The 114,192-nt window shown below is 31.7% G+C and overlaps 6 protein-coding genes across 9 annotated transcripts; 4 read left to right on the top strand and 2 right to left on the bottom strand.

Annotated features, from left to right (window-relative positions):
- Positions 1 to 378: 378 nt before the first annotated feature.
- Positions 379 to 18,141, bottom strand: LOC139491127 (tubulin--tyrosine ligase-like protein 12). The gene is made up of 14 exons (XM_071278535.1): positions 17,910 to 18,141; positions 16,015 to 16,124; positions 15,248 to 15,409; positions 14,571 to 14,607; positions 13,673 to 13,832; positions 12,271 to 12,404; positions 11,437 to 11,627; positions 10,575 to 10,793; positions 9,292 to 9,403; positions 8,635 to 8,786; positions 8,298 to 8,382; positions 7,622 to 7,699; positions 6,060 to 6,198; positions 379 to 554 (listed from the first exon to the last, which is right to left on the bottom strand). Exons 1-14 carry the CDS (start codon positions 18,042 to 18,044, stop codon positions 406 to 408), a joined length of 1,863 nt encoding a protein of 620 aa, XP_071134636.1. The 5' UTR covers positions 18,045 to 18,141; the 3' UTR covers positions 379 to 405.
- On the top strand, positions 18,132 to 41,973 carry LOC139491128 (kinesin-like protein KIF25). 3 transcript variants are annotated; one of them, XM_071278537.1, is made up of 14 exons: positions 18,139 to 18,299; positions 19,620 to 19,808; positions 20,271 to 20,513; positions 21,796 to 21,884; positions 22,235 to 22,277; positions 23,682 to 23,734; positions 24,436 to 24,510; positions 26,035 to 26,184; positions 28,168 to 28,329; positions 29,222 to 29,394; positions 32,949 to 32,972; positions 37,196 to 37,360; positions 37,946 to 38,101; positions 40,293 to 41,973. In XM_071278537.1, the coding sequence occupies exons 1-14, from the start codon at positions 18,231 to 18,233 to the stop codon at positions 40,511 to 40,513; spliced, it is 1,812 nt and encodes a 603-aa protein (XP_071134638.1). In that variant the 5' UTR covers positions 18,139 to 18,230; the 3' UTR covers positions 40,514 to 41,973. The 3 variants fall into 3 exon arrangements, with proteins under 3 accessions (XP_071134639.1, XP_071134638.1, XP_071134637.1); XM_071278536.1 differs by lacking the exon at positions 32,949 to 32,972 and adding an exon at positions 33,821 to 33,895 and having other exon boundaries at positions 18,154 to 18,299; XM_071278538.1 differs by lacking the exon at positions 32,949 to 32,972 and having other exon boundaries at positions 18,132 to 18,299.
- A 2,153-nt stretch (positions 41,974 to 44,126) lies between these two features.
- Positions 44,127 to 60,794, bottom strand: LOC139491131 (lysosomal acid lipase/cholesteryl ester hydrolase-like). The gene is made up of 10 exons (XM_071278542.1): positions 60,581 to 60,794; positions 55,712 to 55,913; positions 55,253 to 55,367; positions 53,898 to 54,048; positions 52,705 to 52,791; positions 52,042 to 52,197; positions 51,695 to 51,766; positions 51,198 to 51,266; positions 50,175 to 50,261; positions 44,127 to 46,830 (listed from the first exon to the last, which is right to left on the bottom strand). Exons 1-10 carry the CDS (start codon positions 60,716 to 60,718, stop codon positions 46,690 to 46,692), a joined length of 1,218 nt encoding a protein of 405 aa, XP_071134643.1. The 5' UTR covers positions 60,719 to 60,794; the 3' UTR covers positions 44,127 to 46,689.
- A 2,540-nt stretch (positions 60,795 to 63,334) lies between these two features.
- On the top strand, positions 63,335 to 70,607 carry LOC139491138 (uncharacterized). Its single transcript, XM_071278552.1, has 4 exons — positions 63,335 to 63,458; positions 67,455 to 67,659; positions 68,985 to 69,100; positions 70,239 to 70,607. The coding sequence occupies exons 2-4, from the start codon at positions 67,482 to 67,484 to the stop codon at positions 70,548 to 70,550; spliced, it is 606 nt and encodes a 201-aa protein (XP_071134653.1). The 5' UTR covers positions 63,335 to 63,458; positions 67,455 to 67,481; the 3' UTR covers positions 70,551 to 70,607.
- A 5,593-nt stretch (positions 70,608 to 76,200) lies between these two features.
- LOC139491136 (large ribosomal subunit protein bL21m-like) lies at positions 76,201 to 87,961 on the top strand. The gene is made up of 7 exons (XM_071278549.1): positions 76,201 to 76,325; positions 82,336 to 82,435; positions 83,411 to 83,475; positions 84,102 to 84,268; positions 84,930 to 84,982; positions 86,500 to 86,603; positions 87,792 to 87,961. The coding sequence occupies exons 1-7, from the start codon at positions 76,244 to 76,246 to the stop codon at positions 87,857 to 87,859; spliced, it is 639 nt and encodes a 212-aa protein (XP_071134650.1). The 5' UTR covers positions 76,201 to 76,243; the 3' UTR covers positions 87,860 to 87,961.
- Positions 87,962 to 91,084: 3,123 nt separating this feature from the next.
- Positions 91,085 to 108,272, top strand: LOC139491137 (kyphoscoliosis peptidase-like). 2 transcript variants are annotated; one of them, XM_071278551.1, is made up of 5 exons: positions 91,085 to 91,251; positions 94,910 to 95,098; positions 98,737 to 98,849; positions 106,981 to 107,079; positions 107,987 to 108,272. In XM_071278551.1, exons 1-5 carry the CDS (start codon positions 91,249 to 91,251, stop codon positions 108,228 to 108,230), a joined length of 648 nt encoding a protein of 215 aa, XP_071134652.1. In that variant the 5' UTR covers positions 91,085 to 91,248; the 3' UTR covers positions 108,231 to 108,272. The 2 variants fall into 2 exon arrangements, with proteins under 2 accessions (XP_071134652.1, XP_071134651.1); XM_071278550.1 differs by lacking the exon at positions 91,085 to 91,251 and having other exon boundaries at positions 94,848 to 95,098.
- Positions 108,273 to 114,192: the final 5,920 nt, after the last annotated feature.

Genomic DNA, 114,192 nt, shown 5'->3' with positions numbered 1-114,192 from the left:
ATAGCTTAAATGCGGTGCTTTAAAGTGGAGTTAAAACACCATTAATCAAATCGAGCTTTCTGCAACAAAAGTCGAAGGCTTGACGAAACCATATATAGATTGCTCTTTGCTTCACATCCAGTATCAAATATTACATGCATATTTTGGACAAAAGATAACACTATACAGTACAGATTTTTCAAAATTGTGGAAGGATAAAGAGTAACCTCTAATAGTTTTTATTTTTGTTAATTGAAATGTGTGGCTGTCTCATTGGCAATCATGATGGTGGAAGATTTTAACAACCTTAACTGCTTATACAGCCCTTGCATGGTCTTATTGGCAATAATACCAAATCTCCTTTTTTTTATACTGAAGACAGAATAGTTATAACAAACATTTACTAAATATGGTAAAAATTTAATGTCAAAGCAGTGTGACCGGTCTCCCTTCAATATCATCTAAGAACAAGGTACTAAACACATCGTTGACAAAGTTTGGATGATATTTACATGCTCTATCACAATCTGGACTAAAGTTTACTTCACAAACTACTGGCTGCATTGTTCTCTCCCCTGAAATCAAAATCAGATTAAAATTTAGTTCATATAATAATTTTTGAGGTTCTCATAACCTATTAGATGATAAAGCTGAAAATTAAAACATGCGGTATGGGCTTTTCTCATTGTTGAAGGCAATAGTGACCTATAGTTGTTAATTTCTGTGTCATGGAATCTTGAGGAGAGTTGTCAAATGTCAATCATACCACATCTTCTTTTTTATATTGGTTGTGTTTAATTTTCCATTTCAAAAGATTGCTAATAAATAAATGATAGATTGATTGATTGATTTTCATTTTGTTTAATGCCCCTTTCAGCACTATATTAAGGTGCCCAGTTTTTATTGGTGGCTGATGCATGAGTGCCCAATTCAAATCATCAACCATTAGAAACCTAGACAATCATAGTCAGATTAGAATTAATGCACCAAGGTGGATTTAGAGGATTTTTCAGCCCCCCCCCCCCCTTTTGTGGTTAAAAACTGGTTGAATATATAGGGTATCATTAAAGCATGACTGGAGCAGTATCCTTTTAGGCAGTCAGTGGGCCCCTTCTGGATCCTCTACTGAAGCACCTGCCACATGCAGTGTTCTGTTAATGCTAAAGAGTTTGTGCTGCTCACCTTGGTCTCTGTGACATTTTAACAAAAGAAAATTAATTTAAGGAAACTCTCCAACATTGTAAATGGAAATAGAATTCATGACCAAACCAGGTGCTCCGCAGGGCGCAGCTTTATACGACCGCAGAGGTCGAACCCTGAACAGTTGGGGCAAGTATGGACAAAACATTCAAGCGTGATACAGCTCTGAATTTGGATTGTGATCAAATTTTTGACATTACATGGGTTTTTTTACACAAAACAAATGTCAAGATTTTACAAATCAATTAAAGATTTCTTCTTATTTAAATCTAAAATTAAATAGTTGACACAGCATAGGTTTCTGACACAGAATGAATGTGGTCTAATGAACTTAAAAGTTTTTTTTTGCCTTTGAGCAATTCACTATGCTGTTGAATATTAATCCTCTCAAAAAAATGTTTGAAGAAATTTTCTTTTTATTTATGAAATCTGAAATGAGAAAAATTTAACCCCCCCCCCCTTTTTTCACATCCCCGTTTCCCTTTTTCCAAAACTGATATCAATTCAAATTTCTAATGGAGTTTGCAACAATAACTACTCTTTTAAATACATCATAAAATATTAAAATGTAAAATAAAGTGCTTGTTATCACTGAATGGTAAAGATTGGTTGGTAGTAAAAGTGAATATACATTGTTTATTGTATAAAACAATAAAAAAAACTTCATCAGCAACATTTTATATTGGCAAATTTCCAATGAAGTTATTTACATAAAGTTATTGGCAAATAAAAATAGAAAATGACATCATAGTCATGTCTGGCAAATGTCCAACATACATTATCTAAAAACATTTTAGATAAGATAAGGAAATAAGATGTAAAAAAACTGCTTGTTATCACTGAATGGTAAAGATTATTTTAATTTATCAGTTGGTAGTAAAAAGTGAATATACATTGTATATTTTATATAACAAAGATTTAAGTTGATTCTGGACAAAGAAAGATAACTCCAATTAAAAAAAAATCTTGCTATTGCACAATATTTTGCAATTAGATATTTCTTGCTTACTATTCTGGACAAAGAAAGATAACTCTAATTAAAAAAAATTTGCTATTTCACAATATTGTGCAATTAGATATTTCTTGCCATTGCGCAATACTGTGCAATTGAAAAGACTTGCTATTGCACAATACTTGATATGGAATCCTGATTTGGACCAACTTGAAAACTGGGCCCATAATCAAAAATCAAAGTACATATTTAGATAAAGCATATCAAATAAGCCCAAGAATTTAATTTTTGTTAAAATCAAACTTAGTTTAATTTGGACCCTTTGGACCTTAATGTAGACCAATTTGAAAACTGGACCAAAAATTAAGAATCTACATACACAGTTAGATTTGGCATATCAAAGAACCCATTTATTCAATTTTTGAAGAAATCAAACAAAGTTTAATTTTGGACCCCCATTTAGACCAACTTGAAAACTAGGCCAATAATTAAAAATCTAAGTACATTTTTAAATTCAGCATATCAAAGAACCCCAAGGATTCAATTTTTGTTAAAATCAAACTAAGTTTAATTTTGGACCCTTTGGACCTTAATGTAGACCAATTTGAAAACGGGACCAAAAATTAAGAATCTACATACATAGTTAGATTCGGCATATCAAAGAACCCCAATTATTCAATTTTTGATGAAATCACACAAAGTTCAATTTTGGACCCTTTGGGCCCCTTATTCCTAAACTGTTAGGACCAAAACTCCCAAAATCAAACCCAACCTTCCTTTTATGGTCATAAACCTTGTGTTTAAATTTCATAGATTTCTATTTACTTATACTAAAGTTATGGTGCAAAAACCAAAAATAATGCTTAATAGGGCCCCTTTTTGGCCCCTAATTCATAAACTTTTGTGACCTCAACTCCAAAAATCAATCCCAACCTTCCTTTTGTGGTCATAAACCTTGTGCTAAAATTTCATTGATTTCTATTTACTTATACTAAAGTTATTGTGCGAAAACCAAGAATAATGCTTATTTGGGCCCTTTTTTGGCCCTTAATTCCTAAACTGTTGGAACCAAAACCCCCAAAATCAATCCCAACCTTCCTTTTGTGGTCATAAACCTTGTGTCAAAATTTCATAGATTTCTATTCACTTAAACTAAAGTTATAGTGCGAAAACCAAGAAAATGCTTATTTGGGCCCTTTTTGGCCCCTAATTCCTAAAATGTTGGGACCAAAACTCCCAAAATCAATACCAACCTTCCTTTTGTGGTCATAAACCTTGTGTTAAAATTTCATAGATTTCCATTCACTTTTACTAAAGTTAGAGTGCGAAAACTAAAAGTATTCGGACGCCGGACGACGACGACGACGACGACGACGACGACGACGACGACGACGACGACGACGACGACGACGCAGACGCCAACGTGATAGCAATATACGACGAAAAATTTTTCAAATTTTGCGGTCGTATAAAAAAACGAACACGGATGAAGAAGGACAAAGAAGACAGACAACGAAGACAGACACCAAATGATGAGGAAAAAAATTAGCGTTTACTTTGAGTAAGATTTTTCCATTACTACTGTATCACCTTTAAAATAATATTGCAGTACTACATTCCCAAGGCAAGGCGGTATCCTCAAAACAAAGGTAAGTCACTTGTTGTTTAAAGTCATATGAAATGAGTGACTGGTGAAAAATAATGTTTATCCAATTCTTGAACCAATGCATGTATATATCATAAACTTAGTCTTCTGTGCACAATTTTATCATTTTTTAGGTAAAAATATCGTATAATCGTCTTTTTTTTTCTCTCTGTCTGTAATGAAGTAAAAATATGGCAGCTCATTAATTGTTGTGTTTTGAAGCCGTAGTTTACAGTTTGTCACCTTATAGTAAACAGTCTAACAAAGAATCTTGGATAATGAGCACCTGTATAACATGTACAATGACCAAATTTTAAGAGAGGGTCATGCTGAGGTCACTTTGAATACGGAAAATATGTCTGCAAATTGCTTCCTGGAAGCAAGCAATTAAAAAAAGGTAAACCTTTTCTAAATGTGGACAAATTAATTTTCTTCAGAAAAAAGTATATGTACATAAGTTCAATAATGACAACTATCCATTTCGTTCTAAAAAACATACTGTGGATTCATTTATTTTTCGTGGGTACCAATTTTTGTGGGTTACGAAAAAACTTGCCTATTCGTGGATAACTAATTTCGTGGTTTTGTCGAAGTCTGCATATAAGCCTATAGAACATTAGTTTTTTGTTGAACATTTAATTTCGTGGTTCACATGCACCCACGAAAACCACGAAAATTGGTATCCAACGAATAATAATGAATCCACAGTATACATCATTTTTTGTCGAGCCTGCAACTTTTGTTGCAGAAAGCTCGACATAGGGATAGTGATCCGGCGGCGGCTACGGCGGCGGCGGCGGTGTTAGCTAAATTTTTAAAAGCTTTATATTTTAGAAGGTGGAAGACCTGGATGCTTCATACTTTGTATATAGATGCCTCATGTTACGAAGTGTCCGTCAGTCACATGTCCAATGTCCTTGACCTCATTTTCATGGTTCAGTGACCACTTGAAAAAAAAGTTCAGATTTTTTGTAATGTTGAATTCTTTCTTATTATAAGTAATAGGATAACTATATTTGATATGTGCGTACCTTGAAAGGTCCTCATGTCTGTCAGACAGTTTTCACTTGACCTCGACCTCATTTCATGGATCAGTGAACAAGGTTAAGTTTTGGTGGTCAAGTCCATATCTCAGATACTACAAGCAATAGGGCTAGTATATTCGGTGTATGGAAGGACTGTAAGGTGTACATGTCCAACTGGCAGGTGTCATCTGACCTTGACCTCATTTTCATGGTTCAGTGGTTATAGTTAAATTTTTGTGTTTTGGTCTGTTTTTCTCATACTATATGCAATAGGTCTACTATGTTTCTTGTATGGAATGATTGTAAGGTGAACCTATCTAGCGGGCAGATGTCATGTGACCTTGACCTCATTTTCATGGTTCAGTGGTCAAAGTTAAGTATTGAGTTTTGGTCTTTTTATCTAATACTATATGCCATAGGTCATCTACATTTGGTGTATGGAAATATTTTATGATCTTTATGTCAGTCGCGCAGGTTTTATTTGACCGTGACCTCATTTTCACGGTTCATTGCACAGTGTTAAGTTTTTGTGTTTTGGTCTATTTTTCTTAAACTATAAGTAATAGGTCAACTATATATGTTGTATAGAAGCATTGTTAGCTGTACATGTCTGCCTGGCATGGTTCATCTGACCTTGACCTCATTTTCAAGGTTCATTGGTCTTTGTTTAGTTATCTTGGTTAATGTTAAGTTTATGTGACAGTTGTATTAAAGCTTAGCTTTATACTTAGGACTATCAACATAATATCAATGATTAGTATAGAAGGCAACACATTTCAGCGTGTGCACTCTTGTTTTAATTTTCATATGATTTTAAAAAGTCAAATTACTAAAGTAGTTTGTAGTAATAATTAACATAAAAACACCCAAGAAATTTAATTAGTGTTGAATGTTTTAAATCCATTATGGATCTGTAACAAAATTTTACGGTTTGAATGACTTTTTTAACTTGTAAATGTGAAGAAACAGAAATTTTTAATACTATTGTTGCTAACATTTCATATTACTTTAAAAATGATTTTTTTATAAATCAATATACAATATGCTCATAGGAGATAACTGATACAAAAATATATTCCACAGTGAATGTGAAATATCTATCTTTGAAAATTTACAAGAATCTGTCATTTTTTCTGCAATGTCTGAATTCTTTTAGAAAATACAAATCGTTAAATTCCCAATCTCCTTCTGAACATTAAATTTTCATTTTACAAATCTGTTTTGAATAATACAGACCCCGCCTAAGAACAATAATTACCTTTAGTATTAGTTTTCCACTTGAGTAACAAGTCCACAGCATACATGGCTCTTGACTGAGGTGATGGTGCTATACCAGCTGGAGCAGGTTTGCATGAGGCTGCCTCAAACATTTCTCTGAACATTTGGAATATACTCTCCTAAAAATAAGGTTAAATATAAGTAAATATTATAAGTATACTATAAATTCAGAAAATTAATATGAGCTTTTTCTTAAGGCAAGAGACAACTTTCGAGTTCGATGCATTTCCGTCAAAAACTCTGGTTTTAGTGAAAGTCATTTGTGTGTTTAGGGGCATTGTCACTTCCATTCCAATGTTGAGCGATTGGTTGGAAAACTATAATTCTATATTGTACGAATTATTCGGCAAATTGAATTCTCAAAATTGACAATCAGCATTGCTGTCATTAGGAAATTGTCATTAAGTACCTACAGAACAACCATTATTTCTAGTTTATCCTGCACAATGACGATCACTAAGATGCTTGATGAACATAAATAGTGCAGGGATACAGGCAACCCCCTCTATCTGGTAAATGACGTCATAAAGGCGTGTATAATTGACGAGTTTTTTCCAGTGACGGATGAACTTGAAAGTGGTCTTTTGATTTGACTGGGTAAGTATTAACCAAAGCACACCTTCAGGTGCAAGATTCACTCACTGTGTTGAAGATTCATTGGTGGATTTCGGCTGTTTTCTACTATTTGGTCAGATTGTTGGCTCTTTGACACATTCTCCATTTCCAATCTCAATTCTATTATAATAAAACACTTTATTCTCTTATTCATTCTGATAGCTGATACATATAGCTGTATGCAGATTTTTTTTTCTGAAATTGCAATAACTAATTTTTGTTCACGCATCTTTGTCAATATAATGGAATTTGATGCCACTGTCATACAAGTGAGAGGTTTAGCTAGCTATAAAACCTGGTTCAATCCACCATTTTCTACATAAGAAAATGTATGTACCAAGTCAGGAATATGAGTTGTTATCCATTAGTTTGATGTATTTGAGCTTTTGATTTTTGCCATTTGATTAGGGACTTTTCATTATGATTTTTCCTCCAAGTTCAGTATTTTTGTGATTTTACTTTTTTCTGAACTCCAAAAGCACCTCTCTAATTGTTCCTTCTACATATTCACAATCAACTGATTCCTTCTATATTAACTCAGTTACAGACACCTTTTCTTGTATAAAATTATGTTTTCATGAAGTTTTTCTTACTTAAACTCTAGTTTTCTTTGTATGCATTATGATATTTTTTTTATACTATTTTCTTATCTGTTGAAAATTTTGATATAAAATAATTGTTTAACATTTATCACAACTCCATTATGACCGAAATATTATATTTTTGTCTCATTTTTAGCACAAAATTGATATCTATATATAGTAAGCCGACTATCAGTAAGAATGTGACTAATTCAGTATAAATTGACCTAACTTAGATTTTTAAAGAAATGCTACTTCTTTATAAGAACTGTTTTAAAAGTGGCCAGGATCTAATGTGCAGATGGACTTTTTTTTAGGGGAGATTGTGAAATTGTTGATGTTTTACCTCTACTCCACAGTCTCCACTCCATTTGTGATCTGGATATTGACTGTCAAACATTGGTATAAAGTCATCATAGTTTATCTGAAAAATCAAGAATATTGTCAAAATGGTATTTTACTTTATCTGTTGATAAAAGTGTTCCTTTAAAAGTCTATGTAGCAGGACAATTTTCTTATCATGCAGGGTTTCATCTTGTATAGATCTGATAATGTTAACATTATAAATCTATATGTCTATTCATTACAATTATATATTTTACAACTTTTTTTTAAATTAGATTGTCACTCAAAAATGATTTCAAATCTTATGGCTTCTTTAATATAAATCATAATCTTCAGGTAATCTTAATTTTGAATCCTATGCAGTTTTAACTTTAACTGCTTTAAGAAATATCATTATGTGTGTCCTTAAAACATTCCCCAACTTAAAGTTTCAGCTTCTTCCCTACTAAACATGATTTCAAAGAAAATTCATCAACTTTTTCTTATTACTTTCTGGCATAAACATCTTGCTATACAAAATGTTTTTGTATTTGGTTCTCAATATGTCCTAGTAATTTTGGCTGCCTAAATGTTTAGCTCTGAATAAGATGGATGAAGGTTTCATAAAATTTGGCATTTTTGCATTATTTTGTGAAAATGGTGATACTTTCGAATATCTTTTTATAACATATACCAACCTGTTTGAGATTTTGACCATCTTCCACATAGTTCATGACTGTAAAATGTTTTTCATAATCATCAAAATGATCCAAAGAGAAAGTCCTAAAAAGAAAAAAGATCATATCATTATATCCATGTCCTTAAGCTTTTCATTACTTATTTCTTTCAATAACAAAACTATATGAAATATAAGTATTACTGTAGAATAACAATAGGGGGACATGAAAAAATAGGTTTTCACTTAATAGAGGTAACATTTCTAGCAGGTTTGACTGATGTGTTTTTTGTAGGTATAAATCTAGGTTTACAGTATAAGATAACATGATACTTCTCAATCAATCAAACTTCACATACTTGTTTGCAAATCTGAGCCAAAAGACTCTGTACACGTATAACTTGAGAGGCTGCACACTTGAAAGTAGAACAATATATCTAATGTCAAACTTGACATCACCAATCTCCTCTCTGTGGAACAGCACTGGATCCTCTACATATTTACAGGCCACCTACAAATTATCAATAGAAATAAACTTAATAAAAACTTATAACCATGGTATATTAATTTTTTGTTCTGGCCTGATTGAAGGCAATTTTTCTTGTTCTATTTATTCACAAAAAAGGAGGCTTACTTAGAAACATGTAAAGATGATAGATTACACAATGTCTGTATAACTTTTGCAAATTGGTAAATTATTTTATGTACTTTTTAATTTGGACTTTTGAAGAATGAACGAAAATGCAAGTTTAATTAAATATTGCGAATTTAGGAATATCTAATTATTGCGAATTTAGGAATATCAAATTATTGCGAATTTAGGAATATCTACATACAGTATCAGATATCAGAATCAAGTTCTTACTATTGCCATGCTCGGGGAGTCACATAACTTGCATCAATTTTTGAATTTTCAGTATGTACTTAGATAAAAGAATCTACTATTAAAACAATAGTGCAAGCTGGTTTATGTACACGTGTCATTATACACATGTTCATGTATTTGTGTGCTTTACCTTAGGTCCTGATTCTGGAAGCCTGACAATCTGATTTAAGTTTGAGGTAATATGCATGTCTAAACCTCTAGCTAAATTCCATGGTTTACATATCCAATGATTGTCTAAACCTCTGAAAAGTTAAACAAAAAAATTATTATAAATTACCATTTCAACTAGCTTCATGTAGAGGCTAATATCTTTTCATCCTTTTATGACAAAAGAAGCGATATGAAGAATTAATTTATGTTAAATACTGTGGATTCATTATTATTCCTTTGATACCAATTTTGTGGGTTTCGTGGGTACAGGTGAACCACAAATTGAAATGTTCAATGAATTATAAATTTTCTATATGCTTTGTATGTAGATATTGACAAAACCTCAAAATTAGATATCCAAAAAAATGTAAGTTTTCCTCAATCCACAAAAATTGATACCCACTAAATCTACAGTATCACTCTTTATACTTCATAAAATCTATAAAATGCAAAGAAACAGTGCTTTCATTGATGTCATGTCAAAGACAAAGCGTTTCTTTAAAACTATGATATTTTGATTTACTACAGATACTGGATCTAAAACATTAAATTTGAAGATCATAAGACAAAATTACATGATTTAGTAGAACATGAGAAACTAATCAATTCATCTCCTAATTCTCTATCTAGGTTGCAAACAGGTTCTGATTCTCATCTTGACTTTGATACTGAACACATTGTCATGATAATATTGGCAGTTAAAAACACTAAAATGACCTTTCTTACAGGTTCAAATCGTGATTGTTAAAAATTTAGGTGATCACTGACTGCAGAAAAGAGTTTATAATATAAAAAGAAAACATTTTTGAGGGTCTGAGAATGACGGTTAGAGAAGGGTGACTGCTGAAATAAGGTTTCTGTAAAGGGAGGTTTGACGGTGCTACTTTTTTTATGACCCCATGGATCATCTGGTAGAAAAAAATCATTCCAAATTTATGTTTTGGGATTTTTGTGCACTAAAATACATCTTTATATCCATTTCAAAAATAATGCTGCACAGCTCTAATGATGTAAAACTTATTCTATATTTAAAATTTATTAAATGTTTATTCTTTAGTTTTTGGTGGGGTTTGTGTTGTTTATTCGTTAGTTATCTATGTTGTGTCATGTGTACTATTGTTTGTCTGTTTGTCCTTTTCATTTTTAGCCATGGCGTTGTCAGTTTATTTTTGATTTATGAGTTTGACTGTCCCTCTGGTATCTTTCGTCCCTCTTTTAGACAAATCTAAAATCAAATATACTTTGAGAGGTACTTAAACTCACTTTTCCTTTCTATTTTGGAAATATGAAACAAATAATGGTAATTCAGTTTGTAAGTTATATGTCCTTGGAAGCCATGCTGGGTCTGTTTCCATGGTTTCAGGGTCCTCCATATCACTTCCTGCTCTCCGACAAACAACAGCTAACATGTCCTTCACTGTGACCACGCATTCACAGGGGAACTGATTTACAAATTTCCCAGGTGTCTCTTCACTTAACTTTCTGGGGAGAAAAACATATTCTAAGCATTTATTAACTGTACTAATCTGTTACAAATGGGATATACTTTTTTATGATTGAAAACAAATCAAAAGACTAATGTATCTAACTTAGAAATCAGGACAACTTAACAGAGACAAAAAATTGTAGACACGAAGATATGAAAACTTTATATGTATAATTAACATATTTTTTGACACTGGTCAGAATATCTTACTTTCTTAGGTAAAAACAACCACTGCAGACATCTGAACTTTAAGTCAGAAGTATTATCAAGTGATTGAGATTACAACACATAGAGTTTAGTCTATTTTCTTGCAACTTTCCTAGCAAAATTGTGAAGACACAACAAACAGGTCATTTCAGGGCCTTTTACAGCGACTATTAAAGCAGTAAGAGCTTTGCTCATTGTTGAAGGCCATACAGTGACCCTTACTAATTTCTGTGTCATTTGGTCTCTTGTGAAAAGTTGTCTCACTGGCAATCATACCACATCGTCTTATTTCTTATTTTTATATTACAGGTACAAAATATGTACAAATGTCAATTAAAAAAAATCCCAACCTTTATATGTAATTACTAGTTGTCTTTACTGTGATGGTTTCCCAATATTACAAGTGTTAAGAAGAACTAGTATATTACTTACTTGTAATCCTTCCAATGTGTATTGCACCAAATAATGTCTGCCTCTTCCATAGTTTCTACAAGTTCAAACCGCCCATCTGTCAAAAACTTGGGGAAACTTTGATAACTCAAAAAAACTTTAACATTTCTGTCTTTAGATAAACCTGGGTAATCTATGCTCATATCAGGAAGGGTTTCACCCTGCTTATGGCTCTGCAATAAAAATTAATGGTTTCATATTGATATATACATTTCTTGAGTGTTGCAAAGCTTACTTAATTTCACAGTTGAAACTTCACTGGAACTAGGGTATAAACATGTTTACAGTAAAAAAAAAAAAAAAAAGGTCTTTATAGTGGTTCATGGTCTGAGATTCTGTCCAGACACTCCAGTGAGCTTCCTCCAACAACAAAATCTGGTCATCAGAATATATCTAATATTGCTGAAAGTGACACTAACAATCAATCAATCAATTATAATCATCCAAATCATACAGATGTATTTACTTTAGAATTGTTCTGCATTAAAAGTTTTATGATTTATTGATAATGTATATCATGCATTTGACTAAAAATGTCTATTATTTGCTAGTTTCATTAGTATAACTGTTCTGATATCTTCAGTTTTGACAATACATTTTTTTACGTTTTCAGTATCATTGTCATAATGTATTCAATAATGAATCATCATAGATATAAGTAGATGTGATATAAGTGCCAATGAGACAACTCTCAATCCAAGTCAGAATTTGTAAAAGTAAACTATTATAGGTCAAAATACGCTCTTCAACAAGGAGCCTTAACTTTTATTTATAATTTTTCTATTTTACAAATGCAAATGATTCAATTGCAATTACCAGAAAATAAGAAATGTCAGGTTCTTTTTGTTCATAGTCTGTTTGTTTTAGGTCACATGGTTGCCATGGTAACAATCTGCACTGACATACATCTTGATTGGAAACATTTTCAACAAAATTTCTGGTTACTTCTCCTACAAGGAAATCAAAGATGCATCATTGTAACATGTATATAAAAGATGAATTGAATATCACCACCAGTTCTGATAATAAAGACTTATACGTATACCAATACCGTGGAATTCATTTATTTTCATAGGTTCCAATTTATGTGGATTTAGATTATTTTTTTCATGGATATCTTTTTTCATTTTTATGGCAAAGTCTGCATACATTCCTTTAGAAAATATGTAAATTTTGAAATTCATTGAACATTTAAAATTGTGGTTTACCTGTACCAACATAATCCAAGAAAGGAGTAGGTCCGGTAAGGGTTGATTTTGGCCTCAAATTTCAGGTTCATCTAACGAAAGTTTTTGAACACTTTTTAAACACTTAAGTGTCTCTTTCAATTGATTCGCTAAGTTTATGTGAAAGATTTAAACTGATTTAGTCATTAAAAACGCTCTGATTTAAGCTTAAATATGAAAAATTTATCAAATATGCCAAAAAACGTCACTTTTCAGATGGTTTTTGTCAAAAATGAAAGTGGCCGCATCCGTGTTCATCCTCAACCTTTATATATGTTTTGTATTATCATCAAATACAACTTACATTTCAATATTATGAATGAACACGAGTGCGGCCACTTTCCTTTTAGATGGAAACCGTCTAAATATGAACCAAAATGCTAAAATTTTGAAGATTTCAGTAATTTAGCATGACTTAATGATGCTAGAACGCGATATTTGTGAATTGTTTTGTCAAAAACAGCTCATATTTATGTAGCAGAAGCATTTTACTTTCCAAAATATAGCTTAAAGAATACATTTTCACAATTTTCTAAAACTGCTATATTTTGGGGCCAAAAAGGGGTCTTACTGAACCTACTCCTTTGGTATCCAACGAATATTAATGATTCCCCAGTATATTAAATAGAAACTTTTTAACTCCCTAAACAAGGTTGTATCTAATATTTAGTATGCTGTTCTATGTTTTTAAGATAATTAAAACGTGAATGCACTGGAGATTAAAGGATTTTAAGACAACTTTAAAAAACACTTTTTCATCAATTCCATGTGCTATCTATACTTTTGGTCACCTATTAATAAAGTATTCATTTAGTGTTATTGCAAAAAATAAAAGAGATAAATTCAAAAAAATTAATTTTCAACATAGCAGACAAAAATATCTATTTATACATGTACCAGCTTGGTATGATGTATTGTTGAACCTGGTCAGTGACCAATATGGCATCTACACAAAAGTAAAGAAGCAAAAACTGCCTTAAAAATCACTGTACCTCCTTCTTCTAAATCTTGGACCGGCCAAAGTAATGTAAAAGATATCTGTAATGGAGCATAGTAAAATGGTGCTGTTCTAAATGAAGGGGTGCTTGAGTGTTGTATTCTGGACCCAAACTCATCCATGATATACCAAAGTGGCATGGCTTCATCTGATCCCTGCAACAGTATACTTATTATTCTACATACTGTAAATTCAGAAATTATTGTGAGGTTTTTAATTTTTGCAAAAATGCAACAGAATTGTAAAGGCAATAATTTAAACTCAGATTTTGAAATTTAATATGAATTAAACAGGATTTTTCTCAAAATGGTAAAAATTATAATTGCATTTAAGTCTAAAATGACAAAATTGCAATTATAAATGCAGGCAATAAATTCTGAATTTACAGTAAATGATTCTATATGTACTGTAAGCAGAAACTACACTTGAAATCCTCAGTATGTTATCTGTATTAGAACTGACCATATCATTGCAAAAAACAAAACACCATGCAAAGACAAACAACACTCAACAGTCCACAAAACACATCTATATAAGACTAGTTGTAAACACAATGACTTCAAATGAATCAGCACCCCATCATCACCTGCACACTCAGGCCAAATCAATCAGGGGTATAAATATTCAAATTAATAATTTTCTTAGGATAAACATTCTTATCTGAAAAGATTGATCAATTGTTTCTGAATAAGCAGCCTACCTGTATAAATTAATTTATTGTTGCTTGCTAAATTCTGAAAGTCATAACTGTAAATAATTATTTTTCATAAATACTTGATATTATTATGCTCAAACTTCAGAAACAACTTATACTGCAATTTTACTCTTTAAAAAGCAGTTATTTCCTAAACTGCTAGTTCTTTTTTACAAAATAAATATCAAACTATATTCACCCTTTCTAAATGTCCAAAGCTGTAAGTCTGGTTATACCTGAAAAAGAAATGTCTCTTTTAATTCTTTAAAAACAAAATGTTCTACAGTAATTTTCATCTAAAACTATAAAATTTACTATACAGTGAGTGTAACATTATTCCAATGTTTTTATTCATATCGAAAATTTAAATGGGGGGGCAGTGCTTGGCTGTGAATAATTAGAATATACTGTTGAGCATTAAAATATGGAAATAAAGATGCATCATACTTCGTAATCAGCTTTTAAAAATGTTGCCATAACATTAACGACAAGTTGTACAGAATCACATTGCAATCAAGTGAAAAATCCTCAACCTAAAACTTTGTTGATTTTCTTCCTGTTATTCTGAGAATGACAGCTATTACAGGGATATACATTTCAATCATCTCACAATGACCTTGGTGAGTAAGTACAGAGGTTTGAAAATAACTATAGTTTTTTCTATTGACTTGTGAACTTAATAATGTTTTGGTAATCAAACTACTGCTTTCTAACTCTTCAAACAAATTGTTTGGAGTATTTTTAATCAAATATCAGTATCTCTCCATCAACACATTTATCTGGTGAAACAATATATAACTTACTTCCACATTTCTATGAGTATATCTCCCCAAACACATTTATCTGGTCAGTGGTGAAATGTTATCTTTTACTTACTTCCACATTTCTGTGAGTATTTCTTCAATAATCTCTTCATTATCTTGTTCTGTGTCAATCTTCATTAATTCAGCCATTCTTTCCATTAAACCTTGTATCATCTGTAACTGTAGTCGAGCATCTTTTGTTTGGTATGTCCAAGCATGATCAATCAAGTAAATTCTAAAAAGAATGAACCAACAAAATTTTCAAGAAGTAAATTATATTACAGCAAATCAACCTTTATGGGCTCAATTATTCTGAAATGTGTTAGTTAAACAGATGAATTGCAAAAAATATGTTGAAGGAAGCAGTGATTTACATATTATTTTCTAGTATGAAAAGAGCACCCATCCTAAACACATACAGTCATGCACATACATTAAATATTTTATTAAATTTAAGTAAAATAAATTTGATTTATTTCTTATTAGTTGCTCATTGTTTAGGTATAAATTGGATTCAATGCTTATATGCTAATTCTGGATTCTAAACTTTAAAATCCAGTTGATATGGTTGTTAAAACTGAGTAAACGGAACATTTTAATGAAATGAGTTTAATTTGACTGCTACTGTAAAACAAATGTGTTACATGCTGTCTATAATTGTTATGGTTTTTATCTAATGTATATACAGCATTCAGAGGCTAAGATTTTTCAACACATCCTCAAATACAAAATCCACTACATAGATACAAAATTGCCAGATTCCCAACATAATTTATGAAAGAAATAATTCAGTAATTTTGTAGGTTAAATGACAAAGGTTATTTTGAAAAATGGTCTTACTGGTTTGGATCTTCACATGAAATCTTTTTCTCTGCAACTACCTTCCATTTAACATTATCTTCCTCATCCATATAACATAAAAGTTTGAATGAGCTGCCAGCATCAAGAATCTGCAATAAAACAAAACTTCATTAAATAGTTATCAGATGTAAATTATTGCAACAATAGTTTTTATACCACAGTTATACATGGCTATCTTTCTTTAAGATATAAATCATTAATTATCATATGATTCAAATTGTAAACTTTTACTGTGAAGAAATTAATAACTGTAAACTGTCTTATTCATGATAAAAGTGAACTTGTACACAGAATAATTAAGTATGTTTTTTTAACTTGAAAGTTTTAGACTGCACTTCCTAGTATTCATGCAAATAAGTAAATGTCTTCTGAATTACATGTCAAAGGGAGATAATTTTCTATAGCTCATTATATTTGCTTTTAATCATTTTCATATTACCAGAAAACCTAATTTACTATATTGACTGAAGTCATTTGAACTAACAAGGTCATATTCACTTGACTTTTTTCAAGCATTGGTATACAGGTATGTATCTGTGACTCAAACGACATTGGTGATGAGTACCATTAAAAAAGGCATTATATTATGAATTGTGGATCTTTTAAGTTTGAAAGAAAGAAATTTTTACCTACATACTGTTGGTCAAACCCTAATGTCTATAAATTTGATCAACTGTTAAATTCATGTAATATTGTAATATTAGAAAAACTATGTAAATTTATTAAAGTTATAAATGTGGAAGTCAATCCTCCAAGTTAATTTCATTGTATTGTTCACACATGCTTGTAATAATTGTACCTTATAGTTACATTTATGTATGTTCTCTATAACTATGTAATTGTAGTTTACCCTTCCACCGATAGCTGCCCAGACAGAAGCTACTCTGAGACGATGGCTTCCCTGGCTTCTATTACTAAAGTGGGAGATCTTCATAATAAATGTCTATAAAAACTTGTCTGTAGTTATTTGTGTCTTTTTTTCATCCACTAATATCATGTTCACAGTTTTGTTCATGTTCTAATAATTTTTTCTTCATAAAATATTAAAATTTTCAGCATTATTTAGGTGAAATTCTTTTTTTTCTTCTCGTAAATTCCGTAAATTTTCTCTGATTTTGACATGGTTTTCGACAAACGGAAGTGCCATGTTTACACTTTCATCCGGGTATTCCACAAAGAAAGATAACTCATGTTTGCACTGTTTTGAGCAGGAAATATAAAAGAGGTATTCTGATCCCGGTAAAACGGGACTCATCGTCAGCTGTCTGAAGCGTGAATCTCGGTAAACCGGGACTCATCGCCGAAAGGGTTAAGAGAAATAAAGAATTTGCATATGTTCGTATTGGGTACAATATTCAATCCTACTTACAGATATTTATCAATCATTTATTATATGATTGAACAATTGACTCCTACAATAAGTTTTAAAAAAAAAGAACAGTATTCAGACTTAAGAACTGTAAAAAAAATGCATGAATGTGACATTTATTGCTGTCTTTTGAAGACGTCTTTGCATCTCTTTTTGAATGTCACTTTTAATATATAGCAAAATGATAAAAATATGTTCATTGAACACAAAATCAACGGTTGCAAATGCATTTTAAAAGATGTGCTATCGTAGGGGGTGCAAACGTGAAAAGGGGTGGACGAGAATGGGAGCTAATATGACTTTGAGCACAAGCCAGGATGTCACCCTCCCAATTTTTATCAATGTTTTGGCTAAAATATCGAACATTTATTTCTAAAAAAAAAATCAAGTGACTTCGGTTTATTGTACATATGCAGAGTGACATTCTATACTAACAGAGACATATTTGTTTCTGATACTAAGTATGAAAAATACTAAACCAAGAGAATGAAAAAATATGAAAAACCTCATTAGCAAGCTTTTCATGTAAAGTTGGCCATAAAATTTCAGGGACTACAGATGACGACAACTGGGCTCCATGAACAGCTATAAATTCTTCTTGGCTCATTTTCTTTTCGGATACATCAGTGGCATGTGGCATGTTGATGTTTACAAAAAGGACATGTGCCTGGAACTCTTTCCAAAGAAAACTAAAAAGTTATTAATTTGCGTTCTCGGATTTAACCATAACCTTTAATGAAGAAATCCGAGACCATCGAAAATGTTATACTTTCGATTTGTTTGGGCGCGTCTGCAGCAACGGATTATCAGATTATGATAGTTAAAAATGCCTCTTGGAATAGATAGAAGTCACTTTTATGAGGAAAAAGTTAAGCATATTGAAAAAAGCAACAGGGTGAGAAAATAATATTAATTGAGATGGACTCAACAACTGACTGAACTGTTTTAAATCTTGATCCTTGAGGGAAGTAACAAAATGAAAATGTCTTCCCTTACTGGATAGAAGGAGAAACGTAGACGGCCATATAAAGTAGGTTAGAGCACTGCCTTGTAAGCGAGAGGTTCCACTTCACTTCATTCGGAGGAGACAAATTGTTTTCAGCGGCAGAGCCAGAACTTTTTATAAAGTGGAAAAAGGGGGGGGGGCTTTGACTGACCTAAAGGGGGCCCCACACTCTAGTCATGCTTCAGTCATTCCCTATATAATCTACCAAATTTCTGCCACAAAAGAGGGGCCCAGGCCCCTTCCCCTTAGATCTGCTTATGAATATAGAATCAGGTCAGAGGGTAATAAATTAAATAATTAAGGAATGCCTTTTATCTTCAGGCTTCAAATGGTAAGTTTTGGGTACAGTAAGGGTCGAATTGGTTAAAATTTTATAGTGATTGGTCAAAATATCCTCATTGTGTTTTGTCAGAGGTCTCAAATAATTTTAACAGTGAATTAATTATTTTTTTTAAATTAATGTGATTCGTCATGTTCGTCAAAATATGTCGATTTTGTTATCATCGTGGAGAAAGTGTACATTGTATGTTGTCATGCACAAAAAGTTATCCTTACCGTCATTTTGCAAAATATTTGACTGTTAATAATTCATCATAAAGGTACCCGACGACTGTCATTCATGCTCTCTGGTTTGGGGCCCAATATATATATATGTAATGACAATTGAAAACCCAGTGGTTAGAGAGGATATCTAGCCAGTGTACATTGTATGTGTTGTAAGAAAAGTAAAAGAAATAAACATGTATCATGTACAATGTATATTCATCAGATACATGTATATATTTATAATCAGTGCTGCTTGAAGCTAATAATTGAATTTGTAGTAAAAGTTTACACTGAGTGATGAACCTAACTTTTGGTAAACTTTTGTATGCTACAAAAACATTTGAAAACAGAGTTTCTACTAAACAGTATTCAAGTAAAACAGTGAATTAGCCTGTAACTGGATATAACCAGTAGTGAAACTTTTTATGTTCTAAAAAGATAAAAGTCATAAACATCTTATAAAGGGGTTTAGGTTTTGATTAATTTTTTAAAGACTTTACTTTAACTACAGGATGGGCCAAAAAATAAAGAATAAGAAACAATGGATAGAAGAAATAGATGCATATACTCATTTCATTTAATCTTAAGTAATCATAGTGTATTATTTATCAGACACATAAACAAACTATAAGTTTTACAAGTTTTATTTGATTTAATTAACAGGTTAAAGATGAAAGAATAGGTTCATTAGAGACAGAGAATGCTATGCTTTATTTGAAACTTGCTCAGTTAAGAGGGGCACTTCAACATACAAGACAAGAATCGATTGAAATTCATGAACAGTTTGAAGATGAGAGTCGATTTAGGAAATCAGTTGCTGAGTCGGCCTGCAAATTTAAGCAAGAGCTGGATGTAAGTAGAAGATTTATGATTTATGGTTTTTTTTCAGTTTCAAATTATTTTATCATGACTCACAGCTAAATTTCAATACAGTAACCCAGTGACACAATAAAAAAAGTCATTAAAAGTTAATATAAAGTTTTCAACACCAGACATGACATGGATGTGTCTATACATTATATTAATAAAATCATTATGATGACTAGTCCAGAACAGTTGTTATTAAATCTTAAATCAAAACTGTATGTTTACTGCATAGCTCTGTAGAAGAAGAGAAAAAAAGAGTGTAATAAAAACTTGTTTATTTAATTTTCAAAATACATGTATAGTAAGTTTATAATATAAAATTGTGTATATAGTTGCTAAAGCTTAATCCTTTATATTTAACAATGGATACAAAAACTGTTATTGAAATAAAATTTTGATTCTACTATCATTCTAGTGACTAATAAAATTTCATATATATTTTTGAAGAATATCAAAAAAGATATGCAGTCAGTGCAAAGTGCTGCCAAAGAAATCCCAAAGCAATTTAATGAACAGGTTCAGCATGCAAACTCAGTGGTACAAAGACATAAAATGGCTTTCCAATCCCAGAGTTCTAGCCTGTCAGAGCTTCAGGAAAGATTGGCTCATATGGAACTGACGCTTCATGATGTAACAGATAGACATGCTAAAGAGAAAAAAAGAAGACAGGAACTTCATAACACACTCATGGTAATTAGAAGTAAAAAAGATACGGAACTTTTACTCACTCTAAAAATATACTAATTAACTTTTACTCAAACTAAAACATTATAACTTTTATTCAAGGTAAAAACATAGAAGTTGTGATTTTGGTTCCTCTTCTGCCCTGCTTTTTTTCACCACTTTCTAAATAGTTGGTTTTTTTTACAATTTTTATTTGTTTAAGAACAAGCGTCCCCTTGTCAAAGATTAATTTCCTTGGCCTTACAAAAAAATATTGATAATTCAGTCTTGAAATATTTAATTACTTATTGTACAATTGTTCATACCCTTAACCCTCTCCCCTGATATTTTCTCATTTGTCTCATGGGCAATTATACATCATCTTCTTATATTTAAATGAATCACATTTATGCAACATTTAAAAAAAACTACTTTTTGTGCGGTTCTGTCACATTCAAGATTGCAACATCACAATTAATGAAGTGTAGAAATGGAGGAATTCAACTGTTTAAATTCAATAAATAAAAAGTAAACAAAAGGAAAATATGAGACTTGTCAACTTACATCCAAATTGTAGGAGTTGTCTACCCTGTGACAACCCATCATCTCAATTGACAGATGATTTTAAGGAATTACTGTGTCCTTCCCTCAGTGGGATAATTTCCAGAGGTGTCTCCCATGTGACAACCCATCGTCTCAATTGACAGATGATTTTAAGGAATTTCTGTGTCCTTCCCTCAGTGGAATAATTTTAGAGAAAGCATCCAGGAGGTACCATAAAGCGAGTTATTTTTGCGGGGTGTAAATTTTCGCGGATAGAACGAAATTGGCAAAATAAATTCTGCAAATTTAACAGGGCACATGCACGATAATAAGAATAGATATGGTATAACATGAGCTGCTTTGGATAGAAATCGAACTTAGGCAATTGCACATATACAAGGTAAAAAAAAAGAAGATGTGGTATGATTGCCAATGAGACAACTCTCCACAAGAGACCAAATGACACAGAAATTAACAACTATAGGTTACTGTACGGCATTCAACAATGAGCAAAGCCTATACTTGTAAGTTACTATGATTGATTTTGGAACTATCAATTACAACAAAAAAAGCTGTAGATGAGTTTTGTTCTGTTTTGTAGGGTTCTTATAACAATTCAATTTAAATTTGAAACAGTTACAGACTATTGAAGTAGTTATTTATTCAACCTGACATACGTTTATAGATTTATTGGTATTTATTCACATATGGTTGATTCCTATTTCACACAGCTCATATGTGATTTGGATTTTACTTTTTGTTACAGGAATTAAGAGGTAACATCAGAGTTCACTGTAGAGTAAGACCACTTATGGATTTTGATAGAGGTCAAGAGGATATGTCAAGTTTTGGAAGGTAACACAGAAGATCAAGAGTTTTTTTTATTGATATGAAGTCATTAGAAGTTTAATTTGTCTTTTCTATACAAAGGGAAACACATATATGTATCTATACTGATGTTATCCATATGTCAATGAATGCATTTATGAATCTGTTCATTTTTACCAACAATCAACATGTCCACTATTACAAAAAATTTAACTTAGTGATAAACTTTTTTTCATAGTGCAACCAGTGCAAACCATATAAAATTTTGAAATAAATTCAAAGATAAATAGTATTTCTTAAAAGTTTTTTTGTTTCTATGTAATAATATATATATAGTATTCTTTTCAAATATAATTATAATAACTCTTAATTTTTAGACAAGGAGCCAAGTCAGAAGTTGTAGTACACTTTGTAGATGATGTAAGTATATTTGTCTGTCTTTTTCTATTTTAGCCACGGCATTGACAGTTTATTTTCAATTTATTAGTTTGATGTTCCTCTGGTATCTTTCACCCCTCTTTTATTAAAAGATACAGACTCTCGTTGCTTGCTTGCCTTGAGTTCAGGTGGCTGAATATTCAATCACTGGCCACGTGACACTGAGGACTTAAAACTTGTAATTTGCTGCTAATCTCCTCTTCTCACATTGCATTTAGGAGTAAGAGAAAAGACTTATTGTTCAATGTCAACATATATTTGCTCCTCCTCTCTTCATGCTATGTGTTACCTAGTGAACAAGCGTATTTAAAATTAGCCTAAAGTTATTAGTCTAGTACAAAGCAGAGTACATATTATATCACATCAACAAGTTCTCATTCTGATATGCTTGTGATATTTGCCGCTGGACTTTAAACATCAATCCATCTGTCCATCTATTAATTTTTTGACATTTTCTTTTATATTCCTTATGTTTTTTTCATTTTTGAAGAGCCTTTGACTTTTGTTGAAAAAGCAAGACTAAGCGATCCTACATTCCGTCGTCTTTGGCGGAGTCAGCAGTGTCCACAAATATTCACTCTGTGGTTAAAGTTTTTCAAATTTTAATAACTTTCTTAAACTATACTGGATTTCTACCAAATTTGAACAGAAGCTGGTTTATGATCATAAGATAGTATCCAGAAGTAAATTTTGTAAACATAAAATTCCCTTTTTTCCGTATTTTACTTATAAATGGACTTAATTTTTTGCCCGGAAATATTACATTCACTCTGTGGTTAATTTTTTTAAAATTTTTATAACTTTCTTAAACTATTCTGGGTTGGTACCAAACTTGGACAGAAGCTTGTTTATGATCATAAGATAGTATTCAGAAGTAAATTTTGTAAACAAATAAATCCAATTTTTCCGTATTTTACTCTTAAATGGACTTAGATTTTCTGCCATGAAACAACACATTCAGTCTGTGGTTAAACTTTCCAAAATCTTAATAACTTTTTTTTACTATTTTGGATTTGTACCAAACTTGGACAGAAGTTTGTTTATGATCCAAAGCTAGTATCTAGAAGGAAATTTTGTTTTCTTCCAGTTAACATTACATTCAGTCTGCAGTTGAAGTTTTTAACAAGTTTTTAAACATTTATGAGATTCATAAACTATCCTGGATTTTTACCAAACTTGGACAGAAGCTTCTTACAATCAAACGATAGTATCAACAGGAATATTTTATTGATTTATTTCCTCATTTTTGTTGAGCCTGCGATTAACAGAAAGAGTAGGTGAGACACTGGGTTTAAATTTTTTTCAAAAACTAGGCACATTTATAACCATTTTACAGTATTGCTATTCCATTATTTTTGCAGAATAATCAAATATCTTATATTACAGGAAAATGTTTGTGTGAGAACAACAAAACATAACAAAGTGTTTGAATATGAAAGGTATGAATTATTATTGACCCTTTAACTATGCTATCAATCAAAATGTATCATTTTACTTTATTTTTTATCAGCTGTATATAAATGATAGAGTTATTGAAAATATAGTTATGCTTTGATAATTGTTGTGACTGAAATTTATTTTTTGACTTTTTATAATTATAATAATTTGCCAAAGGTTTGAAGTTGAGGTTGAATTAGCTTGATTAATCTTTCTTACTAAAGTTAATGGAACATACATTGTAATGTAAAGTATCAACTGTTGTAATAATAATTAGAGAACTGTTTAATAAGAGCTTTTGATACAGAAAAGATCTTACATTGATTTTTTTCATTGAAATTATGACACACGGTCAATGCTGATATGCACTCTTAGAATATGTAAAAATAAATATATACATGTACCTTGATGACATACTTATAAATAAAGATGATCAGATATTTTTGTTTTATTTTTGCATGTTTTGTTTAAAATCACAAAATTTTATATTTCAATACTTATCTGTCAAAAATAAACATCTTTCAAATGAAAACAAACTTTTCACATTTTTTTGAAAACTTTTTTTAATAGTGTTCCTATTGGTTTTTTTTCACATTTTTTTTTGCATAGGGGTTAACAGTATATAGTTATAAGCACTTAAATTTTGATTAGATTATCCCTTGCTACTGTATACTCTAAACTGAATTGGTTTTTTACATTATAGAGTGTATGACATGACAGAGACACAAAATGGTTTGTTTGATGAAGTTCAACCAATGTTAACATCACTTTTAGATGGGTAAATATTTATCTCAGTCAATAAATTAAAAAAATACATTTCATGCAGGTAAATTGTAAAATTATCAGATTTACCATTACTGACTTTCCACAGTGTGTATGCATTTGTGTGCTTTGGTGAGTATTAACCAATTAAAATGAAACAGAATTTAATTGTCAATTTCAAAGAACACAGACATTCAGCCTAAAAATAACCATGTGTATGACTGAAGTTCTCATCAAACTAGTTATTTATTCTTATCTTTTACTTATCAAGCAGAGACGAAAAAGTTTTTTGTAGTATTAAAAGAATTTTAATTAAATATTTAAGGAATGACTGTAAAATTTATTCTGTCCATGAAGAAATAACATAAAAAATTTGGTGCACACTGAATAACGGGCGTAGCGGGTTATTTAACAGTGTGCACCACATTTTTTATGTTATTTCGAATGGACAGAAAAAATATTACAGTCATTCCTTAAATATTTAATTCTAAATTCCATTTTAAACCGTAGAAAACCATGAAAAGACGTTGATGACGTCACGGTCACGTGACTAAATTATGTCTGGACTGATAACAAAATAACGTCAGCCAATCAGAAGACACGTTACATTAATTAAATTATTTGAATATGTGAAATAGAAAATAAATCATAGGAAAAAAATACTACTATATATAAAAAAGAAGATGTGGTATGATTGTTAATGAGACAACTCTCCACAAGAGACCAAATGACACTGTCACAATTAAGAAATATAGGTCACTGTACAGCTTTCAATAATGAACAAAGCCCATACCACATAGGCGGCTATAATATGCCCTGAAATGACAAATGTAAAACAATTCAAACGAGAAAACTAATGGCCTAATTAATATACAAAAAAATGAATGAAAAAAAATATGTAACACATTAACAAATGACAACCACTGAATTACAGGCTCCTGACTTGGAACAGGCAGATACATACTTTGCATTTAGGAGATAACTGTATTGTATTTTAAGATCCGACGGCATCAATTGAGGATTTGATGGTCGCAAATTAAGTTTACTGGGGACGTGTTAGCGGAGACAGTAAACAAGTATTTGTGACCATCAAATCCCAAATTAATGCCGTCGGAGCTTAAAATACAATATTGTTATCTCCATTCTAATGAAACTGACAGAAAACAACGTTAAAACATGTATTTAAAATCTGTCATATGCCGTCTGCGCTAGCGTACTTCCCATAGCATCAATTGTCAATTGATGCCATGTAAGAAAATGACGTTATCCAATCAAAATGAACATTACAAACGTTGTTGCATTAGAATTATTATTATTTCTAGGATACTAATCTCAGTGTAGATCTTAGCTAAGACGAACCACACACTTTCTTGGAAAAATTTCATTGGATATATAGCAGTTTGACAAACACTAATTTTAGTTATTCAGAATTTTAATACTTTCTTTACAACACAATGTGATTAAAATGTTTAGCTGCTTTTAACAGAGTTATCTCCCTGTAATGTTATGTACATCCTTAATTTGAATTATTTATTGGTAGATATAACATATGTATCATGGCCTATGGACAGACAGGAAGTGGAAAGACACATACCATGTTAGGGTCACACAAAAATGAGGATTACAATCCTACACGAGAAACCCATCCAGATGAGGGTGTTATACCAAGAGCAGCTAGAGAATTATTTAGGTAGGCCAAATAAAAAGATATGTGTGTTTCCTATTTCTCTGCCTTCCTTATATTTTAAGCTTAGAAATAGCCTACCTTAAAGTGTATTTGGTTATTTCTGAATTTCTCTCCCATAGACTCAATGAAAAAAAAATGTAAAATAAAAAAGCTCTACCTACCTACCCTTTTTTTTCAAAGATGTTATAGGAAACACACATATTATTTTATTAAGGGCTATTCCAGAAAAAAATGTATGGGGGGGGTTGGAAGGCACATTGTATTAATAATACATGGGTGATGGGTATCAGAGCAACTTTTCACACTATAATGTACTATTATTCTCAATTACAATTGTCTGGGTGGCAGGTGCTGACAAAAACTGCCTTCCAACCCTCCCATACATTTTTTTCTGGAATAGCCCTAAGTTTAAACATATTTATTTAAATTGGATTGGGAAACAAATTATTGCAACTTATACAGCGCTCATATTCGTGGACACAATTTCGCCGTTTTATGATTTTGAGGTGTAAAAACTTCAAAGGATGGCTGAAATAGAAGAAATATGCTGGTAAATTATATTTTTATTACAAATATGATTATTTTTAAAACTTAAACAAAAATTTTGGCACTTACCGCAAAGGATCGAAAAAGGGACAGCGATTTTCGGTCAAATTTCCTGAATGAAAAACACAATTTCAAAGAAGTATTTCTTAGTAATTATTTGACTGATTGCCCTAAATTTCTGTTCTTTACACCTTTGATATGTCTGCTATTCATCTATTATGAAATTGATTTGATAAATATTGTTTAAAGCTGCAGTTATTTGGTTTTAAATAGATGTGTAAAAACGGCGAATATGTTTCCCGCTTTGTTTGACAAAACTTCAGGAAATGTCAAATAGACTTTAATCTAACTTTTCAGATGATTTTTTTTCAAAGAAACGCGTATTACAGTTAAGAATCTTTGCTTTTGATGTTATCTTCATATAGAAATATCAGTATACTTCAAAAACATAAAGACTTGAACATAAACTTCAGAAAACATGAAAAGTTATGGCATAAATGAGCACCCCACTCTATCATTGTTTCCTCAAGACCATACTCGCAAATGGTGTCAAGGCTGAGCCGAAAATTTAGTCCCTTAAATTTTCTCCCCGGAGCAGGGATCAAACCAGGAACCTATCATATAAAATATGGCGGCCAATTTTGTTATTTTCGTATCAAAAATGAAGGCAGTCAATGACAAATACGTCTGAATTTTCTGTTTATTTTACAGAAAACAAGTAAAACAATGTCTTCAACGAGTTTATAATGGTTTTCCAACTTTCTGTCATTACGTTTCTTCCATGAAACTACGGTAAACATCGCAAATTGTGCCCAAGTTGTTGTATGCACATTTCTTCAAAGATAATTGCCGACTGACCGATTCTATTTGAACGAATTAATGTTGATGATCATTAATGACCCATCCGATAAACGGATTACCTATAACAACAGATTATGACACCAGTTGTAACCATTGATTAGCTTGGGGTGGTAAACAAAGTCATAATCTTTTCCCCAGGTAAAATTTAGTAATTAGCGTATCATATCAATACGCAAATTAATATGCAATCGATCTTCAAAAAAGGCAGGGCGCCCTGGAAACTGTAAAAAGGGCACAGGGCGCCACTTGGAAAAGGGCGGGCGCTGCGCCCTCTGAAAACGGCCTAGCTGGAACACTGCTATGTGTTAGTAGTCCAATGCTCTAACCACTACACTGTGGCTCTCTTATTATTTTATTTGGTATAAATTAGACTCAAGTATAGTGAAACTAATTTTATTTTGTGTATCATTTATTTGACCTTCCTTGTGTTTTCAAATTCATTTCTTTTTTAACGGCAAAACAATTTTATTTTTTACTTAATTAAATAATCTAGCATTCATTGTTTTTTAGGTTGGAGGGTGTTTATTTTCTTTTATGTTATTCCTGATATAGCATGTATATCTCTCCATTTACTTCCAGACTGACATCAGAGAAACAGAAAGGAACACATACTGTGGAAGTCTCAGTGGTAGAAATATACAACAATGACATCCGTGACCTTCTGAGTCATGACCCAAACATCAAACATGATATCAATACCGGTCAGGACAACTCTATAAGTTTGCCTACCATTATTTCCAAGTAAGATAATTCTACAAGTTTGTCTACCATTTATGTGTCCAAGTAAGATGACTGCTGATTCATTATTTTTTGCTAAATACCAATTCTCTTGGATTTCCTGGGTAAAGGTGAGCCATGAACACATCGTTCAAGGACTTAAAAATTTTCCATAGGCTAGAATGCAGACTATTTCAAAATTAAGAAATTAAATATCCATGAAATTGAAACCAGTGGCGGATCTAGAACTTTTCCTAAGGGGGGCCCGCTGACTGACCTAAGGGGGGGGCCTGCTCCAGTCATGCTTCAATGATTCCCTATATAATCAACCAAATTTTTCCCACAAAAGGGGGGGTCAGGGCCCCCCCTGTATCCACCTATGGAAACTTAAGCTCAAACCAAAGGAAATTGGTACCCAAGAAAATAAATGAATCCCTAATAGATTGAAATTAGAATTAAATTTTGCAAATATTAAAAATTTGGATTTTTTTTAAGAATAAAGCAAGTCCACATAGACAGAAATTATCAGAAAGATATCTACATTTAGTTTGGTTAAACCTGTATCTTCCATTATATATGACAATGACTTTACCTGTAATTGACTTCTCAAAATGTAGTTTTCTCGTGTGCAGACCATACTAGTATAGATATTTTTTAAGGGGCCAGCTGAAGGACGCCTCCGGGTGCGGGAGTTTCTTGCTACATTGAAGACCCATTGGTGGCCTTCGGCTGTTGTCTGCTCTATGGTCGGGTTGTTTTTGCTTTGACACATTCCCCATTTCCTTTCTCAATTTTATGCATTTGTATTTACATGGCTCTTTGAAATATAATGTTTACAAATATGATGTCAGAAATATATTACTCAGTAAACTTTATATTTTGTGAATGCAAGCATAGTTCTATGATTTTTTTCCAGACAAGTAGATACAGTGTATGATGTCATGTGCTTAGTACAGCATGGTCTGCACACGAGAAGAGAATCAGCCACTATGGTTCATGAACATTCAAGTCGATCACATCTGGTTGTAACGTTAACAGTCGTTTCTCCCGCTCCAAGCTTCTTCTCTAAAAACTCAGCACCAGGAGATAGTAAGATACTAATTTTCTGTTTATTGATATTTATTTTCTTTTTATATATAATCAATAAATCACAGGATATGAAAAAAGAAAAAAGAACTTTTTGATAACTGTCTCCCTTATTTCCTTTCATTTTTATACGACCGCAAAATTTGAAAAATTTTTCGTCGTATATTGCTATCACGTTGGCGTCGGCGTCGTCGTCGTCGTCCTGCGTCCGAATACTTTTAGTTTTCGCACTCTAACTTTAGTAAAAGTGAATGGAAATCTATGAAATTTTAACACAAGGTTTATGACCACAAAAGGAAGGTTGGGATTGATTTTGGGAGTTTTGGTCCCAACATTTTAGGAATTAGGGGCCAAAAAGGGCCCAAATATGCATTTTCTTGATTTTCGCACTATAACTTTAGTTTAAGTGAATAGAAATCTATGAAATTTTGACACAAGGTTTATGACCACAAAAGGAAGGTTGGGATTGATTTTGGGAGTTTTGGTTCCAACAGTTTAGGAATTAGGGGCCAAAAAAGGGCCCAAATAAGCATTATTCTTGGTTTTCGCACAATAACTGTAGTATAAGTAAATAGAAATCAATGAAATTTAAAAACAAGGTTTATGACCACAAAAGGAAGGTTGGGATTGATTTTTGGAGTTGAGGTCACAACAGTTTATGAATTAGGGGCCAAAAAGGGGCCCAAATAAGCATTATTTTTGGTTTTTGCACCATAACTTTAGTATAAGTAAATAGAAATCTATGAAATTTAAATACAAGGTTTATGACCATAAAAGGAAGGTTGGGTTTGGTTTTGGGAGTTTTGGTCCTTAACAGTTTAGGAATAAGGGGCCCAAAGGGTCCAAAATTGAACTTTGTGTGATTTCATCAAAAATTGAATAATTGGGGGTTCTTTGATATGCCGAATCTAACTATGTATGTAGATTCTTAATTTTTGGTCCCGTTTTCAAATTGGTCTACATTAAGGTCCAAAGGGTCCAAAATTAAACTTAGTTTGATTTTAACAAAAATTGAATCCTTGGGGTTCTTTGATATGCTGAATTTAAAAATGTACTTAGATTTTTAATTATTGGCCTAGTTTTCAAGTTGGTCCAAATGGGGGTCCAAAATTAAACTTTGTTTGATTTCATCAAAAATTGAATAAATGGGTTCTTTGATATGCCAAATCTAACTGTGTATGTAGATTCTTAATTTTTGGTCCAGTTTTCAAATTGGTCTACATTAAGGTCCAAAGGGTCCAAAATTAAACTAAGTTTGATTTTAACAAAAATCAAATTCTTGGGCTTATTTGATATGCTTTATCTAAATATGTACTTTGATTTTTGATTATGGGCCCAGTTTTCAAGTTGGTCCAAATCAGGATTCCATATCAAGTATTGTGCAATAGCAAGTCTTTTCAATTGCACAGTATTGCACAATAGCAAGAAATATCTAATTGCACAATATTGTGCAATAGCAATTAATTTTTAATTGGAGTTATCTTTCTTTGTATAGAATAGTAGTTGATAATATATGTTGGAAATTTGCCAGACATGACTATGATGTCATTTTCTATTTTTATTTGCCAATAACTTTTTGTAAATAACTTCATTGGAAATTTGCCAATATAAAATGTTGCTGATGAAGCTTTTTTTCCTTATCTTATCTAAAATGTTTTTAGATAATGTATGTTGGACATTTGCCAGACATGACTATGATGTCATTTTCTATTTTTATTTGCCAATAACTTTATGTAAATAACTTCATTGGAAATTTGCCAATATGAAATGTTGCTGATGAAGTTTTTTTTATTGTTTTATACAATAAACAATGTATATTCACTTTTACTACCAACCAATCTTTACCATTCAGTGATAACAAGCACTTTATTTTACATTTTTAATATTTTATGATGTATTTAAAAGAGTAGTTATTGTTGCAAACTCCATTAGAAATTTGAATTGATATCAGTTTTGGAGAAAGGGAAACGGGGATGTGAAAAAAAAGGGGGGGTTTAAATTTTTCTCATTTCAGATTTCATAAATAAAAAGAAAATTTCTTCAAACATTTTTTTGAGAGGATTAATATTCAACAGCATAGTGAATTGCTCAAAGGCAAAAAAAAACTTTTAAGTTCATTAGACCACATTCATTCTGTGTCAGAAACCTATGCTGTGCCAACTATTTATTTTTAGATTTAAAAAGTTTGAAGAAGAAATCTTTAATTGATTTGTAAAATCTTGATATTTGTTTTGTGTCAAAAAAAAACATGTAATGTCAAAAATTTGATCACAATCCAAATTCAGAGCTGTATCACGCTTGAATGTTTTGTCCATACTTGCCCCAACTGTTCAGGGTTCGACCTCTGCGGTCGTATAAAGCTGCGCCCTGCGGAGCACCTGGTTATATTATATTAAAAGGAATAACAATTGATTGTCCTACTAAATGGAATCAAATTAATTAAATTTTTTTGTTGCGGCATTTCATGTGTTTTTCTTGTTGTACCTAATTAGCATCACTGTTTTCTAATTCTAATGTTTGCTGCACCTTGAATTAATCAAGCTTTGGCAGGAGCATCATTTTTTTTTTTTTATGTAGGTTTAAATCTGAATAACAATTTAGATATACAAATGTATAAAAAGTCTTTTAATTACTCTTGAAAGCGAATCATGGACTCACTAATAAAAGTCCATCAAAAATACATATGAAGCCAAATAGTTCAATTCAGAATTTCATCTTCTGTCATAGTATTATATTGTACAGTCTCTCCTAGTATCCTTGGAAACTGATCACCCAAAATAATGATTTTCCCATAGCGCAACAGATATGGTAGCTTAATTCAAAATTTATCTTCCATCCTTATATTATATAGTCCAATATCCTAGTAAATGATGTCCGAAATATAAAGTAGATTCTAATATGATGTTCTTCTTTTGCTTTGGAAATGAAGCCATGTTCTAATTTCAATAAAACATGGCCTGCACCTGATTGACATCACAATTGAAATTTGCGACATCAGATGTATTTTGGACAACAATAGGGATAAAAATGGACTTTTATATTGGTGTTGCTTGCTAGGAAAATAAAAAAAATTTTCTTAAAGTAACTTTACATTTATCTGTTTACTTTTGTGAAATGGTTACTTTTCTGTAGTTTTTTTGTTTCATAAAATAAAAATAGCCATTTTTCAAAACATAAATTAGGTCTGCTTCAAAGTATCAAAGTTTTAAATTTCTCTGTAGAACCTAAATTATTCTATCATGCCATGCTCCATGCCCATTTTAACATGGGTAGGCATTATATTTGTCAACACTGTACACCTGGCTAACGCTAGATATAAAACTGTTGACAAATGTAATGCCTACCCATGATAAAATGAGCATAGAGCATAACATAAAAGAATTACTTCTTCAACATCCACAACTGTGATATTCTGATTATGCAGAACCATTCCTGAGTTTAACAACTAAGCACCAATTATTAACCCAATTCAATTAATATCAAACATGATTTCTATAAATATAAATATATTATAAAATATGATTTCTAAAAATTATCAATTTGTTTTTTTATAACAGAGCCTACAGCCAAAACATTGCAACGTATGTTCTTATTGATTGAATGCACCCTTCAGTTTGGCTACATAAGATTTTTATTGAATGATGTGTTATTTAGATTTTATTTATGTGTTATTTTGTTTGTATGTATTTATGTGTTGAACCCATGCATGCAAGTTTTTCTTTGCTCATTGCAAAACAATTTAGAATTTATGTTTCTATTCTAGGCGTGCATAAAATAAATTTGTAGGGTTGCCAACTTTTTAAGCATTCAAGGTTTTCTTGAAAAATATTTCTTAACAATTCACCTAGTTTTTGTCATTGTTTGCTTCTCTAGTAATGTCTAGAAATTATTGCATGATAGATGGAATATTAAAAAAAATTAGATACTGGTAATATTGAGAAGATCAAAACTGTAAATTCAGGAATTATTGCGATGTTTTTAAAATTGCAAAAAATGCAACAGGGTTACAATCACAATAATTTTAACTCGCATTTTAAAATATTTTATATGAGTTGAACAGAATTTTTCTCAATATCACAAAAAATTTAAATAGCATTTTAGTCTAAAAAGTCACAATCGCAATAAGAAATGCGCGTAATAATTTCTCAATTTACAGTATTAGAAATAAAGTTTGTAAGTGATTAAAATATTATACATGATGACTGTGGGATAATTTAGATTTGAAGTACTCTTTAAGTTGAAGAGCATTGAGCTTTGAAATGTTTTATAATTTACCATCATAATTCATATATACATGTAAAAAGCAAGCAGACTTGCCCGACCAAATACGGTATTGTGTTTTGTTAGTTACGATACTTATCAGTATGTATGTTTGCCGATATTCTATTTTTTAGTAGAGACATATTTATAATTTTCTACATGAATTTAGTTTTCAGGAAAACCAAAAGGAAATCTTTAACAGAAAGTCAACTTCTTGATATGATCCCTGAAGCACTCCTACAAGGTTGATTACCGTTAGCCCTCCGTCTAACATATACCCTTAATTAGCTAATAGTCCCATTCCTTTCCCAACCTCAAATAAATCATAAGTCTTAGATATTCAAAACTGATTAGTTTTGTACCAATACAATTATCCAATATTCCATTTGCCTATTTCCAACTTTAGACAAATTTGCAAAGGGAAATAACCCCTTCTTTATTTTTATGTATATGTCCTGAATTAGGAGCCATTAAATTGTCTGTATGTTTGTTGCCACATATTCTGCCACATGAATAAAAAAAATGAATAAAAGGATATATTGGGATTTTGTGAATGAGCAGCAATCTTTGATATAATTTTTCCTCGATAAATACCTTTCTGTGAAAACTTTATTGATTAAGTATAAAACAGAAGATGTGGTATGAATGCCAATGAGACAACTCTTCACAAGAGACCACTGTGTGGCCTTCAAAAATGAGCAAACCCCATAGATTTGTTTGACATTAAAAATACATCTCTGAACATGTGCATTGTATTCCACCGTAAAGTATCATTAAATTAAACTTGCTGATTAACTAATTTTTATATTTTTTTGTTTTCTGCCTTTTAGTTGCTTAAAGTAAAGCAATTACAACAGAATGCATTGAGTTTGTAAATAAAGGGAATATATTTGGTTAGCTTGCTTGATAGCTGAACTGTGAAGTCATGACTAGGTTAGGTAAACTACCCTTCTTTAAGAGAATACTAGTCTGACAAATCTATCTATCTGTCTGTAGGACTACTCAGAAAGGAGGGTAATATCCCTAACCTAATAATGACTTCAATGTTCAGCTAAAAAGCAAGATTCTATCTTAACCTAAACACTCAATGCATTCTGCTGGAACTCATTTATCATGCAGCTTTATCACCTGCTGAGTAGAACTTTAATTCTTATATTACTGCTTAATGATGTTAGGGTAGAACTCAGGAGTGGATGCAGGATTTTTGTAAGGGGGTCTAATTAAACAAAAACTGATGATTAATAATCAATGCTTAGAAGGCTGCCAAATATCACATATTCCTAGAATTTTGTTTATCATACATATCTTAAAATAATTCAAGCTAATTTTTACCACAAAAACAGAACCACCTTACATTCCATGCATGAATTCCTTTGAAAACCCAGCCCTTTAAATCAGTTTACACCATACTTAACAATAACATACAATCTTACTTATTGTTCCTACCTGATAATTCAATTACTGTACCCTGCATGATTTTATTTGAAATTTTGGACAATAACTAAAACTGCATGTAGTTGGCCATGGAGTTAAATTGTTTCTTTTAAATAACTAGCGAAAAGAAGAAGATGTGGTAAGATTGCCAATAAGACAACTCTCCACCAGATCTGTATATTTTATTGACTTGAATGCTTTTTTTTTTATTTTTATGAAATGAAAGCAAGAGGCCATCACATTTTGCATGAAGCAAATAAACTTTCAAAAACACAACAATCAACTTTTTTAATTATATGTATTTTTTTTATGTAAACTTAAAACACAAAACTTTTGGAAAATTATTTATTGAGATGTAGGAGGTATCCTTTGATGGGAAATCAATTGGCCTTTTTAGAATCTATATATATATATCTTTATTCTGTCAAACCTTTGCAATTACAATGGTATACAGACATCTAAAGGACTATGGGTAATCTCATTGTTTGTACACCAAAGTCATTGGTTGAATTTCAATTGATTAAAATGTTTTTAACCAATCACAACGTCTTGGTAAATGCATTTGAAAATATTACCCAAAATACATTAGATTCTGAAATGTCAAATTATAATATGTCATATGCTGAAATAAGCATATGAAATAATTTTAAGGTAGATAGCTTATAACATATTTAGCAATTTTTAATCATTATTGTACAGGTATAGCATATTATCAGATTATTACATGGCATTTTTCATATCGCATGTTTTATCAGCCCTAGGTTCAATATCAGCCAAAGAGCCGCATGGCTCGAGGGCTGATATTGACCGAGGGCTGATAATACATGCGATATGAAAAATGACATGTTATGATCTTTTTATCATATGCTTCAACAGTAGAGATAAATAACAGATTCATATATTGATCCTTTTACGTGGTTCCCGAAAAGAAGTTGAAAGAGTAAAAGTTCACGGACGTCGGACCCAAAATTTAATACATTCAATATGAAATCTTTCTATAATATGCCTCAACAGAGAAAAAAAAACACATTTTAATATGGACGAATCTACAAAAAAATAATTCAACAATATACATAATAAACATTGTTTGGAAAAGTCAACTTTTTTTAAAGTAACTTTCTAAATTATGTTTCAGAAAAACTTAAAAAATGCATTTAATATTTATTTATTTATTTTTTTTTAATTTAATTTAATTATTTTACTCAATATACTTTCCAGTATTCAAATAATTGTTTTGTACACTACTTTGTAATGTTCTTCACTGAAAACGTAGCATTGAGGTGTATTTTCCGGAATTTGCCGAGTATCACCGAAATGCCATGTGATAACGTTACGGAAAGGCATGTGATAACAATCGAAGCATGTGATAAACTTTTCATATCAGCCCGCTAAGCACCAATTCGAAAAATATGGAAAATACTTTAATTTAATGCTATTATCATACGGTAAAAATTATATGTTATTTAGTCTAAGTATATGATAAGTTTATTTATTGTATAGCAATATAATATTTCCCACAGAACGTAACCAAAAGTTAGCGTGCAATAAATTCTAATATTGCACTAGTGCAATAAATCTTCAAAATTCATGACGTCATCAACGTTTAAAACTTAGTTTAAACCAATTTTTACTTTCAAATATTATATTGCTATACAATAAAAGGGTTATTGCATGAATATTGGGGAATATTGTCCCTCGTAGAACATATATTGCACTCGCAAGCTCGTGCAATATAAAATTCTACTCGGGACAATATTCCCCAATATTCATGCAATAACCCTATAATATTGATATCATTAGTCATATTTTCAGACATATTACTTTTTTTCAGTGAAACTAAGTTGGATTATATTTAAATCATAATCGTTTGCATATATTAGTCACAAACAATGCGAACAAATAGTGTTGATTAATTAGACGGCGGAGCTTTATATTTCTATAATATTTCAATGCATTCGATCATACTGTTGATTCAGAATGAAATGATTTGTCTTTCAACCAATAATTATATTATAAATAATAGAACAACTTCTGTATGCTTTATCTGCTTGTCTTGTCCTCTTTCAAACTATGAAGGCCAATCATTAAATTATCTAAGTTTTATTTACAGCGACACCTAGGGACAGTAAAGGGAGATCATCCTCTTTATCATCATCTGGATCAATGCCATCAGGCTCCATGTGGCAATCTAATGATATCAGTACTAATTCTGCTGGACAGGCTGTTATTAAAACAAAACTACAGTTAGTAGATCTGGCTGGTAGTGAATGTGTTGGTAGGTTTTGGCAAAGAGATTTATGGATAGACTATGTTCATGATCAAAATATGAAGTCATATGCTCGATGAACAATGAAAATGTTTTTTCACCGTATTGTGCTCATTGAAGTTTTTTAATGCAATATTTATATAGGTATGAAGTGAAAGCAGCTTAAAACTCTTTCATCCATTTGGTTGTCAATATAATATATGTCATACAAGTGAGAGGTTTAATTAGCTATATAACCAGGTTTTAATCAACCATTTTCTACATAAGAAAATACCTGTACCAAGGCAGGAATATGACAGTTGTTATCTATTCCTTTGATATGTTCGAGCTTAACATTTTGCCATTTAATAAGGGAATTTCCATTTTGAATTTCCTCAGAGTTCAGAACTTTTGTGATTTAACTTTTTTTTTACAATATCTGGAATACAATTGTACTGGTATACAAGAGAAATTATGATATTTATACTTTACAAAACTTCACAAAACATTCAGAAATGGAAATCAAATTTTAAAGAAAAGTTTCACCCCTAGCATGATGATAATCTAAAATTTATTTTAAAAGGACATAATTGAACATGATTGTTCAAATTTCAGGCATGAGTGGTGTCAAGGGACAGGCATTACGAGAAACAGCAAACATAAACAAGAGTTTGTCTGCGTTAGCTGATGTTTTAGGAGCTCTAGCTGAACACAGAGCACATGTGCCTTATAGAAACACACGTCTCACACATTTGTTACAAGATTCTATTGGTAAGTGGTTGTGTCTGTATGTACCTTACAGAAACACACGTCTCACACATTTGTTACAAGATTCTATTGGTAAGTGGTTGTGTCTGTATAGTAAAGAACAAATGTACCATAAAAGGGGGGATGTTTTACATTGTTGGTCTATAGAGTAGATGCTTTTGTCAATAGTATCACATGGCTATACATTTGAAAAACCTTAGTGCTCAACAGCTTAGTAGCTGCTTTTGATATATGCTTAGATATAAAAATGTGACAAGAACGTGATTAAAACCTATGTCTTACACATTGCATGCAAATATATAACTAAGTCTTTAAAATCCTACCAAACATTGAGTGCAATAAAAATCACTGGGTATGATGTATCATAAACAGATCTTTTTTAAATGATAGAGAGACTCCTATTTGCACATTGGAATTCCTTGTTCTTTAACCCAGTAAGTAAAAAAATAAGATTTTTAATGTGGTACTTAACACCTTGACTTAAATTAATTTGGCTCATTTAAAGTCATATGAAACCTCAAATTAAATAAAAATGTGCATATGATTTTTATAACTAAATGGATAGTTTTCATTATAAAACTTATGTACATATACTTTTTTCTGAAGAAAATTCTTTAATTTGTCCACATTTAGAAAAGTATACTTTATTTTAATTGATTACTTCCAAGAAGCAATTCGCCAACATATTTTCCGTATATGCAAGTGACCTTAGTGTGATCCTTCTCGTAAAAATCCGGTGATCACAATACTCGTGGATCTGTTTTTTAAATAAACTATTATCTGATTGTATAAGATGTTTATACACATGCTCAATATCCATGCTTTTTCATTGATTGTTTACTATAAGGTGACAATCGGTAAACTTCGGCTTCAAAACACGGCATTTAATGAGCTGCCATATTTGTTAAATCATAACAGACAGAGAGACAATTATACGATATAATTGCGTAAAAAATGAGAAAATGTGCACAGAAGACTAAGTTTATGTTATATACATGCATTGGTTCAAGAATTGGATAAACATTATTTTTCACCAGTCACTCGTTTCATATGACTTTAATTTTCATATAATTTTGACAATATATTTATTTTGACCCATTGAACTTATATTAGAAAAATTTCTAAAATTAAACCACACACTTCATCAGAAAAATTTCATTGGATATATAGCAGTTTGACAAATGCTTTATTTTTATTATTGAGAAGCTTAATATTTTCATAACAATAGAACATGATTAAAATGTTCAGCTGATTGTTACAAAGTTATCTCCCTTTAGTGTTATGTGCCTCCTTAAATAAAGTCCAAACACTGGCTGATCTTTGATTACAGCATGACCATTTATAACAAACAGTAATGAGCAACTGCAGAAACAATACAGGGAACAACAATAAAATAACAGATATTGACAATGATACAAGTGGTGGCCTCATACCACAATTAATTCCCTTTGTTCCGTGGTCTAGGAATATAGTTCCCAATTATTATATTGGGTACTTTTTCTTATGTATTCTGACTACTGTTTTCTTTGAAATGTTTACTATTTAAGTGTCCTATAAGTTGCATATATATTGAAATAAGTAAAACATGTGGAAAAAAATTATTGTTAAAAGTGAAAGTAGTGTTTTGGCCAAAATGAAAGTAGGGTAGAAATTAGCCTTCATCATTTATTCAAGATTCAAATCCTACCATTGGCATGTTTTAAATATGGCTCTAAAAAAGAAAAAGCACTGATGGATTGTCCTGGGACAAGCATATTTTATTCAAATAATAATGGTCTATAAGCAGTTAAATTTATTTAATGTTTGAAACAGTACAAATTTTTTAATTCAATTTTAATTTTACACAAAAAAATGCATTACAACCATTGGGAGGAATAATTGTGTTCTGAGGCCTATGCTTATAGGGTTATCTCCTATGTTGTTTATTTCAAATATTTAAAGTTATTAATTATAGAGAAAACACAAGTTATCTCCCTTATTACATATAATTGAAAATGTGTTCAAACTACGTTGAAAATTATATTTAAAGCAAATAATTAATGTTTGTGTCTTTGTTTTAAAGACTGATTCATTTTGTTAATGCTAAAAAAAAACTTATTTTACAAATATCTATCATTATTGTTCAAAATATCAAAACTTTCTCTATGTGAATTATTTAAATATAAACTGTTGGTATACTATTATTTTTTCACAGGAGGAGATGCCAAGTTATTGATTCTGTTATGTGTAGCACCTGCCCAGAGATACATCACAGAGTCTCTACAGAGTTTAGGTTTTGGTGCTCGCGCTAGACAAGTACAAAGAGGTCAAACTAAACGTCGTCTGCCATCATCTGCAGAGAAAGTCAGTATGGACACGCCAAAAAATTCTAGATCTATCTCAGTGACAGGTCCTCCACCTTTTAGCCAGCGATGATTTTAATGACATTTTTTACCAACTTTAATATATCTTAACAATTAACAATTCCAAATATATATATTTTTGGAGACCGTTTGTTTATTCTGTCTGACACGAAATTTATCACTTGAAATCTCATAAAGTTAAATAAGAATGGAATTTAAACATTTAAATTGACATGTATTACTCATGAAATGCATACAAGTTGGCAACCATGCATGGAAAATATTGAGTACAATTTGAAAACAAGGAGAAGTTTGCAAATTGTCCTATAGTTTAGGCTTGAAAAGAACAGGGGAAAAAAATATAAATTTATTAAATATTAAGTGTAATCATGCACTTTTATCTATTATTTTGTATCAAAACAAATCATTTTTTTCCCATGTCAAATCAGGATTCTTTTTGGAATTTTCATTTCTACATATGTGAAGTGTATCATAGTAAAGTCTCTCAAGTTAACATGCGAATGTCAATTGACGAAATTGCTTTCATAACAAGCTATTAACTTTATTTGTGTTATTGTCCTTTATAATAAAAAATAGTAAGATTTTAGAAGACGGATGCATTTGTTTTTGTACTAGTATATTTGTGTCAAAACAAACTTGAATTTCAAATACTAGTCTTTAAGTTAAATTCCCCACATTCCAGGATTACTATTTATAATCAGCTTCATGCTTTGTGCATTTGATTTACTGGTGCTAATATCAAATATCATAAGGAAAAAGCTTTGTTTCATCTTTTTGTTTAATATATTAAATTTTTGTCTAATTTTGTAAAACATTGAAATTTATTATAGTACACTATTCTTGAAAGAAACTTTAATATTTAATACTTATAGAAACAAGGATGTAATGTCATGTTATTGGATATCATTAAACTAAATCAATTAATTCAGGAATTAAAATTACTAGGATAAGAAGATGATTTAGAAAGTTCTGCTCAAGTTTGAACTCTAATTGTTAATGTGTCCTTTTATCAGTCCTTGAAGAGTGATAGAAGTGTGTTACTGAATATCCATTGACAAATCTATCAACAAGATAAAGGAGGAGTTATTTTAAACTCTGAACTTTAAATATAAATTCAATGAATTTATGTCATACAGGCTTATAAAAGTACTGATATTGTTGAAAAGTTATCAATAAAATGATGCCAACATATTATATTTTATCCAATTTAGTGTAGCTAGTTGACAAGTTTACTTTTTTATTATTTTCAATATTAAAAGTTTACCTTGTTCATATGTATGTATACAATATAGAAACTGTATTGTTATAATTTGTTAGTTCACTAAAGTTTGAATCCCAGTGTAACTTAGTTTCATACTTTTTCATTTTAGATATATTTTATATGCTATTTCTAGATTCCAAAGTGTTATCCATCCAGGAGTTGTGTCCTTTGTTATATATGTATAGTATATATTTATTTGAATATTGTTTTTGTTAGTTTTATATGAAAATAAACATATTTTGACGAAAAAATGTTATAATATATAAATTTATAGTGATTTACAGTGATTTATATTTTTGTAAAAAAAAGATAAATGAAATTAATTCAATGTACAGCATGATCTGCTTGGGTTTACTATACATCCTAAACTAATAAGTAATTAACAGCGAGTACCCTCAGATCTGTACTTTGTGCCTTAATGTTTTTTTGAATTTTGCTCATTTTGGAAGGGCTTAGGATATCCTTTAGTTGCTTCATTTTCAGATGGATAATGGTATAATGGTTTATTATTTTTTTTTAAATTGTTATTTGGATGGAGAGTTGTCTCATTGGCACTCAGCCACTCACTTCCTATATCTGACCAATGGCAATCATACAACATTTTTTATCAAGTTTGACCAAAGTGAGCGATGAGTCTGAAAATACATTGAACAGTATAGTATGCTCACATGAAGATTAGATTGTAATTCCTGAAAAAAAATTGAAAGTTTTATGGGACACAAAGAGTCAAACAGAAAGACCACATACAAAAACCAGTAAACCCTAACTTTTTGAGCAAGGATGAAATAAATGCTACACCTTCTAGATTCAAAAAAAACCACAAGGAAAGTGCAAATCTAGAGGATGGAACTAGTTTTGTTAGAATTGAAACTCTCCTTATTACCTCAAAAATGACTATAATGTAGCTAGGTTTGGTTATCTGTTTATAATACAGAAGTAACAGTTGACATAATACTGTGGTGAGAACTGGTGGATGGATATATTATACATTATACTTTTCATTTGTCTTCATTTGCCACTTAACTGACCAACCTGGACATCTGTAAAGGTATGCTATTTTTTTATACCCCACATACGATAGTAGAGGGGCATTATGTTTTCTGGTCTGTGCCTCCGTTCGTTCGTTCGTCCGTCTGTGCGTCCGTTCGCTTCAGGTTAAAGTTTTTGGTCAAGGTAGTTTTTGAAGAAGTTGAAGTCCAATCAACTTGAAACTTAGTACACATGTTCCCCATGATATGATCTTTCTAATTTTAATGCCAAATGATAGTTTTGACCCCAATTTCATGGTCCACTGAACATAGAAAATGATAGTGCAAAGTTCAGGTTAAAGTTTTTGGTCAAGGTAGTTTTTGATAAAGTTAAAGTTACATCAACTTGAAACTTAGTACACATGTTCCCTATGATATGATCTTTGTAATTATAATTCCAAATTATAAGTTTGACCCCAATTTCGCGGTCCACTGAACATAGAAAATGATAGTGCGAGTGGGCATCCGTGTACTATGGACACATTCTTGTTCTTTACTGGTTGAAGTGGTTGTTTAATATGGCAGCCACAATAAGATATTCAGATTTGCTGCCCAATAACAATTGAGATGAATATGTTGTGCCTCATCTAAGCAAAGATGACCAGGAAACTGCAAAAACTTGTCTTGCCAGTTTATTATACCAACATGAAAACCTTATTGAAAAACCAGTTTCTTCATGCATGTACTAGGGTGCATCTTTTAAGGAATCAGATCACTAAATATGAGATAATATGTGTCCACACTTGCACTACATGAACTAGATTCCTTAAAAATAATAGATTATATCATTCAGAGTATTTCAAATTTGAAAAAAGTTTTCAAAAGTTAATTATCTTTCTTAATTTTTATTTACTGACTACAATACTAGTAGAGGGGCATTATGGATTCCTGTCTGTCAAATATCAGGTTATAGGTTAAGTTTTATTTTGTATTAACTTAAATTTGAAACTTAATGCTCAAAGCACAACTCCTTGTGTGAGATTTTCTCTCTGAATTGAAGACTCATTGGTGGCCTTCTACTTTTTTCTGCTCTTTGGTCAGTGTGTTGTCTCTGACACATTCTCCATTTTCATTCTCAATTTTAAATTCATTATGAAGTGAACTTTTAAATATGTAAATATATGCTAAATAAGGGTTTTGACTCAGATTTCTTGGGGTCAGTTTTTGGTTATTTGTTAGTTATGGTCACATCAACTTCAAAATGATTACACATATTCATTTTTAAGTGAACTGTTCAATCAATTAATCAAATTAACAGTTTGAGCATAATTTTATTGGTTACTGAACACTTAAAGTGATAGTACAAGAGGGGCATGGTAACATTGGAAACATATTCTTGTTTATCCTTTTTGGGCTATATTAAAACTAAGAACATATATATTTACAAAATTTATTTTAAATGCAGAAAATACATGTACATGTATAATCTTTGTTAGTAATACAAAAAAATAAAAATAATCAATAAACGTCATTTAAAATGCTTAGTATACATGGGAGTTACTTCATTACTAGACCTTTTTGCTATTTAGTCCACCCCCTGGAAAAAAACCCAGTCACTTTCAGTTTGTGTCAAGTGATGCAAAAACAAGGGGCATCAGTAATGGGGAAGAAGAAAAAAGTTGAAATTGAACACTTTGAAAATCTAATAGATTATTATCTATTTTTTGAAAAAAACAAATCAAAGACCTAGAAATGCTAAGCTTTAAATGTTTATGATGGCTAAAATATAACTAAAAAGTTTTATGCACAATACTTTGATAGCTTCAACTTATTTGTAACATCCTTCTTGACAAGTATGGTAATAAACAACAAACAAATATAATTTTGTAATTTTATAAATTGCCTAGAATGGATAGGATCTAAAGAATTTACACCCAAATAATGCCTATTTCTTAGTTAATGTCTAATAACAATGGAATGCCAAATAAAAAAAAATGTCAAAATCAACACAGCTAGTCATGCATACTGTTGATTTATTATTATTGGTTTGATACTAATATTCATGGGTTTCGTGGGTACAGGTGAACCACTAATTTAAATGTTCAAAGAAAAACAAGTTGTATCCAGACTTTGGCAGAACCATAAAATCAAATATCCACGAAAATTGGTACCAACGAAAATAAAAGAATCCACAGTACTTGATTTATCATGAGATGTACTCAAAGGGACAACATCTTTAAAGGGAGTATAAAAATACCTTCAAAATTAATTAAAATCTCCATATAAATGTATCAGAGTTCCAAATAATAATGCATGCATTGTCATGCTTATAGGCATATCCAAATCATAATTCCAAGTATAAAAAAAAAATAGAATAAATATTTGACAGATCTATAGTCCTCTCTCATAAAAACTTATAATGGCCTGACAAAATAAAAATTATATTATAAGTACCAGTAAAACAGACAGTAGGAAGGGCAACTGTAAATGCTATTTACATGTATATCCCTCACCCATAGGCTGAGGGTATAATATAACAATAATGAGATCAAATGCAATTGACATAAAAAAAAAAAATCAGAAGTACAATAACAAGTATGAGAACTATATACATCAATAAAAATCATAATGGCAAGATTCTCCACAAAAATAAACATAAAAAATTCTCATTACAAAAATATATACATAAATTGTTGGTTAATACAAAAAATATAATAAAAAAGACTAGTCATTCAAAAGTCAGCAGGTTGAGAAAAAAAAAACTATCTCTATTTGGTATCAGCATCTAATTCTCTTTAAAAGGCCACACCACTTTTACTTATATCTAATAACAAAATATGCAATCATCCTCTATATGATTTAATGCACATTATCTATAAAATGCTTCCACATTACAAAACAGATATATGAAAGACTTAGGTATTAAACAAGATGTGACCAGGTGACACCAATCCCCCACCTGCAGCCTCATTATGAAAAACAGTCAACCCGAGAACAAGGCACACTCAATACATAGGTCATTAATATACAGTATACACATGATACACTAATGTACCAAAAATCAGATCCATATCTGTAGGCATTACAATAAAAAGTCCTCACTAGTACATATTCATGGAATGTTTTAAGAGTAAATGCTATTACTTTGCTAAAAAAAAAAATCTGTCAGCCTAAGATAAAAGGGAACTCTATATTATTTTATTAAAAAAGAACTACAGATCTTATGCTTTTAATACAATAAAAGTCTTAACATGAAAAATTCATTAATAGTACCAACAAGTCCACAAAAATATCTAAACAATATACAATTGCAAACTCAATCTGTTATTATTAAACACAAATACACCAAAAATCTAATCAATATTTACAGGCAGAAAGAAAAAAAGTCCCAATCAACTATTAGATTTCAAAATGAGGTTAATACTGACATGGGTAACCCTACATACATACAAAATAATACTTTTCTCTCTAAAAAAAATAAAGTGATAAGAAACCAGTGACTGGTGAAAAATAATGTCTATCCAATTCTTGAACCAATGCATCTATATCTTATTATTGTCAAAAAAATTTCACTTGGTCTGTTATGATGTGAAAATATATCAGCTAATCAACTGTCATGTTTTGAAGTCAAAGTTTACATATATTCACCTTAGTAAGCAAACAACAAAGAATCATGGATATTGAGCACATGTATAACATGTTTTATAGAATAATAGTTTATTTCAATGACAGAACAGATTTTCATGAGAAAGGTCATGCTGAGTTCACTGCATACAGAAAATATGTCGACAAATAATAATATTATTGTCTGGGAAGCCAATTATTAAAAAAAAGTAAATTTCTTATAAATTTGGACAAGCTATAGAATTTTCTTGAGAAAAAAGTATATGTAAATAACTAGCCATTTAGTTATAAAAAACATTTGCATATTTTTTTTTTAATTTGAAGTTTCTTATGACTTTAAGAGCTATGGAACATTTCTCTGATAGAATCAAACTATTAACTTTTCAGAATTTGTATGAGTTGACTATACAGTATTTTTCCAGCATCAATTCCCCAAGCAAAGTCCAAATGATTCCACTTAGGGATTTCTGTACTGTTGTATCTGGTGTGTAGTTGAGTTTTCAAGTAGGACACATCCTGAAAATTACAGAAAAACAAAAATCAAGTTCTGGTTATACTGATCATTGAATGTACTTCCTTCTTTAAAGATTAAAATAGAGCAGGAGCCTGTAATACAGTGGTTGTTGGGTCATGTGTGTCATCTTTGTTTTTATGTAAATTGGTTTTTTTTATAAGTTAGGCTGTTTTTCTCCTTTGATTTGTTTTCCTTTTTTTTGGAGACTTTTACAGCTGGCTATACAGTATGTGTTTTTCTCATTGATGAAGGTCATACATTGACCTTTACCTATAATTGCTAACTACCACTTCATTTTAACTCTGGTGGTTAATTGTTTCAAAGGCAATCATACCAAATCTCCTCCTTTTAATAGTATACAAATTTCTGCAGCTGGTAAATAGTTATGAAAAAGCAGGGAGTATTATGTTTTCAGGTCCGTGTCTGTGACAATTTAATGTTAATACATTTTTGTAAACATGTTCATTATGATGTCAACTTTGAAAGGTATAAGGCAGATTTTACAATAAGAAGGAATTATTGTTTTTTGTATCCATCAAAAAAGCAATTGCTGAAACTGTGAAACAGACTGTGTAATGGAGTAATGCATTATGTTATTGAATAAAATGTGTCTTTCTGAGTAAATAAAAATAAAAATTACTCTGTGTTTGTGTTTTATGTTAGAATTAGAGGGTTTTCAATTTCAAAATATTGGACATGGAATAGACATCATGACCTACTTTACTGACATCCAGCTTATTTGGAGTGGAATTTTGAAGTATTATTTATAAGTGGAGCCTAATAACATGGACTTATATTTTAATAAAAAGTCTTCTTTTGTGTTTTAATCATAACTTTAAGGCAGATTTTTATTGGTAAAGGCTAAAAAAGGTAATTTAATAATATTGTTGCTAACGTCACGTCTTTTCCGTCCATTGTGGTATGTCACGATCGCAATTTTCTTGTTAGTTCTCAGACAGCCCATCGTAGTTATTTTTATCCCGGGTTTTATAAATAATTGAAAATAGCAATCATATTAAATTTGGATGACGTAAGGGGGTCAAAGGACTTGAGGAATCAATATCATTGGCTGTTTTATTTTTTGCGAACGTTACTGTTCGAGGTTTCCGTCCAAATCAGTGTCACGTGAGCAACATATATTTATATCTGTAACTCTCCTGTATAGGAGTTACGATATCACCCTTTGCAGAAATAGATTCGGAGTCAGTTCCTTCACATGATGGGGAAGCAAAGAAGGTAAGTTGTATGTAATATCGTTACAAGAGGACCTTAAATGTATTCCGTCCATCAAAAAGACGTTCGCAACAAAACATAATGTCATGATAGTAGATGTTGCTAATGTTACTATTACGAATTGGTTTCTTGTGTATTCATTTGATATAAAGTACACCTGCAAATGACATTCTGTATATTTAGAAATTCTAAACCAGACTGTACAATTTTATTACTCCAGGCATATTTTAAACATCACTGTGTGCATACATTTTAACTTTTAAAGATGTTGTTGCTCATGTGACATGTCCAAATGTCGCTAACGTTACTAATTTTTTGGTTTCTTGTGTATTCATTTGATATAAAGTACACCTGCAAATGACATTCTGTATATTTAGAAATTCTAAACCAGACTGTACAATTTTATTACTCCAGGCATATATTAAACATCACTGTGTGCATACATTTTAACTTTTAAAGATGTTGTTGCTCATGTGACATGTCCAAATGTCGCTAACGTTACTCATTTTTGTCTCCGTCACATTAGCAACATGAAAGTAGGAGACAGAACACAATACTGTAAAATCTGCCATATGCCAAGTTTAGGATTTTGACTTATATTTCACAGTTCACTGAAGATGGAAATTTGAAAGTTAGGGAAATGATGTCTTTATTTCAACAGTTAGAATATCTAAGTGATAATTTTTTAATGCAACTGTTATTTTTGTTGCTTTCCAATAATCATTACAAATATTTAGGTGCTGCTATGAAGATGAAAATATACCAAATTCAAATAATTTGTTTTTTTAGGAAACTCCTTCCAAATTTAACTGGTTTTCAACATTTGAATTCTGAAGTTGATTCCATGCATGATTTCTTAAGTTCACTAATAACCAAATGATGCAAATATTGATATTTTTAATTTATTTATTGATTGAAAGGCAATACATCATATAAATCTTTAGTCCAATTGTGAAAATACACAGACCTATAAACAACTTCATATTCATGTCATGTGACACAATAAGTAATAGGACATCAGTAAAGACTTGGGGGAGGAAAACACATAAAAAATGAATATTTTGATATTTTGATAGTTATGTCATCCACAATTTTGAAATTTTGATCACAAATTAAAGTCTTATCGAGAATGTGTCAATAGTAAATGGATGTTCTACCTGCAGTATCATTTTCTATCTTCAGTTGACTGTGAAATTGGGGACAAAACTCTAATTTAGCATTAACGTTAAAAAGATCATATCATAGAGAACATATGTACTGAGTTTCAAGTTGATTGGACTTTAACTTCATTAAAAACTACCTTAACCAAAAACCTGAAGCAGGACAGATGGACAAATAGAAGGACAAATGGAGGAACAAACGGATGCACAGACCAAAATCAATACACCTTATCGCTATTTGTCCGCCATTGCTGGATATCACACAGGTTCCCGTAAAATGTTGACGTCATAAAACAAAATATCTGACGCCACAATGGAAAAGTGATTGTTCTTGACATCAAAAGTTCAAGCAGCCGGGATTAGCGATAAGGTGTATAATGCCCCTAAGTGGGGCAGAAAATGCTTTATTTGAAGTGTGGATGATGGTTTAAACATAAATATAACCTTTAAAATTTCTATACACAATACATCATCTTAGATAGCTTCAACTGGTTAATTATGTCTAGAGCAAGTTGTGTAATTTCAGAACTTATTGGAAACAAGAATGTGTCCATAGTACACGGATGCCCCAATCCCACTATTATTTCCTATGTTCAGTAGACCATGAAATTTGGGTCAAAACTCCAATTTGGTATTAATAAGAAAGATCATATCATAAGGAACATGTGTACTAAGGTACAAGTTGACAGTACTTCAACTTCATCAAAAACTACCTTGACCAAAATCTTTTAACTGAAGTGGGACAGATGGACGGACCAACAAACGAACAGAATGCCCATTAATGGGGCCCAAAAAAATAGAGATGTATATAATGGCTCCAACTACATGTATGAGTATCTTTATATACTTTCGGAAAGAGAAAGGGAGTGAAACTCAATAGATAACTTTGTTTACTTGATGAAGAATGGACAATATATGTATAATTCCATGTAATCAAAGTAAATAATTTGTACCTTTGGATCAGCCAACCAATCATTCACTGCTGAATACAAAAGTACAGGTGTCTTCATGTTACCTACATCATACTGGGGTGGTGTTTTCTGAAATAAAATTAATAATTCATTTACATGTATATATTATGTAAGATACATGTTTAAAATATGTGGATCAGATACTTATTGATTATAGTAGGTCATCTCAACAAGATTGATTTTCACACATGAGCTGGTACGGCGAAAGTGAGAAAAACAATCGAGTTGAGATGACCAATGATACTCAGTTTATTGCTATGTTACCTATGACAAAGTTTGTTAGTTTCATTGATAAAGGCCATGTGCTCCCTTAGTTTCTAGCGATAACTTTTTATATCACTCTACTGTGCTAAGAAAGGAAATTATCAGTCAGTAAATCAACAAAAAATTTCTTAAAATAGCAATAAATATATTATATTTAGGAAATACATATAAATTTTCTATTCTTAATGACTTAAAAAGAAAATATGTTTCTTCTCCCAATTGTGCAAAAGCATTATTTTTTTTGGTACATTTTGTCATATAAGAAAAAGAGAATGTATCAAATGGGACACAGTTGTCAAAGCTTATACAATTGAGGCAGTTGTAGCATCAGTTATAAAAGGGTTCGAACAGTTTTTTTTTTTTGATGTGAAGACAAAAAGCTTTTTCATTAAATTGGACAGTTAATTAAATAATCTCTACAGGAAGCATTGTCAGTTGCTATATTGTGGAGCAACATGACAGGTGCCACATGAGGAGCAGGACCTGCTTACCCTTTCAGAGCACTTGAGATTACCCTCAGATTTTGGTGGGGTTGGTGTTGCTTGGTCTATTGTGTCTTGTGTACTATTATATGTCTGTTTGTCTTTGTTTGTTTTTTAGCCATCCAGGCGTTGTCAGAATATTTTCAATCTATGAGTTTTGATGTCCCTATGGTATCTTTTGCCCCTCTTTCAAATATCTTATTTGCAGTTAAGAGTGGAGAAAGTTGGCATTTGAAGATCAAATTTTTACTTCTCTAACCTGGCCATAGTGCTGTTTGTTTCCAACAGGGCCATAATCATACTTCTGGTACTTTCCTGACTTTATTGCCTGAAATGCAGTTCATATAAAATATTTATTAAGGATAAAAAAAAAGCAACAATAAAACATTGACAAACCAATACTAGGCTTAATTGACATGAAAATAAAATATGACTGCAGCTGTCATAATTTTGCTAAAATTTCTTAAACATCAAGTTGAAAAAAATAAAACTGTGAAGTTTTAGATATGACCAGGGTTAATAAAAAAATATAACCAAACTGATAAATAAAAAAATATCATTTTCAGACAACACAGACCAACAAATGTACAGAGAAAGAGGGCTATTTTACAAATGTATTTAGTATAACTGATGAGCTTCACTGGACAAGCACCTTTAGAAGTAAAATTCAAGGTTTACTTCTTTATGAGATAGTCATTGAAATGTTTCAATGGTCACCTATTTTATCGGACAGTCATTAAAGCATTTTACTCATACCTGTGAATAATGTATCATATTTTTGACTGATGTTCCTGCAGGACTATGGCTGACATATACTGGTAGTCTGGACTGAAAAGTTACACAACAATATCAATCTAACAATAAATATATATATTTAAATTTTTCTTCAAAATTGGTATAAAAGTTTTATAAATTATGTTTCAAGGAGGAACCTGAGTCAATCCAAATATTAACAGAAAATAAATATTAAAGATAAAAAAAATAATAATGAACTCAGAGGAAAATTCCTAACGGAAGTCTCTAAGCATATGACAAAATCAAAAGCTCAAACACATCAATTGAAGGGATATTGACTGTCATATTTCTGACTTTACTGTATATACCTGATTTAGATTTTTGTAATCATAACCACAGAGAAGAAATAATACATTGGTACAGATTGGTAGGGTCAATTTGTCTCTACAAGCTGTTAAAGCCATCAACTTGAAGAACCAATTAGAAGGCAGAAAATCCTTGTCTCCAAATACATCAAAGTACACCTATAAAATAAAAGTTTTTTTTTATATGGCCATGAAGAATATAGTTTCACTATTCAGGTATGGCTATACACATAAAAACATATGCTTTTTTTTAGTATATGAGTATACATGTTTATAACCCTGAGAGAGGATAAGATTTGGGAATACATGATTACTGATTACTGGATTTGTACTTACCATAGGCAATATGGTGGGTGCTACTAGTGGAGTAAGATCTGATTACTTATCTGGAGCAGCTGAAATCACCCCTCATTTTTTGTGGGTGCTCAGCCTTCAGTTTTCTATGCATTTTTTGTGATGTTAATTTTTAGTTATTTATCCTCTTTTGCCAAGAATCTTGTCAGTTTCTATTCACCTTATGAGTTTAAAATGGACCTGTGATATCCCTGGCTTTTTATTCAAATAATTTTACTGTTAATGACTTAAATCTACAGACCAATGTGTAAATTCAAGTCTTGAATGTTAAGTATTAAAATAAAAACATTTGTATTGAACTTATTTGCCAACCTGTGCAGGCCAATGAGCCAGTATCTTCAGTGGAGTTTCAGTATGTCCTAAATAGGCTACTGGTGCTAATGCTATAAAAAGCTTCACCTGAAAAAATAAATAAATTCAGTAAATTCAAAAAATTTTGCATACATGTTTTTTTTAACTGTTGAAAAATGGACAAAGAAGTGAGTTACAATTATAATGATATTATGAAATGCTGCATAGAAATAATGTTATAAAATTTAAAATGTAATTATTTGAGCAAAACAAGGTCCAGCATTTTCCCCAATAATAAAAATATTGCATCATTCTAGAATACAACCAGGAAAGATGGATGTTACCTAGACCCAATATTGCTATAACGTATTAGAAAATGTGATTTGCCATAAGATTTCAATATGTGCTATAAATGCCGCCTTGTCTGCCAGCTATTCAATATCAAATAAAGAGTGTTTTTTGTAAAATACTTGTCTTCCAATCCTTAATACCCAAAACAAAACAAAAGTTTCCATGTACTTTCAGTGGAGATTTTGTAAATGGCCACATCAGAGTGAAAGATAGTCATTGGTGGCCATGTTTTACAGTTTATTGGAAGCCAACAAGGATTATTTGCAAAAGACCTTCCATGATTCAATCATACCAAGTTTGTCTAAAATTCGAAAGGAGTTTCATGTTTTTGTGACAAGTTTACTGATAACACTAAGTGATGACAAAAGTTCACACGGACTTTAAAGCTAGATCTGGTCTTAAAATTAAAGGTTCATTTAGCATAATAATTGTCTATTAAAGACTCAATAATTTAATTTTGAACAAGGTTTACTTTAAGGCTTACATCGGCTTGTTAAAATTCCTTCTCTTTCAGAGCAGTGGTGTACAATAAAATTAACTTATGTTATGGTAGTTGTTGTTTGTTGCTGTGTATCTATTTGTTTTTCGTTTATTGTTTGGTACATAAATCAGGCAGTTTTCTTTCTCGTTTGAATTGTTTTAAATTCATCATTTCGGGGCCTTTTATAGCTAACCGTGCAGAATGGGTTTGCCCTTGTTGAAGGCATTATAGTGACCTATAGTTGTTAACTTCTATGTAATTTTAGTCTCTGGTGGAGAGTTGTCTCATTGACAATCATACCACATCTTCCTATTTTACATAATTGCGTAACTATACTTCATTTCCTTGACTAATTTTTTGCTTTCTATTATTTATTACTCACCTTTTTAGCAATTTGTTGATTCTGTGAAAAGGCTGAGAAACCAATGAGAGTTCCTTGGGAATGTCCAATATAATACAATTGTTGTTGGCCTGTTGTATGTATGATATAATCAATGGCTGCTGGAATATCATATTGGGCCATTTCATCCCAACTGAAAGTTTTTAAAATTAATCACTTTTTTATATGTGAGTAAAAAACGTTCAGTATAATTACTATCAGTTTATTTTTGCACTTCATGATAATCCATATTCAGGCGCTGTTTATGTAATGGGCCAGTCTTTCAGAATTTTATGAAATTTTGAATGCATTTAGACCTCAGTTAACTGCATCAGAATATTTTAAAAATATGTATCATTATTTTTTTACAAATCAGGTAAAAAAGAGTGAAATAGATCTAAGAATTGTTCACTTGTGTAAATATGTCTTATGATTGAGTTAAGCCATTCAATTGATAATTCCTAGTGTGTCAATCTATGTTGTGATGTTACACTATTGTTTTCAGATAAGGGTAAGGTTTGGTGTCATAAAATCAAGTAATCCCGCTGCAATTGTTTGCATCTGTCCTAAGTCCAGTATCTAATGTTCAGTAGTTGTCTTTTGTTGATGTGGTTCATAAGTGTTTCTAGTTTCTTGCTTTTTATATAGATGAGAACATTGGTTTCCACGTTTGAATGGTTTTACACTAGTAATTTTCGGGGCCTTTTATAGTTGGCTGTGCAGTGTAATCCAAGGCTCCATGTTGAAGACCGTACTTTGACCTATAATGGTTTACTTTTATAAACTGTGACTTGGACAGAGAGTTGTCTCATTGGCACTCATACCACATCCTCTTATATCTATAACATGTAAAAAGAAACAGAGATAACAAAGATGCATGAAAATGAGATAGTTATCATCCCTTTATCTTGCATTCTTTGACACTTGTAGGTGAGACATAACTTGTATTTTTATTTAAGAATTGAATGCTTCTTTTTGTAAATTTATTGGGGTGTAAAAGCGTTGACCGAAGTACATTTTGTATAAAGCGTGGAAGCGCTTCATTCTAAAACTGTGTGCACGGTCAACGCTTTTACAACCCTATAAAGTTACAAAAAGAAGCATTCAATACTTATAATTACAATTTTTATCTATGATCATGAAAACACGAATTTTATATATCTTTTTTATTTAATTCACCTGTGCACTTTATTGTTGTACCACATGTTATCATGAATGAAAAGTTGTATTAAGCAATGCAACTGTTTAAGGAATAACACGTAATGTGCAGTTAGCCAACCAGAATAAAGTATTATAATGAACCATACATCTAATGTAATTATTGTAATAATGATTTCACAACTTTGCAGTTTATTTACCTCCAATCCCAAAACTTTGGATTTTTAGGAGATAGTGTCTTGTGTCTTCTGGAATAGGTGTTTCCACGAGAATTGCCCAGCCAAACATCAAATCCAGCATCTGCTAGCAGAAAAGCTGAAAAAAATTATATAGCATTAATCTAATATATAAATGATTTGAAGTATATGAAAAAATTAAAAAGTGACATTTCATTTTCTGAGGAGATTTTTTTTATATATTTTATTTCAAGCATACTCGTGCTAATCCATGACATGTGAAACATGCCTTAAATATGAAAATTAAAGAATCTGCAAATAAAAAAGATTTGAAGTTTAAAAATCAAAGTCTGGACAACTGTTTGATAATCAGAATGACTCATCAACAGACATGGTTAACACTTATAAATAATAATGAAAAAGGAATGAAAAAAAGTATTCTTGCTATGACTTAAATGAAGTAAAGAAAGGAATTAAAAGTACCTAAGCTGTCTTTTACAATATTTGTAACCCACAAAGTAGAGTCACAAAGCAATCCATGTTGTAAATACACTACAGGCCTTGGTCCATTTCCTAGTCGACCATGAGCTCCATGTGGTATTCTCTGTATCCCCAGAATAAAGCCATCAGCTGTGGTTACTGTGTGATCTTGACAAGGATAGCCTTTACTTGTGACCAGCTGTGTCTGAAACAAACAGTCCTCAAAATACAGTTTTTTTATACTCACTAAATTGATGCAGAAAGGTAATTTACCCCATAAATTCACTTTTTTGCTCTGTATTTATCCTACATAAAATTTTTAAAAAATATACTTAACAGTCAGAAGCCTGTTATTCAGTGGTTGTCTTTTGTTTATGTGTTACATATTTGTTTTTCGTCTTATATATATATAAATAAGGCAGTTAGTTTTCTGGTTTGAATTGTTTTACATTGTCTTATTGGGGCCTTTTATAGCTTACTATGCCGTATGGGCTTTGCTCATTGTTGACGGCCGTACGGTGACCTATAGTTGTTAATGTCTGTGTCATTTTGGTCTCTTGTGGACAGTTGTCTCATTGGCAATCATACCACATCTTCTTTTTTATATTAATAGATAACTGACCAACTAAGTAGTCTTTAAATTTCGCTATCTTTACAAATAATTGTATTGAATTATATGTTATCTGATTACTTTAGTCAAATAGTGATGTTATTGTTACAATAGATTAACTGTTTACTGCCATATTGCATTGTAAAATAGCAATACACAATCAGTCCAGTTCATTCCTAAAATCAGCAAGTTTTGGGACAGATGGCAATTAATATATATGACTGTTTATCTAAATAAAAAAAAGAAGTGATTTGTTGCACTATTTAGAGTTTCAAAAAATATCAAATATTTGTTTTTGTTTGATTAAATTTTTACTTAACCATAAGTTGAGATAACTCTTAAAAGTTTTTGTTTTTTTTGTTAAGTAGTGTTAATGATTTTTTTTTAACTTTTAGCAAGAACACAAGGGGAGATAACTCTTATAGAAAATATTTCATAAAGGAATGTTTCAGCAAGAAAACAAATTTCAATGACATCATTCTTTCTGTTTATTTTTTAAAACATATAACAATACCTATCTTTTAATAAAAAAAAAATACACATGGTAATTCTATATATCTCTTTACTATACAAAACCTTGCTCACAAATGTCTAATTATTTACAAATAAGTGTTTCTTCATCAATATTACAATAATTTAATCAAAATTGAACTGTTTTGCTTGACCAATAGATTGAAAAATTTCATATGTCACCCATACTTATGATTTTATTTTTGAAAAAAGAGCAAGCTACATTTCATCAAAATAAATTGTCATCATTGCTTGTACTTTTAGGGAAATCTTGCAGCTGGTACAATATTTTTGCACTCATTTTTTTCTTTAATATCCAATTAGTAACTGTAGATCTATATTTCTGCTGTTTAGTCAAATTTGTTTTATATAAGAAAACATCAAAGTCAATCATATTCTAACAGAACCAGTAACTGTTGTTTATAAGTTTTGTTAAATCAGTGCTGAAGTTTGACTTAGCATGAAACACTTAAACTTGTTAATTGGAACATGTATACACCTCTATCGCTAATTGTCCCCCATTATTGGACATCACAAAGGTTTCCCAAAAATTTGGTCTTCATAATACAAAATATCTGACCCCAAGATGGTGTGAATTGAAAAGTGATTGTTGTACGACGTCAATAGTTCAAGCAGGGTAGATTCTTGTGTCAACCAGGATAGATTCCCAAACAGCAATATGTTGTATTCATCAGGCTTAGTTAGTCCTATAATATAAGACTTTGACAGATGAAAGTTCATTTCATTAATTTACATTCATTTTTTTTTCTGGATATTTCTTTTTTTTTGTGCTGACATGAATTATCACTGATATTGTTATATTTATAAATTAACTGTTTACAAAATTTTGAATTTTTTGAAATACTAAGGTTTTCTACCTCAGGCATAGATTACCTTAGCTGTATTTGGCAACACTTTAAGGAATTTTGGATCTCAATGCTCTTCAACTTCGTACTTTATTTGGCTTTTTTTTCTTTTTTTTTAAACTTTTTTGGATTCGAGCGTCACTGATGAGTCTTTTGTAGACGAAACGTGCGTCTGGCGTACATATAAAATTTAGTCCTGGTTTCTATGATGAGTTTATTTTTACTATCATGTAATATACGTCCTTGCAATGATGAACCATTCAACAATTGAACATTGATAGTAAAAAAAAAAAATATCATTTAAAAAACTTTGAATGTAAATGATGTGAACTTTCAAAGTCTTATACACCTTATCGCAAATCCTGGCTGACCTGGACGCTTGAACTTTTGACGTCATACAACAATCACTTTTCCATTGTGGCGTCTGATATTTTGTTTTATTATATACTTAGTAGTAAATACAGATAAATTGTATGTGTAATACAATTAATGGCAAGCGTGCTGTATCAGCCACCCGTGATGATATCAATATCAGCACGGTTGCAAAGCTTTATCCAGCTTTAATCTGTATGACGTCACGTCATAGATTGCAGTCACTGTTGCAAAGCTTTCAAATCCTAATCTGTATGACGTCATGTCAAACCTATCATCTGTATGACGTCATGTCACATAAAAAAACATCTACTTGAGGTAAATGTATATAATAAAGTGTATATGATATGGCTTTTTTAATATCACACACTGTATCAACCCTCAACTAATATAATCCCTGGAGCAGAGCCCTTGGGATTATATTGGTGTCTCGGGGTTGATACGGATGCGATATTGAAAAAGCCATATGATATTCTCGAGCTATTTATGACGTCAAAATTTTATGGGAACCTGTGTGATATCCAGTAATGGCGGACAAATAGCGATAATAAGGTGTACTAGAACACACCCGTGATATCGCGGGTCTGTGGCTGAATTAAAAAGTCATACTGATTAAAATACTACAATCGGGAACAATGTGACAATGATTGAATTTAGTAGTGTCAACCCTTTGATTACGACCCGTGTATATAGCAAAATCCTAAATACAGCGTTTGGTGGTGCGCCTGTCAGATGCGGAACGTACAGATAAGGTAATAGGTAACAGGTGAATATACTATTGGTATCGGTATCGGATTCGACCCGGAACTTCTTAATTATTGGCAATATTAATTATGTGGGAAACAAAGGGGTCTGGAGTGGTGTAATTTTTGATCAACAGCATTGTACTATATATGTTAGATATAAAGTTGAATTCTTTGATTCATCGTTTTTACGTGATGACAGCTGATAAATTGGACCTCGTAATTTTAGTATTATAGATTATTTATAGAACTATAATTTAATTTTGGATGTAACGTGTCTTCTGATTGGCTGACGTTATTTTGTTATGAGCCCATAGACATAATTTAGTCATGTGACCGTGACGTATTCAACGTTTTTTCATGGTTTTCTACGGTTTAAAATGGAATTTAAAATTAAATTATAAAAAATGACTGTAATATTTTTTCTGTCTATTCGAAATAACATAAAAAATCTGGTGCACACTGTTAAATAACCCGCTACGCACGTTATTCAGTGTGCACCAAATTTTTTATGTTATTTCTTCATAGACAGAAAAAATATTACAGTCATTCCTTAAGGTTCATCATAAGGAATTGAAAAATATGGCCGTGTTTACACCTCCAAAATTACTATGAGTACAGACAAACTGGTACATCCAGGAAAGTTTTAAGGCATGGCAGGAACTAGATATATAAAAGTTATATGAAGTCTACATTTCAGAAAATTAAAAACTTACCTGGATTTTGATGTTCATATTTTTTTCCAGTCTGCAGAAGATAGCAAAATAAACAAACACCCGAGTTTCATTTGATACGGTCCACTCAGTTACACAGTTTAAACCTGTTAAATCACCTATTGTTTACAGGTGTCTATTGTCCATCTATTGTCCATTTAAATCAATACTACTCACAACATTGATTATATGAGGGGAGCTTCTCAATCGTTTTCACTACTTAGTTAATTTTTGCACCTTCTGCAGGAACGAAAAAAAATGGATAGCAAAATCTAGAAAAGTTTATAATTTTCTGAAACATAAAATGCATTTAAAATTTATATATCCAGTTCCTGCCATCCCTTAAAACTGTTGCATGTGTATAGGTAAGTCTGTACTCAGAGTAAAATTTGGGGTGTAAATACGGCCATTTTAGCCAAAAGGTTATGATGAACCTTAAATAATAGGCTAAATCAGTGTGCAAGCCGGGACTTTAATCGTCCTTGATATGTATGATATATTTGCAACTGGACGTTTAAGTAACCAACAATTAATCACAGCTTTCTGTATTCTGTAGGTGTCGCTGTTGACACTGGATTGTCTCCCTTGTAATTATTTAAATCTCGCGTGTATTTATATTTCACTCTGGTAAACAACTCACTTGTACTTTAAAATACATACTATTAGGTGGCAACTGTGCTTAACATATTTTTCCAAAAATTAAAAAATATATCTACATTTATTAATTAACATGAAAATTTCAAGGAAAAGAAAGAAAATAAAAAAAAAAGAAAAAAAATCTAACATTACATTAATCAAACCGGCGCGACTCGCAAATAAAGTCACCCAACAATCTTTGAATGTAAGTGAGTGTACATAAACACAGGTTTAATTTTTGGTTATAAACAAATACACCTTATCGCTATTTGTCCGCCATTGCTGGAAATCACACAGGTTCCCGTAAAATTTTGACGTCATAAAACAAAATGTCTGACGCCACAATGGAAAAGTGATTGTTGTTGACGTCAAAAGTTCAAGCGGACGGGTCAGCCGGGAATAGCGATAAGGTGTATTCTTACAATGTTGCGAAATACATCAGGATCAACTGCATGACAGTGCATCACTTGAATGAAGACAACAGGACAAACAACGCAAAAAAAGCCAACTTTAAGAAGCATAATGTTTGTAAATGTTTTTTTTTCGAAACATTTCCTCATTCAGCTTCAAAGTCCATTTTGCAGACAACACAAGGGAGTTAATCGTGAACTGATATTAAAAGAGAAAATCGGAATCGGAATATCGTAAAATATCCGTAATTTATGGTCAACGACATAACAAAATCACAAAAACCAACAACTAGTACAGTTGTGACACTATAATGAAATGTTGTAAACCATTAACCAGTCATTAAGCCTATTAGATCATATAACTAGATTAATTCATCTATCGAAACATGGTTTTTTCCCCTGATAAGCTAACTTGAGGAGGCACTGCAGGATACAGCAATGATTAGTACTTGAAGTGTGATCATTTCCTAAAAATTACTTCATTCCTGTCAGTTTATCCAATCTAAAAATTTATTATTAATAGTTTTTCCGGAAACATCTTTGGTCAATTTTTAATCAGTAAAATTGAGAATGGAAATGGGGAATGTGTCAAAGAGACAACAACCCGACCGTAGCAAGAGCAGACAACAGCGGCCTAATTGCATGCAGGAATGAATACGACTGTCAAACAAATCCATTAAAACTCTTAGAAGATTTATTAGAAACGTGCTTGGAAATGTATAAGGTTAGGCATGGCTGAAATAAATATCCTTGCCTTAGACAGGATGAAAAAAAAATTATTCTTCACTGACAGAAAATGCCAGAAACAGTTGTGTCATAAAAGTGAAAATACGTGCAAATCATTATGTGTGGCACACAAATGAAAATAAAAAGTCATGCCAACAAAAAAATCAAATGGTCCTTCACTAATGAATATTCAGCAGCTTTTCTCATTGAAAAGCGTTTGACTGCCTACCCAATGTTATTCTTATCTGTAAACGTCATATGGCATATACTATGTGAGAGTGCTACGTTTTGCTACAATGATCGCCATGATAATATGTAACAGATACCAAAACTGAGAACAATAAGGTATGGTAAAGATTTGTTTAAGTAAACTGTTCCAGTTCTCTTAACTCTCTTCCCGACAAATAAAGATAGTGCTCAAATTTAAGTCCATTATATATGCTGGAGGGGTAAAGCATGTCCCCGAGCTGCATGGGTTGTTTACAGATACATATTATATACATCTATAGATATAGTTGTCATAATTAAAAAAAAAAAAAACTGCTGTTTGTGAAAAAAATATGTAAGCACGCCTAAAGAAGCTACACTCATGTTCATCATACCGGTAAGTAAATGGTAAAACACATGTAAAAGTCATCCTGATTCTGAGTGATTTCTAATATTCCCTGTTATATTTGTCTTTGTCTGTATTACATAATTCATTTGGTATGCACATTAATGTGATGACGCAATTAAACAGCTGTTGTATTCGTCTGGATGTTTTGGGGGAAATTGAATAAATTGAATAAAACTAAAGATATATCCATTATGCATTTTACATGTTTTAACTTTATAATAAAAAAAAAAAGCAACTCAATAAAGAGTTATGAAAGATGATAAAAGCTGCACAAGATACCAGTACATTAAAACAATATGTCATATAAGCTATAGGTATATTTGCAAAACACTGGCAAACTCTGATTTGTGTTTTTTATTAATTTAAATAAGATCGCAGGTTTTGGAACATATTCTGACTATATACTGATATCGAAAAATAAAAATAAACTATTTTCTACAATGTTAAAAATTCATAAGATCTGGTTCCAAAATTAAATACTCCGATAAACATATAAAATCCTGACGAAAGAGCATAAATTATTATGTAATATAATGATGGCACTCTTTCCCTTTTTTTCGATGTAAAACTATATTTTGATCCTTTTTTTAGAAAGTTTAGAATCTCTTGGTATGCCATATTATGTTGAGGCTGGGAACAGTATATCTAACAATCTGGTTAATATATATGTTCCTGGTTGAGGTCCCTGTAATTACATGGTCATATTGAATATCGCTAAACTTCAATTTTTGAAGTGCGGCATTATCTAACCTACTAAAAGTGAGCATGTAAATGAAGAAAAAGTAAAATAACAAATAAACCAAACTCAAGGAAAATGCAAAGGAAAAGGAAAATGTTATAGCTAGCCAAACATCTCGCTCGTAATGAGTTGTCTACCCATACTAGGTGATCTTTATTATCGAACGTTTAATTTTTTAAATGATTAATGTTCTGACTGAATCTTATGTTTCAGAGTTTAAAGCAATAAACACATACATTGGTTATCATTTAGGAAAGTATAGATTTGACATTACTAAAGTAAAACAGAAAAAAAGCTGATATAAATTTGTTTTTCTAATATCTTTATATTCTCATTTATAAAATTTCGAATCGAATGATTTATAGTTTGATGTTACATTCCTTACCAATTGTCTGGTAAGTTTTGCTTAACCGTGGTAATATAGACTTTATAAAAAACGAGAGATGGAGTAGATATTTATTTGACGCTTATAAAATGTCTGTGTAATTGTGTTAAAAGCTGATACATTATACTAGTACTTTTATGAAATCTTACAGCTGGTACAATATTATTGCACTCATTTTGTACTCAGTTTAATATCTAATTAGAACCATAGACACTTCTGCTGTATAATCAAATTGATTTCTATATATGTAAACATCAAAGCCAATCATATTCTAACAGAACCAGTAACTGTTATTTTTAAGTTTTGTTGGACCAGTTGTTTTGAAGTTTTGCTGAAGTTTGACTCAGCATGTGTTCCGGATATTCCTTTTTTGGAACAGCATTTGGGTGTCTTTGCATTTTCATTTGCATTTTCAGCGTTACGAGTAAGTAGACCGGGAAAACAAATCACGTATTACTCAAAGTAGATAGAAAAAAACCACGCACGTAGCTATACACTCGGAATAAAAAGGAATAAAAACGGCAGGTAAGTAGCTACACTAGGAATAAAAAGCACGTAAGTAGCTACACTAGGAATAAAAAGCACGTACATAGCTACAATAGGAATAAAAAGCAGGTAAGTAGCTAGATCGGGAATAAAATGCACTACCAACAGTGACGAGACACGCCCTTCGTATGCAAGTTGAAATTTTTACACTATTCAACAGAAGTAATTAAATCAAAAGTAAAAAGAAATAAACATGTAGAAACATTTTCTCTCGTTTTTGGATGGACTGACAAATTAACGTACGGACAAATAGGTAGATAAAGTAATGCGTCCCTTTTACAAAAAATACTCGGGATTTATTTCTTTTCAGAATCAGATTCATAATGTTTTTTATAATTATGGTTAATTCAAACTCATGTCCGCCTGTAAACGCCCATTTTGTGGCACATACCAATTTGCTAACATCATCTTCTTAAGCGGAATATGTTCAAGGAACATAATTATGACAACGTTAATTCAGTACTTTAATTGTGATATTTTTTTTCAAATGCTTCTTACCTCGGCATGTGTCATTTAGTGCAATATCCATCATTTTTTAGTACAGGTTTGAGAAGCTCGCTAATTGTATATGTTACAGTGAATTTGTATAATCAGTGATTATGTAGAATCCCTGAAAAATTCAGGGATTATGTAGAATCACTGGCCAGTTTAAGGATTACTAGAACACACCCGCGAAATCGCGGGCATATACAGCTTGTAGACTGTTGTAGGATGATTTTTTTGTAAAAGATATTATGTATTGAAAATTTTATAAAAGGTATCAAAAGCCCTCTCCCTTTTTCCGAAGTCCGATATTTGTTTCCTTTCTGTTAAATTCAATTATTTTCGTGTGTCTGGACATTATGTTTTCTAGTCTGTACATCCGTTCGTTCGTTCGTTCGTCCGTCCGTGTCTGTCCCGCTTCAGGTTAAAGTTTTTGGTCGAGGTAGTTTCAGCTGAAGTTGAGCATGTTTTACTTATTTTTAATATATATGCAAGTGGTATGACCCCTTAAATAGTAAAAATTTCAAAGAAAACAGTAGACAGAATCAGGGCCGACTTTCTATACTAACATACTAACATACTAACATAGAAAGTCCCCGACAGAATACAGACAGTCTCTATATATTAAAGTAGTATATAAATCGTAGTTTACATGTAGATAAACGCGAAAAATAATTGTCCTCTATAAGGAGGTATAATAGTTGTGGTTCTTGCGATCTAAACACCATGATATGGAGAACGCTCTGATTGGCTTATTTATTTTTCATTTTTGTTATCTATCATACGATTGGTTGCATTTATGCATCTTTAAAACCGGAAGTCTTATCTATGACTAAAAGTCAGTCCGATGACGGAATCATATCCGAACTCTTTTTTGTCGTTTTTCTCCCAAAGTAACTCAATCTGAATAATCATAAGAATGGATGACAAATGCGACTATGCATGTTACCTATAGGACACAGACGCATGATGATTGATTTATTGTGGAAGGAAGAGAAGCGACACCCAAAATGAGGTCTTCTCGTTTAATAGTATAGATATATAATCGCTAAAATTTTCAGGGATTATGTATAATCACTAGAAAAAACGTCAGGGATTATACATAATAACTGAAATGAAGAAATAGTTTTATTTATAAAGAAAATGAATAAAAGTCAAATAATGTATGCTATAAAATCATATTAAACAGCATTATACTGTATTTTTTTTTTTTTAAATGATGAAAAGAATATTTTTTTCTTTAATTAACCCATAAATAAAAAGAAATCTGTTAATATGTGCGCTTTACCTATATAAATTTTTAAAGCTTTTACTTAAAATAATTGATCTGATACACTTTTACAAGTAGTAGTATTTTTATTTAACAAAACTGCAATTTTTTTAATTTTTTATTTCATACATATACAGCTGATATACAAAATGACTTTTGTCATGTGGATTCCAACATACTTCTTATAAAACATTTTATATATTGTGATTTTTTATTTTTTTTTTATTTCAGACATGAAAAAAAATTATGTTTGTTATGTGCATTCCAACATACTTCTTTCAAATAATTTTATTTATTGTGACTTTTTTTCCTGTGACTTTTTTTTCGTTGACTTATACAAATACCACAATATCCATATTTTAGAAAACATTTACCTGCACATATCGAATCAGATTTTATGACCCGCCTAAGAGAAATAAAGTGTTCCAAAATAAGAGAATAAGCAGCCTCGAACTGGTTCTTGCAAGACCCCATTTTTTTTGCCAGGCAATATCCTTTTCCCGACTTTTGGTGAACAATTACAATTATGTTTTATTGGGATTTCGTTTCATTTTTTACCGTGTGGAATTGCTATGAGAAAATTACACCAAATTCCAGCTTCCTCTACAATTTTGTTCTAATTGCCAATCCTTAGTTTTTTCTATACATTTAGATGCGTAAGTTCTCTCTGTTTGAATTTCTTGTTCATTTGAGGAGAAGAAGAAAAACAAAAAAACACCAAAATACAGATGTTGCATGATCTTCTTCACCATTTGTTTTACATCTACCACAAAAACACATGCTGTGTAGATTTACAAATAGAACATGAATATCCATTTGACGCTGGCTTTTAAAAACAAACAATATATGTTAAGTTATCGCTACAAAGGGAATCTTGATATTATTAATTTTGAAGTCTTCAACTTTATCTTGAAACCCTGTATGGTTATATCTTTAAGACCTTCCTCTGTGTTTAAGAGCAAAATTATTTCATCTGACAAGGAATATGAAAGTAAAAAAAATGTTAATTTGATAGATATAGGAAGATGTGGTATTAGTGCCAATGAGACAACTCTTAATCCAAATAATAATTTATAATTTAGTAAACCATTATAGGTCAATGTACGGCCATCAAAACGGAGCCTTGGCTCACACCGATCAACAAGCTATAAAGGGCTCCAAAATTACTAAACGTGTAAAACCATTCAAACGGGAAAACCAACGGTCTAATCTACATTTTATATAAAAAAAAACGAAAAACATGTATAAATTACAGGTGCAAACATTTGCAGCGGGATTAAACGTTTTAATGGTACCAAACCTTCTACCTTTTTCTGAAACAATAGTATAACATCACAACATAGAAAAACACACGATTAAATATCAATTGGAAGGCTTAACTCAATAAAATAAATGGTAAATTAACACACTATGAACGAATTAATTTGTTCTGTCTATATATTTTTTTTTATCAAACAAAGAATCCTTAAATTATTCATAATCCCTGAAATTATATTAGGGAATTTGTAGAATAATTATTCAAATGTTCAGTGATTATGTAAAATCACTGGTCACTTTCAGGGATTATATATAATTACTAATAATTTTAGTGATTCTACATATTCCCTGAAAAATCAGGGAGTCTACATAATCCCTGATTATACAAATTCACTGTAACATATATAACTTTACATGTACAATGTATCAAGTGTTCGTTAAATGACATCCCTATAAAATAGAATAAAATAAAAAGTTTAGAAACATAGAATTCATAGCGTATAACACATTATAATTCTCAAGTTGCCTATTGTTTGTTATTTGTAACTTTACTATCATTCCGATTCACTCAAAGAGAATTCTTAATATGTACGCAAGTTGTTCTAAAATTCTCTTTCGAGTTGGTGCCGTTTATCGATGTCGTTGATAAGAAATGAAGAAGTAAAAACTGAAACAAACAAAGACATGAATTTCAGTATTTAAAAAATAAGAACAGGCAAATCATAAAAATATAAATGATACGAGAAAAATAAGACGGTTTAGGCACTTAGTATCAATGAAAAGTATGTTTTTATATTTAGTCTGTATTTGTTTCTTTTCTTTCTCACCAATCAAAATACATTGTTTATTGCACACATATTATAGGCAACAGAAAAGTGTGTAGAGCTGTCAATGGAAAATGCAAATCCAAGTCAGCTGACTGTAGTGTCCTTGGATCTGGATTTGAAGCTTATTCACCGGGGAAATGCTGTAGCAGGACAAAGTGTTGTGCACCATGTAAGTTGTCCAGTAGAGATCTGTAGAATATATCAGAAGAGACAATCCATATTTTTAACGTGCATATTAAAAGGTAAATGATTGGTATATCCCCGGTTTTTGTTTTGTGTATTTCGGGTTGCTCTTTAGTTTTCTATGTTGTGTTGTGTTCTTTTTTTGCCATGGTGGGCGTTGTCAGATTATTTTCGACTTACATTGTAATATCAGAAAGATGATTGCCTTTAAAGAACACTTCACTTGCTTCAATTATGAGATTTCCATCAAAAGCACACACTCAGATACAAATAACAACCATTACTTAAAGGGGGCATACTTTCCTATAGGAATTTTACTGACGTTTTCATTAAGATTTTGGAACGATTAATAAGACACATGTTTACTTCATACCCAGCCCTTGTTCTAATACATTTGTATAACGATTAACTACTTCAAGAATATGTTGTTCAGGTTTTACATTTCATACCTATGTTTATTTAAGTGTCAAAATGTTTCCCGGATCTACATTCATTACCAACGTTTTATTAACCAACTAAGTACATTATTGCCAAAAATGACTGTTTATTAAAAAATATATATTTTCTGTAATGGCCCTGTTTTTTCTGTAATGGCCCTGTTTTTCTGTAATAGCCCTGTTTTTTCTGTAATGCCCCTGTTTTTCTGTAATGGCCCTGTATTAATGCCCGGTTTGTCTGTATTAAGCACAGTTAGGGTTTTTAATAAAGTTAATAAAATTAAGTTGAAAAGAGTATAACACTTTTTTGTATTTTATTTAATTTAGTAACCAGCAACCAACATTGAAGAACCATATATAGGGATCACTGTTCATCCTGTTTTTCAACACATAACTTCTGTCAACTTAATATCTTGGATATTTGGTATATTAAAAGATTTATCATGGTGAAGTACAAATTATTTTTTTCAAACTAAACTGTCATTAAAAGGGTAGAGAGTACATCAAGTTGTCAGCAACACATACACTTTTATTCAGTTGGTTAATAAATGTATTAAGAAATGGGTGTTTTTATAATGGCTCTGTTATATGTCCTCGGTCAGTAATAATGGCCTCGGATGTCTGTAATGGCCCTCGGCGTTGCCTCGGGCCATTTAATACAGACTTCCTCGACCATTATTACAGACCTTGGACATATAACAGGGCCATTATAAAAACACCCATTCATTAATACTATATTAATAGATTTTATTTGAACCAGACAGTTTCTTTTTTCCAGACAATCAGCAATTGAATTACATGTGCGTACGCGTTTAATGGAGAGAGAAAAGTAACATGAATACTATACTCATGATTTGAACCGTATCTCTATTCCAACAAAATTAAATAATGTTTTTTTCAGATTGCCATTTTTTTGCTCCCAATTAATGAATGTATCTTATCTACAGGTGACGCTGCATGCACATACGAATATGGCGGGAATTGTGTACTCGAGAGCGAATGCAATATGATAAGAAACAGCAGATTGTGTACATCATGTGATGGTTTAATATGCTGCATACCGGTAAGATTTGTTTTGACAAGTTTATTGTAGCCACAGGTGTTTTTTTTTGGTAGTTCAAATGAGATTGTAGATTGTTTTAGCAGCACTGTGTTGGCTATATGTTGTTTTGGTAGTTCTGATGAGATCGTATATTCTTTTGGCAGGACTGTTGTAGTCAAATGTTGTTTTGGTAGTTCTGATGAGATCGTACATTCTTTTAGCAGGACTGTTGTAGCCATATGTTGTTTTGGTAGTTCTGGTGAGATCGTACATTCTTTTAGCAGGACTGTTGTAGCCATATGTTGTTTTGGTAGTTCTGGTGAGATCGTACGTACATTCTTTTAGCAGGACTGTTGTAGCCATATGTTGTTTTGGTAGTTCTGATGAGATCGTACATTCTTTTAGCAGGACTGTTGTAGCAAAATGTTGTTTTGGTAGTTCTGATGAGATCGTACATTCTTTTGGCAGGACTGTTGTAGTCATTGGTGGTTGTTTTGGTAGTTTTGATGAGATTGTAAATTGTTTTGGCAGAACGCGGTGGTGGCCATATGTTATTTTGGTAGTTCTGGTGAGATCGTAGATTGTTTTCTGAGGTCTGTTGTAGCCAAATGTTGATTTTGCTCATCTAATGAAATTGTAGATAGTGTTGACCGGTCTGTTGTAGCTATTGGTTGTTTTGGTAATTTTGAAGAGATCGGAGGTTGTTTGACAGGTCTGAAGTAGCCATAGGTTGTTTTGGTAGTTCTGATGAGGTCTTAGGTTGTTTTGGTATGTCTGTTATAACCATAGGTTGTTTTGGTAGTTCTGATGAGATCGTGGATCCTTTTCCAAGGTCTGGTGTAGCCAAATGTTGTTTTGGTAGTTGTGGTGAGAACGTAAATTGTTTTGCAGGTCGGCTGTGGCCATAGGTAGTTTTGATATAGTTCTGGTGAGGTCGTAGATTGTTTTGGCAGTTGTGTTGTGGTCATATAATGTTTTGGTAGATTTGTTTTCATATGCTTAGTGTTTACGGAATTTCCAAAACTGGTGACTGTAGAGATCGTCGTCTCCAGTTATTGTTCATCGATATGCTCTTTTTCATTTTCCATCATTGATGACTGTGTCGACTTTTTTTGGGTTGAATGAAATTGAATGCAATAGTACTGCTGTTTCGTTTCAGACTCCTGTGACGACATCTCAGTGGATTGGAACTTACAATGAGGACGGTAAAGATATAGCATTCGGATTTACTCTTACGTTCGATGGAATTAGCATAACAGGACAAGATTCCGAGGGCAATGAAGATATAACACTCGATGGTACTATGGTAGCTTTTTCAGATTTTGTTCGTATTGAGTTTACAACGACTTCCACATTGGCGGGTACAGAGGTTGGATATTCTGGATTTTTAATCAATGATGGACAGACTATATCAGGCAGGTGGGGAAGTGGACAAAAAAATGGAGCGTTTGTACTAAATCGTGTGCAATGATTTGAAAGACAAAGTTATGGCAGTATCCTTAACGCAAATAAAGCAACAACGACTCGTTACTGAAACAATTTTTTTTTTATATTTTAACATCGTCTAGTGCCATTTCAGGAGATGAAATCATTAAGCATTTGTCGTCTTTTTTTTCTGAAGTCTTTCATTTTACAGCAAATTAAGACATGAATTTTTAACCTGCATGATTTCCGATTCATTACAGCTCTTTTCATAATGCTAGCAAGAAAAACTCGGATTGTTTGGCTTGCTTGCTTTGTTTGCATCAATGTTTGCTCAAGCATCATTGTAATTAAGATTGACATCTGAAAACAACATAAAAAAGAACGGATTAAAACTTGTATACATTATATTTAAACTTGATTGGATATTAGCAAATAATCAAATTTACCTATACACAGGTTTAAGTCCGCCTTCTTACATGTATATTATTGTCAATCACTATTCTTGATCAAACTTTTAAACGAACTAAGCAAGCAAGTCAACCAAACCTTTGTCTTGCTAGCATTATGAAAAGAGCTGTAATATACCGTTACTTTAGAATTAATTATGTTATGTGTCCAACGATTTTTTTTAATATAACTATACTCTCTTTTCTTTATTTCAAAGATTTCATTTTTTTTCAGTGACAAAAACAAACTAGAGGCTGCAAAAGCATATGTCGACAACCTAGGTCTAAAACTTTGTGCATCTTCAACACGGTAAAAAAGAATGTAATTCATGACGTACCTCTTTGTTGTTGATCTTGTATAGCTGATATATTTATGCCCCACCTACGATAGTAGAGGGGCATTATGTTTTCTGGTCTGTGGATCCGTTCGTCCGTCTGTCCCACTTCAGATTAAAGTTTTTGATCAAGGTAGTTTTTAATGAAGTTGAAGTCCACACATGTGTCCTATGATTATGATCTTTCTAATTTTAATGCCAAATTAGAGTTTTGATCCCAATTTCACGGTTCACTGAACATAGAAATGACAGTGCAAATTTCAGGTTAAAGTTTTTGGTCAAGGTAGTTTTTGATGAAGTTGAAGTCCAATCAACTTGAAACTTAGTATACATGTTCCCTATGATATGTTCTTTCTAATTTCAATACCAAATTAGAGTTTTTACCCCAATTTCACGGTCCACTAAACGTTGAAAATGATGGTGCAAGTGGGGCATCCGTGTACTATGGACACATTCTTGTTTTTATCAGATTTGGGGTACTCTCTTTATGTTACGGGTTTGTCAAAAACACAACAATAACTCTCACAAATAAGACAACTGAGAATTTTATTTAAGCTGACCTATTTGCAATAATTTAAAGATAATATGCAAAAAAATGCATCATAAAATGGTAAATATTGTCATTTAATCGAATAACTCCTATAAAGAGTCGACCTTCGAATTCAGCAATTTCAACTGATTTGTAGATCATGCATTGTGGATCTTTTTCGCTATAAAAGTTGCCCTCTATCCATTATAGTTTCAAAATAATACTAGTATGCAATAACACAAAAAAAGGTAATTTTAGGGCAATAACTCTTGTAACGAATTGACTGGCGATAACGAACATTCTGAATTGTTTGAGATATTGACTTGCTGATCTATTTACTAGTTAAACTTTTTTAGTCTTATTGAAATATAGAACTCTGATTTCGATATACTCCATATCATATTGGGGTCGTAATGGGGACCCCTTCATGACGAATAAGGCTAAATATTCTTGACAAATGATGTTAACTATTTGTTTTGTGCATGACAATAAAATGTACATTTTCTTCATGATGAATAAAAAAAAACGATTGATTTTGACGAATCACGTAAAATTATGTCCATAAATTACGGTAACGGATAATTATTTGAGACCTCTGACGAATCACGATAAGGATATTTTGACCCATCAATATAAGATTTTAACCAATTTGACGACTAACGGTAAATGCATTCCTACCCTCAGCTATAAAAAGCCCCAAGATTAAAAGAATGTGAAAAAATATAATAAGAAAAACAACGCTCTGATGCTGCATACTGCAACAAATGAACGAAACAGCACTAACGCAGACCGAAAGCAACGAAAAAAAACCACCACTGGATTACAGGTGCATGGCTTGTGACAGATTTTAAAAGCATGCGGCAGGTTTTGTATCAATTTGAAACAAATAAATCATCTTTGGAGCGCCTTATTCAAAGGTTATACACCACTCCATCGGAAAGAAACTACAGCGCATTTGTTTATTTTTATAAAAATGTAGTGTGTTGCCAATGAGAAAACTCTGTAAACTGTATACAAGAGACCAAAATGACATAAAAATTAACAACTAAAGGTCAGCGTACGGCCTTCAACAACGAGCAAATCACATACCGCATAGTCTGCTATTAAAGGCCCCGAAATGACCGTGAAATGTTTAACAATTCAAACGAGAAAACTAACGGCATGATTTATGTACAAAATAATGAACGAAAAACAAATATAAGTAACAAATGACAACCACTGGACAACCCTCCGCTAACCTGGGACAGTAGTGCTATATAGTACAACACAAGAACAAATTATAAGAATCAGTTGAAAATGGCTCAACTCATCAGATCGACATAAGGCAGAAATACAAAGAAAGTATTCCAAATGTAGGACAGAGGCACATATACTTGTTTCTACCTAGGAGATTATTTCTAACTGGTTTTCTTGATGTTTTGTTCATGTTTATACAAATACAAAAGTTTTTTTTATTAGTTTCACACACTAAGATACCAGAAGCTCTTTTTACGGTATCGAAGTAACACATACATAGCAAAGAGCTTTTTACCGTATCTAGATAACACATACATACCAAAGAGCTTTTTATCGTATCTGGATAACACATACATATAAACAAAGAGCTTAGTGTGGATACAGAATTATTTTGCATACTAAATTAGTATGGCTACAATATTAGTTGTGATCCTGTTGTTACCCCTTTTTGCTGTTCAGTATATTATAACTTTAATAAAGCCCAAAATAAGTATTTAAAAAAGCATAATCATAAAGCTTAAAAAGTTCCTCTGTGAGTGGTAAATCAATTAGCAGAGATGGTCTAGGTAGCTGCATGGTGTTAATGCAGGTATTTGCAGTTGGTAAAAAGCTTGATCCTTGTTTTACTTCAACAAAATCAATGGAAGGATGTAAAGTAAAGCCAAGCAATGGTTCTTCTGTGGAACCTGTAGCAAATTGTAACACATTCTGTAGAGAAATAAATTCTCTTCTACCACCTGCAAAAAAAAGCAAGTATTAAAACTTTTAACAGAGGTAAATGAAATCCAGTCAATTTGTGAATACACTACATGTATCAATTCAAGTTCTTTTATTTACAAGAACGGTATTTTGAGGTTTAAACACATCTTATATAATTAAATGTTTAAAAAGATATACTACAGTTGTGTCATGTGTGTGTTAGTTGTTATAATATATACAGTAAAATAAAGAAGTGTGGCGCAAAAAATGTCTCGTTGTAAAGATCTGATGTCAATTGTCAGAGACTCAGACTGACATGAACTCCCCTAGATGAATATATAACAACCAACAATAGTTGGACAGCTGCTTGTAGTTACTGAGTGAGTGACTTAATCTGTAATCAGGAATATAAAATGTTTTCATACAAAATTAATATCTTAACTGCTTGCAGCCTATTTGTATAAAATGATTGTTGCAAACTTAAACTAAAGAGAAATGAAAAGTGAAATAAATTCAAGGTAAAGTGACACAATCCACTCCTCAAAACATTTCTACAGACCAAATCTGAAACTCCTAGTATCAATAGCTATTAAGAAATGTACTCCATGGACTCGATAGCATAAACTTAACAAGAGCGATGCTCAAGGTCCATGTACATGTGTGGAAGTGAACAGTGATTCTGTTGACAATGACCTTTATCTTTGACATTCAAGAGCAATATTTTTGTTCTATGTTTGTCTACTTGAAGATAAAAAGTATTTGTATGGGGATAATGTATATGAGACAACATTGAACAATAGGGTATAAAATAATAATTCTTTCTGTGATGGTATATTTCAAGCTTTTAATTTTAGTAACAGTGATCTTGACATTTGACCTACTGACCTCAAATTCAATAGGGTTCTTCCTTGTCCCCTAACCTAACACTTATGTAAGTTTCTATAAAATCCATGAAAAGAAACTCAAGTTATCCTGGGGAAACCAAACTTCTACTGGGAAATTCTTTTTTTAGTGACAGTGACTATTGACCTACTTACCTCAAAATCAACAGGGTTCTTCCTTGTCCCCTACTCTAACATCTGTGTACGTGTCATTAAAATCTGTGGAGGGAAACAAGTTATCCAGCTGAAACCAAATTTCTACTGAAAAATATACTTTTAGTATCAGTGACCTTGTCCTTTGACATCAAAATAAAAATGGTTTCACTGAATTAGGTTCACTGGTTTATTTTAAGCAGATTTTTTGTTATAATAAAACACCCATGCAACCACGCATCCCATATTGCATGTTTTTCGTTCATTTTTTGTTCATAAATAATTAAGACCGTTAGTTTTCTCGTATGAATTGTTTTACATTGTTATTTCGGGAACTTTTATAGCTGACTATGCGGTATGGGCTTTGCTAATTGTTGAAGGCCGAAGGGTGACCTATAGTTGTTAATTTCTGTGTCATTTTGGTCTCTTGTGGAGAGTTCTCTCATTGGCAATCATATCACATCTTCTTTTTTTATATTATGCATGGTTTTGTAAACTGTTGATTTTGTGTCAATGTGTGCACTGGTGTTACTTGGACCTGCTTAAGTTTATCAGGAAATACATCAGTTTCTACAGATGAATTTATCAATGTTGTTAACTGTGCCACAATTATACTTACAATATTTCGGTATGTCATATACAACTTGTACACCAGTAGCCGATAACAAAATGTTTTAATGTTAATTGTGTCATAGTTATAAATTTTGCTGCCCTTTTTGTTGTGTTTTCTGAAAATCAATTTGTGTGTTTATGTGATCTTGATCTTTTATTTGCAAAATACTAGCATGAGTTAGTGTCGCATCATGCATGGATATATTTTTTTCTCTTCCTCAGAGTGCATGATATTTCTTTTTTATTTCAACTTTTTTTTTTACAAATAATGTAAGTTGACATCCTGTTTTTTTTTTATTATACAATTTTAATTTTAACAATTTTAACAATTTGTTGAGAGAACTTGAAAAGTTACAGATGAAGACGTATTGAAAATAACTGTCCTGGTTTTATCTGTCTGTATCTGTCCTGGTTTTATCTGTCTGTATCTGTCCTGTTTTAAAATAGACCGCTTAACCCCTTTTTTTCCAACACTGGCACTGTATTGTCGGTACAGGTAAAATAGACATTTCTATAGGCAGACATATGCTTATTCTGTCGGATTGAATTAAGATATTTTAATCAATGCCGCAAAAAACCACGGCTTTTATGTATTTATTTATGCTTTGTACAGCATGTGTTTTGCGATTTTTCAAATTATATATATATATATGCCGACTCTAAATAAAATTTACTTACTTACTTACTAAATTTAACTATCATTATTCCTTCTGTTTGTATTGTTTTTTCCGGCAAAAATACAACTATTGATGTCGTCTACATTCCCTTGTAAATAAATATGAATTATCACTGTAAAAGGTTCCGACCAAGGACCAGTCTCTTAGGTTTTATACACACCACTGTCAGTCATGTCTTCCGGTCAGCAACTTGCTAGAATTTTTCAACGGTCTCTTACATTATTTAGCCAGAATTTGACTAATGCAAACAAAGGTAACTGTGTTATCATTCTAAAAAACTTTTAAGGAATTTGTGTTGTTAATGCAGTTCAATTTTTCTGTGCAAGTTTCCCGTGGTGCTATAAAAAAAGGGGGGACCAAGCAATTTCTTTTTTGTATGTTCTTGCATAACTGAGAACAAGTTAAATCAGACACCGTGCACTATCCGATATTAATAAATAGTGCTTAAATATCTCCTCATAGTGTCACCTTCCAGTGAAAACTGGTAAGAAATTTTTGCAGATCTAAACAACAGACCAAGTGCTTTTCCAACTTACAAATATTTTTTTCTCCCTGTACCACTTACATCAGCGTGATGGTATATTTTCCGTTGCAGATTAACAAAAGAAGAAGAAGATCAGCAGGAAGTGCATTAAAAGATCCTGCAGTGTGTTAATTTTCGTATTTCATTTTGATATGAAAAAAAAATAAGGATTTACTGTCAACATTTATTTCATTGGTCATGTTAGTTGTTCTGTCTAACAGAAATCCCACTGGAAACTTTGTTATAAACAATCTTCTTTTTCCCATTTACGAGTTAAAAGTGTAATTGACTCAGGCGCATCTCAAACAGACAGGAGGCCACTCCTCTCTGGCCAAAAGTAAAAGTCCTGGAAAAACTGGATATTTACAATAAAATATACTAAATTAGGCCAAAATAAAAAGATTGTATGTTTGCCCAAACGCGACCGACCCAAAATAAACCCGCCGACTCAAATTCTTTTTGACGTTTTTTGGAAGAAATTTTTTTTTTCGGATTTTTTTTGGGTATGCTCCGTCATCGTACAAAACTTAATGTTTGTCGTCTTTGCGTTTGAAAGTAATTGTGAATAAGATTAAAAGAAAGCGTATAAGAGACGCAGTTAATCGATATTCGATGTTCTCTGTATTTATCTTCTGATTTAACGAACGTAAAGAAGTAAAACAAGTGAAGTGGCACAGTTTTTTTACGCTGTAGTTGTTTGTACTACCAAACCCTTACCTATATGCTCAATGTTAATTTCATCGTGTTATCGAATATCTGATAAGAATATTCAGGTAGATTTGTTCAAAACCATGTGCAATCGAATATTTTCAATGTTATTCTGACAGGAAATGGATCCGGAAGTTGCGAATTTACAATCTTGCAAGAAGATTTTGTTTTTACTGAATAAAAAGGAATTATTTCTTGATAAATTGTTGTCTTTAATTATAATCTTCCTTTATCATGTAAAAAGTAAAATCACAAAAATACTGAACTTAAAGGAAGATCAATTGGGAAAGTCCATAATCACATGGCAAAATCAAATAACAAAACTAATGTAAATTAGATGTCCTTTTATTCAAATAGTTCAAATTTACAAGTCTCATTAGACAGTCAGTACGTTGCTGTTTGGGAGAGTTTGATAAAACTATAATTGCTCACAGAATCAGAAATATAATCTTAACTGAATATAACTCCTTCTGAATAATTTATTGCAATATAAATATAAATCCCTTTTGACAAGAGAAATCTGACTTTTGTCAGAAATATTTTTTCACATGTGCAAAAGTAAAAACATGTTATGGACGCCATATTGGATTTTTATACAATTTGTGAGGAAGCCCCTAGAACCATGACCTAAAAATAAAGTCTTCAGAAAACGTTAACTTTATGCAATTACATTTTATCAATAATGATTATTTTCAAAAATTTAAACTTGATTTAATATTTAAAGAAATAAAATTATAAAAATACGTTTTTAGTTTGGAGATTCTACAGAACATGCTTTGATCTATTTATAGCCAAATTAGTTTACCTGTGTGATAATGTAAAATATAAATTTGTTTTCAAAACATAAAAAAGACACAAACTAAGGATGGTAGATAATAATTCATATACATATTTTAGGACATTTAATCTATTTTAATAGAAATAGGATTTAAAAACTGCAAACTAATTTAATCATTACATAATCAGCTTAAATTTTTTTTACACAAACATCGTGTTGATGGAACTGTTGAAAATCACTTCACAAATCCAACAGCCCTTTCATACAGTTAGCAATTGTCAGGGTTATAAACATCTCAGGAAACAAATCATATAGTAGACTAATTTATTTATAGAGGTTTTAAATTCATGGCTATTGGTTGTCTCTACAAAGGTTTGACAGAGAAAAAAAAGATATACTGTTTTAAGATCTTTTAATATTTTCATGCAAATTCGGATAAAAAAAAAAAAAAAAAAAGAATTTGCCTACCTACCTACCCACACCCAGTCTTTATGGGTCGGGTTTGGTCAAACTGAAATATTTTTAATTGTGGCCTTACAACTACATGTGTATATACACTGGTTCTCCTGCTGTCTATTTAAGATGTGGTTGGTCCAGGGGATGGTGTTCACTCTGGCCCTAAAGTCCTCTAGTGATACGGACTCCACTACTGATTCTGGGAGTTTGTTCCACTCTCTAGTTGTTCTCAGGAAGAATGAGTGATAGTCGACTTCCCTCCTCACTCTTGTCTGTCTAAATTTGTGGTTGCCCCTGGTTCTACTGTCACCTGATGCATAGTACTTGGCTGGATCAATGGCAATCATCTGGTGTTGAGTCTTGTAACACAGCACCAGACTCTGTTTCCATCATCTGTGCTGCAGTGATTCCCATTGAAGTTGGTCCAGAAGCTTTGTGACACATCCTGGAGAGTTGTCCTGGTAGCAACTGTAGACAAAGCGAGCTGCTCGTCTCTGTAACTGCTCTGTCACGTATGATGGTATTTTGGTGTTTCCCACTGTCTATTGTTTCTAACCTGTGTCCATGGAGTGAGTAGGACGTCTGATGTTGTTGACATCGTCCAGAGACACGGATGACTGTGCATTTTTCTGGGTGGAAACACATTTGCCACTGTTCATACTGTTTTTCCCATTCTTCCAGCGAGGAAAGATCTTTCTGCAGTCTGCATCTTCTGGTTTCTTGATGCGTTGGAAGAGTAGACAGTCATCATCAAACAGTCTAGCGCTTGATGTTGTAGCTTCTGGGATGTCATTGGGACATTGATGTATGCCAAAAAGAGTAAGGGACCCATCACAGTGCACTGTGGAACTCCAGATACCATGTCAAGAGGGTCAGACTTGTGATTTTCAAGGATCACAGACTGGGTTCTGTTGGACAGGAACTGTCTTATCCATTCGAGTTGGATACCTCTTACTCCATAGTAGTCCATTTTGTGAAGCAGTCTGTTATGTGGTACCTTATCAAAGGCCTTAGCAAAGTCTAACAGGCAAGGTTGGCAAAAAAGCGGTCAATACTAGTATTGACCATGCCAGTGGTAAATACCGGTAATTACCGGGAAATACTGGGAAATACCGGCAAATACTGGTCAATTGAAATTTTGAGTGGTCATTACTATAAAAACGACACTTTACCTGGTCAATTATAATTACTATTTAATAATTAAATATAGAAATTAAATATAGAAAGTGTTCAAATCATTTTTAATGCTTTCAATTCTATATTTCTTTTGTAAATTCAAACAGGGATCTTTATTGATTAATAAATGTGTACATAATACTATAGTAAAAGATAAAAACTTTTTGTCCCTGCTTCAAATGTTCTATTTCCAGCATGAAGAAAGTTTTGTCACACAGTTAAATAGACAGGAAACAATTTATTGTTTAAGGGAGTCTTCATATATCACTTTTATTACTGTCAACCCATGTACTATCAACTTTTATTGGGGGCTGTTGTTTTAGTAATTAAATTTTCACACCTACCAATGCCAGGTGATAGGTAAAAAGACACATGTAACTTCATTTGCCTGTAGTTTTTTTTTTTTACCTTAAATTTTAATTACTGTTAAATCGTACATTTTGAATTAAAAATGTATTGATTTATAAATGTTGAAATAATGTATGTAAATTTTTATATATATCTTAAAGGGGCACTAGCTGTCAAATTCATTGTTACCGATTTGACTCAAATTCTCATATTTGGTTTATAACAAGGTAAAATATTTATCCAAACTATCAAAAGTCTAAAATAAACAGTTTACAGAGCATGGGGTAGATAATTTATAGGTTCGTTTCGTGTGTATTTTAGTCCAGACGCCATCTAATTAACTATCGATTTGACCTCAGATGACCATATAAGCGATGTAAACAAAAATAAAGATACGAATAGATTAAACCAACACGTGCAATTGGATTTTTATAGGTCTGCTTGATTTTATTATATAGATTAAAAATAGATGTTTCTCATTGTTTTTAACCATATACGAATGATTTTATGTGCATCGAATTAGTAATCAAATGATTTACCGTAGTTTCACTTTCATTGTTGACATTCTTTTTCTTTAAATAACCAGTACACGTACAATGCATGCATTGTCAATCTCTAGCTAGGGGTTAACTTAAAGTTCACATGAATACCGGTTAGAATGATGATGACGTTTTCACTTGCAAGTGAATCAGTCAAAAATTATGTTTAATCGCTTATTTCAACAAAATTAAAGGAAATTGATTGCTAAAAGCAAATTATTATTTGATTATTCCAATTTGATTAATGATTGATCTAAAAAAAATCATACTTTATTTTTTTATATATATCGTAGCTAGTGCTCCTTTAAGTATACAATATCATAATTCATAATAACTAAATTATAAATCAGTAGGAATAAGTGTTATAAATGAATAAAACATATCAAATTCATTAATTTTATAAGCTGACACATGCATAAAGATTAAAGTTTAAGTATATTTGACTTTTTATCAAGTTTTTACTTCAATTAATAGTAAAAACAACCATGAAAATTTCAATCGACCAGTATTTGCCAGTATTGACCACTTGGGGAGTATTTTCCAGGGCGGTAAATACCACTGGTAAATACCGGGGGTGGTATTTACCGCCCAACCTTGCTAACAGGATGATATCTGTCTGATCTCCATCCTCCATGTTCTTGGCTTTTTCATATTTGGTTATAAGTAGCTGGAATTCGCATGATCGTTTGATTCTGAATCCATGTGGTTCGTCACACAATGTCATAAAATTGTTTCTGTTCTAACAAACATGAGGGGGGCAAGACCTTTTTCGGGACATTGGTACCGGGTGTTTTTAAGCTGAGGATTTCCAAATTGATCCTTTCGGGATCTGGAAATTCTTTGTTCGAATTTCGGGATGATTGGATTTAAATTTCTTTAAATTCTAGTCCTCAGGATTTCATGTTTTTAAGCCCGGGATTTCAGAATCAGGACCCCCAACCCCCTCAAATATTCCCATACAATTTATTCCGTTAGGAACATATCCTGTGGTATTTATTCCAGTGGAAATAATATTCCAGAATATTTATTCCAATTGTAGCTTAGTTTACATGTATGAAGGAACTTTTATTTCATGACAGTATTTAGGTGAAATTAAAAAAAATCTAGAATTTAAAATTGATACTATAAATATATAAGTGAGAAACATAAATTAAGGAACAAAATTGTTTTAAAAAAATTTAAAAGGTTAAATGTGGAGCTCCTTCTCAAGTTATTTAAAAAAATTTAAAAGATGATGAGAATATGCTGACTCAGACTTTTACCTTAAATTTGCATTGGTACATATTATTTGGGTCTCAAATTGAAGAGAAAGAAATCTAGAATCTGATTCAAGTTTGGTAATTTGCCCTTTTATGAGCTCATGAATCCCAAGTAAAATGGGTGTAATGGGGCAAAATATTTTTACCCTAGGCCTTAATGGAAGAAAAAAACCCAAGGAGAACCTGCTAAACCTCAACAAAGTACATCTTAACCTTAATAGGCCACTTATAGGTTATTGTAACCAATTATGAAAATGGGCCATACTTATAAGATGTACCTGTATATCATTTAGGTGAGGAAAGAGTAAGAATGTACGAGAAAACCTATATGTACAAATGTATATGCATGTTTCAGATCAACTGTTTTTTTGGCTGTAATAACCATTTACTTCATGAGCTGTTCTTTTCATACTTTTTAAATCAGCTTTACCACAATAATATAACATATGAAATAAAAATTTCTACTTTATTTTCAGGAATAACTTGTGGTTGCAGAGTAACCTCTAGAAAATATCAAAATGGGACATTTAGTGTAAACAGATTTCTTCATACCTCAACCAATCTTACACAGAAAAAGTAAGTGGTATTACTTCATTTGTATTTATTTTTCATAAATTTTCTTTCCATTGATCATGAACAGTTTTCTTTTGATTTCCTCGGAAGTGTTTCACATACATTGTAAACAAAAATAATTGAAAACATATTTGTCATTCTGTTGATTGTTTTGAAAAGTTTTCACACTGCATACAACTAAGTAAAGTAAAGTAAAGTAATCTTTATTTAAAGTCGGGTTGCATATATACATAATAACAAAGAACATGAGCTCTTAAGAGCTCTTTAACCGACTGATATTAATAAACAAAACATACATGTAATAACATCAGATACACATACAACACAAACATACAGACATCACATATATATATTAATGCATAAATAGCACATGCAGAATAAAAGCTAAGCAAGATATATTAAAACAAATGTCTAATATCAGCACATATGCTGCATTGAAAAACTTTAATTCTGTAAATATATTAGTGTTTTAACTGTTTTTATTAAGCAAATTTTGCTACATGTACATGTAGCTGTATCAGCTACATAGATCTAAGGAGATGTGGTATGAGTTCCAATTAATGAGACAACTCTCCAACCAAGTCACAATTATAAAAAGTACAGTGTCTTGGCTCACACCAAAAAGCTATCTATACGTGATATAAAGGGCCTCAAAATGACTAGTGGAAGACTATTATGACAGGAAACATGTTCTTATTTAAATTGGAAAAAATTATAGAAATATCATACATGTACAACTTGATCAAAGACAACCGAATTGCATTTGAATTTTTATACTGTGGATTCATTTATTTTCGCGGGTACCAATTTTCGTGGATTGGTGAAAACTTCCATGTTCGTGGATATCTAAATTTCGTTGATATGGAAAATTCTGCAAACATTACTTTTAATTCGTGGTTCCTCTGTACCCACGAGATCCACGAAAATTGGTATCCAACGAATAATAATGAATCCACAGTATTTTTAATCTGCTTTCAGTGGACATAACTTCAGTACTGCTTCAGATGTACAACTACAAAAAGACAATGACCCTAATAGTAAAGGTAAGGTTAACTTCTCAGTTACAATTACAAGTGGATTTATTATTGTAAATTCCAAAACTATTGCATTGCAAATTTTTTACAAATGTGACATTATTTTGACATATAAGATAAGTCAATAAGTACATGTACATGTATGCGTGTTTTAGGGGTTCTATTCTAACAGGAGAAATAGGGATAGTTTGTTGTTGTAATTATGTCACAAATTGTACATTGATTCAAACTTTTAATAGAATTATATCTTAAACATTTAGGGTTAAGAAGCATTTTATTGTACAAAAAGTAAGGCTAGGTAAGGAAATTTTTTAACATGCACAATGATCATAATTAATCAATATTAGTCTTACTGTTAGTGCTGATTACGATTTTTGTTTTCAGTTATACCAAAATGAAATGACAATCTCATACATTGTGTCATATCACTCAATAAGCTTTTGAATATAACAAGTACATGTACCATTTTTCTCCCTGCAAACTTCATTGCAGAATGCAATGCTTAGAGATTCTAAACTGGAGTCTGCCATAGTCTTAAATATCTGATTTGTATATATGTATAATTTTAATATGTCTATTATCCTTGATATAACATTATTCTGGCAAACTTTATAAATCTTGTTATCAATTTTTAGATTTAGTAATAAGTAAAGTGAATGATACTTTACACAGAGAAGATTTAGGACGATTATTTGCTGTAATACATGTACAGGGAAAACAGCGAAAAGTAACGGCAGAAGATCTTGTGGTACTTAGAGGTCATTTCTATCCCACGATTGGTGACAAAATTAGAATGGAAAAGGTAAATACTGTAAAGCATGTTATTTGGCGGATGCTAAATATCACGATTTTCATTTAATCAAGTATAGGAAATATTTTGGTGGTTATCATTTTGGTGGATTCAAAATTTTATCAATACCACTGAATAACAAAGTGTGGCCATGTAATAAAACTTGTTTGCTGGTCCCCCTTCCCCACCTACTAATCTAGGATAGTGTGTAATAGCTTAGAACAACAAATTGTATTTCTTTACAATTCAATGACAGCCTTAAATGATTTGATTTCTATTATGATAAAATCGTCATGTAATATTGATACAAAGTGCAAAAATTTGACTCAAAAACATTAACTGCTTTTTTTTTTTATTAAGACACTTCTTTTTGTGATTCATGGTATAACATTGCTATTTTCATTATTTCATTAAACAAAATGTGAACTTTTAGTGATGCTCCATTGTGGTTAGCCTTGATTGTCAATCAAAAAAAAATTTTTTTTTTTACTACATTTCAAAATTTTATAATTTGATGATTTTGAAGGAATAATTGATTGATTGTCCAAATATTTCAAGAATATTCATAATGCGTGTCAGGATTGTATACAATTTATATGCGAAATATTTCTACAAAGTCCAGGTAGATGAAATTATTTTATAAACACTATACATATGTTTTATTCTGTTATAGGTTTTACTTGTTGGAGGAAAAGATTTCACATTAGTAGGTAGACCAATTTTAAGGTGAGTTTATTCAACTTTTTTTGGTAAACAAATTTATTCGTTTAACTAAATGAGCATACAATGATCATAAAGTTGGTTTTTTTTATATAAAGAAAACATATTTCTTAACACATGAAGCAAAACCAGTAATCAAAACAAAAGTACTGTTAAGGTAGCACAATACAAAGATTTGTCATCCCCAATCAGACATCTTTAAACTGGTGTAATTCCACTCTTCCTTCTTTAAATTTTAAAAATAAGGTATCAAAAGAAAGAAGAATGATTAATCTTTCACATTGTGAAAATTTCATTATGACATAATTATTACATAATTAATTGTTATGTAATTAGTTGCTATATTGTGATGTCCATACTTTAATGAATTTAGCATCTTTGTTATTCATAGCATCTCAAAATATTTTATAGATTCCTGCACAACACAGTTTGACCTCCAAACTGTGTCTCAGATTTTCCCTATTGTATTTCATTCTCTCATAAATCTTCAATGAAGTTTGCAACATCAATTCATAAGAGATTACTAAATTCAATTGGGTATAACATTTGTTCTATTGATGTTTTTGGAAATCTGAGTTTTGGAGGTCAAGGACATCACAATATAGCAACTAATTACATAACAATTGATTATGTAATAATTATGTCATAATGAAATTATCACAATTTTATAAACCTCATTTATAAAATATAAAGAATGATTAAATGAATTACATCAGTTTATAGTTATCTGATTGGGAGTGAAAAAATCTTTGTATTGTGCTACCTTAAATGGACCACATTTTACGTCAATCACACAAAAAATGTTTCCCTTTGTCTATCTAGATTCTAGACCATGTGACAGTAAAACTAAAACACACAATTAAAAGAGCACCCATTGCAATCTGACAACACTACTTTCAACTTTCTGTTCTGGTTATGTTTACATCAGCCAATGAAATTGCAGGCTTCACATATTATAAAGTGTGTATCATTACAACAAAACCAGAGGATCCCAAAAGGTTCTTTGAACAGAAGGTAGAATGAAAAGTTGGTAGATTGCTGAAAGTGAGGCATGGACATAGGATCTAAATTTTAATCATATTGTGCACAATGCAGCTTCACATAGAGTCTCAACAGAAACACAACCAACTTGACCAAGAAAATTAAAGCGCATTAAATTGAGTTTTCCGCATTACTCATACTGATTTTGTTTTCTGATTAAACTATTAAAGCAGATCTGTGAATTAAGAAAAGTCTTTTATTTGAATGAAATAGTTTTTGAAATTTTTTAAAACAAAAATTTGCATTGTGAGAATGGTTTAAAATACCATTGTTATAGTAAAATTACAAATACAATGAATAATCAAAAAGTTAAATACAGAGGCTGATCCAGGTTTTGATGTTTTGGAGAGTCTTGAGAATGAAGAGGTTAAGCAATAAGGACTATATTTTAATAAAAAAAAAATAATGCCTGTAATTTACCTATAAAATCTTAAAACAGCAAGTCTATTTACAGCAATAGTAATTTTTCCTCTTCATTGCAGTCGAAAACAAGTTAAAGTAGAAGCAACAGTACTTGAGAAGACATTATCACATTTTATTGTTAATTTTGACTATCGACCTAGGAGGAAACTGAAGACATTTAATTGTAAGTTTGTATTTATTGTTTTACAAGAATTATAAAATTTTTGATGTTACACGACTGTCTCTAGTAAGGGAGAGGGCTGAGGATTCACCATCATGCCTTATCAAAACCATGTCATACTGTATAGAGGGTTATTTTTGCTGGGTGTACATTTAACTTAATTTGTCGATAGAACAAAATCACCAAAAAAATTCTGCCAATTTAAAAGTGTACATGCAAATGTATTAAAAAAAGTTTTGAAACTGCTAAAATATTAACAGCCAAAATATTTTGTATACCTTATTGCATGAAATTTTACACCCACGAAAATAACATGCTATTTAGTATGTTAAACATGCCTGTCTCAAGCAATTATCTTGTAGTCCAGTGGTTGTAGTTGGTTACTAAAGCCTTATTATCTTTCATAATCATCTTCCCTTTTATGTTATTAGCTGTGACATCTGTAGATTTCTCTTTTGAATAGTTTCACATTTAGGTATCAGAGGCTTTTGATACTATACAAGCTCTTTGTATGTCATGCAGTGAACATTAGTTGTTTCCATTCTTGTCTTTTGTTCTTCATTAAATATTTTTTTCCTTGGCAATCTAACCACATCAGCATGTTTTTTTTTTATAAATATATATTTAATTTTATCAAAAGAATTTTTGAAGACAATGGACATTTTCAGAAATTTCTATGCATGTGTTAGAAATTGAAATCTCTCACAAAGTTTAGAAGGGTCAAAGGAATATCTATCCCATGTACAATGTATGATGCAGGATATGTGGTATGGGTTTTTCTCATTGATTAAGGCTGTACAGTGACATGTAGTTGTACATTGTAAATTGCTGTGTTAATTGGTCTCTTGTGCAGAGTTGTTTCATTGTAACTATACCACATCTTCATATTTTTATATAGATAACCCAATTTTTGGGGCAAAAAGAGGGGGGGGGTGTAAATATTGCAATCTAAAGCCTTAAGTGCCTGTCTTGATCAATTTTTCAGACTTTACACTTCTTTTGAGATAAATAAAACATAAAAACATTGTGTGCAAATTTTTAATTTACAAGACTTATATATTAATTTATTAAGTTAAATGAGAAAATTGTATACATTGAAGTAGACTAAGCACTGAAGTTTATTCAGGGCTTTAAACAACTTAAAAGCAAAAGATAGATATTTAAAAAAAAATTGAACTTTTTATTTTTCAGTGAAAAGAGATAATTATACAGTACTCTTGATCAACTCTATTGAGGTGAATCCAGTACTAGAGACGTAGAGAATCATAAGATCCATACAAGTCACTACAATCCTAGAGACTACCGGAACTTAAAACATTTTATAGTGATATGCATTGATCTGTTATTAAAATGGAAATCTATTCTTATCTAATTATTCAATAGATATAGGAAGATGTGGTATGAATGCCAATGAGACAACTCTCCATCCAAGTCACAATTTATAAAAGTTAACCATTATTGGTCAAGGTACCGTCTTCAACACCGAACAGCAAGCTATAAAGTGCCCCAAAAATACCAGTGTAAAACCTTTCAAACAGGAAAACAAACTGTTAAATCTAAAATATAAAAAATGAGAAACACTTATGAACCACATAAACAAATGACTATCACTGAACATCAGATTCAAGCTTTGAAAGTCTGATCTATTAGTATTTGCTTAATATCAAGTTGCAAACATTTCAAGGATATGAGTAGTGTTTTGAAATTTGGATAGAATATTGAAAGTGGAGATTATTTTGACTGCCCTCTGGTAATAAAGGGTGTTTTGGAAAGGGCCAGTTTATATAAGCAATAATTCATAGGGGCTTGATTTTTTATGGCTGGCCTTTTATGCATAATATTTTATGACAAGTAACAGTGAGGGTATCAACATAAAGAGCAACCCTGGGGGAAAATCTGAATAAATTCAAGCCCCTGGATGGAAGCTCTCTAAAAGTCTAGCTGAAAACAAATACAATGTATTTATTGTTCTCATAACTAAATAGACTATATATTGCATTGAGAGAAATGAACAGAGCAACCTAAAAAAGTGACATGCTTAAACTATTTTTAATAATGTATTGAGATAAGTTGGGATGAATTCCAACAATAATTTTACTTACATGCCAAAAAAATAGGTTTTAATACAGTTTAGCATTGTTTGTTTATATTTCCTTGTGATGATTTTTGGTTTCCCAATTGTATATCTACCTGTGAAAAGCTTATATTCTTACATCATCTTCCAATGACTTCAGGTAGCTAATTCATTAAAAATACATGACATGGAAGTATGCTGTAACAACCCAAACAATATATTAACATTTTACCAAAGGTGTGTAAACAAAGCGATTGAAGAACACCATATCAGAATTGATGTTAAACTAAGGTCAGAAACTTATCCACCTGTGATTTCACTTTATATAGAAAATTATGGTTTGATATGAAAGATTTGCTGAAAAACATTTGTGATATGGAATTACCCTTTTCTTGACTCATAAATACAAACTTAACAGGAACAATTCTTCTTCTGTAGTTTTATTAGAAGAAGTAAACAAGCATACAAAACAAATAAAATGACTACAGATTTCTTCTCCATTCCCCAGTTAGTGAGAAGAAAAAAAATACAGTGCTCTGTTTTATATAATTTAAATTAAAAATTTTCTTAATTCTCATTTTTAAATTTTGCTCACCTGGCCCAAAGAGCCAGTCAAGACTTCAAATTGTCAATTAAGCTTGTTATCAGTTATCAGAACTTAGTCAGTCATCTTAGGTCAGCTGAGGTTCAGTGAGTAGTTGCATAACTAAGCATCAGTGGGTATTATTTTCAGAATCTTTTTTTTTAGACATCCTTAAAATGCATGCTATTGACCAACTTCTCAATGTCATTCAAACAGTAGATTTGGCCATGCTCCTAGGCTACGTTATTTTGTTCTTGAGCTTCGAAAATTCACACATGTATAAAAGTAGTGTCAAATTTTTGCATTAACTGCAGATCAAGATTTATTTGTATAAAATTCAAAAAATGGGAATGCTTCAAAATAGTACAAAATAAACAACACACAGCACAAATAATATATCTACAAAATAAAAAAATTAGAAGAAAAAAATATTTTAGCCCCACCTACGATATTAGAGGGATTTTATTTTTGGTCTATGCATCTGTTTGTCCATCTGTCCCACTTCAAAATAAAGTTTTTGGTTGAGTTTATTTATTTTTTATGAAATTGATGTCCAATCATCTTGAAACTTGGCACACATGTTCCCTATGGCAACACGATCTTTCTTATTTTAATGCCAAATTATAGTTTTGCATCATGGTCCACTGAACACAGAAAATTATAGTGCGAGAGGGCCTTGGCATCTGTTTACATTGACACGTTTTTTTTTCTCTCTTCCTAAATGCTAGGCAACAAAAGAAATCATACGGTAGTCTAGATTTCTATATATCTAGTTCTTGAATTTATGACGGTACTTAAATCAGTACACGAATTGTGATGTAAACATTGTATACGCCCGTTTACGGGACGTTTTATGGTATACCATTGTCCGCAAACATGTCGGACTTATTCTCAAAAACGCTTTAAGCAATTTGCATAACACTTTGGTGATTTTTTTTAAATTTTAGATTTTACGTTCCCGAGTTGTGGGGTTTTATTCATTAAAAGTGAAAAGTGGATTTTCCAGTTTTCGGACAATAATTCAAGAATACTTTCACCAACTTGCAAGAATTTTTGGTGAATTGTTTATATATATTGACATTTTTTATGGATTTTAGATTTAACGTTTCCGAGTTACAGGGTTTTATTCATAAAAAAGGGGGATTTTCCAGTTTTCGAACAATAACTCAAAAATTCTTTCAGCAGTTCTCATGAAACTTTGGTGATTTGTTTATATCTATTGATGTAAGCTCATTTTAGAATTTTATAAATTTTACATTTCCGAGTTTTATTCATTAAAAAAAGAGTGATTTTCCAGTTTTCGGACAATAACTCAAAAATATGCTTTCAGCAATTTTCATGAAACGTTGGTGAATTGTTTATATCTTTTGATGTGAGCTTCCTTTTTATTTTCATAAATTTCAAATATTCTTTGAAAATGTGACGAGCGTATCATGCGCTCATGGCGCAGTTGTTAATTTGTTATATAATAAGATAGTTTTTATTTTAGCTCGAAAAAGCTAGCCATATCCTTTTTATAGTTAATGCCTAAGTCATTTTTTTTTTAGCTCGATGGCAAAGATCAACCAAATCAATTTAATTCGTATGTATTTTTAAATCAGAAAAACATGATAATAAAAAAGAAGCGTAAATAATTACTCCCCGTTTAAATCAATTACATAGGAATTTTAAACTAACCTAAATTTATCAAGACACGCAAAAGGAGATGAGCCTTTTCAAACAACTTACAGTAATTGAAAATTAAATATTTCTTTGATAGATTTATGATAAGGTGTTTCAGAATAAGATTTGATTTAATCCGGGTGATGTACGTATACTTTGTAAATACGTAAATGGAGACACCATAAATCTTATATACAAAGTTGGTCCTGTTAGATAAGATTTTTCAATTTGATTTCATATACTTAGGAGGTATGTAATGGTCATTGGATTTATCAACACTGATTGCATGTTGTTTTTAGAGATGGGATATTGACTCCATAGCAATTGTAATGGTAAGATCAGCTTCATTTTAGTATAGTTTGTTGTACGAAAAAAGTGTGGCTGAAATTGTGAAAAAAACCTGTCATTATCTTATTTGCTTCCCCTTCACCTCTTTCCTTTTTAGACGAAATCGGCCTGAATGCAAAATATGATATAAAAATCTTTTCGTCAAGGGATGATTATTTTTTTCTCGAAAGTTCACCGAAAATTCTAGTTATTTTTTAGTGGCACCGAAATATTCACAAATCTGAGATTTTTGTTGCTGCTTTTACAGGTAACATATCATAACCATATCAAAGACCTACACGGTTTGCGGAAGTATTTAGAATGAAATTAATATTAACAATAAACTGATAAACTAAACAACATATTTGAATATGTATACGAATTGTGGATGGTAATCATATACCAATATTTACAGTGGACATTATGACGGCGACTTCACACACCCATATAAGATGGAAGTTAACGAACGGTACTATATTCTATACAATATAGTTAAAATGGGATAAAAGTCTTGAATTTTATTTTTTTCATAAATGTGCCTGTCTAAAATCGTGGTTGTCGTGTGTCATATCTTAATACTTTTTGTCTGCGTTACCTGGACCATTTGAGTCAATTTTTTATTAATCATGTTTTTGAATGTACTTTTTTCTTGTACTGGTCTTGCTCAAGTTTACGTTTGTGTACGTTACATTCTAAACCGTTGTTATAGAGTTTATGCTTTTCAGATGTCAGTTTTATGTTGCGATAATGTACCAAAGTATAATATACCCTTTTTATAAGTTTGTTAGAGAATAATAGGGGGAAGATAAAACGTAAAAAATAGAAACCTCATCAATGTTTTTTTTTTATTTCTAAATTTTCTTTTTCTTGTAATTTTGTGATTTTGTTTTGATGGCAGTTCTCTTGTAGTCTCTGTAAAATAATTTCACATCATTTTGCATTGGACTTTTGTTGAGTATAGCTTGACATGTAGCCTACATATAGACGACATATACATGTACGCATTTCTATTGTCAATTGCTAGTATGAAAAAATGTATTGACCCCTGATTCCTAGATTTTGATCGTTTTCTATATCGTTTGATTTATGTATTATTGACATAAAGTAAACGTGCATCATCTTTTATTCATATCGTTAATCTATGCATATTTTTTTCTGTACATGTGCTGTCGTGGTCAGGACAGGAACCTGAGAAAAATAGATGTTATCTTTAATCGACTACTTTTTAGTTTAAAACCAGACAAATAAGCTAAAATATAAAGAAAAATAATCAGAATGTGAACTAGATTATGATTCAAGAGAGACTAAACAGTAACAACATGTGCATACGTCACTCGCCCTCCCCTTAAATTGTAGCCAGTAAATACTTGTTGAATCATAAATAGTCATTATAGGTTAATTGCACTTGAACTTTTATTGGTATTAAATGTTAATAAAACTGTCTAACCTTCTTCACCTGACACGAACTTACCTGTAATATCCCATTTTAAGTGAAAACCAAAACATTAGTTACAATAGTATCCCACCATACGTCCATTTACCGACTATTGTCACGATAAACACAATATGATCGTCTTACGGTACGGCAGATACAATATGATCGACAATCGGAACGGCAGATACAATATGATCTGTTATCAGTTCAAAAGATACTATATGATCGGTTATCAGAACGGCAGATACAATAATTATGATCGGTTATCGGTACGGAAGATACAATATGATCGGTTATCGGTACGGAAGATACAATATGATCAGTTATCGGAAAGGAAGATACAATATGATTGGCTATCGGTACTGAAGATACAATATAATGACCGTCTATCGACACGGCAGATACAACATGATCGACAATCGGAACGGCACATGGGCTATGCTCTGTTATCGATACGGCAGATACAATATGATCGGTAATTAGCATGGCAGATACAATATGATCGGTTATCAGCACGGCAGATACAATATGATCGAAAATCTGAACGGCAGATACACTATAATTAACTTTCGTTATGACAGATCCACTACGATTGGCTATCGGTACGGCAGATACAAAATGATTAGCTATCGGTACGGTTGTTACACTATAGTTGACTATCGGTACGACAGATACACTACGATCGGCTATTGGTACGGCAGATACAAAATGATCTGTTATCAGTACAAAAGATACAATATGATCGGTTATCGGTACGGCAGATACAATATGATCGGTTATATATAAGCACGGCAGATACAATATGATCGATAATCTGAACGGCAGATACACTATAATTGACTATCGTTTTGACATATACACTACAATCGGCCATCGGTACGACAGATTCAAAATGATTGGCTATCGGTACGGATGTTACACTATAGTTGACTATCGGTACGACAGATACACTACGATCGGCTATCGGTACGGCAGCTACAAAATGATTGGCTATCGGTACGGTTGTTACACTATAGTTGATTATCAGTACGACAGATACACTATAGTTGACTATCGGTACGACAGATACACTACGATCGGCTATCGGTACGGCAGATACAAAATGATTGGCTATCGGTACGGTTGTTACACTATGATACGCTATCGGTAGATACATTATGATCGGTAATCGGTATGAAAGATACAATATTATTGGTATCGGTATGACAGATACACTATGATCGGCTATCGGTACGACAATTACACTATGATTGGCAATAGATACAGCAGATACAACATGATCATCTATCAGTACGATTGCTCGGTTTACGGTAGGAAAGATAGATACAATATGATCGGTTATCGGTACGCCATATACAATGTAATCGACTATCGGTACGACATATACAACATGATCGGTTATCGACACGGCAGATATAATATGATTGGTTATCAGCACGGCGGATACAATATGATCGGCTATCAGTACGGCAGATACAATATGATCGGCAATCAGTACGGTTGATACAGTATGATCAGCTATCGGTATGAAATATACAATATGATCGATTATTGGTACGGAAGATACAATTATGATCGGCTATCAGAACGACAGATACAATATGATCGGCTATCAGCACGGCAGATACAATATGGTCGGCTATCGGTACGGCAGATACAATATGATCGGCTATCGGTACGGCAGATATAATATGATCGGCTATCGGTACGGTAGATACAATATAATCGACAATCGATACAACAGATACACTAAGCTCGGTTCTAAGTACGGCAGATACAAAATGATCGGCTATCGGTACTGTTGATACACTAGAACGGATATCAGTACAATTATTCAATACGTTAACTACGCAAGTCATTGACTGATAGAATTATCAACTAAATTAACAAACGTATAAAATGATGTAAAAGATACATATATATAAATATAATAATGTTTAATTTCAAATTGGGTAGCACAATTAACACCCAATTATAGGCAAACAAAATTTTGGTCAATGACCAAAGACATTAACGCACAGCGAACACGGCTGGACTTTATAGCAATGTACTTGTATTTATACCACAATGTTAAATGAAGCTGAATGAAACTATGTGATTTAAATAGGATTTATCCCAACGAACCTTTAATATTACATGTACAACCAATCAAATGTTTGACAGATGACAAGTTGAACGATTTTTGTATACATCGTGTTAAGTATGTATAACAGATGTTATTTTTGTAGCAAACAACGTCATCAGTAAATATTATAAAGAAGATAATGGGTTGTGGAACTTCTATTAATTCTGTTGTGCCTTTACAATATTTCGAAAACGCTAACGGAAGTGCATTGAGGATTAACTGTCCTGGCAGCGACATTTTAGATTATGTATCAGCAGACGAGATTAAAGAGGCTGATGAACGGGTTGAACAGGTAAATAAAAGTACAAGTAATCTGCATATGTAAACACAGTGACATCATCCAAAAGATGTCGTAACAGGAAAGGCGGGGTAGGTGAGTTGAGACGTCTCTCTACCCCCCCCCCCCCCCGCCCCCCCAAAAAAAAAAAATAAATAAAAACCCCAAACAAAAACAAACAAAAACAAAATAAATAAAGAGAAATAAAAAGTTTATGATTCGATCTGTACTAAATACTGAAATTGGCCTTGAATTCCTAACTGATGCTTACTATCACAGTTTAAAAAACTATTACAAACAACTGGTCAAGCCCGCGCAGTACTACGGTTGGTTAATTTCATGTCCTTTTGTTTCCAGTTAATGTTGTATAATTACCAATGAGAGAACCCTCCATCAGAGACAAAATGACGTAGACATTAGCAACTATTAGTCATCCTGGAGAGTGTTTCTCAGCAATTTTCGTAGGTTGGTTTCTGAAATATTTGCTTTTCGTTTATAGTTTAAACTTTTATGTCGAACTGCAACTTCTGTCGAAGAAAGCTCGACATAGGAAATGATCCGGGGGCGGCGGTGATGGCGTTAACAAACTTCTTAAAAGCTAAATATCTTCGAAGGTATACGACCTGGATACTTCATTATTTGTATACAATAGATGCCCAATGTATGGAGTTTCCGTCTGTCATATGCATGTCTTTTGTCCTTGACCTCACTGAAGTTTTCATGGTTCAGTTATTACTTGAAAAAAAAAAATAGATTTCAATTATTCTTATTTTCATTATTATGAGTAATAGGCTAACTTTATTTGGTATATGTGTACGTGGCAAGGTCACCATGCCCGTCCGGCAGTTTTCACTTGACCTCGAACTAATTTATGGAAAAATAAAGAAGCCTTTTTGTACCTGTCGCAAGTCATGAGCATCTGGTCTTTTTTTTTTGTTGTCTTTAATGATTTATAATTAATGTTTATTTTTTACATTTTGGAGTTTAGTATGACGTTCAATATCACTGAACCTGTTCATATTTTTTTAGGGGCCAGCTGAAGCACGACTCCGGATGTGGGATTTTTTTCGCTGTATAGAAGACCGTTTCTGCTCTTCGGTCGGGTTGTTGACACGTTCCCCATTTCCATTCTCAATTTCAATGTTAAATTTTTCGTGGTCTAGTCCATATCTCAGATACTATAATCAATAGTTCTACTATATTTTGTGTATGGAACGATTGTAAGGTGTACAGGTGCAACTGCCCTCTCACTTTGACCCCATTTTCATGGTTCATTGGTTAAGGTAAATTTTTGTGTTTTGTTCTATTTTTCTTATACTGTATGCAATTGATCAACTTTATTTAGCGTATGGAAATATTTTACGATGTACATGTCAGTCTGGCATGTTTTATTCAACCTTGAACTTATTTTTTCGGTTCATTGTTTATTGTTAAATTTTGAATTGTCACTTGGATGAAGAGTTGTCTCGATGAAGAGTTGTCTCATTGTCACTCATACTGCATCTTCTTATAACTATGTCATGATTGTAAGGTGTACATGTCTGGCTGGCAGGGTTCATCTGACATTGACCTCATTTTCTTGGTTCATTGATCAATTTTCAGTTTTCTGGTTAACTTTGTTTCTTAGACGTGCAATCATTGAGGTCAACTTTAAAGCATATTTGTTGTACATGTATATCAATGACTTTAAGGTGCACATGCATCTCCAGTTTGGTTTGTTTGACCTTGACCTCGTTTTCTTGGATTCTGTTCAGTTCATGATAGTTTTCGTAAAACTTTATATTTAAGACTATCAACATAAAATCAATGGCTAGTGTAAAAGACTAGATCTCTCTCTCTCTTATCATTTTGTTACGCCTGTGCCTTTCTTAGCTGACTATATTTCGTGGGTTTTGCTTATTGTTAAAATATACTTAAAATTGAGAATTAAAATGGGGAATGTGTCAAAGAGACCACAACCCGACCAAAGTGCAGAAAACCGCAGAAGGCCACCAATATGGGTCTTCAATACAGCGAGGAAATCCTGCATCGGAGACGTGCTTCACCTGGCCCCTAAACAAAAATGTTTACTAGTTTTAATGATAATTTACGTCATAATAAACTCCAAAATATATAAAAGAAACAATGTTTAGTAAACCTTTCCGTCATTTGGTCGTTAGTTATCTCATACAGAATCACACCACTTCTTCTTAATTTTTATTTTTTTCTCTGTCGAAAGAAAGACATTTGTGAAATGATTTTTCGTATTTTAGAACGATTGCAGTATGATTAATGGATTATTAATGACTTTTTAATGTGAATCTAAGATTCATAAAACTTTTAAAAATAGTTTACACTCACGAAATTTACGTCAATTAACTCACGTTTATATCTTGACTGTATTTAGATTAACGTTTATGTTAAATTAAAGAAGTATTTAAAATGGCATGATGGATTTAACATATGTAGTTGCAATTAACAAATCAAATTGTTTAACTCACGTGGCAAATCAGAATAAATGAATTAACGGGAAAAAATTAAACTATTTTGGTAAAAATTACCCAAGTGCATTAATATTGTGCCTCTTACAAAACATATTTTTTTTCTAAATATAAGGATTTTCTACCTCAGGACTATATTACCATAAATGTATTTGGCAAAACATTCGGAGTTTTGGGTCATGAATTTTCTCCAACTCCGTACTTTAATTAGTGTAAATGTGTATTCATGTGGTTTTTTGTTTAAATGTACTTTAATCATTCTAATCATTTTCTGTGCTTTATTTTGTAATTCATTTGATTGTATAGCTCAAATTTTGGGCACCATGATTGGTTAATAAAATTATCTTATCTTATCTTATTTGGCTCATGAACATATATAGAATACACGCCGAAGGGTTTATATGGATATTAAGAATATATATATGGTACTTGTATGTGCCAATGAGACAATTCTCCATGTATGATCCATTACTTGTGAGCGTTAGAATCTGGTGTTCTTAAAACTATCAGCGTCGAATATTATAAAGGTTTGTTATGCATCATGTCTGATGATACCATTGGAGATAAGCAGTTCGCTAACAGAAGTATCGACCTAGTGCTTTAAAGGTAAAAGTAAACTTTATTGATTCTGTGCTTTCAAAGTGCATTTCTGTATTAACGTTTTCCAGGTACATTTAATCTCATCCCCATGGGTACTTGTTTCTATAAATTGACAACCGATGACTTATGACAACTAGAACAAACGAGGAGCTTTATGGTCCATCCATGGTCAATTCTTTTTGTGAGGCTTGAGAAAGTTCGAATCTTCGTTTCTTGATTCTTCATTGATCTTCATTAGGCACACCAATACCCCTAACATTTGAAGCCTGTGATGTATTACTGTTAGAATACTTGAGAGAAATATGACTTAAACAAGAAATAAAATTTCAGAAAGGTGTATGATAAATCATGTCAGTATCGAAGTACTGCAATGTATATATTGAACAGATGAGACCCTCGTGGACTTGCAGTTCACAAACAGCGCAGCCGCTATTGAACCAGTGCTTGAAACAAAACAAAATAATACTTTATAATTATTATGCACCTTTTCAGGGAGCCAATGGTTTATCACTGCTGTCAATTTAATAAAAAACGTTATTTTGCCAACCATTTATAGTGTTTTTGTATTTTCAGCTGAGTCCTTCCGAAACATCTATAGATGTTTTGTCAGATAACCTGTGCCAAAATACCAAGAACAAAGTAATATGTGTGAGGTTATTCTTCAAATGGATTGTGAACAATATTAGGTAATTTATAAATTGCTAATCTGAGAAAAATGTCCCGTATTCTCGAAATTTAATTGCCTCCCTCTTAGTTCAGCGTGATTAACATGATATATTAGCTTGAAAGTTCTGCTATGACTTGGGATAGCAAGAACAGCAATGCGTGCTTGAGCTGTTTCTTTGATTTTGGTGTTTTATTGTTGGTAATTTGGGTCATGAGTCATGAATCAATTTTGTAACTTATTTGCTGGTCTATGTTCAATAGTTGGTGTCGCCTGTTGTACAGTCCAGTATTGTTAGTAACTCGTAGCATCCTGCATACGTATAATTAAATGGTATACATTCATACTTTATTCCTTTAGATTACTTAGTTACGACTTTTTGACTTTTTGAAGAATTCAACGTTTTGAAATATTGCAATAGGTAGAAATATATTTAAAAAAAAATGTAGGAATAATATAGCAGATGTGGATATACGTAAATAACTTCATCACAGATACCAGGATTGAAATTAAGCGTTTATCAGTTTATACCCAAAAAAAACCTCATCAGATATGCTCAAATAAAAAAGATTTAAAAGGCCGAATAAAGTACGAAGTTGAAAAGCATTAAGGTATCAAAATTCCAGAAGAGTTTGCCAAATACAGCTAAGATAAATGAGACAACAACCTAACGATACAAATCAAGTATAAACAAATTATAACTCCGTACTAGTACAAGAACAATCATGCGTATACAATACTATACAATGGTTGACTATTTATTCAGTCATTCAATACTATACAATGATATAGTTTAAAATTGAGAATGGAAATGGGGAATGTGTCAAAGAGACAACAACCCGACCATAGCACAGACAACAACAGAAGGTCACCAACAGGTTTTCAATGCAGCGAGAAACACCCGGAGGCGTCCTTCAGCTGGCCCCTAAACAAATATATATGCTAGTTCAGTGCTAATAAGAGCCAGTCTGTGATAAAACCATGCAAAATGGTCCAAATCCAAAATATTCCAATCAGACTGATATTTTGTATTTTAGATACCTTATATGTAATAACTATTTGTGCAAAATATTTTGAAAAAATATTCAGCCATTATTTGTGTATGCCGAACATTCGATAATTGTCTATTTCTGTACTGACAAATGGCCATTTCAAGCCTATTTTAGGGTATTTTGACCTGATTTTTTTTCGTTTTATAGAAAAAATACAGCTAAATAATAACAAATATCTTAACTAACAACTTAAAATGAAAGGAAATTATGATAATTCAAAAAGTTGTGAGATTTCTCAATACCCCTACTAACAGGTTGAAATTGCATGGTTTTGAAAAAGTGCCGATTCAGCAAAATTTGTATATTTTCAAAGGCTTGAATTCTGTAAGATCATATTTTATTTTCAATAAAATGTAATATTTCATGAAGCTTATATATTTATCTACAAAACGCAAGAAAATGGTGCTCGGCAAATGATACCTTCTTACGAGAATATAATAATTAAAGATAGGCGTGATGGCCATTTTGCCGATTTTTTGATTTTTTTATCTGTTTCATTAGAAACTTTTTAAAAGTATGTAATAGTCAAAATATAAGAAAAATAATGACTGAACTAATGTTTACTGGTTATATTAATTGAATAAACCAAGTTTAACTTAGTTTAAATTATAAAATATACTAAAGGAGTAAACCCGGGAAAACCGCTTTTTTGCATTTTTTGCCCCTAAACTGAGCATTTTTACCATATGTTTGAAATCTTAACTTATTCAAAAGTAAATTACTTTAGTAACTTAAAATGGGCTGTTTTATTTACAATACTATGCACACTCATCAGGTAATATCATCATAAGTTCTTCACAATTTTAGCATTTTATAATAGTCTAGTTTTTAGACGCTTTTTTGTCTAAATTCAAAGTGGCCACAATTGAGTTCAGTCTTAAATTTGAAAAAAATGTTGTATTTGATAATGATTAATAAAACTGTTTAACATATAAGAGATAGAGACTCAACATGAATGCAACCCCTTGCAATTTAGACAAAAATACTATCATAAAAGCACTAAAAATTCTAAGCACGTCTTCATCAGATGAAATCGGGGTATTTTCTTTTCTAAAATAGTATGAAAATGTAGACAAAATTGTACAAACTGCGCAGCCTTGTACATCCATGTTATTTATTTCCAGAAAAGAGGAAGATTTAATATTTTTGTGAATTTCATAGAATTGTGCCTCTTACCTAGTGCTATATTTTGTATATTGTGATAAAGCTTTATGTCAAATATAAAGAGACTACTCCTAGTAGTTCCTGATAAAACTGGAACTGAAATTTTGTGACGCAAACATGAACCAGTTAGTTATCCCTATGTCAATTCTGGGAGAACAGTGGACATAACAGTAATGTTAAGTTTCCTCCTAAAATGTAATCTCTAGCAATTTGAGGCTTGGGAATAAGACATGTAAAATACAGATAGAATAAGACATGTAAAATACAGATTGCCTTTTACTACCAGCTGAGACAAACACAAATATTTCAAATTGCAATAAAATTTATTTCATAACTACATGTAATAACCAGATACTTCGCAGGGTGCAGCTTTATACGACCGCAGAGGTCGAACCCTGAACAGTTGGGGCAAGTATGGACACAACATTTAAGCTTGATATAGCTCTGAATTTGGATTGTGATTAAATAGTTGACATAACAGAATGAGTGTGGTCTAAGAACTTAAAAAAATTTAATTTGACATTTACCTATTATGGTCCAATATCCAAAATCTAAATACATGGTTAGATTCAGCATATCATAGAACCCCAAGAATTCAATGTTTGATGCAATCAAAAAATTTTCAATTTTAGACCCCATTAGACTTCAATGTGGACCAATTTGATAACCGGGCCCAAATATTAAAAATTTAAATACATGGTTAGATTCAGCATATTGAAGAACCCCATTTATTCAATTTTGTTGAAAGCAAACAAAGTTTAATTTTGGACCCCGATTTGGACCAACTTGAAAACTGGGCCCTTAATAAAAAAATCTTAGTACATTTTTAGATTCAGCATATCAAAGAACCCCAAGAATTAAATTTTTGTTAAAATCAAAATAAGTTTAATTTTGGACCCTTGGACCTTAATGTAAACCAATTTGAAAACAGGACCAAAAATTAAGAATCTAAATTCACTGTTAGATTTGGCATATCAAAGAACCCCAATAATTCATTTTTTGATGAAATCAAACAGTTTAATTGTGGACCCTTTTTGGCACCTAATTCCTAGACTGTTTGGACCAAAACTCCCAAAATCAATCCCAACCTTTCTTTTATGGTCATAAACCTTGTGTTTAAATTTCATAGATTTCTATTTACTTATACTAAAGTTATAGTGCGAAAACCAAATATCTTTGGATGACGACGACGATGACAATGGTAACGTCATACCAATATACGACCAAAATTTTTCATTTTTTGCGGTTGTATAAAAACAAATATACACAGATAAATGGTTAAAATGTTGAGCAGACATACAATTACCCGGCCACTTCCACTTGTATTTTTGTCCATCTGATGAGTTAAGCCTTTTTCAACTGATTTTTATAACTCGTTCTTATGTTTTACTGTTATACCACTGTCCTAGGTTAGGGGAGGGTTGGGATCCCCCGCTAACATGTTTAACCCCGCTACATTATTTATGTATGTGCCTGTCCCAAGTCAGGAGCCTGTAATTCAGTGGTAGTCGTTTGTTTATGTGTAACATATTTGTTTTTCATTCATTTTTAATATACATAAGGCCTTTAGTTTTCTCATTTGAATTGTTAAATTACATTGTCTTATCGAGGCCTTTTATAGCTGACTATGCGGTATGGGCTTTTCTCATTGTTTAAGGCCGTACGGTGACCTTTAGTTGTTAATGTCTGTGTCATTTTGGTCTCTTGTGGACAGTTGTCTCATTGGCAATCATACCACATCTTCTTTTTTTCTTCATTAAAACGATAAGATTTTACTGTTTATATACATGTAATATTATGGTGGTCTACCGTAAAGAAAAACGTGCAAAATGGTCTAAATACAAGTTTTTAGTCATGAATGAGCATGATGAAGGTATTAGCAAAAAAAAGTAAAAGTTTGATAGATCTGAAAAAATTTAACATAATAAAGTCATCAATATCTATTTTGACTAAATATTAAACAATTTTGCAGCATCAGAATTTTTTTGGATAAAAACAAGCATTCTGTGAGTAATACATGGCAATACATAGTCCCCAACCCATTACAAATTCATTGTAATGGAACAAAATTTTAACTTGATCTATAATTTGTCATGGTGTAAACTACATAAAAATATCGAGACAAAATCTTCGAGCAAAACAAAAAAAACTTGTTGAATTCTGACTATCTAAGTGAATTTCCTATGTCCAAAGACCACAACTCTGCACACAAATATCAGACTGGAACAAAACTGAATCACTAAATACCAAAGAAAAGAAAAACATTCAAAATGTAATTTTGTCTTAAAAAAAATGAGTTATTTCCGTTTGAATTTCTAATGAATAAGTATTTCATCAAATATTTAATTCTAGAGAAAGGCCTTCAACTGAACAAAGAGAAAAGTTTAAGGCGTGAATGATGAATTTGACCTGTAACTTGTCATGATAAATCAATAAACCAAATATCAAATCAAAATCTACAAGCACAAAAAGTCTTGATTTGCCAAAATGACAGATAGACAGACTGACAGACAGACAAACGCAGTGCAAACCTAAGTCCACTTAGACGTTAGCCGTTAGGGAACTTAAAATCAAAATCTCAAAGTATCAACAAACAGGAAAGAGATGTTCTTTGGAGAGGGAACATTCAAGATAATTTGGAAAAGCTTTCGATTTTTGAAGAAGTAGGGTCACCTCAAATGTCTTTCTTTTATCTTGATTTAATCTGAGATATAAATCAAAAACTTTTATATGGCACATTATATATGCACATATAAACTTTTTTCGTAGATGAAAAAAAAAAATGGCCACATTTTTTTAAATACGCTCTAATAGACACAGATTTCGAATCTAGACACTCAATGATTGATTGCCCCTATAATTGGTTGCATTCCAATCAAAAGTTTCAAAGAGGAAGATTTTTTGAAGTACAAGTATGTTCACAACTCTGTTTCATATAACAACCTTTTTAAAAGACTGTCATGAATTGAAAGTATGTGAAAATCAGGTGCTCCGCAGGGCACATCTTTATACAACCGCAGTGGTTGGACTCTGAACAGTTGGGGTAAATTAAAGTTGGTCACCATGTTCAAGCTTGATGCTGTCTGAATTTGGATTGTGATTGCATTTTTGACAAAATAAAGGTTTTTGTTACAAAATAAATGTGGTCCAAGATCAACAAATCAATTGCACAATACTGTGCAATTGAAGATTTCTTCTTGAAAATTTTGAAAATTTGAAATTTGAAAAATTTTGAAAAAAAAAGAAATCCCTTAAAAAAATTGTTTACAAATCCCCCCCCCCCATTTATTGAAACACCCTTTAAGGAATAACCCTTAAACACAATCCCATCCGTTCCTTTTAAGTATAGAACCTTGTAGTACAATTACAGAGAGATCCATATACTTAAACCCAAGTTATTGTTTGGAAAGTAGAAACATGCTTCTTTTTGGCCCTTTTTTGGCCCCTTATTCCTACATATTTTGGACAATTAATCCAAAACTAAATCCCAGCCTCCCCTTTGTTATATGGAGCGTTGTGGTACAATTTGAGAGAGATCCATACAATTACACACAAGTTATTGTCTTAAAACTAGAAAAATGCTTGTTTTTTGGCCCCTTTTTGGCCCTTAATTCCTAACTATGAACCCATGACCCATTTAAATGAATCCAAACCTTCTACATGTGGTTTTAAACATTGTGATACAATATCAGAGCAATTGAAATACTTATACACAAGTTATTATCCTTAAACTATAAAATGCTTGTTTTGGGCCCCTTTTGGGCCCTTAATTCCTAAACAGTTGGGACCATCATCCCCAAAATCGATCCAAACCTTCCTTTTGTGGTATTGAACCTTCTGAAAAAAAAATCATAAAGATCTATACACTAAAACTAAAGTTATTGTCCGGAATATAAGTCTACTTTGATCAGTTTTAGTTAAAATATTAAGGGGCAAAAACTATTACAATTAGTGCATTTTATAGATATTTGGGAGCATTTTTTACCAATTTCCCAATATTTGCCAGGCTAATTTTTTTTACTTGTCTTAGAACTGATATGCACCTTTAAAAAAACCCTAAAAGTTGAAAAAAATAAATATGATCTTGAGAGGAAACACCTACTAAGTACATGTACTACATGCAAGTTATCTAATACATCTGTTGCACGAACCTCTCTGGCAACCTGCCAAAAGGTAAAAAAAATGTCAAAATACATTTTTTCTTTTATTTTTAAATGTTCTTTGCAAAATATAACAAGATAATGCTATATCTAAGAGATATATCAATTATCCAGACCTTTAAAAAGTACCTAAATATGGTGATTTTTTTGGCATTTTTTTTAAATAATTTTCAAATATGCAAATAAGGCTGTTAAATGAAAAATAGTGTGAATTTACAAAAAAATTTTTTTTATCTTAACTCCTAAATACCCAAAGATTTTGGAAATATATATAATGTTGCCCAGTTATAACTACCAATTTGGACGAAATTTAAGATTTTGCATGGTTTTATGGCAGACTGGCTCATAATAAACTCCAAATAGTACACAAGAAACTAAAATTAAAAATAATACAAGACTAACAACGGTCAGAGGCTCCTGACTTGCATCTTCGCTAGCCAAGGTTTACGATCCACTCCCGTTCTCTTCACCCTTGGCAGATTAAGCCAATATTTGTGAAAACAATGTTGCGCCATCTATCAAAAGATTAAAGTCACGCCCATTCCTAATACATTATTCTTGACCAATGGTAGTACTTGAACTCTTCAATTTAAAAACACGGTAGTGTCTCGATTCTACACACTTGATAAAGCCGGAAACGAAAATATACGTCAAAATTCATGCATGTGTGCATGAAAAATACAGAGGACCTTCTACCAATTGCAAGTTTTCATTAAATATAGTCGTATGTTTATAGAATGTAAAGACTTGGTGCACAATAAACACGTGGCAATTGTTTACCAACACTTTCTACATTTACACGTGATCATGTTATAGGCACTTTTTGATTGGATGCAGCGAGTTTCGACTGCAACCAATAAAAATCCTTACCTTTTGTCTCCGAAATTTTATCTCAATCCGAAGAGAATAGAACTAGAGTGGATCGTAACTCTTGGCTAGCGAAGATGCTGACTTGGGACAGGCGCAAAAATGCAACCGGGTTAAACATGTTTAGTGAGATCTAAACCCTCCTCCTTTACCTCTAGCCAATGTAGAAAAGTAAACGCATAACAATACGCACATTAAAATTCAGTTCAAGAGAAGTCCGAGTCTGATTTCGGAAGATGTAACCAAAGAAAATGAACTAAATGAGTTCGCTAAAAAGGGTATCGAAACCCTTGAGTGAAACGTACAGAAAGCATTTATAGACGTAATGGCTGATTATATTTACTGCTCCGATGTGTGAGAGCCGTGGTGTAGTTGTTAGGGCATCGGAATACTAACACCAAGGTTTCTGGTTCGATTCCCGTTCCGGGATGAAAATTTCAGGGACTGAATTTTCGTCTCTCCCTTGACACCATTTGCGAGTATGGTCTTGAGTAAACGATGATAGTCTGTCGGAAGGGGATGATAAATGGCTGACCCGTTTGAAGAGAGAGCCATATCTCTTGCACGTTAAAGACACCCTTGTAGATTTCGAAAAAGAGAGGCAGCACTCGCACCCGCAAAGTGAAAAGAGATTAATATAAGTTGCAAAACTTATTTCCCAATCCACTATAAATAAATATGTTTAAAACTACTGCTCCGATTATTCGTCACCATTTTGGCTCATCTTTATGTTATATTGTTTTGATCAGCTCTTCAACGTACTCAATTTTGGATTTTAAAATATTTTGGCTTCGGGTATCAATGAGGAGACAATAATTATTGAAATGCGTATCTGGTGCAGTAACATAAGTATCAATTATGTTAAAATGATTTATTATAATACATGTTTCACCCATAATGTCTTTTGCAGATATGATCCAACTTCTCAATGCACGGACGTCAACAGCATACTTAACAGCAAAAGAGGCTCATCAGAGGGATTTGCTAATTTATTTGAACACATGTGCAGGTATTATTTCTTGTCCTATGTTATATAACTTCGCATTATATTTACATAATTTGACGTTTTTATGATGTAATGTTATTTTTTTTAATGCGAGTGTGTGGCAAATAAAAAAAAAAACAAGGAAAAAAAAATAATATATGTAAATAGCAAAATAATTATAAATAAAAGAATATATCCGAAATAAACAGAAATAGAAAACAATGTCATAGATCATAGGACTAATTAGTTTTTTTCCAATTGTAGATTTTTCAACCACGGAAAACCATATTGCTAATTTGATAAACCGTAAACGTTGATATTACAGATATACTTTAAGCATGAAAAAATATGTCACATACTTTCGTCAGCATGACATACTAGACGAATTGTCAACACGTACCCCTCAAACAAAATAATCGGAAAGAAAATATATAATAATGGAATGCATTATTGTCAATATAATGGAAATTGATGCGACTGTTGTACAAGTGAGAGGTTTAGTGCTATAAAACCAGGTTCAATCCACCATTTTCTACATTTGAAAATGCCTGTACCAAGTCAGGAATATCACAGTTGTTGTCCATTCGTTTGATGTGTTTTATCATTTGATTTTGCCATTTGATTAGGGACTTTCTGTTTTGAATTTTTCCCGGAGTTCAGTATTTTTTTGATTTTCTTTTGTAAGATCACGAAAATCAAAAGTTTTGAACAGAACCATCGGTCCAAGACCACATGCAATATGCTATGTTGTAAAAAATGTACATAAAATCTATAAAATGGTGTATATCAACTTGTGCTTAAGCAGTCCATGATGAACACTCTTAATTTCGTGACCTTGAAATAGGTTTTGTATTCTGTCTTGTAATTAGTTTTCACAAATTGGTTATATTGGTTATTTCATTTATTTTTTTTATGTATTTTGTCTTTTCAGTTTTAAAAACATAAAAGTGATACGACTTAACAGTTGTATGAAAAGTTACAGTTTTATCTTGGATTATGAAAAACTTGACAACAAATATAATGTACACGTGTGGAATGCTGTTCTCATAGACAATATTTATCATCACGTGGACTGCACGTGGGGTGCGCTTCCGGTTAGTGACCAGAAATATGGTACTGATAGTACAGAACAGTTCTTTTTTACATCTACGGATGTTATAGGAGATCTTTGTTGACGAAAAATAAATGAAACTGAGCATAAATTATTGTTTGAAGTGTTTGAGGTTTTGATTTTGCCATCTGAATAGGGACTTCCCGGTTTCAATTTATATCTGAGTTCGATATTTTTGTTATTTTACCTTTTTTTATCAATACTTTTTGTCTGCATTTTAGTATCAGGGAATTTGCTTAGCTCAAAGAGTTAATAAACAATACTAGTATATGAAAAAAAATCCTACTAATCTGAATAAAATATATAGGAGAGCCTGGGATGGATTTAGTTCTGTATTTTTTTTATTTTTAAAGTAAGGAGAGAGCCTCATTCATATTTGATATAAACAAGTTCCTTTTTCTCTAGAAAAACTAATTATTTAAACTGCAAAAAAAAGAATATGCCATTAAAGAATTTTGAAATAGTTTCATTAAGCTTTGTTGATTCAGAGTGTTTTCTCTGATACCGTTTAATATTAACCAACCTAGTATTTCATGAACTAAACATATGCTGTAAAGTGAAGTTTAACTAGTCTACAACCGACTCTTCCGCGAATATAGACGCTAAAAGACAAACAACGAACAAAATATTGCCGAAATAGATTGAATTAGTACAGTCATGAAATGTGGATGTTTGAATAAGTTATCTACAGGTAAAACCTACACCTTTGCATTAATAAACAGTAAAAGATTCATGACTTATGTAAAATTTAGTCATATTCTAAGCCAGATGTATATTTTAAGTAAAATGTAAAGGGTTTTGTTGGTGGCTCAACGCCTATAAAATATGATTAAAACAGTATTCAGGATACTATATATTTTCTTTTCTTTTGATGTGTTTGGGCTTTTGATTTTGCCATTTGATACAGGACTTTCAGTTGTGAATTTTCCTTAGAGTTCAGTATTTTTTTTTTAATTTTTACGTTTTAATTGTTGTTCAAATCGGGAGAACACGATCTGTAATTTTTCATTCAAAGGAGAAAGAGTGGTGTCAATTAGCCGAACATTTTATTGACAATTCTGCAAAAAGACCATGCAAATGTTTTAGAACAGAGATCATATTTTGAAAAAGTTAAAGCTGTTATCATGTTTCTCACATGTACCTCGTGTTTAAAACCTCTATGACATAGGTTTAATGAAATTAAAAAAAAATGAATGGTATAAAAGATTATTTAAAAAATATTTTGACCATAAACAAGTGTGGACACATATGAGTGTGGATAGTATGGTTGGATGTTTGACAGTGTCTTATGACAAAAGGAGTTCTATGTTTTTCCTATATGGTGTTATTAGTTGTGTTGCACGATGACAAACAATCTGAGCATTAGGAGTGTTGTTTATTTATTATTTAGTATTTATGTTCAAGACGGGCATGGAAGAGACATTAATTGCATTAGTTACCAAATGATTATGATAGAATATGTTCCACATCTTTGATTTTGGATACATTTTGTAGCTAGGAGAGCAACACATAATACATTTTTCTAGGTTCATATTTTCATGTGGTTTTTTTTGTAAATGGGAGATGATATCTAGATTTGAGAACATGATATAAGGAGCCTGTAATTCAGTGGTTGTCGTTTGTTTATGTGTTACATATTCGTTTTCATTTATTTTTTGTACATAAATAAGGCTGTTAGTCTTCCCGTTTAAATTGTTTTACATTGTCATTTCAGGGCCTTTTATAGATGATTATGCGGAATTGGCTTTGCTCATTGTTGATGGCCTTATGGTGACCTGTAGTTGTTAATTTCTGTGTCATTTTGGTCTCTTGTGGAGAATTATCTCATTGGCAATCATACCACATCTTTTTTTATATGTATTTGCTTACTATTTGTATGGTTCTATTTATATTACTTTGTGGAAGATCGTCAGTATCATTAGTAAAAAAAATTGTTAAAAGGTCGAATTGTTCCTCAGATTAGAATACATTTATTGGTTTTTAGTAATGACAATGCCTGACAAGATGCTAGGGGCTAGATGAGATAGGAAGTAAACTTCTGTGCTGATTTTTATCAATTCTTTGATAAAATTTCCTCCAAAGCTGGTCGAAGCAAAAAAAATTAACAAATATGAAAATGATTTCACCAAAAGAACTTTTTTGAGCATGCTTTAAAGACTCAAAACTGCTCCAAAAGTAATCTAATAGAATTTCAAGCATGTCAAGTGGATATTATCAACATCTACTTAATAAGTCTTATATGTCTAAATATCTAAAAAGTTATAGTATTCAAAAGGTATTGCAAAATTATTCTCTTTTCAATTTTGTTTGTTTCATAGATACAAATATAAGTGATACATGTACCACAAATACATGTACAGTATTTGTTGTGGTATGAAAGTGTAGTAATTAACATTTAATGTAATTTAATGTTAATTCACACAAATTTATTAGAAATAAACAATTGAATGAAAAATGTTGAACATGTACAATGAAACATAGTTTTAGAAATCAATTAGGCCAGATAGGCCTTATAATTTTTTTTAAACATAATCAAATGACCATTTACACTCAGGACCAAGTCATCAGTAGGCAGTACAGATGTATTAAAACAACCTAGCATCATATTGCTAGTAGCGGGAGTAGCATTGTCGGGTAAATTTGTTCTTTTTATAAAATTTGGTCAAAGGACATATAATGGTTTGGTTCAAATCGATATATGCTTTTTATCGCCCTATTACTTACATTGAAGAAAGAGGTGATACTACTTTGACAAATCCTTGTACATGAGAGTTGTCTGTCAAATCTTTATTTCACAAAGAATGAATTGCATAACAATGAACTGAGCTCAAAGCAAAGTACTTAAATAATACACTTAGACAAAGAGCTAAATCCAGTGATATACTTTGTACTGGCTGCAGGTTCTTCATGAACATCCATTGACCAAAACCATATCTCAATAAAATGCCATACTACATGGTTGGATCAGAAGTCCTGAAAAAGACATGTTTTTTTTTATCGTATTTTAAGTATGCACAGGTTAAAACTTTCTTGTGGTATAATCATTCAGTATCTAGCAACTATCAATTTGCTTCATGCACAAATTGATATAGGTTGAGCGATCCTCTGTTGGAAATAAGAACACACCTCCTGGCTCCACCTAATTTAAGTCAACTGATGAAGAAACATTCAAAACTATAAAATGTTATCCAAGACTTTTCAGTGTCTATTTACCATTCCCACTGAAACAGTGACATATTTGTACACATATATAAGACCAAAACTGATATTCGGTCTTTACTACATCTTCATTCCCCAAGTCATTTTCAAATTTTCAAAATTTAGCTATATTTAAGCTAACTACTCCTCACACACATGTATAGATTATCAGTTTTTCTACACATGAGTATCGTAAGATATTTGCCAGTGAGCCGCAATGAATATTTTTAACGAGTGAGCCTAGCTAATGAGCTAAAATGAATCAAATTGTGTTCTCAGTCAGAGTTGTTGATATTTTAAGGTATCTTTACAAAGAAAACCTGCAAATCTCAGTGGCAATTCAGCACTTTTCATAAAGGGGTGGCCTCTGACTTTCCAAAGGGCTGCCCACTCCTGTCAAGCTTTGATGATTTCCTATATAATCAACTAAATTTTTCCCACCAATAGGAGGATCTAGGGGGCAGACCCCTCCCCCCCCCCCCCCCCCTTTTCGTTGGAAACATTTTGTTGATTATATAGGGAATCACTGAAGCATGACTGGAGTGGGCCCCACCTTATGAAAAGTTCTGGATCCGCCACTGCCACCCCCTGGGTCATACCTGTCAACCTCTGAAAATGAAAAGTCAGGTCATGACCTGCATTGAGAAAAAAAATCTCAGGTCATAACGCGTACGACATTTTGCGGGCTCAATTGAAGAACAAAAATATGTTTACATATAATTTATATAGTCAATATGTATATGAAACAGTTAGAACATGTATACAAGTTTATTTCAGACTATTGTTATATTCCATAGTAGCAGACTTGGCATTCTTTAAAAGAACTGCACTTGGTTTCAGTTCATAGCAATGCAAATGTGTATTCATTTTACAAGAAAGAAGAGCACACAGTGTATCCTTATTAAGATCAGCCCTAAACTCTGTAGCTATTTTCTTTACTAAAGAAAATGCCCTCTCACTGTCTGCATTGCTGTTTGGCAAAACCAGTAATGTTTTAGCAAGTTTTGACAAAACAAAAAATCTTGGCTTGTTAATAAAAATGTCATGCAACTTGGACATTTCTCCCCAAAATGTACCAATGTCAGTTTCAGGGGAAGTGCAAAGTGGAAGTTCATCTAATGGGGTCAACTGATAGTCACTGAACTCATCTTGTAGCTGTGTTGTCTCTTCATATCGTTACGTAGCTCAGGTAAACAGTCCTACATTTTGACTTTTGGTTACATTGAAAAAGACCGATAAAACCGAAGGTCGTATTACTTCTAAATACCGGAAACAATTCCGGTCAGAAATCCGGGTGAAACGGGTAATGTTAGAAATTCCCGGGACCCGCCGGGTAAAGAAAAACTCCCGGGTGAGAGGTGAAAATAACGGGTGTCACCCGCAAAAAACGGGTGAGTTGACAGGTATGCCCTGGGTCTGTCTATGCATCTGTTTATGGTTCTGCGTAATAGTACCAACACTGTGTTTTTTTTCACCTTCCTTACTTGGCCCTAGACAGTTGCTTATCTGGTCAAGGTTCTATCACTAGCTATTTTAGACTAGAGATTTCATGCGTACAAATTAAACCGGACCTCAAACGCATGTACTACAGACGAAAAGAGACAAATAATTTTATATATAACCTTGAGTTTACTTCGACTACTGATATGCAAACCAAAAAAACAGACACAAAAATATCATAAAATAGCGATTGAAAGATTGATTGCACTTTGAATGTATAGTTCAGACTGAGACACATGTTACATGAGGAGCTGGTTTGTTTACAAATAATAATGTCATGTGATCACTCACTGATGTCACAATTTGCATCGATCTTGCAGTACACTAGACAGTTCGCTCAAACAGTACCCATTATCATGCAACGCAAATGTGATTGGTTATCAAATAATACAGAAATAATGCATGTTTATTTTTAGAAGAAATTAGTTCATCAAAAAGATTAGATTTTCACTTTTGACACGAATAGGTCGGGTTGACATTTCTGTCATCGGGGATAATATTGAGATAAATGGGATTAAACTGACTGTCAAAGATGTCTAGAGAAGCACATCTGGAGAACTTTAACATAAATAAGCCATACTTACCAAAATTACTCTATATTAATAAACCCTATGTCAGTGAAATTTCACAATGATTACGATAAACAATTTTGATACTGACGATGATGCTGGTCACGGTTAAATTGGTGCAAAAAATATTCTTACTCCTATTGCTTTATAATAAAGTTTGTATAGAATTGAATTTGACTGAAGTTCAGCATACAAAAAAACCTGGATATGCAGAAGCATGACAATATATTACTGATAAAGTGTGTATATATTTTTGTTAACGAAGTTGCCTGTATACAGCTGTACTTCACTTGAGCGAAAGGATATCTCTATTTGTGAATCGGTTTATTAACCCTTTGAACCCAGGGTCGAAGTTGAAGATGTTAACATACATTGTATTAACGGAAATTTTTTGGGTTGCTTTTACATCATTGAGGCAACCTATTTTCATTGCGGGGTTTCACATATTTCAAATGGAATTATAGAAAAAATAGAATGTTGTTAGCAGAATTAAAACAGAAAATGATGAACACTTGATTATTTTTAGCAATACATAAATTGGATTGAGGGTCTGTGTATTGACTGTATTCACATTATTTGTAAAACTCTCCTCAATTATTCCTGTGAAGCGTTTGCTTTATATCGAGGCTTGCTATGCTTTACATCGGCACCACAGTGCTTCAACCAATCAGGGAATGTTTATTTGGGGCATTCGACCTATTCTAACTCAGATTTTTGCACATTTTAATCCAAATTATAGAAAAATGGAATATTGTTAGT

The sequence above is a fragment of the Mytilus edulis genome, chromosome 10 (assembly GCF_963676685.1).
Source record: "Mytilus edulis chromosome 10, xbMytEdul2.2, whole genome shotgun sequence".
Taxonomy (NCBI): Eukaryota; Metazoa; Mollusca; class Bivalvia; order Mytilida; family Mytilidae; genus Mytilus; species Mytilus edulis.
The sequence above is the reverse complement of the archived record's forward strand: the minus strand, read 5'-3'. Positions and strand labels throughout refer to the sequence as shown.

What these genes read in the sequence shown, in the direction of transcription:
- LOC139491127 (XM_071278535.1), bottom strand. Translation starts at nt 18,044, where the DNA reads ATGCCACATGCCACTGATGTATCCGAAAAGAAAATGAGCCAAGAAGAA. An exon ending in GCTTTGGACATTTAGAAAGG is followed by an intron (nt 13,833 to 14,570) that starts GTGAATATAGTT and finishes ATACTGTTGCAG; the next exon opens with GGATCAGATGAAGCCATGCC. An exon ending in CTGACATTTCTTATTTTCTG is followed by an intron (nt 11,628 to 12,270) that starts GTAATTGCAATT and finishes TTTTTATTGCAG; the next exon opens with AGCCATAAGCAGGGTGAAAC.
- LOC139491131 (XM_071278542.1), bottom strand. Translation starts at nt 60,718, where the DNA reads ATGAGGAAATGTTTCGAAAAAAAAACATTTACAAACATTATGCTTCTT. An exon ending in ATCAACAAATTGCTAAAAAG is followed by an intron (nt 52,792 to 53,897) that starts GTGAGTAATAAA and finishes TTATTTTTTCAG; the next exon opens with GTGAAGCTTTTTATAGCATT. An exon ending in ATATGATACATTATTCACAG is followed by an intron (nt 51,267 to 51,694) that starts GTATGAGTAAAA and finishes ACTGCATTTCAG; the next exon opens with GCAATAAAGTCAGGAAAGTA.
- LOC139491138 (XM_071278552.1), top strand. Translation starts at nt 67,482, where the DNA reads ATGGAAAATGCAAATCCAAGTCAGCTGACTGTAGTGTCCTTGGATCTG. An exon ending in TTTAACGTGCATATTAAAAG is followed by an intron (nt 67,660 to 68,984) that starts GTAAATGATTGG and finishes TCTTATCTACAG; the next exon opens with GTGACGCTGCATGCACATAC. An exon ending in GTTTAATATGCTGCATACCG is followed by an intron (nt 69,101 to 70,238) that starts GTAAGATTTGTT and finishes GTTTCGTTTCAG; the next exon opens with ACTCCTGTGACGACATCTCA.
- LOC139491137 (XM_071278551.1), top strand. An exon ending in CTGATGAACGGGTTGAACAG is followed by an intron (nt 95,099 to 98,736) that starts GTAAATAAAAGT and finishes TTGTATTTTCAG; the next exon opens with CTGAGTCCTTCCGAAACATC. An exon ending in TTATTTGAACACATGTGCAG is followed by an intron (nt 107,080 to 107,986) that starts GTATTATTTCTT and finishes TTGTCTTTTCAG; the next exon opens with TTTTAAAAACATAAAAGTGA.
- LOC139491136 (XM_071278549.1), top strand. Translation starts at nt 76,244, where the DNA reads ATGTCTTCCGGTCAGCAACTTGCTAGAATTTTTCAACGGTCTCTTACA. An exon ending in CAATGACCCTAATAGTAAAG is followed by an intron (nt 83,476 to 84,101) that starts GTAAGGTTAACT and finishes ATCAATTTTTAG; the next exon opens with ATTTAGTAATAAGTAAAGTG. An exon ending in GTAGGTAGACCAATTTTAAG is followed by an intron (nt 84,983 to 86,499) that starts GTGAGTTTATTC and finishes TCTTCATTGCAG; the next exon opens with TCGAAAACAAGTTAAAGTAG.
- LOC139491128 (XM_071278536.1), top strand. Translation starts at nt 18,231, where the DNA reads ATGCCTCTTGGAATAGATAGAAGTCACTTTTATGAGGAAAAAGTTAAG. An exon ending in AAAGTGTTTGAATATGAAAG is followed by an intron (nt 23,735 to 24,435) that starts GTATGAATTATT and finishes TTTACATTATAG; the next exon opens with AGTGTATGACATGACAGAGA. An exon ending in TTAACATCACTTTTAGATGG is followed by an intron (nt 24,511 to 26,034) that starts GTAAATATTTAT and finishes ATTTATTGGTAG; the next exon opens with ATATAACATATGTATCATGG.